Here is a 134417-nt window from a genome sequence, read left to right as displayed (position 1 = left end):
CCGCAGTTTCAAATACCAAGGTGCAAAGCCCTCGATTATAATAGTTCTTTGTTTTGCCACGTCGAAAATATCTCCCCCTCTAGTACCCGATCAGTACGGATTTGTGGCCCGGAGCCGTATGAAATAAAGTAATAGAATCAGAAAATTACGAAAAATACCCATCATAATAGAAGAAGAAACAACGCAGACTGAAAAACCATAAGTATCAAATAACACGCAGCAGAAACGTGTACAAAAAAGCACTCGGTATTTGCGCAGTATGCAAAAACCATCATCAGTCCCTGAAGAACTGCAACGTGGCCTGCGTAAGACGAGAGGACCACAATGGGGCAGCTCTTCAAGGGAACTGTCGATGGGTTTAGCAAAACGTGTGTGTGCGTGTTTGTCGTGGGCTGTTTGGACCTCTTACGAGATAACCTCTGCCTCTTACGAGATAACCTCTCACTCTTACGAGATAACCTCCCTCTTACGAAATAACCTCTCCCTCTTACGAGATAACCTATCCCTCTTAGGAGATAACCTCTCACTCTTACGAGATAACCACTCCCTCTTACGAGATAACCTCTCTCTTACGAGATAACCTCTCCCTCTCACGAGATAACCTCTCCCTCTCACGAGATAACCTCTCCCTCTTACGAGATAACTTCTCCCTCTTACGAGATAACCTAACCCTCTTACGAGATAACATCTCCCTCTCACGAGATAACCTCTCCCTATTACGAGATAACCTCTCCCTCTTACGAGATAACCTATCCCTCTTACGAGATAACCTCTCCCTCTTACGAAATAACGTGAGCACCCGGCACCGGAGTCTATGGGGGGGGGAGTTTATGGGGGTGGGGGGGGGGAGTCTATGGGGGTGGGGGGAGTCTATGGGGGTGGGGGGGAGTCTATGGGGTGGGGGGAAAGTCTATGGGGGTGGGGGGGAGTCTATGGGGGTGGGGGGAGTCTATGGGGGTGGGGGGGAGTCTATGGGGGTGGGGGGAGTCTATGGGGGTGGGGGGGGAGTCTATGGGGGTGGGGGGGAGTATATGGGGGTGGGGGGAGTCTATGGAGTGGGGGGAGAGTCTATGGGGGTGGGGGGGGAGGGGGGAGTCTATGGGGGTGGGGGGGGGGAGTCTATGGGGGTGGGGAGTTTATGGGGGTGGGGGGGGAGAGTCTATGGGGGTGGGGGGAGTCAATGGGGGTGGGGGGGAGTCTATGGGGTGGGGGGAAAGTCTATGGGGGTGGGGGGGAGTCTATGGGGGTGGGGGGAGTCTATGGGGGTGGGGGGGAGAGTCTATGGGGTGGGGGGAGAGTCTATGGGGGTGGGGGGGGAGTCTATGGGGGTGGGGGGAGTCTATGGGGGTGGGGGGGAGTCTATGGGGGTGGGGGGGAGTCTATGGGGGTGGGGGAGTCTATGGGGGTGGGGGGGAGTCTATGGGGGTGGGGGGGAGTCTATGGGGTGGGGGGAAAGTCTATGGGGGTGGGGGGGAGTTTATGGGGGTGGGGGGGGAGAGTCTATGGGGGTGGGGGGAGTCTATGGGGGTGGGGGGGAGTCTATGGGGTGGGGGGAAAGTCTATGGGGGTGGGGGGGAGTCTATGGGGGTGGGGGGAGTCTATGGGGGTGGGGGGGAGAGTCTATGGGGTGGGGGGAGAGTCTATGGGGGTGGGGGGGGAGTCTATGGGGGTGGGGGGAGTCTATGGGGGTGGGGGGGAGTCTATGGGGGTGGGGGGGAGTCTATGGGGGTGGGGGGAGTCTATGGGGGTGGGGGGGAGTCTATGGGGGTGGGGGGGGAGTCTATGGGGGTGGGGGGAGTCTATGGGGGTGGGGGGGAGTCTATGGGGGTGGGGGGAGTCTATGGGGGTGGGGGGGGAGTCTATGGGGGTGGGGGGGAGTCTATGGGGGTGGGGGGAGTCTATGGGGTGGGGGGAGAGTCTATGGGGGTGGGGGGGGAGGGGGGAGTCTATGGGGGTGGTGGGGGAGTCTATGGGGTGGGGGGAGAGTCTATGGGGGTGGGGGGAGTCTATGGGGTGCCAGTGTGAGTCTATACACTGCCGCTTTAAAAAATTACCCTAGCCCCGCCCCTCACACCCCTCCCTCTTCTCTAGGCCGTGACGTCACCCCCAGTATATATAGGCGGCGCGCACGTGTGCGGCACCGGCGTCTCGCGTTCTCGGTGGGACTTGGCAGCGCGGCTCCAGCGCCACCTCGGAGTCAGCGGGCAGCCACGATGAGGCGGCCTTCTCAAGCCGCGTGCCCCACCACCACCACCGCCACCACGGCAGCCGGCAGCATCGCGACGACACCACCACCGCCGCGTCTCACGGGGCACATCAAGAGGCCCATGAACGCGTTCATGGTGTGGGCTCAGATCGAGAGGCGGCGGCTGATGGAGCTCTCTCCCGAGATGCACAACGCCGAGATCTCCAGGCGGCTCGGCCGCCTCTGGAGGCTGCTGGGAGACGCCGAGAAGAAGCCATTCGTTCGCGAGGCGGAGCGCCTGCGCGCTCAGCACATGGCCGACCACCCCGACTACAAATACCGACCACGCAAGCGGGTCAAGATTCAGCCTCCCGCTCCACAGCTACCTCCTCCTCCATCGTCGTCATCTCAACGCCTTCCTCCACACCAACCTCGCCACCATGCGCCGCCGCCGCCCTCTGCCGCCAGAGCAAAGGCAGCGGCAGCGGCGGGGGGAGGGGGAGCAGGAGGAGGAGGCGGCGTTGCGAGGAAGCGCGCCGTGGCCCACGTGCAGTCGTCCTCCTCCTCCACTGGGAGCAGCCGCAGTCGGGCCGCCGCCACCACGAGGTCGAGGCCGCAGAGGCCGCCGTCGGGAGGAGGCCCCGGACTGTGCGAGCAGGCGACGAGGCACGGCGGCGCCAGGATAGAGGTAGACCCTCCTGGTGGTGGTGGTGATGAAGGTGATGGAGCTGCGCTCATGTCGGGCAGCAGGAGCCGTGGCTACGCGGGCAGCAGCTGGTACGAGCTGGACAAGGAGAAAGTCGTAGAGGAGGAGAAGGAGGATGAAGAGGAGGAGATGGGGCGAGACGTGCAGTTGCTGGGCTCGCTGGACCGAGACGTAGACTCGTTGAGCGAGGGCAGCAGCGCGTCTCACTTTGACTTCCCCGACTTGCGCTCTCCCGAGATGAACGAGATCCTCTCCGGCTCTCCCTGGCTCGAGTCCAGCTTCTCCAGCCTCGTGTTCACGTACTGAGACGTCCCACCAATGTGTGGGCACGTCTGTGTGTGTGTGTGTGCTGGCCACACCGCCTCCTACGCCGTGCCGGCCTTCACAGGTGCTCGCTTAACAGCACTTGTCCCAGCATCACGACAACGCTGCATGGGGGATCTTTATCTTTTGTGTGTGGTGATGCGGTTGGCGACCTCTGTTCGATTCCATTTCACGAACAATCCCAGTGACCATTTTCTGAACCGGTCCTGGGCCTCCCCTAGGTAGACTCGGCCTCAAATGAGTACCTGGTGTGGTGTGTAAACGCCACTGGGGAGACAAAAGCGGTCGGGCGTGGTACTGGCCACCCACCCCCTCGTGTGGCGTTCCGGCCTTCTTAGGAGCAACTCGAACTTGCCCCTACAGTCTGTTGAGGCTATACGGGGGGTTTTGTATTTGTATCTAGAGCGGTGGCGTGGTGGTTGGCGCACTGCTCCGAACCAGCCCACCTGGGTTCGAGTCGGGTCACTGGACAACGTCAGTATCCATTGTGGTTGTCTAAGATGATTCGCTCATGTGCGCGTCTTTAAACTGTTACAAAAGTCGAGTGGCTTATTTTGAATGCGCCCGTAAAGGCGAATTGCTTTACATTGGGTAGAGATTCAACGTTTTTGAAATATATATACCAAGGTCTCGATGTTTTGAATATTTGCATATCGAAATCTACGCTAATTCATTTTCAAACATGAGTTGATTTTACGTTTTAAGCAATTGTGCTTATGTATATACTATATGGTTAACCACTTAGTGGACACAATCGGTGCGAGTTATCTGATCTGGACCTGCACCTCTCCGTGGTCTCCTGAGGCTTAAATGAGTATATGGTGTGTGTGTGTGAAGACCAACACGGGGGAGACAAAGGCGTACGGGTATGGGATGGACCACACCATCCTATTTGTGCGCTGTATCTGCCTTAATAGGTGTTCGCTAACGGCACCTGTCCCAACAGTCTAAAGGACTTTGACGTTACACACGCGCATAGACACCCTAGTTTTCATTCAACAGCTGGATTAGGGCCTCCCTGGATCTGTCGTATATTTGACCATACTTCCCCACGCTGGTCAGTGCGTGTTGGTTAATGGGAGGCAGTAGAGCATCGGGAGCATCGAAGTACGAATCGTCATATGCCGCCTAGAGGTCTTGCACGTGGAGCGTCCTAAACAATGGTCCATCTCTCGCCACGATGTGGGATTGACTGAGCATTACTTAAACAGGGTCGTTAACCTTCATCGCCTTTTGCTGTGTGTGGAGTCTGTGGTTGCATATCTCTGTCCCTCGTGTGATGGAGGATCCGGCCATGGTGACGCTGGCTCATTCCGGGCCCCGAGTATAATGTGTCTTAGTGGGGTGACCGCCACCCCCCTCCTAGTGAGATGACGGGGGAGTTGTCGACAAGAGACTGCGTTGTCTCGAGATCTGAGAAATGTAGGCAAACGTAGAGATGCGGTTCAAATGAGAGGCAGATGAGGTCGCGGTTAGCGAGACTATGGCTTCTCCTAGTATGTGAATAAGCTCGCTTTGTTGATCACATTAAGGTTTCAATGTGAGCTGATGTTTGGTGGATTCGTACGTTTTCATTCGCCCCGGGCCCCCCCCCACCCCCTTGAGCTACTTGGGGCACGCAGCGTATGCTTCGTTTCTTTCTGCCCAGCGCCGTCACTGGCCATGTGAAGTTGGCGATACCACTCGGGGGCCACCGGCTGAGATGAGCGAGCCCATTGAGTAGACCGAGATGATGACTCCTTGACTTTGGGGAAAGTACATGAACTGGACCGTATCTTTGTTCCAGTTGCATTCAAGGTTGTGTACAGATATTTACATATTCGCAGTGTTAAAGGTTGTGAGATTTTTTTTTTAAACCACATCTCTGCTTTATTGATGTCATGGATTGTTCAATATTGTACATTCACTTATAAATATCATAAACGGAGTGCCTCAATGTTGTGACGACCCCATGTGTGTATGCAGTGTATGTGATGTAAGCGGCACTGCCCATAGGTGAACGCGACTACATATTGGTCGATCGAAAAAGATGGTAAGTTGCCAATGCAGAGTCTGAACAGGGCCAGTCATGTACAGTACAACAGATGGTCCATAAAATAGGCGTGTGGGTTAGATCGCGTAAATATAAATGTGTCGTTAAACCCGCCGCCACCCGACACGGCCAATTAGTAAGGTTTGTCACGTAAAGAAAACATGCCAATTTGTTACTAATGCAGCACACCGGTCTGTTGGAGAGTTAAGCCCACAACATTTACAATTCGAGTACGACGTTTCGCCAGTAATTACAACAGCATCATCAGGCGGACAGCCAAAATATGGTGTCGGTAAAGGTGCATCCTTGAAACTGCTCGCTCATTCCGTTGCTAGTAGAAGGGCCTACACTCGAGGCAGCTGTCGAGAGCTGATTGGCTACGCGGTGTGTTAGTAAACCCACAGCGTTGACTATAAGTCCGACGTTTCGCTGGTCATTGCTATCCACATCATCAGGCGATTTACAGATTCCGGCAACACACCGGTGTGCTTAAGTAGTAACGAATTGTCACGGTTTGTTCAAGTGAAAACAACCTTACTAATTAAACGTATCGGGTGGAAGTGGATGTACAACACATGAACATTTACGCAATCTACCTGCAAAAATGACTTGCCCATGAATAATGTTGGTCGCGAAAGCTCACGCCTTTAAATTGTGGCGACTCCGTTCATGCTGCTGGGTGGACGAAGGCGGTGATGGAGATTGAGAAACTCGCCCCCCCCCCCCCATCATTGCAACTGCAGCGGCGGGAAATGAAATCAACCCGTCGACCTGGCATCATCACATGTCCAGCACGCTGCTCCCCACTGCACCGCTGTGGCAGCCGTCCCAAGACCTATTGAGTGCATTCACCGACCCTTATAAGCGGCGTGCTTGTCCAAGAAGCACGATTGTGATGTACGTCTCTGCTCTGGGCGATTGCTTATTGTTCTCGGAACATGGAGACCGCGCGCACCTGCACATACCAACCAGCGAGAGCTCGTCCGCTGCAGCCTGCCCAGCTGCCGCGTGGAATGCGGTGCTGATAATGCGAACCAGATCCGTGGTAAATATCCAGAATCCCGCGGCGATGCGGTGTTCCGCTCCGGGGTTTATAAATCCCTTGCCGCAGGTCCAGCCAGAAGAGGTGGCGCCGACGAGCGTTCGTGTGGGACTGCGTTGGGCTTGTACAGACGGTGGGTCGAGAGGAATCGCTCGTCCCCCCCTCCCCCCATTCCCATGGCCGCCCGGCGCGGCTCACGACGCGCTACGTAATCTTTTTCCACTGCAGAGGTCGAGATGTGCTGTCAACGTCACGCGGAACAAACGAGTCGCATGTAGGTGACGCGATGTTCTTGCAGTTTTGTCGACTGACGTCACAATTATAAAAATAATTAACTCCGCCCCTGGCCCTGCTTGGCCCCGAGCCAGATTCAGATGTCTTGTCCCATGAGATGCACTGCGCTGGCTCGGATCGGATATGCCAGGCTACAATGAGTATCAGGGCGTTTAATCGATCCTCATGGCTGCGTTACACAACTTGCATCGGGCTAAAACTTTGTTTTGCTGTATAATGGCTAAACGGTAACCCCCCCCCCCCCCACAATTTATCGGTGTAAATTGTACTATAAATGCAGATGGGGTAATGCGTGTGCAGGACAGCGTCGCATATCCGACCGCCTGGGGTGAGCACCGCGCTTGTGTCGGAGTTCCCTGCCGTTGATGGACACTTAAACGTCCCTGGCTGAAGACCCGACATTTGTAATCACGCCTCCACTCTCTTGTTCACTGTCTGGTCTCTTTAATCTTTCTCTCCCCGGTTCCTTCTCGCCCTTTTCCCTCCTTGACACGCGCGGCGCTCTTGAGATCCACTGGTGAAGGACGCCTTGCACAGTACATCCAAACTACGCTGAAGTGGAAGTGTCGGGAAAGGAGTCGACACGGGGAAGATGCTTGACTGCACTTTAGAAGTGAGCGAGTGTACGCGAGACTAAGACCACTCACACACAGTTGATCATTGGGCGAGGGCGGTTAATTGGTAAGTGGTTGGACGTGGCAGTCGGATATGCGACGTCTTGTATTGTATAAGCGGGTTCCGTCTGCGTATAGCCGCAGCTGGCTGGTATTAAATTTCGCGCCGTGCTGTGCGTGTGAGTGGCATCTGCAGCAGATTACAAAACCTTGTTACACGGAATATTGGACCGAAAAAAACCAGTGCGAAAAATTCGGACGGAATATCGCGATCCGAAATGAACTCAATGCATGCCGCCGTGAATGCGTTCCAGTTGAGCCATTTGTTTTGTTGCGTTCTTGGCAAGGCTGCGACTGGAAAGCAAGCGCAAGAGAATGTGTGTGTGTTCCTAAAAAAACTGGTATTGAAGGCGGACCAGAATGAATATGATGAAATACAGAGGCGGACGAAGTGCAATTTGTTGGTGCCAGGTGGCCAGTCAAGAGACCGGGAGCCTCAATCGCAAAATGACAAAAAGAAAAAATCTATTTTCTTTAGCGATGGAAGCAAATTAAAATCTGAATAATAACTGCGTCGTCACTAGATAAATAGAACATTTAGCACAATCATAAATCAATGTTAGATAATACATTGAAGAGCAGGTTTAGAGTCTTTTTGGGAAAAAATACTTGATAATGAAAAGTCACACACCCATCTGCCTAAGAATGACGTGTTTAATCGACGCAAACTGCCTGTCATGACATATAACGGTTAAGAAAACATGGTCAATTACTGAACAGTATAGAACAATAATAATAAAAAGTGTCCAACTAGTCACGGAGCAATGCGTGAGAGACGGAGCACATGGACGAGAGAACGCGTGGAGGTGAACGACAAACACTCTTCATAGTCACGTGGGTTACGGCACGGCTCTGCAAGCGATGGCCTAGACGAGTGGAGTTGCAGCCAAGGAGTGGAACTGGTCTGAGAGGACGTCCTCTGGGGAGATGGAGCGATAACATCAACACGTATGTATTGTACGTTGAACTTCATTCGCACTGTACGTAGCCAACCGTGCGAATCGGAGGTGCATGTGTACAAATACACAGGGCGTGGTGCCGGCCGTCACGGGTGCTCACTAACAGCACTTGCCCCAACAGTCCGTTACAGGTTAAACGGGGCATCTTTGTCTTTTTGCGTGGATTATTACAAGGCAGGGTTGACCATTACTGATGGCAATGATGGGGCTATGGCTCTAGGAACATGTTGATGAAGGAGGAGAGCAGAGAGGCTCGAGTATTGTACGGTACAACAATTATATTTTTGTTACGTTGCCTTAAGCAGGCTTTTGCAATGAGAGCAGCATTGTTAGCTGTTACTTATCATCATATGAGGTTAATTTATTGCGAACAACGCGATAGAAAATGTCACCGACTCCATGCGCTATCCAGGCGCTAAACTGCTTAGCTTCCATAATCTGACGAGATCGCATTGCGGGTGAGTTTGTGGTAGGGCGATGTTGTGCGCTTTCACAATCTTCCCGGGAATCGGTGCATTTCCTGAAAATGGGGGACCTAAGGAAAGCGAGCCATGGCTCCCAAGAGGGGAAGGAGGTCTTTGTGAAATTTGAGAGGTGCACGCGCTTTAGAAACGCCATGGCCTCCGGTTCATGCATTGATCTTCACCGTACACCAGGGAATTTAAATGCAGTGCTAGAGTTACTAATGGAAAACCGGTGACATTTTCTCGTCGGGTTTGTGTTTTATTATTCTAATTTAGTTGCCGTCATTTGGGTCATAACCGAAACTATGTGCCTCTGCTAAGCAGTCATATCTTTCCATAGAGTCATTTCAGTTTCCCTGTAGTGTGCAGCAAAGGCAAACGCACCATGCCCGATTGACCAAATCACCCGGGGTGTGTCGGACCGTGTAAGCCAAGCAAGGTTCAGTCAGGTTATTTGGGTTTGCTCCAGGGTCTCTGCTTTCCTCCCATATGAAGCCAGACGCTCTCTGGTGGAATTGGTCTAACATCCCAGTGTGGCAGGACCCTCCTGAAAACGTCTTGAGACTCGGTGAAGATGTATTTGTGTAAATAAAGGACATTGCAGTATTTTTAAAGTTGAGTCGCAGAAATAACCCGATTACGACATACGAATTGCTCCTGTATTCCAAGCATAAGATGGGGGTTCAACTCCCATCCATTAGCTGTGTGAGTCCATATTTATAAGACTTTATTGACATCGGGCACACGTTTGGGGTGCCTGTTCCTTCCTGGAGCATTTCATAATCCGTAGAACTGAGACTTGTCGATGATATTTACCTCGACGGTGATCAGCCCCGCTCCGTCACGCCTGATGCAGGCGAGGACAAGAATCACAGCGGGCGCTGTGCGGATGCTCGTTACCCTTGGCTGCTTCGACGTGTCGCGTGGTGCTAGCTAACTGCACTTGCCCCAACTGCCTGGTTAAGGCTGTACGGGGGATCTTTGTCCATTGCGTGGCACGACCTCGAGGCAGTTGGACAGGGGCACAGCGAGCAGCGGAGGAGAATCCCAGCCACCCAATCTCGACGAGTCGCAACGGACATCCCGGATATGAGAGGCGACACCGGCGGCATGGGCCCTGGCGCAGCGAAGCGAATAGGGGCCGGGTCGTGCGCCTTCTCAGCAATGCGTAGCCTGGCACCTCGGCCCCTCTAGCCCGTGTAGAGCAAACACTTCTTTCTGTTTGATGCGACTCGCGATATTTTCTACCTTTTCAGATTTTATTCAGCTCCCCCAAAAGGGCCGCTGTTGTTTTGTGTGGTTGCGTAATTGTGTTTGTGCTTCCAGCACGTGCTGGTACGATGCTACCAAGACACGTACGGTGACTGCGTGAACAGGCCCACACAACGGAACATTCGGTCGCTCTCAAGAAGCTTGGCTCACCGAGCAACTTCAATATGTGTGCGTGTCAGCAAAGTTGGACCCGAGCTATCTCGCCCTAAAGTAAAGAAATCGGCAAGCACAGCGGTGGGAGACGGCCTGCGACGTTTAATTAAAGCGAAGTGGGCGAGGGGGATTTACGAAGGAGCTGGGAAAGTTCGTGCTCTGGTGATTTAAAAAAAACTTACTAAATCCACTCCGTGCTATATTTGTCACGAGGGAGGATGGCATACAAATTTATATAAAAAACTTTAAATGTATAACCCGTATCCTGCTAACACTGTTAAATTGGCACGTATAGTGTCACAGATATACAAGTTTTAAAAAACGTGTTACATGTACAGCCACAAACCTGACCAAATCCGGAATGCGCCCGGTCTCGTCCGATTGTGGAAGCTAATCAGGTTTTAGCCTGGATAGTGCTTGAATGTGTGATTGGTGGGGGCTGCATTGTAAGCAGCGGAAATTAAATTAAGCCCCTTTGTATTGTACTGCGCGCCCAAATCTCTGCTGCCCACCGTCACCAGCGCACACCGGCAAACGTGGCGAAGTATGGTCAAGTAAATCCCCATGACTCGCACGGCGTGCCGCGGGCCTCTTGCAGCAGTCGAGTGACAAAGACGGGCTGGATATGTGCATCAAACATCGGTTCGGTACATCGCATGCAGTGAGTTCATCGGGTGAAGCTGCTCCGCTCAAGTGGACGTGCCGCGTGCATCGTTGCGTCGCAGCATCGTGCGAGTTGGCGACGGCTTGGGGAGGCCTTCATCCAGCAGTGGATCGATCATGGTTGGCTAATTATGACGATGAAGCAGTTTGGAAGAAATATGGGAAGTGACACACCTAGAATCGTTTGCACACTTTGGGCCACGTGGACAAACAGTGCTCGAATTGTGTGTTCCACGTTCAACTAAATAGCGCACTGAGTGCATGTTTGAGGCTAGGCCTGGAGGTGGAAGAAACGAGTGCAATGCTGAGAGGCAAGACCAGGCGAGAGCAGACAGATAATATGCGGGGGTGTCCCTTAGCAGCTCAAGGGTCTCCCAAATGACAGGGATTTAAAATTAATATTATTGCGATTAATACAGCTATTATTATTGGCTCAGGATAGTTTATGTATTGTATTGGTATTTACTTCCCAAGTACCATATTTCTTATTTAACGTAGACTTTTATTTTATACAAGAGTGTCCATAGTACGTATTGTGTTGCATTATCACTTTTAGGTTGTGAGTGAATGCGAAGAGCACTTTGTTAGGGGGTGGATAAAGCATCAAGATGGGGGGGGGGGTGCAAAAAATGTACATTTAGGGCCCCCAATGGGCTTGCTCAGCAGTTCACAACCCCCCAGGGAGGGGGGTGGGGGAGTGCAGGCTGCGGCATGGATACCGTGCAGGAGGATATTGTGAATGTGCTCGGGGGGTGAAGATCAGCGTCACGTTGCAGCGACAAAACACATGGAAACTGTACGCAACTTAAAGTATTTGTGTGGGTGAGTGGGGGCGCGGGGGGGGGGCAGTAGTCTTGACCGGTGGGGGTGGGCAGCGTCATACCAAAAGTGTTGAGAAGCACTGGGATTGCTCCAGCCGTGGCGGCTGGGTGCCACGTCTGGGAGCCGCGATCTCCCTCCCGTGCCACCGCACGCTGCTCTGGCGCTCGACGTTTGCCGTGAACCTGGCACCAGGGTGCGGATATCTCGCCCCCTGGGTTTCGCGCGACGGTGAGACCACGCACTTTCCAATTTTGAGAAGGCTCTGACTGGGCTTCGAGAGTAATAAATTTGTGCTTCTGCGAAAGAGTCTTGACAGACATAGCGACAACTTAGCTCAATTTTGGTCAGCTTGTAAAAAAATAAACATTTTGGGATGTGGTGGCGTGCAAGCTTTTTTTTTACAAAACAACCAATAAATGTATTTTAAACAATCGTCGACTGCTTCGTTAGTCAATTTGATTTCAAACCAGGTGAGAGCTCATTGAGACTAAGAGTATATTTCAAGAGCGGACCTGGGGAAAAAAGTGAAATATTACAAACACCGAGTTAAAATAATACACAAATATAAACGAAAACAAATATATCTTAAATTAGACGTAAAACAACGCATTATTACACCACTTCACTCGTGCCTCTAATGAAAATGTGCGGTGAAACGGCTTAAAGTGACAGACACCATCGCACTGCGACCATGAAATCAACTCCTGTGCTGTCCTTGGATAGCCGTGGTTGGAGTGGGGTTTGCAATTTTACGGTCAATCAGTAGGAGAGGTTATGTGGAGGGCACTCCTAAAACGTACTCTAACCCATCCCACTGGGGATGTGGCTGCAATAATAAAAACCATGGACTGCCCCTGCTGCATAGCAGTAACAAAACAGTACACGCGTGTGCGTGCAAACTACTGGCACACATTCCCTGCGTCATGAAGACGGCCTTCCATATTGACTAAATGCCATTTTTCCCTGCGGAGGATTTAGCTGGATGGGAATTTGGGTCATGGCATGCGAGAAATGGCATCTGTTTATTTTTAATTTGCTTCACTGATCTCCCAATTCTCTTGGTATGCCCCGCAGCTAACTTCATAACGTGCTGCGCACTCCGCAGATGCTTGCTTCCCGCAAAAACGCATTTCAGTGGTGGAGCCATTTGCATGTTGAAAGATAATATCACAATTTGATGAAACCTATACAGTATTCTGTGGACGTATCTGTCGTTTGGTCTATGAGAAAGTGGAAGCTATATATTTATAGTCATGGTATACGATGCGTAGTCTGGGAGACAATATTAGTAGTTAATGTGAAATGGGGGGTAGAGTGGTGGTGCAATTTTTATCGTACTGCGACAACTTCAGTTTGATTTCTAACCGGGGCTAACGTCAGTGTCGAGCGATATGTGAACAGGCCTTGAGTGGACTGACCAGCGTGATGAAGTATGGTCAAACAGCCTCTCCATGACCCAAACAGAGAGGGGTGGCCTTCTTCCAGCAGTGAATTGACAGCGGGATAAGTAGTCAATTAAACATTAACTGCCCTCATTGAAATTGTAATGTGGAAGGAGAAATGAGAAAACATTCCTATTTCACAATGTTCACTTGTAACAGGGGGTTTATTTCACATCTGATAATTAAGTTTGCGTCCAGTGGCAATTGTGCACAATTTGTAAAAAAAAAAATGTAATTGCCGACGATAAAATGAACACGACATATTCACAAATGAAATACTCCCAAGGACAATGTCTTTCTATCTCAATGTTGCTAAAAGCATTGTAAAATAATAGACTCGTGTAAATTTCTCGTGCCGAGGTTTTTTGTCCTCTTTTTGTACCAAGGAACAGCTCTCTCAGAGTGTGGCTGCTTTATTATCCGCCATGCAGTTAACCCCCCAGTGACCTCAAACTGCTGTCTACTATATCTGATGTCTTTACGACCAAGGTAATAATGCCACAGTTGTGCAACTGACAGCAATGGCCTACTTTTTTCTGTGGTAAAACACTTTGATGTGGATAAGCCAACTGTAGGATTTTCCAAAATTATAAAATGTAAGCCCCGCAGATACAAGAGTGTAAGGGAACTTGAATAAATTCGCCCGCTTTTTTTCCATCAACTGAGTGTGCGGTCAAACCGAGATCTGCCGATAGTAACTTGGCAGCTTTCCAGTAACGCAGATATGTTCTCAGGCCCCAACCACTGCTGTTACAGCTTTGCTTGCACACACTAGGGGCTTACCTTCTTTATCTCACTTGGAGCTGTCCGGGACTGAGCTCTGCAAAGTGTTTTGGTTTGGGGTTTGTGAGGCTCCGGAAGATATCCAATGAGAAATGAACCCCTACACACGCTGCTTTATCACCTCTATACAATGAGCACAGCTGATGAGCACAGACCCAAAGGTTTCCGATGCAAAGCGGTCAGCAATGGAGAGCACTGACAAAAAGCGAGAAAATAACAATAAACTCGTTGCTTTAATTGAGCGATGTTGTAGAGAACTGGCGCGGAGGTGCAATGGTTCGCACACTGCTATACTGCGCTATGAACCCGGTGGCCTGAGTTCAATTCTCAGGCAGGGCTAACATCAGCGGCAGGTGATAGCTGATCCTTCCACTGGTCCCCACGCTGCAGTAACCCACACTCACCAGCGTGGTGAGGTACAGTACTGTGGAGTGAAATAACCAACCCCCATCACCACATGGCGCTTTGGATGGCAGATTCTTTCGTGTTTAAGCAAAAGTAAAATTTACTTCATCCATCAGTGGCTAAACAAAGGATTCCAATAATTATTAACATTATCGGAAGCTGGTAAAAGAGATGATGGGAACGAATTCCAAAGTCGTTTAGTGCCCTGCAATAATGTCGTTTCACGCTGGCCAGACGTTTTGGAAGAGATGGGAGTACTCACACTTTACCCCACCACACTCAGCCTGTCAATCGATCGACTAACTTTGATGAACTAATTACTCCTGCGGGGTGGACAGGAGCTGGGAGAGGAGGGGTAAATTTAATACAATTGCACCGTTTTTTCGACTGTCATTCCAGAAGATCGAACCACTGACCTCTGGATTGCAAGTTCCGTTTTGTTGAAACCACGAAAACATCAAATTATACAAATCTAGGCATCTTAATCCTGGCAGCAGCAGGCATTGAACCGACAGCATAATTATCAAAGTTCAAAGATGACACACTCTAAAGCCATAAATGTCACTTTTCCGAATCCTTATCTGCCACACGTCGCTTGACCTTAAATATTTTTTCGTCAATGATGCCGCAATAATTACGTTTGGCTAAACTGCTGGACATTTTAAATCCACCCACCCGCCCACCCCTGCTGCGCTCTTGCCAGCTGCGAAGGCTTCCCCTCTGCAATAAGCATGGTAATTTAGCGGGGCATCTGAGGGTCTGCGTGCCAGATGGATCATTAACATTTATGCGCGCCACTCCCCGATCGCAGAAGGGTGTCATTAAACTGTCCCCGCTAAAAGGGCGTTGTAGCTGCCCTGGGTGTTACTCAACTGGTTCAGGATTCTGCAAAGGGCGGCTTTAGGAACTGCCAACAAAAGTCGTTTTACACGACTGCTTTGGGTTTTTTTTTGCCGTAGTGCTGTATCACTCTGTGCGCTGTGTCTTGTGGGGTTGTACCGCGCATCGTTCGGGAGCGTGTCCAATCTTTCGCTCCGTATGCTGGGGAGCTTCTTCAGTTCCTGAAGAGCAGAGCAAAATGTTGGACGCAACTTCGAACAACGCGCGGTGCACAACCCCCCAAACACACCGTAGATCTATGATCGTCTTACAACCCGTAGAACGGCCACATTTTGGTAAATGGCCGTACGGTTACGTGTTTGCAACTGTGTTCACAATTCGGATCGTGTTCATTTTAGGTTTGCGCACCGTTTTATAACACTTTCTTTTGCTGTCCGTTAGACCTAGGTTGGGGTATGTGTATGGTCCTTTTTTAAATCCACTGCTGGATGAGGGTCTCCCGACAGTATGTGGACAGGTCGGTGACTGTATGTGAAGACGGGGAGCATGGATGTGAACATAGAACTACAGTAAAACTATGGGTTTTGTTTAACTGCCCTCTGCTGTCTACAACATCCAATCACTATCCAGTTTCAAACCTGCTTGGCTTCCGATATGTGATGAGATCGGATGCATTACGGGTGCTTTTGTCAGAGACAATGCCTACAGCTTAAATATCTACTCCTTTGTTCAGTAGTGGATTTACAAAGTACCATTGCTTAGCAAATTGTACTTATTGGGAGTAATAGGCCACCGTTAATTGCTTCACAGCTTTACTGAGCACCGCAGTTACTCGCTTAGAACGTTTTTCTTTTATTTTCCATGCCACTTTAAGTGAAGGGCGACCGACAGATTTAGACTGATATTGACTGGGCCTCCTGGTCGGTGAGTTGCTCAATGATTCTAATTCAGCATGGGCTGAAGCTGGGAAATCCATTAGGTGCCAATTGTGCATTGTATGTCGACGTGCTGAGGAAATCCAATTGTATTTTTGAAGGTTACGAGTACTCTATCATAAAAAAACTAAAATGAGCAAACACTTATGGCCTTTGCGTCAATCCACTGCTGGATGATGGCCTCTCAATGCCATGCCGGTCACAGGGTTTGTTGAACCATAACTTTGCCACGATGGCCAATGTGGGTTGATGAGTAAAATAGTCATGTGAATATATGATAGGAAAAATTCAATTATTCTCATTGAAGATGTGAAACACCATAATATTCAAAGTGATGCCATATATGTGTTATGAAGAAGCGCATATGTACCAACACGTGGCCTAATATATGTTCTTACATTGAAGGCCACAGTGTTATTGACGAAAAAGTTGTGTGTTTCTTTATAATTCTGGGATCATAATCCAATTATAATATGGGCCATGCTGGAGAACGTCTGTACTGAGGTACTTCTAACTATACACATTAAGAGCACGACGTGGATTGACAAAACAAACTCGAAATGATTTTCTTTCAAAACTGCCTTGTCCCCTGCCTCTGGCCATAATCTTCATCCCACAGATGCTCGACTCCAGCCCGACTGCTTGTCCCTTGTGGAGGACTCCTTTGTGCTCAAGGGCCCCTACGATGGAACTCGTTGACCCCAGACAATCAGTGGCTTAGAATGCATCAATGTTTAAAAACAATCACGTCATGCGACTCGATTTTTGAAATTATACCTTCTTAATCGGTATTAAGTGTATAGTATTATTTGGTTCTTTCGGTTAAGTCACGTCTAAAGATAAAATAATAATTAAATTAAATAATAGAATACGACGTTTCGATTGCAACACAAGCAATCATCATCAGGTATAATGAAATAGCGACATAAAATCTAACCAGAAAACTATAGACAGACATATTAGCAGACAGATATCACCAAGATACATAGAGAGAGCAACACAGGTAACAGAGAGGGGTGATCGTCTCTGTGTGGTGGCCTTAAATAGACAGAGGGGGGCGGAGGCAGAGAGAGGGAGGGGGGTTAGAGAAAAAATTAGCATATCAATGAGTGGTCAACAGACGTGGTGCTACAAGTGCGATGACACGGCAAGCAAGCCTGAAAATCAGGAGGACACACTAAAATTAAATAACCTAGTAAAATATCGAAATGTAATGTAATACAACACAGAGGGTCGGTCAACACACAATTAACGCATAGCCTGGTTGATTACGTATTTCAAAGATTGCTAAGTTAGAATTTAAGTGTGAACAATCTAAAGAGAGGACACAGGCAGAGAAAACAAGTCGCCAGAGAGAGAGAAAAAAGATAAGCTTAAAACTTCCCCGTAGAAGTGGTATTCTATTTTATCTTTAGACGTGACTTAACCGAAAGAACCAAATAATAATTCCTGCAGTCACGAAAGTTCTAAAATTAAGATTTTATGTCGCTATTTCATTATACCTGATGATGATTGCTTGTGTTGCAATCGAAACGTCGTATTCTATTATTTAATTTAATTTATTATTTTATCTTTAGACGTGACTTAACCGAAAGAACCAAATAATAATTCCTGCAGTCACGACAGTTCTAAAATTAAGATTGAAGTGTACAGTATTTATTTACAGCATAACTCCTGTGTTAGTTTAACACGTAGGCTTTCGCGACCAATACCATCCATAATACGGGTTTTTTGGGGTTAGATCGCGTAAATATATAAACTCCTATTCCTATTACTATATTTTTCTACTGGTAAAGGAGATTTCTCATAGTGTAAATGCTTACCCCGAGCTCTCAATACTCTGATAGTGCGCTGTTTTTGAGTTGTACGCCTTTTGGCGTCATCTGGTCCAACACCAATGGAGACTAGGCTCTAAGAAAAGCTGTCTCGGGTGTGGACCAATCAACTTCAAGGACAGTGCATATCATCATCAGAGTTGTTTCTTTTTGTTTGCATTTTGACTGCTTGTGCTGTGGTTATTGCAAACATGACCCCTTGTATAAAGGTGTCAGTTTTTGTACCAGATGAAAGGGTAAAAACCTATTACTATATAAACTCCTGTGTTATAACTCCTGTGTTAGTTGCCTGTGCAAATATCTCCTCGTATCCGTTCACAAATGTGGATAAGAGTGTTAGTTATCTGCACTCCTCTTATCCACGTAAAAAAGACGGATATTAAGATGAATGCGTTAGTACCGGACACCACTTCTGAGTGATGAATTACGATCAGTGTCCCGTCAAATAAGCACGCAGGATGAATTTGGTGGATAATTGGAGTTGTGGGTAAAAGGGCCGTAGGGACACCAGTTTTACTGAGCAGGTTTTCCCTTCCTAAACGCTTTGTTTAACAATCGCAGCCTAATTTGTCCGTTTGTGATTATTGTTAATGACCCCGGGACTTGTTAAAGTCGCTAAATGCAACTTAATGTATTGTTGAATTGTAGTTGTTACTGCTGGAACTTGCTAGTAAAACCACCAAGACAAGTTAATCGCTGTGCAGACATTGGTTGTGTGAGTACTGTAGCAGTAATAATAGGGGTTTCCCCCCATTTTCTGGCAACAAAACTGAAACCTTTTTACAAGGATTCATGTAACTGCATTAACCACAATTCTTGCAGTTTTATTGGTTCTTTCGGTAAAGTCACGTAGAAGGGAAATAACATTTTTATTATTTTATTATTTCCCTTCTACGTGACTTTACCGAAAGAACCAAGAATATGAATCCCTGCAGTCACGAAAGCTTTAAATCAAAAAATAAACTTGCAGTTTTGTTTGCATTTTGACTGCAAGTATTGTGGTTAATGCAGACATGAATCCTCGTAGAAAGGTTTCAGTTTTGTTGCCCGAAAAAAGGGGAAAACCCCTCTAATTATATTTTGGTACTGGCAAAAGAGATCTAATGATACTGTGGCAGTGTATTTAATAGTGAAGTGTAAAGTGTTGTTGCCATGGTAACTCTGTCTGTCAGCTGCCCCTCGATGGCCACAGGAGGTCGTTTTAATTCCACCTTCAGTAATAATTACCCACGTTGCATAGAAACGCCGGCTCGCGAGACACGGCAGCAGTGCTGTTTAGCCGCCTGCCTTGTTAGTGTTGCCGCATTTTGTTATTTTATTGCGATTTTAAAATTGCGAATCAGCGTGAAGAGGATAAAGGCGGGAGTTGGATTTGGTGTTTTGCTATTTGCAGAACTGGACAGCCGAAGCCTCGTATAAACGAATCAGGCGGCACTGTCAAGAAGGACTGGGTGAGTATCTGAGGAGATTGATAGGCAGTTTTATGTTTTTATTCGCTTATTTTGTGTTAATGTTGGCGGGAACTGTGTGTGAATGTTTAGCCGCGGCACCGCTGCTTCGAGCGAGCGTGCGGGGTGGGCTGTGTTGTCCACGTGACCGTAGAACGGACATCTGATTGGCTGTGCCATTTCCGCTACGTGTGACTTATGATAATGAGGAAGTCGCTTACCATTTAAGTAATGCATTTCGTTTGAAGTTACTAGTGACTTTTAATAACATTTATAGACAATAGATTATAATTATAAATACAGTAGATATACATGTAGTTGTTTCTATGTATATGAATATTGCATTTAAACATTGGCTAAATACTGGGTGCCCATAGCGAAGAGAGATACCGTACTTGGTTGGTATAAATAGTCTGGTGTGCATACCGTAAGGTTTGTGTTGTATGAAAGGAGAGAAGGTTAGCACTCCCCTTGATAAGGACGGAAGAGACCCTTGTGGTCTTTACAACACATATGGTTAAGGCATTGCCACCTACTTCGTGGCATCTAACCATGTTTTTTTGTGATACTTCATCGTAACTACGTCTCATCTATCAAAGCCTTAAATGACGCCGCTCTTGGCAAAAGGACCTGCAATTGAGGGACACCGAGATGTTTTATTTTATTTCAGCCTACTTCTCCACACGCCCGTCTGGGGTCGCGTCACACCACACGCGATCGTGGTCGAATTATGGATAAAAAAGAGGCAGGGAAATATGCCCAACGTTGCCGCTTCCGCAACGGGAGGTCATGTTGAACCGACGACCTCTGGACTAATCCCAGTGTGCTAACCATTACGCATTTAAACCACGATTAACTGGAATTTTACATTAAGTAAGCACCACGAACAATACTAAAACGAATAAAACAACCCAGGAAAATACTTGGTCATCATCATCATTGTTACCAACCAAACCCCCACATTTTAAAACGACCTTCAAAATATAAAATAGCAATTATGTTATTATGTATCTACAGAATCCCACATCGTCCCGGTGTAAGAGATAATGAATCTCAGAGGGCCATCTCCGGGGTTGAGTTATAGGCCTTGAGTTGACATTGATTGATGAGGCTACCACCTGTGTGAGAATGAGATGCCAATCTTACGACCCGTGGGCATTTAGCGTCCCCTGTTGTCGTCAACGTGCCCTCCCTCCGCAGGTTTCCAAAAATAAGACTTGCCTCAAAGGGCTTTGACCTGCTTGTAAAGGGCTCTCACCTCTGTGTCATCATCCTCGGCTATGATCAAATCCATTGCCGGACAAAGACCTCCCCAAGCCATCTCTCGTGGTCTTTGGCAGTCTTGCCCAGTGTGACAATCCGCCCAGCGCTTGCATACGCCAAAGTGATGTCCTGCTCAAGTGTGCATTGAGGCGGCGCTAATTTGTTTTTCAGCCCAGATGTAACGGTGAAATTACATATTCCTATGACGAAGTGGTATTAATTGTTTCGGCCCCGGAGGGAAATGAACTGGCAACCTTACGATTGCGAACCGCTTGCTCTGCCACTGAGCCAACGAGGCAGATAAACTGCACACGAGCTTTACAACAGAAAAGGATCAACAACCCGGCTTGTGAGTTGATGAACGGAGGGGTCACATGTCATTGTCATGACGGCGGGTTTTATTGTTGTTTCGGCTCAGTTCTGTGTCTATAAGGGGGGAATGAAAGTTAATCTTGCGAGAGAAAAAAACCAAGGGCTAACTCGGGATGACAGCGATCCCTTCGTCCCCACTGCATTAGACTCCGAGCCGGGGGAAGCTCGGATGGAGAGAGCGACGGGAAGGAGCAGACTTCTCATCTCGTGCCCCGGCTCCCGGCTTGGCAAGATCGTGACTGTGCAAGATGATCCGCTGGGCGGCGAGAGCGCTGACGCGTGGGCCAACCTCCTGGGCCCCGGGCGTCACGCCGCCTGCAAGCACTCCCCACAGCTGATCGCCGCTCTGAGCCGGGTCCTGGCGGGGAAGCCGCCCACGGCCATGCTGCAGGCCCAGCCGCCGGTCCGCGGGAGAGAAAACTCGTCCCGGAGGCCTCGCGACGCAGTCACCGCCAAATCCAGTGGGTTTTTCTGTTTACTTGGTATCGTGTAAAAGATAAGGATTTGCAGTATGCAGGGGGCTTGCTTGAACGCTACGGCAACTCACATCTAATATCAACCAATTACAGCATCCTGCCGCGATCTCGCCAAGGGGACCCTCAGTGGCAGCTGACCCAGTGCGGCACGAGGTGTACGCAGCGCCGCCTTGCGAGCGGCAATTAATCTACCAGTATTGGGCAATGTCCCAGTGTTAACCGCTGGGCTTGAACCGTGAAATCTGCAACAAGCAGCAAACGCGCTACCACACTTCCAATGCGATGTGTATATTGATTCAGAAGCCAATATATATGCGTGTACTGCACTTGTATTAATCCACTGCTGAATGAGAGGTTGGAGAGTGCATGGCGGGAAGTAGAGTGCAATGAGAGGATTTTGAAGACGGAGAGTGTGGTCTTGAATTTGATGCAGGATTAGATTTGGGAGCAAGAGGAGTGATTGGCGCATCGGCGTGATGTGCTCGCATTTACGGATACCGGCGTGAATTCTGGCAGCGGCACGTCGCTTCACCTGGAGATTGTGCATTGGGATTTGTTGAGGCCGTAGGGAAGAGAGCGTTCGCCACGTGTCGTCTCTCCATACAGAGCAGCCCCGCTTGGGCCACGGTGAGCAGATCAGCGGCTGGTGCGACAAAGTCGATCTCGGTGCCCTCTCCATGCAGACGGGCCCTGAGCAGGCATTAGAAGCCGTTCCCAGCGGCGCTGAAGATGGGTGAGACGACCGCATGGATTAACGTACACACCACCCACAGATGTGAATGCGTTGTCGCTATGCACGTGTGGACGTTACACGGTAAACCAGCCGTGCAGAATTTACTTGGCTGGCCACGCAAACATTTTCTCAGGCACCCCGCAGATTTTATTTTCCACTCACCGTTGTGGGGATTAAACTCCTGGAGATGCCTGCAGTGGTAGTGCGTGAGAAAAGGAAGAAATGCTCAACACACTGCTCAACCTGGAGAAAAAAAAATATTTGGGCTTTATTGGTGGAAATACTGAGGCCAGTGTTTCATCTACGTGCTCTGAATTCAGATGTATACAGTGAAAAGGCACCACTCTAATTTTCAAAACTGTAAACAAATATTCAAATTCCGTGTTCACTTCGCAGTAGGACATAAACGCGATATTGGGACATTCCATTTTGTTGGCTTTGTGTTTGTACGGCCCCTTTGTCAATCCGCCTCTGAATGAGGGCCTCTCCATGCCGTGCGGGTCGTGGTGGTTATGGGGGCTTATATTACCACGCTCGACGAGGCAGATCAGTGCGAGTTGAGCATGGTAGGGAGCACGCATACGTTCGGACATTGAAGCACAGGACAACAGCGTCCTTTTAAACGTGCTCGATTGTCTTGCAGCACTGCCCTCTGCTGACCAGAAATAGCCGCACAGAACCTGTTTGGAGTGGTCCCAGGCTGAACTCCCAGGCTGAACTCTGCTCATCTTCTGAGATCAGATCCGACGAGATTAGGTGCATCCCGGGTGATTCGGAACAACATTGGCAACTGGGCATGCAGAGTTAAAGGTGCAGCTCTGCCGTGGCTTGCTCACACGCCACAATGCTGGTTAAGGGGCCCTTTGGTAGGCATAACTTTGGCCTTGCTATTCCATGCTGGCCAGACGTCTTGGAAGAGACGAAAGTACATACACAGACCTTACCCCATCACACGCGACACACAGATAAATTAAAGGGCATAAAATAAAGCATATAAATATATACTCGTGCCAGTAAGCAACATGGGCGATATTTGTTGTCGCCGAGACAGACGTGACCCAGCAGCCAGCACACGCTGAGACCGGCTTTGGTCTTCTGGGCCTCATCAGCAGAGTCAGGCTTGTTCATCAATGCTGCTGGGCTTGCCAGATGTTTCTGCCAAAAGAAACATGTTCAACGCAAAAAAAGCAATACTGTACACAAACCCGTGACACGTTTATGTGATGCATGATGGGTAATCAATTCTATAAACATTCGTATGTTTTGTGAAAGTCAGCAAAGCTAATAGCCGATGACTAAAAATGTAATTTACGTGTGGAAACACATAAAGGAGGTCTGTTTGCAAATACAGATAGCATTCTGTGTCTACTAATGCATGTTTACAGTGTGCCTGAATATAATTAGAAGTGTGAGGTTGTTTTGCTTTTGTGAGCTGGTTACTATTTTAATTGCAGTGTTTACAATTTTCTCTGATTGGCGAACATGAAATGTAATTCCAGAGTGAGGCTTTCCGTTCCTTCAATCAACCTCCACCAACGATCACTTAAGCGGCAATGATCTGAAAAGTAATCTGCCAGCGATTGCCTCGCCTCTTGAACGATATGCCCATCTCCTGTTTCCACGATGCACATTGCCCCCACTATGTCGTACAGTTTCTTGAGATGCGGCTTCTATGCTGCATACATTCAGATTGTAAATTGCACTGCGTCTATACGCGTCTTTTGTGACTATGCATGTGCAAGCGTACAGCCCATTTGGTCAATCCACTGCTGGATGAGGGCTCCCCACACCGTTCGGGTCCAGGGGGATGGTAAATCGATCAAACTTAACCACGCTGCTCCGTGCGGACTGGTGATAGTTGTGCGCATAGAAGTATTGTACAACATCGGATTTTGCTACACTGCCCACCACGTCGTCACAAGGCTCTAAAAATCCAAATAGTGTTGTACATTGTATTTTATCTGCATATTGTGACGTTATATATAATGCCATGCAAAATTATTCTCAAAATCGCTCGTGATTTTTTTTCTCTCAATTTTCCACGGGCAAATCCGCACTGCTTCTTCCGTGTTCCTGTCGCAAGGCGGCCAGAGTGGGAATCGGAGCCGGTGGCCTGGGATGGGCCCGTCATTTACCTCCCGTCCACCGCCCAGCAGCAACACCGCAATCTCGGTGCCACCGGCACGTGTCAGCCTGGGGACAGGGACGGGCGGGACGAGGGAGGGCAACGGGATGAGCAGTGGGACGCGTCGGAGGAGGAGCAGCAGCAGCAGCAGGAGGGAGAGTGGAAGGAGGTTGTGGAGGTCACACATGAATAAATGATGAGCAGTAATGGTGTTTGTGTTGTGTGGGGGGGGGTCTGTGGATCACAGCCACCTGCAATACGCACGCCAGGGCGGGGCTGTCGATTCAACTTCGTCTTGTAAAGTTTTCACGGACGACATGCAAATAAACACATTTCTGCATAAATTTAACACGTGTTGGCTCTGGTGCATATTTTTTTGGTGCATCTTGAGCTGGATAATACGGTAATATAAATTATGCAAAAGTAGTTTTTTTCTTTCTAAGTATTTAATCTGACCATACTCCCACCCATCCATCCATCACCCCACTCATCCGCTATGCGATCCATTAACTTGGTCATCAATGCATGCCCTCATTCATCCCTCGCTTATTTACTCCACGCAGCAGGACATAGCAGTGCTCGGCAGTGTGCTGGCACGTTCATCCCAGATGCCCTCTTCTCACACAAGTTCGGGAATTTACAACCAGAGTTTATTCGTGTAGCCGCAACGATGTCACGCAGTGGCCTCCTCCCCTCGTGAGGATATTTCGTAGGATGTTCAGATTTCGTGCGTAGAGTACACGGTCCTGTACATATCCGAATCAATTGGGAGCAAGGTGTAGGTGGATACGTGTTAAGGTCGAACATGTTCACAAATACTGCACCGAGAAATGGGCGGTTAATTGGTGCAGGGCGGATATCGTGACGGTCCGATTTGGAATGCATTGCACACAGCTGGCGACATCGCTTGGCGTCCTTTCAGCATGACCGTGCACTCGGAGTGTCTCTTTCCGCTGAGTTGAGAATGACTGCTCTGCTGATGAGACCCATAACATCGACACTGGTCCAGAAGCTACTCGCTTTAACAAATGCTGCTTGATTAACAATATTGGTCTGGAAGGCCGACAGGAGGCTGATTGGACTGTATCTGTGGACAGAGAACAGAGTTCTGCGTTTGCAGTATTTTATGTATCTCTAGTTTTTATTTTACGTACGGTACAGGAAGGAGACCGTGAGCCCACACTCCACGTCCAGCGGCAAGCGGCTATCCACGTTGCTTAAGCGCCCACGCACGACGCCGTAACCTTGCGATACGATCGCTGTACATCCGCTGAATTGCAATCTCTGCCTTTGTCTTCTTAATGCGAGCATATGGGCGCAGTCATTACCGCCGGCTCTTCTTGGCACGCTGCGCTCCGGCGGTATCGCCCGAATCGTGTTCACGACGTTTAGCTGCCTGCCAGCTGCGGACGCACGCGATGGCTTTATGTGGGTTAAGTACAGGACTCGTATCGCGCACACGTCGATACAAAATAAGGCACGCTTAAAATCGTCGGTGGCTCTGTTCCATCGGCTCAGGCTGAGCTGTAGGGATCGAGGGGGAGGGGCCGTGGGGGATAGTTTACGCGTAACATAACTGTGACACAGACAAGGGCCCGTTTCACTAAATAACAATATAATATCGTGTCCTTCTGGATCAATGTTATGTATCAATTCCCTTTAACTCACAGTTCCCCCATGCTCACTGCTTTAAGTGAGTATCGGTGGCCATACCGTGCTGATGAATTCTAATAATAATAATAAAAAACCGGCGCACAGTGATCTCTTCAGCTCTGTACCGCTGCCGCCTGTTAGTCGGCTCAATGCGTCACATCCCGTCTCGGAAGCTCAGCAGGTTCGAGCCTGGATCGTGCTTGGATGGGTGACCACCACGCCCTGCCGCCAGGTTGTCACAGGGCAGCTGCGTGGACCGTGCCACGCGGCGGGCAGCAGAGAGCAGTGCTGAAACAGCCAAATGTTGCATCGTACTTCTATGCTCCCACATCTATGCTCCAACGCACACTTAGCAACGGCAGCAACAGCAGTATGCCAAAACGTTCAGCTTGCCAGTCTATCACGCTCTCAACGCCTGCTTGTGCCTCCAGACACAACGCTCACATCTGCTAATGGCCGGGGACGTGTGTGGCGTGTCGACCCCGGTGGCTCGTTCCATCAAGGCGCGCTCTGCACGTGAGGCCAGACGGGGCTGCATGAGTCATACACGCGGCACAGCAAAGGCAAACATCTCCCGTGTAGCTCGCGCAGGCAATCGGGGCAAGTGCTGTTTGTGAGAGCGCTTGTGACGGCGGGTTTAGTACGCACTCCGCACGAGTGGGTGGTGTGGTCAGAACGGCGCACGCCCGGTCACCTTTGTCTCTCCAGTGTCGATGTTTAGACAAAACGCAATTATAGTTATTCATGTCAGGCTGAGCAGACCTCGGGAATGCCCAGGACCGTCGTGGTCTGGAATCGAACTCTGGGTGGTTGGGTTCGGAGCGCAGTGCGCTAATCACTGCGACAGCGCTCAGACACACAATGTATCTGTGTGTGTGTGTATATTGTCATGTGGGGAGCGGTGGTGTAGCGGTTAGCGCGCTGCGCTACAAACCCAGCCAACACCAGTGACGATTATCTGAACCGGTATTGGGCCACCCTAGGTCGACTCAGCCTCAAATCAGTACCTGGTGCGGTGTGTAAACATCGCCACTGGGGAAACAAAGGCGGTCGGGCGTGGTGTTGGCCACCAACCCTCTCGTGTGCCGTGCCGGCCTTCATATGTGCTCGCTAACATCACTTGCCTCAACAGTCTGTCCAGGCTATACGGGGGGTCTTTGTCTTTGTTTGTATATTGTAATCCGCCTCGGCTCCACGATGTCGGACGTTGCGCTCCACCTGCTGGGAGCTTCTTCGGCAGCCAAATTCTGGCCCCATTTCGGTTACCGGTTCGAGCGAGCACGCGCGGAAGAGACTCTCTGGCCACAGTGCCGGACACGGCACGGCACAGGCAACACGAGAGCACAGCGGAGACAGAAACCTGCCGCAGATTGTTGGTGGCGGTGCTGCGTTGGCTCGGAGCTGACGTGAGTGACCCCCCATCACTGACACCAGACGACCGGCAGTGGCAAACGACCGGCAGTGTCGAGGCAAGGAAGGCGACTGGCCGCCAGGCACAGTGGCCGCCGCCTGCTCGTTCGCCGCTCCGCGTAGGTGGGAACAATCGAAGCGGCGCGCTCTGTGGGCTCAATTCTCCATGCCCTCCGCGTGACAAATGAAGTGTTGGCACACTGCCGCCCTGCCTCCTTCAAGCCACAATGGCACGTTTTTTGTTGTTGTATCTTACCCCCCCCCACCTCCCACCCTAATTGTATCCGGATGTGGCTATCATCTCTCACAAAAGCAGTACGGCCCTTCTTCGTGTTGGAGGCTGCTCTGTTGGAGTGTAAATCAAGATCGCATTTGCGCAGCATCGCGCAGCACGAGGTTCCACCACAACAACGCCGGAGAGTCGTGGTGGTGGCGCTGCTGCGTGGACTGCGCGTTTAACTTCTTTCTCACCGTACGTAGCCAACCGTGCTGATCGGAGGTGCTGGCCCAATTATGGGATGGGGGGGGTTGAGGCAGAATTCTGTTTGAGGGTCTCCCATGGGCGGAGTTTGGCCGGGGGGGGGGGGGCACAGGGGGGGGGCAACGACCCCCCCCCCCAAACTGGACACCTTTATTAATTTGCACCCGAGAATCCTGATGTGAGGAACAAAGCGACCCCCTCGCGCCCCCAAATATAGAAGTCAAACTCCGCCTATGGGGTCTCCCCCACCCCCCGTTTCAATTTACAAGCACTCCGACTGAGCTGAGCGAAGATAACGAGACGTGGCGAGACGCCGAGACATGCGGACAAAGGGTAGAACGACGAGAAATGAGAGATGCAAGATTAAGCGGAGGGGAATGACAGAGACGTGGACACGAGACAAAGGGATACGCATCCATTCAGAGCTCGAGATGAGAGACAGAGGGGGGGGGGGGTTGCCTCGTTGTGTTTAGCACGATCTGAACGCGGGCTGATATTTTCTGCATCCGTATACAGTGTACAGCACATACATGTTTAACTAATGTGGGATCCTCTTGAACCGATTGGGACCCCGATGCCTTTGCTTGGTTCAGAGTAATATCTGATGCAGCTCGCTGCGCGCTGCGCGCGCGTGACTGCAGCTCCGTCCAGCGCTGTGCGCGAGACCCCTCTGACATTTTGTGCGAGTCTATGACTCACCGCCCCCCCCTACCCACCCACCCTCACGCTGTAGATGCATTTATTTATTCTCTCGTTTTATTTCGTGCATTTATATATTTCCTTTTGTTAATCACAGGCGCTCCACTCAGGTGCACGTGCACTGTGGCCTGATAAGGGCTGGACTTTCCCCCACATGATTTTATAAATGTCACAATTTGGTTCTGTTGTTTTACCCCCCCCCCCCCCCAATGGCCTTTGTTGGATGCTGAGCTAAGGAGTGACACACTCGCGGTCTTCGTGCCCGTGTAGCCCTTCTTGACATTCCACTGCTGGATGAGGGTCAAAGTAAAATGTTGAACCATACTCTTTGGTTTTTTTCGGTAAAGTCACGTAGGTAAAAAATATTAAAAATGAAAACAACGAAATTAAATCACAAATTTAAATAATAAAATAAAAAAGAGAAATGTATTCAAGACGTTTCGGAAGCAACACAAGCCTCCGTCTTCAGGTGGAACCGCCACAGCAAAATTACTGTAGTGAATAGAGAGAGCTGTTTAGAGATGGAGGCTTGTGTTGCTTCCGAAACGTCGTGATTTAATTTAGTTGTTCTCATTTTTTATTTTATTTATTTTATTTGTGATTTAATTTAGTTGTTTTCATTTTTATTATTTTTTACCTACGTGACTTTACCAAAAAAAAACAAAGAATATGGATCCTTGCAGTCACGAAAACTTCAAATCTGTTTAACCATATACTTCACCACGCTGGGCATTGCGGGTTGGGGACGCCGTAGACCCAATTAGTAGTGCGGGTAGAATGGTGGCAACAATAGATACGTGTCTCGTCTGCAGGCGGTCTTGACGTGGTAGGTCTCACGTGGCTGTGGGGCCGTGTGGCATGAAGTCGCGGGTCGCACACGGCCCGCGAGATGTAAATACCTCACCCCGGCTACAAGCGTGGCTGATACATTTAGCTCCAAGCTGTTTGAGCTTCATTGCCAGGTGCAGCCAATTTCTGGTAATTTCCGAAGACAGGGTGTAGAAAGCAGTGCACCTAATTATGCGTTTATGACTCAATTAGTCGCGTGCAGGCTCCACTCAGACGCCCACGGCAACGTGGAAATACTGGAAGGGATCACGGCTCTGGAAGCGAGCCTTCTCGAAAGTGGGCTCATTCACGGGACAATTGGGCCCTACTCAGATTATATTTCCACTTCCCTCAATTTTGATTTCTGGTCCCCGGCTCGTCACATCCGCAAATCTTCGTCGTTTGCGGTGGGGGGGACACATTGGCCAAAGTGCGTGGGAAGAGTGGCTGTTGTGGTCATCGTTATCATCATCATCTGCTGTCGTAGCCACCTGTCACGTAAGTGCGACTTTTGCTCAACACAATCAGTGACGGGAGGATTTCGTCAACGAATACTTTTTTTTTTATTATAAAGTCAAGGATAACTATGAATGGAGGAAGATATTGTAAAGATGACGAATCCTCCTCATCACAGAGGCCGCGTGCGGGTGCCTCTGGCGAGGCGACATTGGCGAGTGTGGATGAAAACACGCAGGCTGACATCATCTGGGGGCGTCATCAGAGTCTGCAGTGCACTGAGGCAGAACAATGACACCTTAAATGTCTAATATAGAAGTGCCTAATATATAAGTGCATTATATAAACGGCATTACCAAGTTGACCGATTGGCTGCGAGGATAATTGTGTGTGGAGGAGGGCGGGGGTAGGCGCGTGAGCGTCGGGGGCGAGTGAAGAGCTCGAGAGCGGACTCAGTGTTGGGCTGCTTTAGTCAACTCGGGGCATGAGGAAGACACTCAATTGCGCTGCTCACCCTCTCCCGACGAGACTGGGCCAGAGTGACGCTGCAGTCAGTGGAGGCTGGAACTCTGAAGGCCAGAACACTGCAGAGTTTGTAAAACAACAACAACTAGTCTTAATACGGCCAAGTTTCTCTCCCTCTCGCTCCTGAGGCTTAGTCACAGAATCCGCGTCATTCGCCAAGTACTAAAATAGCAGCGCCGCTTACGACGCAATTAAGTCACAGCACAAAGCACCCACAGGGCTCGATCTGCGTGTACGTCATCGTCATCACGATATATCCACGGCTAGATAACCCCCCCCCCCCCGCTCGAAGTTGTTGCCATCATCCCTCAGTGCTGCGATGCAAAGATCCACCAAGCACCCTGCCTGATTTCATCGTTCCATCTCTTCGGTGTGCGCGCTTCTCTGCCGAGTTTAAATCCTCTGCTGCCACTCGCTCACTATTCTTGACCACCATCATCACTTCCAACGGCGTCTCCTGTCCAAGCTCACCACTCACTCTTCCGAACAATTAGCTTCATGTCTCCAATCATCGAGGTGTTAAGGTTTGTCACGTAAACAAAAATGACGATTATAATTGTCATTTTTGTTTACGTGACAAACCTTTGATCCTGCAAAGTGAAGCTGCCACAGATGTAGCAGAAGATATCTGGGTCATTACTGCATTTCCTTCTTTCGGATGTTGTAGCCAATGTTAGATCACGCCCTGCAGAAGAAAAATATTAAATAAATGTGGATATCTACATAAAATGATATTATAAACACACTATCCTAAAAATACAGCACCATATTTTAACACTAAAGCAGTCACTGACTCGCAACAACGTGCAATCATAAGTGACAGAGTTAATTTCGGGTAAAATCAATGAAAATGGGGTATGCCGATAGCATAAAAATGAGATGTGATAGAGCAGATTTGGAATCAGCACCCTGAAATTAGTCTAAAACAGCTGCAAAAGTCCAGGCCAGAATTTTTTTTTGTTGTTGACCAGTGTTAGTTACGAGTTCAGCACACGCGTGTGTTGGAGAGTAAACCCACAACATTTACAGTTCGAGTACAACGTTGCGCGCGTGTTCTCCGATGCACGTGCTCCTCTCTCCGTCTCTCAATGTAACTCCGAGCAAGCCGGCGTCTCTCCAATCCTCTCGGCGCGTGCTTCTGTCTCGCACGTGTCGGTGCGTTGTTGAATATTTTTGCCCATCGCGTGTTTAATGACCGCGTTTCTGAGCGACGTCATCCAGCGGGAACCAAATATAACTTCGCCGCTCGCGCAAATTAAGCCGAGGCACCCTACAGGACAGAGCTGCGCGTTATCGGAATGTGGTGTTGATTAGGACAGTGCATTAGTGGCGTTGGCGCTCGCTTAACCCGTATTACAACAGCTGAGATGAGTAACAATGCGCAGCGTCTGCCGAGGAGGGCGACTGCATCAACAAGTTTACGGTCCCGGGAAAACCAGGACAGGTGGCAACGCTGGCTGAGATTGGCAGGATCTTTGCCGGGAGAGGTGACTTGACCCCCAGTCTCTCTTGCTCTGGACCTACCAGGACTAAACCGTTGATAAATCATATTGATTGGGATCGATCGTGAATGGTCTCCGAGGCATCTTCGGTCACGATAATTGCGAGCGCCTGAAGCGCGTAATGCTGCTCAAAGGTTACAATGATCCGTCCCAACAAGGCTCCCGCCGATACGCCACCATCATCGTCATCGTCACCATCATGATCATCATTACACGTTAATCAGTCACGTCTTATTAATGGATACAATATAATCAATTACACAATCATCAGTAATCCATCATCAGTCACAATCAGCCGTCATCATCATCTCATATCATGGTCGTCACAATCACTCCTCTACATTCATACGTTCACCGTCCGTCAGTATCACTATCATCATTTCCGCTGCGTTCATCCGCTTATAACAACACTTCGTGAAGTATGCATCGTCGAATAACTCCCCCCCCCCATCATATCGTACGACTCGCACAGCGCGAAAAGGCCCTCGTCCAGCAGTGGATTGACAAGGATCGCACCACGTGTTGCATGAGTCGCCTCGTTAAAAGGGAACTTCAACAATCCGTAAAATATCTCGCGAGCCCGGATTCTGGAGCACACACAACACTTGCACCATCGCAGGCACTCCTTGTGTAGATTTACTCTCCAACACATCGGTGGGCTGAAGTCGTAACTAATTAACGCGTTGTTGTTTACGTGACCAACTTTACTAGCTATGTCGGGTGGTGGAGAGTTACGACGCATTTATACTTACGCGATCGAACCCAAAAACCTTTATTATGAATAATATTGTTCGCGAAAGCCTGTTACGTCTTGACTTAAAGCTTTCATGACTGCAGGAATTAATATTCTTTGGGTCTTTCGGTAAAGTCACGTAGATAGGTTCAAATTAATTGTTTGTTTATGTAATTTTTTATTAATATGAACCTATCTACGTGACTTTACCGAAAGACCCACAAAATATAAAAGCCTGCTCCGTGTTAAACTGACTCCTCCTCCTCCCCCCGCTGTTCGCGTCTCGTGCCACGCGGGGGTGGCACGTGGAGGCGGATTGAACCCTGCTCACTGGACTCGCTCTGCGCGGTAATAGCGGTGGGTCTCTGTGTCACCGTGGGGCCACATCCGCCAATCAGACAGCAGCACAAGCAACAGCCAGCCTCGCTCGTCAATCAATGCTGGGGGCTGTGAGTCACTCGCACAATATGGACGCGTTGCTATGAAATTGGGCTTTATGCCAAACACGCGTTGCATGTAAGAATAATAATGCCGACTGTTTACCCAGGAAAACCTCAATAATGTATTTTTTATCAGGAGGGTCCTGATGCAATTGGGGTGGTATGCTTGGCAATTTCCATATTTGGTACGAGGAATGTGGAAGGAAATTGGAGAAAACACTTATTGAAACCCATAACGCATCCACACTGCAAGTCACATCATCCACTCACTTACCCGTCCACTCACCACACTGCAGGTCACAACAGCCATTCACTCACCCACCACACATCCATACTGGAGGTCACATGAGCCACTCACTCACCAAACTGCAGGTCACATCACCCACTCGCATCGCCCACTCACTCCTCACCACACCGAAGGTCACAATGCTTCTATTTCTACTTCTCCCCTCGCACAGCTAACCTTTGGAATTCCCTCGCATCATCGTTTCTTTTCTCAGGTTCGTACAACCTTACTCCTTTCAAGAAGCCTTTTCACTCTCATATTGTGCAACGTTAAAGTGCTGTTCGTTGCTGACTGCTTGGCGTTTCTGAGCCGGTGCTCAGCAACAGCTGCCGATTATCTGAACCGGTCTTTGGTCCCCCCTAGATAGACTCGGTCTCAAATGATTACCTGGTGCGGTGTGTAAAAACATCGCCACTGGGGAGACAAAGGCGGCCGGGCGTGGTAATTGCTGGCCACTCACCCCCTCGTGTTGCCGCGTCGGCCTTCATGGGTGCTCGCTAACAGTACTTGCCTCAACAGTCTGTTAAGGCTACACGGGGGATCTTTATCATCTTTGTGTTGCGTGCTTAGCTGCATTAGGATGCAGCGCGTCGGTTCGGCGAGACTTCATCGGGGCTGGCGGATCTCTGAGCGCCCCCTGCTCGCGTACTCGCTACGTCACTGTGGCGTCAATGAGGAGCGAGGCGACACGGATTATTTAAAGCGCCTCGGTGCCTTCGCGAGCGAGTGCGAGCGCCTGTGCGAGTGTATGTGCGTGTGTGTGCGCAGCCTTGCATGGCCGGTAGGCGCACAGTCACATCTGCTATGTTCTCTCTCGCTTGTGGTTAATCCACGGTGTAGCTTGCATCGCCCCGTAATTTCAAAGCAGCGCTCTTGGCAATTACATCTGGCAATCCAGAAGCATTTGTTTATTTATGACGGACTCTCCTGGTGAGACGCAGAGTGGTTGAAACCAGGTCCAGAGTTTTGCTTGCTTAAAGAAGTGCTTTCTAGAGAATATCGGTCTGGAAAGTCAATACATTGGCTAATAAGACGTAGTTATTTATTCCCGCGGGGAGACAGACCGGAGGTGTGCGCTTGTGTGTTGTGTAGAGAGATGAGAGGCTACTCCGGGCTGAGAGGTGACTCCGTGCTGTCGCTGGGGCTGCTGCTACTGCTACAGGTGCTGACGGTGCGACAGGTTTCAGCACCTCGGACAGCGCTGTGAGCAGGCAAGGAGACCCTTCCGCACGGCTCCCCACCATCACCACCACCATCATCATCATCACCACCACCACCATCATCACCACCACCACCACCATCACCACCACCATCATCATCATCACCACCATCACCACCACCACCACCATCATCATCATCACCACCATCACCACCATCATCACCACCACCACCATCACCACCACTACCACCACCATCATTACCACCATCATCACCACCATCATCACCACCATCATCATCATCACCACCACCACCATCATCATCATCACCACCATCACCACCACCACCATCATCATCATCACCACCACCACCACCATCACCACCACCACCATCACCACCACTACCACCACCATCATTACCACCATCATCACCACCATCATCACCACCATCACCACCACCACCACCATCATCACCATCGCCCCGGTGGGGTGGCTGTTGTTGACGTGGCGTTCATTCTGTTCGTAACTTTCCACGGATTTAGGGGCAACTGCTGCTAAACGTTTGCGAGCCCTTCCACCACCATTGTGTACGAAACCCACCATCACCCCCTGCTCCCCCAGACTACCAACAGCGTCTAGAAATGCGATCCCATTGGGACCCGTGAAACACCCACAGAGTGTAAAGTAATTTAAAGAAGCTGCCGTGGTTTAATGTGTAGTGCACTACACTTACAATCTGGAGGTCGCCGCTTACATTTGATCTCCCGGGGCGGCAGTCTAGACAAGGGGGGCAGGTTTATTAAATCTCTCCACGTCAGTCCACCCAGCAGTATGAGTCATGTGCAGCAGTTAGTCGAGCGGCAAGTCGCATGCGGTGGCGAAATGTGTGGGCACCCCCGCCTCTCCCAAGGCGTCTTCTGACCAGCGTGGAAGAATTCGAACAAAATGCCGTGAAAGCGCCCTCTAGCGGAGGCCCTTTCGCCAGCAGGGGTGTCAGCGAATCATTGCAGGGCTGCACCTTTAACGCGCTTAGCTCCGTTACAAGCGGGGAGAGAGTTACGCAAGCCTCGTTACGAACGAATGTGTACTTTTTAGCTTCACGGGAATTATTTCGTAACGTGTGCTTCTCCACTCGAGCGAGCCAATTAAAACACACACCACGGGAAAGTGCAGCGTGCGGCAGGCAGGCAGGCTCGGCCAATGTCCCCGGCGACATCGCGCCTCGCGCCAAGTAAACCAGCAACGCGCAGACCCGTGACCAACGTAGCCGTGGTGACGATTCCTTACTGCCAACACGCGGCTACGATGCGGGGTCTGGACTGCGCGGCGCTCGTGTGGGTGACGAGGTGGGCCCCTCCGTGACAGCGGCGGAGCGCTCGCGCCGACAGTGGCGCGAGTTGAAGACGTGGTTTATTACAGCGGCGAGATTTGTTCTCGGGGCGTCACTTGGCCGCGTTTTGGTGTTCAATTGTGCAGTAGAATGTATTGTATAAGTTTTGTTGTTGTTGTTGTTGAATGACCACATCGTGGACTGAGGGTGGTTTAACGTTTTTTTCTTGGGCTGCGCTGGTCCAGAAACATGAATGATATGGAGTTTAGCCGGTACACAGAGAACCACGCGACTCCGTTTTGTGTAATTCCTGCATTGCTCTGTTGTCAGAGCGTGCGGAAAACACCCCAACGGAGTAGAAAATACGGTGGAAGGGGTTATGGAGAGAGCTTGTACGAGTGGCTGAACATTGCCTGCTACTACTACTAATACAGTACACGGCTAAATCGTTGTATGTCTGTCCTACAACACAGACGTTGGATCTCGATAGTGTGTCGCCCACTTCATTAAAGCACATCTCTGTGTGTGCGAGTGTGTGCGTACGATCCTGTTGTGTCTGGCTTTCTGGGATGACTGTGATGTGAAGGTGAATGCAATAAACCCACCCCAGACCTGACCCTTGGCCCCTCTCCCTGCCCCCCACCTCCCCCACTCTCTGTCACGCGGTGACCTCCAGACTCTAGGCTTCTTTATTCATTACCAAATACAGCTTTTCCGGAGGCACGGACGAGCACTGCCCACACAAACAATGCACTCTCAATATTTCTAATTAGCCACGCTGTGTGATGTTTGTTTATGCCAAAGCCCATCCGCAGGTGACACGAACCGTTACCTGGGGCCTGAGCGTGTCTATCGGAGACAACAGCGTGGTCACGAATGGCCCATTTCTATCTCGGGCCCTCACCTCCAGGCTGGCCCACTGAGCTCGCACCCTGCCACGCCATGCGGCACGGCGTAACAACGCACACATTCAAAAATGATTATAATTGATTATTGGTATTCGTAATACATGCATCGGTGAGTGTGTGCGTGTGTGCGCGCGACGATAAATCATAAACGATTTATGCAAATAATGCGCTCGTATAATTTGTCAAAATATTTTTTAAAATGTCGGCTTGGGCAGGGCACGCCGCTCGAATGGATGATGGTGGAGACTGACAGTGCAGTGACAACCAACGGAGGGAAGAGGCACACGGGTGGACGCCCACTGCTGAGGTGTTGCCCTGTGCAGGGGCTGGGCGGATTGTTAGGTCGCAGGATCGTGAGAGATGACGACGGCCTGCGAGGGCCTTCATGCAGCAGCGGATTGTTCACTGCTGGTGATAATATATCACGCGTACAGTCGACACGGAAGACAAAACGAGAAACAACGCAAACGCAACGGCAACGCACGAGACAACAGGGCGACACGCCTTCTCGTGACGATTCCCCAAATCGCTGGGGGGTGGAGCGGGACGGGAACGAATCGACACGCAAACATCGCGAGTTGCCATCGTCCTGTAAGTCCGTCCTTGCAGATCGGCGGGGAAGGCCTCCGTCAGCCCACGATCGCCACCGACGATGAACGTTGCGAGACAACTCCGGGTGAGCAGCGACGTTTCGAACCATCGGCCGACATCGGATCCCACCAGTGAATCAGCTTGTGCCGGGATTCTCCGGAAGAAGAAAGCAAACGACGTGATGCCCGTGACTCAATCGAACGCGCACGACCCGACACCGTCACCACCGCCACCACCACCACACCGGATCCGGTCACCAGCTTCACAAGTGGAAAATCGAGGGAAACCTGAAACGGCACATGCAGAGACCCTGACCAAAGCGGAGAGAACATCGTGATTCACCGGCTACTTCACAAATTCATCAGAGGCCGGAGCAGCATCAGCAGCAATTCATTGTATGTTTGTTGAACTTCTTTCGCACCGTACGGAGCCAACCGTGCTACTCGGAGGTGCGGGGGAAGGACAATAAACTAATCACACACATCAGTTTTAGAGAAATTAGTTTTCATTTAGTCTCACCTGACGCACGTCGTGTGGCTTTCAAACCTGCACATTGACCATTAAAGTTGCGATTCACTCGGCCGTACCCGAGGAGTAGAGGTGGGAGATGATACACTTAATCCCTCGTGTCCATTACGCGTGGATGGATCAACGTTCTCCCCTGTGTGGCCCTTGCAGTGGCGTGCGAGGCAGAAGACCTCCCGGGCCGGTCAATGAGTGCAGCGGTGTCTAATTGAACGATCGGAATGCCACCGCAGTTGCTTCAGCGGTGGTTGACTGTGGCGGCGTTTGAAATCGCGCAGCGTCGCCGGGGATCGTGCAGCGGTGACGACCCGGAGGAGTCTCCCATCGGGCCCACGCACGAGGCGGCACCTACAACTGTAACTGGCAGGCTGCAAGCTGCCTCGTTCAAGAAGCGTCGATTCCAGCACGGAAAATTGGGGAGCACCGTTTAGTATTGGTGGGGAGGGCGACACTCATAACCACAGATTCGGTGTACAGCCCTGCAAGTGAGACGCCACGGTAGGAGTTGACCCGTTGACTGCAACTGCTGCGAAATCTGGCCGAAGGAAGCGATGGCGAGGTGCGGTGGAAAACTATGCAGGCATTGGCTGAAGTAACATCTTAGCTTCAGGTTCAGTGTAGGTCACGACTCTTCAGGAGGGGGCACGACCCCCCCCCCCCGTACAGATGGCCTACCACAAGTGGCCTTAGCTCAAGGCATGCCATGATCGACCCCTTCATTAAGGCAACAAATTGCTACAACGCGTATCAAGAGTCCGTTTGCTCGTCTCGTTAATGCGGCCTCGTCTGTTTTTACTCCGTTTCGTTCAACTTCACTTTCATAAATGTCACGTGGCCATATCATTTGCACACACATGTACATGTAAATACTGCTACTGATTTCCACACGTGCATAAAACAGGTGCTGTCGGCTGCTGTGGATATAGGTTGTCAGCCAGGGGGCAGTGCAGCAGAATCCATTGTTGTATTGTACTATGTTCCAACGTCTATACGTCCCCCTAGTGCACCACCAACATGGATGGGCGACTACCGTGCACGCCAGACTGCCAAAGGCGACCGCCCCGAGTCCCGCGTTTTGGGGGGTTGCCTGCCCGTCGACGTCACGGGGCGGTGGGATTTCCCCCTAACTCCCCCCCAGCCCCATGGACGGCCCTGCCCAGAGGCAGCTGCGGGGATCGCGCTGCGCTCGTCAACCCGTACCCCTACATCCACCCTCGGTGCCTCGCGACCCCTTGACCCGCGTCCCTCCGCAGGCGAGCGGCCGCGGCATGGCGTGCCAGGACTGCGGGTTCCGGCGGGGGGCGGCCACGCCGTTCGGCGTGCGCTCCTACCTGGACCACTTCTACCAGGGCTGCCGCTCGGAGCCGGACGAGGAGACGCTGCTGCGGCCGGGCGGGCGGCGAGGCGCGCAGGAGGCAGCCGGGGCCTCCACGGCGTGCAAGGTGCCGCTGCTCGCCGGTAGCGCCCGCGTGCACAAGCAAGACTCGGCAAAAGCACAGGAGCCCCAAGCAGATCAAGGGCTCCTGGATGCGCAACCACAATAATGAAAGCGATTTGTGAACGTTAAGCAAATTTTAGTTTTTTTTTCTTTTTGCTGAGACACGTAGCGCCTTTCTGGCACGACTGTGCCACTCAAAGCGCCATCGCAGACTGATGAACATGATAAGTGAATTAACTTGAACAGCAATCAATCTCGCCCACCTCTAGCTTGTCTCTTCCTTCATCAGCATGCTACATCTCCGATTCATAATTAGGTTTCTACAGCTCTGTCTCTTGTCGATATCTCTCCCTCTCTCGTACCATCACATTTTGGTCTCGCCGCCATTCCTCTTCTCTCATTTCACTATCTCCAGTGTTGTCCAAATTCATCTCATCTCGCATGCGAGTCTCTATCTCTTCTGTCATCTCACTCGGAGTTTATCAATTGAAAGCCTAGCAACCACTACGACTGATTTTCCAAACAATGTTCATGGCATAAACAGAACCTATTGGGATAGAGAAAAGTGAATGAGACACTCAGTAAACGACCGTTTATTAACACAAAAGCGCAATTATTATTTCATAGATTTGTTTTTAAACAAAGAATTGGCTGTGCTGTACAAACACGAATTAACGTCATATGTCAATCACGCTGCCCAATATCCAGGGCTTCATTTCAGCTGAGTCTGTCCGGAAAGTATTTCTATATGCAGCACATCACATCCAGTCTAAATCTCGCTATGGCTTTGTCTGCTAGTCACGTGTCATCTACTTCAGTCTGCCGGCGACCCAGTGAGATATGAAACTCTGCTACAAAAAAATCCCAATATTTGGGACAATGGTAATGACCCTTCTTCCGAGCAGAGTCGGTTGAAGAGATTGGTTTTTAGTTGCGTATTCCACTGCACAGCAAAAAATAATGGGACACTTGAGGGATGCTGACGTGAATAGTTTTTAGAATGTTGTATGTTGAAGGGTTTATTTCATATTGGCCTTGAAAAAATGCAATACAATTGCTTGCTTTTGCTCTCGAAATATCAATAGCTGAACGGGTCCCAGTTTGGCTCTGTGATTATATGGATCTGTTATTCTGTGATAACATAATTGTGGTTTCTGAATGGAGCGAGAATTGTTATATTTTTTACTTAGCACAGGAGGCCCAACGGCCCGAAAATGCGAAGCGGCCAGCAACAAACAGCACTGTTAAACTTGTAATAGTTGTAATAGTTCAGAGTTCAGAAAGGTTATAATAACGTGGGAGATAATTCCAAAGTCGTGCAGACAGATGGATATAAAAAAAACTTAAATCATCACATCAAGTCGTGTAATTAAATATCAGTACATGTACAAACATTTTATTAATCGGCCTCGCTAAATCCGAAATAAACACACTGGTTTCATGCCTCGATGTCTTGCCAAACGAGCCAGACAGATTTTACAGTTCAGGCCGAGTTTGTCGGATCGCGTTAGGGTGGCGCAGACGGACCCGCGATCATTTCGACTTAAGTCTGCTGCCAGCTCAACCTCACCGCGGGATGTTTAATGAGCTGACAAAACCTCTTCTGTCTTGCCGTTACAAAACATCCCAAAGGGGCAGGGCACACACACAGGGTGCCGCAACAAGTCAGTGACGTTTTTGTGTTCTGTACAAAAAATGTCGGCAGACACATTGTCATTATTGGCGTTTGTTTACCCAGGAGTCTCGTGAGATTTCAAGGAGGGTCCTTTCACGTCCTTACAGTAGGCGCACGATAATTGCCCTGCACAATATTGTATAATGTATCATCCCAAATGAGTAATTATGCGGCTTAATTTATCAAATTCGGACCATGACGTCTTCACGGGTCTCTCAAACGTCCGCTGGTGAAGTCGAATGCGCTCAGTGATATCACCCCGGTTCCTACACCCGCACTGATTACCAGGGTGGGCCGCTCGATTCCAACCGTGCGAGCTGACACAATGATCCCTGGCGCGCCGTGAAGCCCCTGTACACAACGCCATGTGACGATGTCATTTGGCTGTGTCGGGTGGCAGGAGCGGGCGGGATCATTGCGCGGGCCTAACACCAAAAACAAACAGATATTTACGAATAATAACATTGGCTGCTAAAACAACCCACGCGCTGATGTTAAATTGCATTTCACACGCGGTTACAGCTCAGCATCTCGTGTCTACGTCCACGTGCCTGCTGAGCAGGGTACTGCTCCGAGGACCACCAAGTCCCCAGTCTCTCTGTAGCGACCTCAGAGGTGGCTAGGGGCATAACGAGCGTGCGGCCTTGCCAGCACCACCCCTGATAACCACCGTGAGATTTGTTTTCAACAACGGTCTAAAAGAACAAAAAACACATATTTAGATGGCGGTTCAAATGTACTCTTAGGTTTTTTCGGTAAAGTCACGTAGGTAAAAAATAATAATAATAACATAAATAACTAAATGTAGTTACTTTCATTTATTATTATTTTATTTTGTTATTATTTTTTACCTACGTGACTTTGCCGAAAAAACCTAAGAGTATGAATCCTTGCAGTCACGAAAGCTTCAAATCTAGGTTCAAATAGATTTTTATGAGCATGATTTCATTTACGTTCCACGTTTTATTTTTATCTCATTACAACAGTAACGTAATAATACACAGAAGTACTACGGAGCTGTTTAGTGGCAGCATTTTGCGAAGACGCCCTTTACAGCGCCCCTCACAGCGTGAAATGTTCGAGACCGTGAGCGCTGGCATTAGGCAAGCAGAGCCGCGGTATCTCGTAGCCTGGGGTGAATAAAATATTGAGGGGGGTGAGCCGGGGGGGGGCGGGGGGGGGGGAGCGCGGGGGGCGGGGAGGGGGGCGCCCCCCCCCCCAACCCCCCCCCCCTCCCTTTGAGCGATTGCCGCATCCCCCGAGCCGAGAGCGCAGTTGACTCCCCCCGGACCTGTGCCGAGCGCCCGTTGCTTGACTTCCCTTGCGCCGCGTGTGCGCAGGCGTGGTTCGCCTGTGGCCTGCTCGGCATGCTGACGGGGGCCGCGGTCATGCTGGCCTCCTACCTCGCCCCGGCTCGCCTCGAGGCGGTCGGCAACGGCGGAGGAGGCGGCGGCCCGGGCAGCGTGAGCGACGTGCTGCTGGTCGACCCGAGCGCGGCGCGTTTCAACCGCCTCGTGGAGGGCTGCAAGCTGGCGGGCGCGCTGCTGTTCGCAGCCGGAGGCGCAGCGCTGTCGGGGAGTCTACTGGTGGCCGCGGCGGCCGCACGGGGCCGTGGCGGCGACGATGACGATGGTGGTGAGGTGATGACCACGGAGCACCAGCATCATCATGAGCAGCAAGATGACGAGGAGGTGGTGCAGGAGAACCGGCTGCTGCTCCACGAAGTGCGGTCCGTGGCCAGCGGGGCCGTGCCCAAGTCGGGGTGAGTGGCACGCGGCGCTCGGCCTCGGGGAAGGGGTCTTAGCTCGTTTTCAGAGGTGGGGCCGCTTTCGCCGATAAGACGTCACCAGTGTGAGGGCCGCCACAACATTTGAAATTATTGGAGGTTTGACAGCAGCACGATGATGATGGGGGTGTGGACCAATCAACTTCAAGGACAGTGCACATTATCAGAGTTATGTTTTTTGTTTGCATTATGACTGCAGGTATTATGGTCTATGTAAACATGACTCCTTGATCAAAAGGTGTCAGTTTTGTTGCCAGATAGAAGGGTAAAAACACTATTATATTTTTATTGGCAAATGAGGTTCCAATGGGATGATGGGGGTGTTTCACTTGTTGTGCGTTTAGGGGGTCGCATTAAAGGCCACCAGGGGCCGCCAGTGACCCGCGGGCCTTGAAGTGAAGAACCACCGCCCAGGGTGGTGGTGGTGGTGGTGATTACACGAGGTCAGAGGGAGAGCGAGCGGCTCGCAATCGGGAAGGTCGCGAATTCAAATCCTGGTTGGGGGTTGACGCAGCCCATCAACCCTCCGCGGTCGATACAAATTAATACCGCATGTTGTTTGGAAGTCAATAGTGGTTCTATGGATTGACTAGCACCGCCCCCCGCCATAGGAACGTAGAATTTCCACCACTGGCTCAGGGCTGCAAACAGGGGATGAGCATCAACGCCTCAATGTTCGTTTGAGCAGCAGGAGTCACTTTGCCCTGCACAGTAGGAGTAAGTCAGTCACCCCCAGTTGTCAGACAAGGGTCGTTTCAAGGCCAAAAAACAGCGCGATGGACAAGAACATGTGTTTATTTACACGTGGAGATACAGGACAGAGTTGTGCTTAGCTCTGCTTTTACTCCTCATTGTCCGCAGCAGCTCATGCGTTTGTATACAACCCCTGTTTATTTTAAATCTGAGTCGACTCAGCAGCATTTAATTTGATAGGCGTGTCTCTGCTGACAAGACCCGACTTATCAAAACCGGTGCAGTTGTCTTGCTTCAACAGACGCTGCTGGAGAATATTGCTTTCTAAAGCCCATAGAGCCGATGGACTGCACCTTAGTTGTATCTTCATGCAGAGATACAGAATGGGACGTTGCGTACATATACTTTTCTTCAGTAGGTATGACGTCTCAAACTTGTTGACGCCGTCCCATCCATGCGCTCATCTTTCAGTCTCCCAGTGTGCTTCCGAGCATGCGTCTCTCCGTGCTTCATGACTTGTCGTATTCTGTTCAATCCTCTTTGTCATTGTCCGTGTTTGTGATCCACGTCACAGTAGGTGGTACAGATAAAACGCACAATCTTCCCTTGAGACGCATCGAAGAAGTTGCATAACGTGCGTCAACAGAAACGTTACGTCCCTCTTTGATCGACATTGTTTGAAAGACTAAGAATCGTGTCGGCTCCGATTACAGGTATGGGGTAAACCTGCACCTGTGTGTGTGTGTGACACATGCCAATATCTGTTTTCGAGAATTTAGATTGGGGAATTGCCCTTGAACGTTTACACCGACCTTGACTCCGCCAATGATGACGCAGCCGCGCGTCTTGCGCGGGAGATGTCGTGCGGAATAATTCATCGCGGTCATTTAAGTAGCCGGGAGAATGAACGCGACGGGCGGCTTTGTTTACATATCACGCGTGCTTTTTTCGTTCGACCGCATGGGGCATTTCGATGGGAAGATTACGAAGGGTCTTTTGATGTCGCCCAAACGCGCTCTGACGTGCACGGTGTCTCTCTCCGCATTAGCGCCGAGGTCAGGGGGAGCAACCATCGGAACGAAAAACAGAAAATGCTTTATTTGTCGCCGGCTTCGCGTTTGCAGACGCGCGTGAAGACGCGACAAAGCACACCGTGCTATAGTGCATGGAGCCCCAAGCAGCTGAAGGGGTTCGTGGCATGAATTATGAAAAATAGCGGCGTATAAAATTTCAGCTCGAATTAAAATCTTATCAAATATATCAAGCTAATTAATATTAAAAGTGAACCTTCATCTCTGGTCTGCGTCTCTCGTTTCACTGCATCTCTTGTTTATATAAATTATCTCATCCCAATACATCTTTATTTTTTACCTACATCTTTTTCGTATCTCACTACATATCGATCTCTGCCTATTTATCTCTTCCGTCGTTGCACGAGGATTTAATAACGTTTGCTGAGCACCACCCAATGGGGTAGGTAGGTAGGGACCAGCACTGCGAGAAAGCTTCCCCAATGTATTGAAAATGAAATTGCAGCGATGCCTGAGATCCAGTGAGGTTGCCCTGACCCTGGAGTCGAGTTGATTTTGGTGTAAGCAATGTGAGTACTCGGGAGACCGAGACATGAGTCTCGCGGTCAAACAAAATAATAAAGTAAGAGCAATTAAGCAAATAGGGAATTGAAAGTGAGTGAGCTCAGGTGACCGTATTAAAACCCACCCATGTCTCGTTACTAATAATGTCTGTGCTCTATTCCGTGATGGGTGAGTTGCCATGGTGAAATGGTGAGCCCACTAAACTTACAATCCAAAGATCGCCGGCTCGACTCCATGTCCAGGCGCGGCTGGTGAAACGACGGGGCAGGTTTCTTAAATCCCCTCCGCCGCCCCTGTACACACACCCAGCAGTATCAGTGGGTACACCACATCAAGCCCTGCCCTCCACCTCCCGTACAGCGGCACCTCTGTAATAACAGAGGTGTTTCGTGTTGTCCGATTCGTTGAGTAACCAAACGGCTAATCGGCAGAGCAATCGATTGCTCAAACTCTTAGGTTTTTTTCGACGCAGACTTGTGTTGCCTCCGAAACGTCGTGATTTAATTGAGTTAATTTAATTTATAATTAATTCATTATTATTATTACCTACGTGACTTTACCGAACAAACCTAAGAGTATGAATCCTTGCAGTCACGAAAGCTTCAAATCTAGAACGATTCCTCAAAGTCAGCGGAGGTCCCGGCTCTAGAGCCACAGAACGGGCACAGGGGAGACGGGACCCACTCTGCAGCAGCTGTTGGGCCGAGCAAGCCCCGCCACTCTTCACCTCTCCCTCACCTCTCAAGGCGCAGGCTTTGGAAGTGACCCGCGTGCCACCCGCCCCCCGGGCTGCGGCGATCGGGTACCGAGGATCGGCATCGAGTCCCAACCACCCCCACTCGGAGCTCCACCCCCTCCGTCCACGACGCCGGTGGAGCTGACTCGTCCCGCCGGGTCCGTTTCACGAAACAAGAACGCTCGCGAGGGACGCTCCGCCGAGCGGAGGGGGCCGCCTGACGGCCGTAGATTGGCCGAGCCGACGGTCGGTGCGCTGGGGAGAAACCGGGAACTGATCGTCGCGCGTCTCAGCCGTGCGACGGGCGTGTCCCCCGAGTTTCCAAAGCAGTTCAGGTTGCTGGCCGTGGCAATTCCGAGGGCGGTTGATTTTCAAACTCGCCCCCCCCCACCTCTCCACCGCATGGTAAATGGCGCATCCCACAAATGATGCATCGTCGGCTGCAACAGTCACGTCCGTGAGCGCAACGCACGGGGCATTAATTTTTGAGCGACGCCATTTGTTTCGTGTGAGATTGCGCCACAGTCGCTCTCAATCCCTTCCCACCCCCTGGTCCCCCCCCCCATCCTCCTCCTCCTCGTGCATCGATGTCCGATGTTTCGTGCCACGTGCTTGGGGCCTTATTCGTGAACCAGTGCATTTCCTGGTTCCTGAAGATGACTTGCAGCACGTGGAGTGAACAAGTCGGACGTCGCGCCAAACAGCGCATCTGGGAGCGGCGTGGTTCAAGGGCGACAACCTTCGCTCTGGCACGGCCAGGACTCTGTGAGAACCACGATCAGACGCACACACTGGGGATCGTCTGTGACCGATGTTAAGTTTCACCATTCGTCCTGCCGTCAGTGACTGTTTCTTGCACAAAAACACGTGTTTACGTGTGGCGTGTGTGTGGCGTGTGTGTGTGTGGCGTGTGTGTGGCGTGTGCGTGTGTGGCGTGTGTGTGTGTGTGGCGTGTGTGTGTGTGGAGATAATGTTTATCTTGAGCAAAGTGAGCAGTGCTTTGCTTCGTAAACGTTTCGCCCCTTGTCTGATCTTCAGTTCCACTCCGGACATCGGCAATCGAAGGGGGGAAGGGGGGGGGGGCTCTTTGTGTGTCGTGGAAATGATCCCTACACAAAGGGGTCATTGCCGCGACATTTATCGAGTGCTCAGAAGCCATAGATGGCACCGATGGGTGGCGTTAATGTTCATTGTTTTTACAAAAAAACACCACAATGTTGATACGCGCTTTTGTCCAGAGGGAGAGGGGCAGCCCTGCAATTGCTTGTTAACTCTACTGCTGGCAGAAGAGCCTCCACCACAGGACGCTCGAGAGGGCCTGCTTTTGCATGCTGTCCAGATGTCTTGGAAGAGGCAGGGCTACCCACACTTTACCCCGCCACATGTGACCGACCAATAATAGACTAGCTGCGGGGTTGCCCATTTGTTCTGCTGGGTGAGCGGTGGGGGGGGGGGGGGATTTAAGAAGTTTGCCCCGTTGTCTCAGCTGACACGCCGGGAGATTGAATCGATCCGGCGAGTTCTTCGTTTCAAGTCCAGTGTTGCTGACCATTGCGGCGCTGTGGCGGCTTCCCCTTCATTCCAGAATGAATAGTTTTAATAATGAACTCCTTCCGAGGCGGGAGAGGGGAAAGGGAGCACACGATCGCATGCACGGTTGGCTACGTACGCTGCGAAAGAAGTTCAGCATACGTACACACATTGCGAGATACTGATCCTGATTCGCATATCATGCTGAAAATCCACGTGGCATAGTTCGAAATCTGAGTAAGCCACCGTGTTGCCAACGGAGGTTGCTGCCCGTTGGTATAGAACTCCCATCCCCTAGCCACCTGTGCTGTCGACTCCATGCCTCTGTTCAAGTCCAGCCTCAAGACCGCCCCTTTATCCGCTGCTTGCATCTGTACAATAAACATTGCCCCCCGTGGCCGCCTGTACGGCGCATTGAGAGGCGGTCGCATCTCGACGCTACTGTACAAGTCCGCATTGCGTCGCGCTGATCATTTTTGCGATTTTTCGTTTGTTAGTAACGAAGCTTAATGCGGCATTGCCGGGTAAGCGTAACCAGGGCACCGGAGCCTCTGCCTCCGTGCGGAGCGGATCGGTGGCTCGTACCCTGACCGCCAGACCTCGAGGGTCGCCACCTCCGAGGCGCGACGGAACCGCGACGTGTCTTGGGAATGTAACATAATTGGTGACGATGACTCGTGAATCCCGGGAAAGCCGCAGTGAGAGTGCGCGCTCCATCGGGATGATTGGCAGACACCGGTTGCATGGCGTGTGTCTAGCTAAGGGAGGAAACCGGCGAAGATGGAATATCTCACAGTGCGGGAAGGGGGGAGGGAGGGCTCGGACTTTTAATGTCCCACGAGGACTGACTGATTTCCCAGGATGGTACCGACCTCCTCACCGAGAGGGCAATCCTGGGGAGACCAGGGACAGGTGGCAACCCATCAGGCCGGCCGGTGTCACAGCGCCGCCGCGTCAACCCTGCGCTGTGTTTGTGCCGCGCCCTGCACATCGCCGGCGTCGGGTTCTAGACAGCAGCGGCACGACACCACGTGGTGTTGGCTGACGGCACGTGGATTGCGGTGGTGATGATGGTGGTAATGGTGGTGGTGATGACGATGGTGATGGTGGTGAAGGTGATGATGATGGTGGTGGTGGTAATGGTGGAGGTAGTGCCGATGGTGATGATGGTGGTGAAGATGGTGGTGGTGATGACAATGATGATGATGGTGATGATGGTGGTAATGGTGATGACGATGGTGAAGGTGATGGTGGTGGTAATGGTGATGCCGATGGTGATGATGGTGGTGAAGATGGTGGTGGTGATGACGAGGGTGATGATGATCGTGGAGGTGTTGATAATGGTAGTGGTGATAACGATGGTGATGATGGTGGTGGTTAAAGTGGCGATGGTGGTGGTAATGGTGGTGGTGATGACGATGGTGGTGGTGAAGGTGATGTTGTTGTTGATGGTGGTGATGCGTGCGGGAGACGCAGGCTGTGGTGCAGAGCAGTGGTGGTGAAGGTGGTGGTGGTAATGGTGGTGGTGGTGATGACGATGGTGGTGGTGAAGGTGATGATGTTGTTGTTGATGGTGGTGATGCGTGCGGGAGACGCAGGCTGTGGTGCGGAGCCGTGGATCGTGGGGACGGGGGCGGGGGGACAGTTTGCGCAGTGACCCGCCAGTCGTGCTTCGTGCTTCGTGCTTCGCGAGCTGCCGGTGGCTCTGTCTCGTGCGCTTGTGGACCGTGCTTGTGCTTGTGGTTGTGCTGTTGTCATCGAAATAAAAGCCATCGTGGCACAAAACAAACATCGAGACAACCGAATCTGCCGCCGCTGCTATTGATCATGAGTCGATACGTGCTCGTGTGTCAGCGTACATTAAATCGCCGCGTGTAACCATACTAATAATAACAGTGCATTTGGTAAATGTGCAATTTTTTATAGGGCAAGGCTGTCACGAAGGAAGACGCTCTGTTCATTCATTTGGCTCATTTGCAGGTGCTGGGTGGATTGTTACATCACAGGCTCGTGAGAGATGGCGATGGCTTGGAGAGGCTTTCATCCAGCGGTGGATTGATCATGGCTGATGATGATGATGATGCTGCTGATCTTCGCTGTGGAGGGTCCTGCATCGGGATGTTCGGTCACGTCAATGAGTGTGTGTTGTGTGCGCGTGAAGTGTGACGCCGGTGTGTGCGCTGATGATTTGGCAAAACAAACGCTGTGGCAACGCTCGCCACGGGTAGACCCAGCAAAAGATGCTAGGGTCCCAGGTAGCTCAAGTGGCTCGGGATGCATGGGGAAACGGTGGTTCAAATGATCGCCACCAATTTGCATCCTAATCAACATAACATTGCAATTAACAGAGAACTCCAATTGATATCTCACATCGATATCCTGCCTGCATCTCTACTTTCCACATCTCACGACATCTCTACACAGTATTTCCTACATTTCTCTCATCTCGCTCCATCACTGTCTCTCGACGACGTCTCTGCTGCCACCTCAGTGGGCCGTGTGAGCCACAAGAGGGCCCACGAAATTCGCGCTTCCGAGTCCGCGAGCCGCGTTGATAAACGAGGCTCGCGAGGGATGGTAAAACATCGAGTTTATTACGTATCAAATTCACAGGGGGCTTTAAAAAGGGGGGCCTCAAAGCCACGGCGACTGCGCGTGTCGGGTGTCGGTGAGCGTTGCACGGCTGGTCGAGGCCACCGAACGGAGGGAGACCGGCTGACCAAATGTCGACCAACTTGCGTTTCAGCACCTCAAATCTCACGCCTGTTGAGTGTCGAGTTATTAATCCCGCTGAAAGGGCTCCGTTTACGCGGTCGTTGGATAGATACGAAATAAATACATAAATGCTGCCATTCTCGAATCCGTCCACGGGTGAAGGCCTCCCCGCGCCATGATGGGGATTGTTTTTTTGACCATACTTCACCACACTGGTCAGTGCGGCTTGGTGAAAGGTTGGGAGGCCCGGACCGCTCGCCACTTATGTTAGCCGTGGCTGGGACTCGCGTGGGTCATAGCGCGGTGCGCTAACCACCGTGTCCGCACCACTGTGCACGGTAGTTAATAGACGGTCATGATTCTCGTCGCAATCTAAGTCGCGAGTTATATAAACGATTGTGGCTGTGACATCGTTTGTGGCTGTGATTGTGTTTCTCACAATCTCACAATTGGTCTCGAGCGAAGTGGCAGCTGCTGTTGTAATTGAGCCATCAACTCGGTAAAAGTTGCCTCCCGGGGTTGTGGGGCAACTGATGATGGCCCGGGCCGCCTTGGCGGAGCTGATGATCGACGCGTGACGAGTTTCCCCAGCGATGCTCTCAGTGCCGCGTGTTGTCAGTGCCGGCGAGGTCGGCTGCGAGTGGCCGCTCGCCCTCTCTCCCCGAGAGGCCCTGCCGCTGCACGGACAACTGAGCACGTTTACAGGCAACGAGAAATGCATTTTATAAAACTTGGGTTTTTTTATGTACCAGGTAAGGCCCCACCGAGAACTATGTAACTCTTTTTCAGCAGCAACCTGGCCATAATGAAGTGGCTTATCGCGTGGAAATTCATAGCAGCCAAATACTCTAAACGCGCGTTTTTAAATGTGGGGAGGAAAAAAAACGAAGGACATGGAGAAAAATCCACGCGAGCACGGGGAGAACATGCAAACTCCAAATATACAGGCGTCAGGGTTTGGGATCGAACCTACGAACCTCCTGCATAGCAGGCGAGAGAGATGGCATCTCGCCACCGCGGCGCCACAGCAGCCAGAATTCACCAGATGCCGTCAGCTCGCGTCAGCTAAGCAGCGTGGAGCCTGCACATCGCCGGGATGGGTGCCGGCTGCGTACACAACACGGGAGCTCTAGGCCTCGTGGGCAGCAGAGGGCAGTGCAGCAAAATCCGTCGCCGTTCTGCACTCCCCACCACCTTCACACACGCGCACCGACCGGCATGGTCAAGTATGGTCAAGTATGGTCAAATATCCCTCAATAACGTATTGACAGAACGGACTGTACTGTATCTATACTGCTGCGCGTCTGTGGGTACTGTACACTTCATCGCCTTTGCGTCAATCCACTGCTGGATGAGGGCCTCCCCACGCTGCCCGGGTTGCGTTGGGTTATTTGACCATACTTCGCCACGCTGGTCATAGCGATTGGTGAAGACGGGGAGGAGCATACGCGGTGGGAAGGAAGTACCGGACCGCATAGCAGTTCAGTACAACAATGGCTATCCCCTGCACTCCCCTCTGGGTGCCCACGACGCAGCAGCAGCCCCGTGCCAACCCGCGGGACGACCGCACAAGCCCGGCAGCCTCACAGCCCGCTCAGCGTGCCTGAGGTCTCGTGAGACCGGACTCCCGGTGGGTCACCTGGACACGGGCAGCGTGGTGGCAAATCGGAGCGGTTCGTGTGGGTGGCGTCAACGCGAAGACCTCGAGCGAGTTTGCGAAGTTGCCCAACATCGTCGCTGGCTATTCACGGCGGCGGTGGGATTAGCACGACGCTTCGGAAGCACCAACTTTACGTAATCCCGTAACATTGACCCCATTCACATACAGCGCTCATATTGAAGGTGCAGTAGCCCAGCAATTGCTCGCTCACGCCACCGCTGTCGGAGGGGCCTCAGGGAGCTCAAGAGGGCAGTTGTCGCCGTCTTGCTCGCTGGCCAAACATCTGGGACGAGGTGGCGACTGGGGCCCTCCGTAGGGAGATTCGGGGGCTCCCAACGCCTTCAAACTAAACCAGAAGTATTACATCTGACACCGTGACGTCGACGCGGGATCCAACCCCCCCACCCCCTTCCAAAAGCGCGGGGCCCGGGGCGGTCTCCCTGACCCCAGGAAAGGCTCCTAGGTGGGGGGTCACCCACACTTTACCCCACCCACGTGACGTGCCGATCGACTCATTGCGGCGTGCCCATGCAGCGTGCTGCTGCTGCTGGGTAGGCAGATGGTGCGGTGACGTTACCACCGGCGCGCCGGGAGGGTTCAACGAACCGGCGACCTCTGGGTCGCAAGTCCAGCGCGGTCACCACTGTGGCAGCGTTCCTACAACATTAAACAGTAACATTTGAAGATTATCTTATTGAATCCCATACAGGAGAGTTAATTTAAATAATCGGCCATTACAATTGTAAAGCCTACCATGAGATGTACAAAGTTAATACGCGCTACGTCGTTACGAAGGACAAAATAAAATAAAGACTTTGACGAACACATAAAATATGTATACAATTAACTGCAGTACATATAATATGCATTTAAATGTATATATATATACCGTATTGCATATTGTATGTAATCACTCAGGCTATAACATTACGGCTGAAAAGGACACTTTGTCATGTAATTATCAAAAGTTACTATCGAACGCGAAGAAATTAAACCACGGGATGAGTGACCGGAGGTTAACACGCACACAGAAAAACAACGACGCCGCCACTTATATACAACGAAGGTCGATCCCTCTCCCTCTCCATCAGCTGGACAGCGACACGCTGATATGGGGCACCATGATGAACGCGGGGCTGGACTGGCCCTTGCCCTAGGAATGTGGAGTTTCCACCGCTGATTCCATCAGGACCGCCAACAGCACGTTCGGGTTGAGCTCCGACGGATTCCTGCCACTTGGCTTGAGTGGCGATGGCATTTCGCTGTTGCTTTATATTTTTTTATTGACGAAGCCACACGCACACACGCACGCGCGCGCCGATGTTGCTGGCTCGTCCCTGAAGAAGCTCTTCGCCGGCACGTGCAGCGAAACGTCGGTGACTTCGTGCCGACGGCGCACATCGAAGAACCGCGCGAGGAGATGGACGAACGGCCCCAAAACAAAAACAACTCCCGACCCCCCAGCCCCACGCGCGCGGGCTGGGCCGGGCCATGCGGGAGGGCGTCTGCAGAGGGCGGTGGCGTCTCTGCGCGTGGGGCGTCCGTGGCGCTTCCCCCCCACCCCGCGCCGGCGCCCCGGGGGTGCGGGCGGACGGGCGCCGAAGCCGCGTCCAGCCGCCAGCAGCCGCCGCCTTGTTCTCGTGGCTCCGAGCCAAGACTCCTCGCCGCTACCGCCGTTGTTATTACCCGTCTGGCTACTCTCACGACGTCTATTTGTTGTCTCTCCGTCTCTCTTTCTCTGGGCTGCTGCTGCCGCTGCCGCTGCGGCTGCCGTGGCCGCCGCAAATCAATCCTTGCTCGTTTTGACAAAACGTACACGCGCTTGTAAGTTCTTGGGAGTGGGATTTTTTTTTGTACACACACAGAAGAAGAAAAACAACTCTCTCTCTCTCTCCACTCTCTCCACTCGCTCTCTCAAATCGTTGGTGGGGATCTTGGTTTTTTGCCCAGCTTCTCCCCCCCCGAGCTGATGATGTCTCTGTTGCTCCGCTCGGCTGTCCCTCGCGCGTGTTGTTATTTTGTCCTTTCAAGGAGACGGAAGAGAAAGACGGAGAGGGGTGGGGGAGGGAGGAAAAGAGAGAAATCATTTCGCGTGTTGGCCTCACGGAACGTTGCTTTTGACAAATGGACTTCGCGCGCGCGCATTGTTGATGCTACTGGGAACTTGGGACGCGGCAATGAATCGCAAACATCCACATTGACGAGGGACACGGCACGAAAGGGGTGAACATCGCACAGACAAGCACGGAGTGGTGACTGCGTGCAATTTGCGCTGAAGACAGGAAGAGGAGCACGCGGATTAGATGAGGACGTACGCGAGCTCGACGCATATTCACGTCGCTTTGCGTAATTCCAAAAGTGTGGCTCTCCATTCTTCTTTGAGCACTGTTTTTTTGTAAATCCCCCCAATTAAATCCGTCTGATGTCCACGTTTAGATTTCTGATCCAAATCGTACGACAAGTGATAAGCACCGATTCAAACGCTCAATTTCGCAAGTTGGAGACATCAGTGACGGAGTGGTGGCTAAAGGGGGGAGATGGAGCGACGGATTCAGCTCGTGAGCAGGCGCTCGACGGATTGGTGTATCGCAGCACCGTGAGAGAAGGCTTGGGGAGGCCTTCATCCAGCAGCGGATAGATCCACCCTTCACCCGCATCATCACAATCACCCGTGATCTACCTGCCGCTGGACAGAGGCCTTCCCAAGCCCCGTCGCCATCTCTCAAGCTCCTGGCGACGCGTCAATCCGCGTGGCTCCTGCACGCGAGCCGATTGCCGTCGCTCCGTCTCTGGTCCTTGAGCTGCCGCTCAAGCCACGAGCCTCTCCAACCCGCCCGTCGCGTCCCCGGGCCAGGCCCCCTGCCTCTTCTCGCGGAGCGCACGGAGAACCGCGGCCGTGCCACCGGCTCGGAGAGCCACGATCGGCCAGCGAGATTCTTCTTGTTGTCGTACGGCGGCTGACGATGTCGATGCAGAGGAGCGACTTCAATGTCACATTCACGTGCTCAATCCCAGATAACCGCGTCAGGAGCAGCAGAGTAGTGTTTCATCATCGCTGTGATGTCTCATTCGTATTTGTGGATCGGGGCATTGCGCCGTTATAGATCTATGATCTGTCCTGGATGACCACAGTCGCACCACTGCTACCACATATTTCATTTATTTCCCATCTACTGCTGCCATGGTTTGTGCAGTGGATGCGGTTTGGAAGATCAAAACCCAGGGATTTACTATGTTGGGTCTTTCACAACCAGGTATTTGTGAGTCCTTTTGAACTCCGTTCAGCTCTCGAAGCTGTATCAGGGCAGCGAGCTGGCGGAATATTTTTAAATATATATGTACACGGTATTACATTATCAGGGCGGCTTCGTTTTTATCACATAGTAACCCTTCCTGACAGTCAACAATAAAAACGTTATAGCGGAAACCACCGCTCACAGTCACACCCGCCGCCACGTGTTTATAGGAGTGTTATTCCGAGCGTGTGTTCGGCTCTTAAGGGCGTGTGTGTGTTTGTGCAAGTGCATTGTGTGAGAGTGGGGAGCGGTAGTGTTGTGGTTAGCGCGCGGCGCTACAGAACCAGCGACCATCGCCTGTGACTATTATCTGAACCAGTCCTGGACCTCCCCTAGGTCCACTCAACCTCAAATTCTAAATTCGTGCGATGCATAAACATAGCTACTGGGGAGACAAAGGCGTTCGGGCGTGGTGCTGACCGCCCACCCCCTCGTGTGCCGTGCCGGCCTTCAATAGGCGCTCGCTAACAGCACTTGCCCCATACACTCTGTTAAGGCGATGCGGAGGAGCTTTGTTACGTGAGAGTTATACAGCATAGCTAAGGCTGGTCTCAAGATGAGTGAGAGCAAAACATTGGGTGATGTGGAGCGAGTTCGCTTCATGCATTCTAAACACGGCTCGTGGACGATGAGCTCGATTGCGGCTCATAGTGTATGCTGTGTGTCTGGCCGGTCATCTCAGTCATCTCAGTCATCTCAGTCAGTCGACCCGTGGCACCTGGATCTGCCCCGTGACCTCCTGCCAGCGGGCGTTCGACACTTCACGTGGCCTTAACGTGCACCTAGCCTGGCACGAGCGCCACGGGAGGTCCAACCAAACTTCCCGATCTGGCCGATAGAGCGCGTTTCCCGTGAACTTCTCGTCCAGGTGACGCTGTCGCGGTGCAATGGTCAGGACAGGGTGAAGTTGTAGTCCAGAGGTCGCCGGTTCGAGTGGGCCGCGCCACGCAGTCGATGACATCGTCCCAGCCCTCGGCCCAACCCCCATCAGTGCACACGGGGGCACGGCAGTCAGCACAGCGGCAGGCCGCGTGTGGTGTGGTGAAGTGTGGGTACTCAGCCACCGTGGAAGTGGAGGCGAAACATATTTTCTCCTCTACCTCTCTGGCCTCTCTCTATGGGTTCTGAACAAGGGTCATTGCAAGAAACGTTGCCTATTATATATTGCTTTTGTTTTTAAGGCCAAGATGCTATTGACGAATGTGCTGAGTTATGAGCCATCTGCGGGGACGCGTGCGAGCGCTTGCAGGGCTTCGCCTCTGCCTCGGTGCAGCCGTGCCGTACTCACGTGTACATGGGCTGCAGCTGCATGTGCGCGGGTTTCTGCGGGACCTGGTACGTGGTTGGGTAGGGGTCAAATCCACCGATGAAATCGACTGTAGGGGGGTAGAGGAGGAGGAGGAGATGGGGGGTTGGGGGGAATAGGCAGACATCCGAGTGTGATGCAGCGCAAAGACGAAAACCCGCACGGGAGTGAAACTCAACGGCCGCGTCACCCGTAACGCGCCCCGATCTGTTCAGCTGTCTGAGGTCAAGCGGCTTGAGCCTGGAGAGCGCTGCGTTGGGCGGCCTCCGTGCCTGCCGCAGGAGGTCGTCGCTGTAGGCGGCGGTGGCTGGGGGACGGGGGGGGGGTAACGTGGTGGACTGTAGAGGGCTTCACCCACCCCGCTTGGCGTGCGAGATGCGGTGACATCGGGCACAGCGTGGGGTGAATTGATATCCATTGTAATTTATATGCATACATTACCCCACCTCCCTAGCTTTGGCCTTCGCACCTGATTGGCTCACAGGTGATGACACCGCATGTATCCCTCTATTTAAGAACGCAGTTGGGGGAGGATTGCTCCACAAATCTGGCTGTCGCCTGATGATGCTGGTTATAATTACTGGCGAAACGTCGTAATCGAATTGTAAATGTTGCAGGTTTACTCTCCGACACACCGGTGTGCTGTACTAGTAACGAATTGGCACGTTCTGTTTACGTCACAAACCTTAATAATTGCCTGTGTCGGGTGGTGTCGGGTTTAACGACACATTTATATTTACGCGATCTAACCCAAAACAACATCAGTATTATAGATTCATATTTATAGAAGCAATATATATATATATTAGTTACATTAATTGATAACACACACAACAAAAACACATTTCAACCAGCCCACACATTTCCACTCGCCGCCCGTGTACGGGAATGTTTCTGGTATCGCGGTGTCGAGGGTGCGTCACGTGGCGCGCGTCACGTGGCGCGCGGCACGTGGAGCGTGCTCACTCACAGCTGTCCTCCTCCTCCGTGAAGACGCTGATGACGTAGCACGCGTAGACGAAGCCGACCAGCTGTGGGCGACACAGACAGCGGTTGTGACGCGCACCCTTGATGACTAAGATTATGATGATTAGTACTTTGCTTGTTTAGCCTGCCGAAACAACAACAATAATTATTATTTTCACTTTGGATTGGGTACCAACGTGAATGGAAAGCGGGGCATGAACAGAACCTGCGGGGTAAACGGACGGAACTAGACGCGGGATGAAGGCGAATTTCAAGAGGTGAGATTTCAAGACAGACTTAAATTACAGCTCTAACGACTCTGATTGCCTTATTAGCAAAGGAAACAAAGCGTTGTTCCATAGTCTGGGAGCTGCGTGGTGACAGAATCCCGATCACCCCAGGATAATGAGCCTCACTCATTTGCAGGAGGCTCCTGCCAGGTTCTTGCAGAAGGGTGCTGTGTTGCCACGTGCAAACACAATGGAGTGAATTTGCAGGAATTTTTTAAAAAGCATTTGCAAATATTGTTTTCAGCAGTGCCAGTTCCATTGTGTGTGCTACTTTAGGAATGGGAGAAAACCCGGAGAACCCGGAGGGAGCTATGACCCATGCAGAACTGGGAGGAAACTCCGAAACTCCACACAATCGCTCCCAACACTCACCCACACTCGCTCACTCGTCACTCACACTTTGCAGAACAGGGGGAGAACGTACAAACTCCACATAGCAAGGCGCCCGAGTCCGGACACGAACCCCAGGCCGTTCTTGCTGTGTCACCACCCTGCCGCCCTGGTTCACGGCTCCAAGCGTGCGGTTGAATGTACGGACTGTGAGGTTTCAGGTTCAAGTGGTGCTTTGTTGAACCAGGAGAGAACTCAAGAGACAAGATTGAGTCACATTTGCAAGAGTAAACAGCGGCACGAGTCTGCCGGCAGTCGTCGATGGACTGATGCGGATGGTCCCCCAGTTGAGGAGTTGTATGATAATTTTCTAATTTGGCAAATTTGTGCCTTGACTATTGAAATGTAAAATTGCAGTTTCTCCGTAGGCAGACGACCCTTGTGCGTACACAGGGGCAGGGAAATGTCAGCGGCCCTGAGCCAACGGTGTAAACTCAACATTCCTGTAGCAGACTCCAGGCCAGCGCGTCAATCAACCATTGCTGACCTTCCCACAAATTGGTACTCGTTTTAGCAAACACTTGGGTGAGGGGGGGATGAATGATTGGCCGTTGACCTGCAGTCTGGGATTCGGACCTTGGGCATGTGTGCGCGTTTTTTTCTTTCTGGCGTCAGTCTCAGAAAGTAATTAGTGGATTGGACTCCGTTTAAAAATCCTGCTGAATGCGTACGCGCTAAGTGCTTATTATTTTAGGTCAATGCGCGCGTTTTTATTGAGCGTCGTAAAAGCCGCGCGCGCATTACCGGTCGCGCGCCGCGTCGAACACGCGGCGCGCTCCGATATCACAAAAGAGTTACGAGACCGCCGTTAGCGCAATGTCAAGTTCCACAAAGCAGCGGCTCTCTGTGCCGCTCAACTCACAATTCGTGACAAACGACACGGCCACGTACCCACCCGCGGAAACGCTCTCGAGTACCCGCATCGAGGGCGCGCGCACGGGCGCTGTTGGCACGCCGCCCCGACAGCGGCGGCGGCAGTGGTGGTGGTGGTGGTAACAAGTGAATGCATTATTCAGTTGTTGAGGCAATTAGCCGGATCGGCGTGGAGATGGATGGCACACTCGGCGTGCCCCGTCCGCATCTCAATTAATCACGTGGGGAGGGCGACGCGAGGCACCGGCTCGAAGCCGCTGCAAGCGAGACGCTGGCGAGCGCGCGGCCGTGGCCGGTGCCGGGGGCTCGACAGCTGCGCGATTCGCCTGCAGACGAGGGCGCTGGGCTGGCGCGCACGCGGCCACCTCGTCTCGTTCCCGCGTCTCGCCGGTCTCTCCCCGGCGTCCCTGAGCGTCTCGCGGCACGGCGCGGTGATGTGGCCGAGCGGTGGTGGCGCGTTTACCCGAATTGTTGCAGACGGGATTTTTTTTTTTGCGGTTCGAGCCCAATGGCCGCCCTAGATAATAATAATAATTTTCATGATAACACGCGTCGAAAGGTAAATGTGCGGCCGTGTAATTGTTTGCTCAGGTCACTGCTGGTGGAAGGAACAGCGGCTTTGGGGGGGGGGGTGGACAAAGCCGGGGGGGGGCGGGGGGCGGGAGATTAAAAAAAAACGTGCCCGATGATATAGCTGCCGCGCCGGGAGAACGAACTTGAGACCTCTGGACTGTTTAGTGCATTGTGCTGACCATTGCATCACGGCATCTTCTCTCACTCTTCAGTACAAAACGTCAAATTGATGTCGGCCTCAAATGAGTAAGGGATTGTACTCGCCTCCTGTTTGCACCTCCTCATAGAGCGGTGGAAATTCCACATTCCTATTATGGGTCAGAGTACATCCATAGGACAAGCACTGGTGGCTTCCAGCAAAGTGAGACTCGTCTTTTCAAACCCGAGACGGTGAACAAACAAAGTCGTGATTATTATTAACTCCACATAATTTAGCATCGTCACCCTATATCTGTGTAAAGTCGAAATGTCAGCTTTAACTCGGATTCAAAAATCAACTTATGTATGTGCAACATTTTCAATGTCTCGCATTATACAGTTTTTGTATTGCCTGTTTTTTTTTGTTCCGATTCCTGATCGCTTCATTGCTGTAAAGTAATTTATTGTATTTGGGTTTTCTGTCGATTTCGTGACCCAGGGCACGCTTGCAAATGAGACTCCTCCATCCTCTTCTCTCTCGAGTTCTCCCACCACCTGCTTGCACAACATCAACTTGAACCCTGAACCCGAATTTCAATGGCAGGGTCGACGCACACGATCCCAATTTGGACATAGAGCCAGATGGGTCATTGAGCCTCAATTAGTTAAATTCAACTTCCTGCTTTCAAACGTACGTGTGTGTGTGTGTTGAACTTATTTCGCACCGTATGTAGCCAACCGCGCTAATCGGAGGTGCGAGGGAAGAGCAAACCGAACACAAAAAGCAGTTCCAAAGAAATACAATTTCAATCTACATTCAAAAGTGCATAGCTCCATTGGCTTCCTAATATCGGAAGGAAGCGCGCATCTGAAAGCGCGCGATGCGGTGACCACCGTCTTTGTCCAATGGCTCCACAAAAGTCGCCGCTGCGAGGATGACCACCGGAGATCGCGTGATGGTTTATGCTCCTTGGCGAGATCAGCGAGGTGGCACGAGCCGATCGCAGAACGATTTAACTGCCCCACGCAGGTAACAGGACACCAGCAGCTCCATAACGAGCAGCGTGGGAGGGGGCAGCCTGGGAGTGGGCAGCCTGGGAGTGGGCAGCCTGGGAGGGGGGAGACTGGGAGGGGGGAGTCTGGGAGTGGGGAGACTGGGAGGGGGGAGTCTGGGAGTGGGGAGTCTGGGAGGGGGGAGTCTGGGAGGGGGGAGACTGGGAGTGGGGAGTCTGGGAGGGGGGAGACTGGGAGGGGGGAGACTGGGAGTGGGGAGTCTGGGAGGGGGGAGACTGGGAGTGGGGAGTCTGGGAGGGGGGAGTCTGGGAGGGGGGAGACTGGGAGGGGGGAGTCTGGGAGGGGGGAGTCTGGGAGGGGGGAGACTGGGAGGGGGGAGTCTGGGAGGGGGGAGACTAGGAGGGGGGAGACTGGGAGTGGGGAGACTGGGAGGGGGGAGTCTGGGAGGGGGGAGACTGGGAGGGGGGAGTCTGGGAGTGGGGAGTCTGGGAGGGGGGAGACTGGGAGGGGGGAGTCTGGGAGTGGGGAGTCTGGGAGGGGGGAGACTGGGAGGGGGGAGTCTGGGAGTGGGGAGTCTGGGAGGGGGGAGACTGGGAGTGGGGAGTCTGGGAGGGGGGAGACTGGGAGTGGGGAGTCTGGGAGGGGGGAGACTGGGAGGGGGGAGTCTGGGAGTGGGGAGTCTGGGAGGGGGGAGACTGGGAGTGGGGAGACTGGGAGTGGGGAGACTGGGAGTGGGGAGTCTGGGAGGGGGGAGACTGGGAGGGGGGAGTCTGGGAGGGGGGAGTCTGGGAGGGGGGAGACTGGGAGGGGGGAGTCTGGGAGGGGGGAGATTGGGAGGGGGGGGTCTGGGAGTGGGGAGTCTGGGAGTGGGGAGACTGGGAGGGGGGAGACTGGGAGTGGGGAGACTGGGAGTGGGGAGACTGGGAGGGGGGAGTCTGGGAGTGGGGAGTCTGGGAGGGGGGAGACTGGGAGGGGGGAGTCTGGGAGGGGGGAGATTGGGAGGGGGGAGTCTGGGAGGGGGAGACTGGGAGTGGGGAGACTGGGAGTGGGGAGTCTGGGAGTGGGGAGACTTGGAGTGGGGAGTCTGGGAGGGGGGAGTCTGGGAGTGGGGAGACTGGGAGTGGGGAGTCTGGGAGGGGGGAGACTGGGAGTGGGGAGACTGGGAGTGGGGAGTCTGGGAGTGGGGAGACTGGGAGTGGGGAGTCTGGGAGGGGGGAGTCTGGGAGTGGGGAGACTGGGAGTGGGGAGTCTGGGAGGGGGGAGACTGGGAGGGGGGAGTCTGGGAGGGGGGAGACTGGGAGGGGGGAGACTGGGAGTGGGGAGACTGGGAGGGGGGAGTCTGGGAGGGGGGAGACTGGGAGGGGGGAGTCTGGGAGTGGGGAGTCTGGGAGGGGGGAGACTGGGAGGGGGGAGTCTGGGAGTGGGGAGTCTGGGAGGGGGGAGACTGGGAGGGGGGAGTCTGGGAGTGGGGAGTCTGGGAGGGGGGAGACTGGGAGTGGGGAGTCTGGGAGGGGGGAGACTGGGAGTGGGGAGTCTGGGAGGGGGGAGACTGGGAGGGGGGAGTCTGGGAGTGGGGAGTCTGGGAGGGGGGAGACTGGGAGTGGGGAGACTGGGAGTGGGGAGACTGGGAGTGGGGAGTCTGGGAGGGGGGAGACTGGGAGGGGGGAGTCTGGGAGGGGGGAGTCTGGGAGGGGGGAGACTGGGAGGGGGGAGTCTGGGAGGGGGGAGATTGGGAGGGGGGAGTCTGGGAGTGGGGAGTCTGGGAGTGGGGAGACTGGGAGGGGGGAGACTGGGAGTGGGGAGACTGGGAGTGGGGAGACTGGGAGGGGGGAGTCTGGGAGTGGGGAGTCTCGGAGGGGGGAGACTGGGAGGGGGGAGTCTGGGAGGGGGGAGATTGGGAGGGGGGGAGTCTGGGAGGGGGGAGACTGGGAGTGGGGAGACTGGGAGTGGGGAGTCTGGGAGTGGGGAGACTTGGAGTGGGGAGTCTGGGAGGGGGGAGTCTGGGAGTGGGGAGACTGGGAGTGGGGAGTCTGGGAGGGGGGAGACTGGGAGTGGGGAGACTGGGAGTGGGGAGTCTGGGAGTGGGGAGACTGGGAGTGGGGAGTCTGGGAGGGGGGAGTCTGGGAGTGGGGAGACTGGGAGTGGGGAGTCTGGGAGGGGGGAGACTGGGAGTGGGGAGTCTGGGAGGGGGGAGACTGGGAGTGGGGAGACTGGGAGTGGGAAGTCTGGGAGGGGGGAGTCTGGGAGGGGGCAGCCTGGGAGTGGGCAGTCTGAGCCAGCCTCCGACAAAGATGTACGATAATCTCGCCACCTTACCACCCGACTACATCTCCTCGTGCTAAACGTGTTCTCCTTCTGCCCCAAGTCGTATCCCCATTGCGAATTCGCCATCTCATCACGGCGCCTCGTGGTGAGTTGGCGAACTCGTTCGGATCTCTCGCCCCGAGGACTGTGACCCAACGCGTTTGGAGTACGGCCCAAGGAGACGAGGCACGGGACGTCCACACTCAGTAGAGGGCCGTAACATCTCCCACCCCGCTGCTGCCGTATGAGACTAGTGTTCGTCGCGTAATGGTTAAACAGACATTTCATTGTCAGAGCTGGAATTTAGCTAAATCCAGTGCAGGGCGAAATGTAATGCGATGGGTTTATTGTTCATTCATCGCTGGCTGGGCCGAAACCAGCAGCTCGCTGCACTCGAGGCCCCGATGTATTCGGAGTTGTGCGGATGACACCCGGATTCGAACCCAGGGCCCTCAGCGGTGCGCGGCTCAGCGTCTCTGACCCCCTGAGCAACCGGGCAGTTTTTTTCTTCCAACCAAAATTTATTCAAATTTCACTCGCGTATTCACTGCGGAGGTAAAAAAAGAGGCAAAAGAAAACGCTTCACATCCTTAATGACATTTCTCTCTGTGCCTTCACTCCCCCGGGTAATTTTTAGCGAGAACGACACGAGCTCGCGCTTATCTGAGGAGGCTGCGAAGGAGTTATTTTATTCCTGAAAGTATTGAATGCATTCCATCACCGCGTGGCAATGTTGCGGAGTGTGCGTGCCTGCCTTGGTGTGTGTGTGGGGGTGGGGTAGGCGGAGTGCGCGAGAAGGGCCCTCGTGGGAACGCGCGTGTGCCACTTCACATTTTGCCGAAATTTGTCGAGGAAAGATATCCCCGCGTAGAGGCGCAGTCACCCTCCCTGACGCTCTCCGGCCCGAGAAGCGTCGTGACCGCCCGTCGAGCCCTGCGTGACGCGGCGCGCTATGGACGGAGTCGTCCCCGTCGCGGCCCAAGTGGACGAGAGCGTTGCCCCGACACCGCGCAGAGGAAAGAGGAACCGTTTAGCGGACGAGCAAGCGCGGATTTGCCCTGACAGCTGCCCGGCAGCGGCGGCAGCGGCGTCCGTACGGCGGCGTGACAAGCCGAGCAGGCTCGTCGGACACAATGACGCAATGGTGGCTATGGTTACAATGATGGTGGTGGTGGTAACGATGATGATGATGTCATCGGTTATGAGGATGGTGCCAATGGTGATGGTCATTGTAAAGTTGATGGCGGCGATGGTGCCCGTTATAGTGTGTGACGATGGTGATGGTGGTGATTGTGGTGGTGGTGATGACGATGGTGGTGATGATAAAGGTGGTGGTGATGGTGGTGATGGTGGTGGTGGTGATGACGATGGTGGTGGTGAAGGTGATGGTGGTGATGGTGGTGATGCGTGCTGGAAACGCAGGTTGTGGTGAGGAGCAGTGGATCGTGGAGACGGTGACAGGAGGAGTGTGGTTGCTCTGATGATGCTCACGATGGTGCTGATGCAGTGGTGGTTATGATGATAATGGTGGTGATGGTTGTAGTTACAAGGCTGAGTCAACTGTGGATATGGGATTTCAATTCTCACAATCTCACAATTGGCAGCCTCGCTCCCTTCTCGACCGAGCCACATCTTGGCCTTCTAATACCTTGCTTAATGGCACAGCTTACGTCTACAAAATGCAGTGCACAGACATACAGATCACACACACCACACACACACACGTACGCACGTCCACCTTTCCGAAAATGTAATCTAAATTGTCCTTGCGATGTGACTTTGCGGGCCTCTTAAATCCGGGCGGCTCGCTTGCTGAGTGCCTCTCCACGGACCGCATTGATTCGCGCGAAGCCCATCACGAGGAGCGCAACTCCAGCGCAGGGCCGCGCGGAAAGGGAGCGGCGCCTGTAACGTCGGGCTCAACTTATGGAAATCCCTCGCCTCTGGGAGCCTCGTCGCAAGCTAATGAACCTATGAATAATTAAATGAGATCAAAATACGAAATGCCCGCAGGTAACTGTTATATTGCGTTTTGATTTTCAATTTTTTTTGGCGGGGTGGGGGAAATATTTTTGTTAGATTTTTTTGTTGCCGCAATTTCCCCCCCACCCACACCACCGCCCACACCACCCACCACACACACCACCCCCACACCACCCCCACACCACCCCACACACCGCCCCTACACCACCCCCACACCACCCCCACACCACCCCACACACCACCCCCACACCACTCCACACACCACCCCACACACCACCCCACACACAACCCCCACACCACCCCACACACCGCCCCCACACCACCCCCCACACCACCCCCACACCACCTCCACACCACCCCACACACCACCCCTACACCACACACACACCACCCTCACACCACCCCCACACCACCCCACACACCACCCCTACACCACCCCCTCCCACACCACACACAGACCACCCCCACACCACACACACACACACCACACACACACGACCCCCACACACCACCCCCACACACACCACTCCCACCCCCCCCCACACCACCCCCACACCCCCCACACCACGTGACACCTCGCTTGCGCTGTCGGTGCCACGTGGTCACGAGAGAGCCCGTTCGGAACTCTCGCACGGCAACTCGTCGTGTTGTAGAGAACGACCCACGGAAGCGGATATTGCAGAGTTACTTCTGAGATCTCTTCAACTAACGTCTGCGAAGCACGTTAAGGGGCAGCACTCTCCCGCCTGCTCCACCACTTAGAATCGTTCTAGATTTAGAATCGTATTCGTCACGTGACTGTGCAAATTTTTAAATTCGTATTTCTCTGACAGTTGGATTTTTGTTTTTACAAATTTAGTGCAGATCCAAATTCCATGTCATGATTTAATTTAGTGAGATCATTAACTCACAGACCCTGCTTAATCACAGGCGGCTAAAATGTGGACTCGAACCGAGGGTCTCAGCAGCGCCGTCTCAGCGCTCTGACCTGCGACCCGTTCGGTCCTCCTCACGTTTTGATTTCCGAAAGTGATCTGGTATGGGACTGTTCCCATTAAACCCTTTAAGGAATATGACACGGCACAGCAAACATATAATGCAGTGGAAATCAATACTCGTGTTCGATATCCTAACGTGTGTTTAAATATCAATGACCCCAATTTCCATGTGCTTTTAAATATCCATACGCCTTGAGCATCAAAATTTGACGAGAAGAATCAATGGCGGTAAAGGGTGAAGGCGCAGCCCCTGCAATGTATTGTTGGCGGTAGCGCCTCCACAAGGACCTCTCCAACAGCACTGCGCTTCGTGTTGTTATCTTTAGTTTGGTGTCTTCCCCCCGCACCTACGATTAGCGCGGTTGGCTACGTACGGTGCGAGAGGGGTTTAACATACAACATACATACAACATACTACATTTTGGCCTAAAATGTTCGCTGCTGGACAGATGCCTTGGAGGCGGGCGATAAGGCTGAGAGCATTGTGGCGGTCACGTGACACGCATGCAAGGCATGATGGGAATATATGTATGTACTTTATCTTGAACTTCTTTCACACCGTACTCAGCCGATCGTGCTCATCGGAGGTGTGGAATCACGCCTTCCTAAGACGTATGAGCACGCCCTTGCGTGCTGTTCAATCTAAGAGGTGGCAGTACCCACACTTTACCCCACCATACACGACCTGCCGATTGACTGACTGCGACCTACCTATTGATGCTGCTGGGTAGACAGACGCGGAGGGGAGGGGAGGCGAGGGATTTTAAGAAATCTGCCGCCGTTATTGCAATTGCCGCGCCGGAAGATCGGATCGGATCGAACGGGCGATCTCTGGATTACCGGGGAAATCAATCGCACCCTGAAAGTGCATTACGCGTGCATTGCGCAGTTTGGTTGCGTTGGGACTTTAGCCGCTTTAACAATAACCACATAAATAAAACAAGCGATAAAATATACGCATTGACTAATGAGCACTTTGAGAGCTGAGTCTCCTCGTGTACTCTGAGCACGACAGCGCGCGATGGAACGCGCTCAAGTGCCATTAGCTGTGGAAGTAACTCAAACTGCAGCGTTCTGTCCCGCACGGCCCAATTACGGCTCAGAGAGACGTCGCTGAGAGAAGACGGGGGACAAATTAACCACGGAGCGGGGAGAGCGAGAGACGGGGAGGAGAAGCAGAGAGGGAGACAGAAGCAACAGCAGCAGCAGGAGAGAGACGACATCACAGAGGCGGACGACAGGACGAAGAGAGGGAGGCGCGGATGAAAATGTGGGAGGGCTTTGGTCGGCAGTGGGGAGTTACAGGCCGACCACAACAACAATAACAACAATCACAAAAATCACTATAATCACAGCAACAATCACAACAACAATAAAAACAACAATCACAACAACAATGTAACATTATTGCGTCACAAAAATAATAGAAGTAATAGAGTGAATGGCGTGTAACTTCATCAGCGCCATCAGCCATGATCAATCTACTGCTGGATGAAGGCTTCCCCAAGCCACGGCCAATTCTCAAGGCCCTGCCGTGTGATGATCCCACGAGCACCATCACACGCGAGCTGATTCCATTGGTCCATCTCCACGCACGGATGAGTTCCATCCCTTGGCCGCCGCTCCCATCAAACATCCTTCACCCGCGGCCGTCCACCCTGACAGACATGACGCGTTCTGCCCAAGTCCCCTCGGTGTTCTCAACAGCCGACATGACGTCATTCACCTGCGAACCTTCTCTGGCACGCAATGTAATTCCAAACGTCAAATATTATTTTTGTTGCGCACTCGCAAGTTTGTTGTGTTCCATAATGTTTCGTTGTATAAATCACAATTAATTATCGTGTTATTATTTTATATGATAAATTAACCACCATGAGATGACTAGACGATGTGGCGGAGCCGTCTAGGAGACAGCGTGCTGCAGCAGCAGCAGCGAGGGCTGCTTCGTCGGAGGTCACCGACCCGGGGCTCCGGCGTGACCTGCGCTGTGCCACCAAATGCCGAGGCTCGGCGGCGCCGGCCACGTCCACTCGACGCCTCTTTCTGTTTGTTTGTTTGAGCCTCATTTCACGATCGCCGCTCTCGTTGTCGCCCTCAGCAGCCGCACCCTGGCTTCATGTCGTACTCGCTGGCTCTCGTCCACACGAGGAAGCCTCCTCTTGCACTCCACCGTGCCCGCCCCCACTCTCCCTCCTCCTCCCCGCCCGTCTGCCTCCCTCCCACCCCAAGCTACCCAAACTCTCCTCCTCCTCCCGCTCTGGACCACTTCGCTGCACCACCTGCCTGAGGCCATCGGTGCATTCCGCCATCAAACCGCAGGCCTCGGTGGGGCATCTGTAGCCCCCGCGTCTCCACCTCTGCAAAATGAAGGGCAGTGAAGGCCGTGCCAATTTATTTCCAACAGCATTTCCCTTGGGGTGGAGGTGGAGGTAAGGGGGGAGGGTGGGCGCCTGGAGAAACTAACAGTACCTCTCTTCGCTTAACCGATTGAGCGCCCACACTGTTGCCTCAAAAGTGTGAATTTGGTATTGACATTTTTTTTTATTTCGCGTTCGGCGACCGCGCTATTCCGCGCCCGCGCGAGCAGCCGTCACCGCATCGCCGTGCCCGCCGAGATCGTCGTCTCTGCACTGCGATTAAAATCACCCCCCCCCCTCGCCCCCGCCGCCGGGTCCCACGTTCCCAGTGCCGTCCGCGGCTGATGGGTGGAGCGGTGGCGGTAGAGGAGGCGGAAGGCGCGGCGCGCTCTGCCCGGCCTCCTGCCCAACGTTTCGTGGCCGCTACCCCGCTCACACAAAGCCGCGATGCACCGCCGCGATGCATGATGAGTAGATGGTGAAGCAGTAGAATGTTTTATGTTTTTGGTCCGTCGAGAAATTGGATTTACTGACCCATATTATTCGGCGGCATCATTTAGGAAGACAATTCTGGACCCGTTTATACATTTTGGGTCTCATCGGCAGAATCGGGGCTTGTTTTAAAAAATGCTTGCCGTCTTAGCAGATGTTATTGGCAAGAGCACTTCATATAAATTATGGGTCTCTGATCCCCACAAAATAGGCAATATTGTACGCAAACGTGTTACGTGTTATTGTGGAGCGTCAGGGGTAGAATTTATATTTTCTGAACTGCGTTCTGTCTCCACACATAAATTAAATGTTTAGTCAATTGGCATATTGGCTTTCTAGACCAATATTATCCAGCAGCACCATTTGTTTAAGCAATCAAACCCTGGAATGGTTTTGACCCTTTGGCTCTCATTACCATTGTTTAACAAGCCTGACCTTGCTGATGAGATCTAAAATGTCAAAACCACAACTACACGCGGGCGTATTTTCTCACTCAGTGTTTTTTTTCTTCCAGATCGCTGGTAGAAGTGGATTCGGTGGCACATGACCAGTAGCCGCAGACACAGCGAGGGTAATACTTGATGTGGTGTGCCGGGTGCGAGACAATTTCCGGGTCACGCACCCAGACAGACCCGGCTGGATCTATCACATTCATCTTCGTGGCATCAGCTCCCCTTAATGCACAGCACGTGTGTGGGGGGGGGGGAGCGGTAGCACAGTGGTTAGAGCACTGCGCTATGTAACAGCCGGTCCGAGTTTGTTCGATTCTGTGTGACGAATATTTAAACCGGTCCTGGGCCTCCCTTAGGTCAACTCAGCTTGAAATGAGTGCCTGGTGCGGTGTGGAAACATTGCCACTGGGGAGACAAAAGCGGCCGGGCGTGGTGCTAAGTCACAACACACCGTTGTGTGTGATGCCGGACATCACAGGTGTGACGTAAAACAGCACTTGCTTCAACAGCCTGAAAAGGCTATACGGGGGACATCTATCTTGATTATTATCATTAATAACTGAATTATTATTCTAAAATAACTGGAGTCCATTGGCTGTCGAGTTTGTGCGGTGGTGGTTGTAGCACTCGGGATGACGTTCCAACGTTGCCCCTTCGTTTGGAATTCACCGGATTTTCACTCGCGATTTTATTGACATCGACCACCCCCCCCTCCACCTCCAGCCCCCACCCCCCCCGTCCCAAAGCGTTCCGAATCAATCATGGATAATTCACAATTGATTTGAAATCAAAACGTAAAATTCTCCCAAGCCCCCAGCGGAATGAAATCATCGGCCATAAACCTAACGGCCGCATTTGCACCATAACTGACCACCCCCGCCCCACCCCGCCCACCGCCCCCCACGACGCGACGCAGTAAGTAAATAAATAAATATGTTGTTAAAAAAATAAATAAACCGAAACTATTACAAACAAACAAAAAAAATCTCGAGTTTGCCTCCGCCGGCTCTGGGGGTAATTCCGATGTCAAGCGATCGAGCTGCGGCCTCTCTCTCCCTCTCGATCCCTGGGTTCAGGCCCCTGGCGAGACAGCCACAAATTGGTGCGGCTCCCTCGGGGTGGGGGGGCGGGTAGGGGAGAGGTTCTGGAGCGTTGCCGCGTTTGATGGCCTCGGCGCACTCGTCCGTGGCTTCGCCGTTTCCCTTCGAAATTGGGCCCGGCGCTGTATTTGTAAATTGGTGCCTCTTGTTGTAAGTCTGCTGCGAGGGCGCGCAATCGGTGAAGGGACAGATGATGTCCTCTCCCTCCCTCTCTCTCGTCTCTGTGTCTCAGTTTTAGAGGCGCTTTCCCGTGACGCGACTGAAATAAAACGCAACGCCATCATCATCTCTCTCTCCGCTAAGGGATAGAGTTCAAAGGGTTAGAGCAGCGGTTCTCAACCTAGGCAAGGCATCTGTGGGGCGAGACCATTCGCGCGACGGCAGTGGTAGCGTTGTTATTTTTGTGCGTTAATCTATTGATTTTTGTTTTTTATCGTTTTCGTTGATTCCGAGGCGCGGGGACCCACAGACGAGCGGGAAGGCAGAAAAAGCCGGCGTCACCAATCTCGCCAAAGCGCTGTGGTCCTACATTGGGATGTGTGGACAACTCCGTTAATAATAATTGTTTATAGACGCGGGGAGAGACCACCGCGCGTAATGGACGGTACATTGAATCTCCGTACGGATGGAATACGGATGGAGATGAATCCACTTGCTGTACTGCCATCACACCCTGGCAAGCCAGGAGGTGGCGTATTTGTGCGGCAATTCACCAACCCTCACTGCCTCCACAGTGCGGGATTACAGCCACCCAGCATGTTGAGATGACATCGTCTTCGGTGTTAACACGTCCTACGTGTTAATTACGTGCACATAATTACAATGAATGTTTTCAACCATTACATTAATTACAAAAGCTATATGATGGCAGCGCACGTGGACAGTTGACAGGCCTGGTAGGGAGGGCACGTGACAAGCAAACGTTTGGGAACCTTCGGCTCAGAGGTTGGAGGTCAAGGTTAGGGCTACCGTGAGGGCCGCGTGTCTATTGGCTGACCGGCAGAGGAGGAGGCAATGATACCCCTGGCCATGGCAATCGTCCTGCGGTGATCGCTGCGCTCAAGGTCAGGTGTCGATGTCAGATCACTTGCGCTGCGTGGTGAGCAGCAGAGGGCAGTGCGGCAAGATCAATAATTGTTGTACTGCACTTCTGTGCTCTTCCTGGTCTACGCTCCCCGGATTCACCGAGCAGAGTTTGAGCGAGAGGGTGTGAGCGAGGGTGCGAGCGAGCGAGCGAGCGAGGGAGCGGTCACTCACGGCGATGAGGAGCTGGGTGGACGAGTGGATGACCTCGAGGTGCTGGTACTGCAGGAGGCACCCGGGCACGGAGATGTAGGCCAGGCCAGCAGTGGCACGGCCTGGCGGCGGCTCTGCCGGGGTCACGCGGCAGCCGGGCCCGTTCTCTCTCCACCACGAGCGGTGGATGGACGCGTGGAAGGTCAGCGTGTCGCTGTCCTGCTCGCGCGCAAAGACAAAGACAAAGCTGTCCCGTGTAGCTGCACAGAAAGTCGGACACGACCGATGAGAGTTGGGGAAGGTTCGCTGCGGTGGGGGGAGGGGAGCGAGGGGAGGCCCCATGCAGAAGAGACGGCCGAATCTGAATATTTATACTGGAAGAATCCGATGAGCTGTAAAGCTCTTTTTCATAGATTGTCCAGTAAGCAGCTGCTGTAGGCAGCAGCGAGACGGAATAAAATAGTTGGGAGGCCACGACCAGACGTGAGCAGCGAATGAAGGAAGAATAACACACCTCTGCAACACACAAGGGGCAAGTGGCCCTTCTTCACGGCACGAAGAATCGCCACTGCCAAACGCACGCCATGTGCCGAACCGACTTTCCTGTGGTCTGTCAGAGTCAAGTGGGTTCCGCCTCAAACGAGCGCCGAAGCATCGGTGCTCATCTCCCGTCCACAACACTGCGCAGCCACAGTGGTACTCGTTTTATCGGCCCCGGAGAGACGATGATTGGGCTCAGTTAACCCTCAACCGGCATTTTGCCTCTTTCGGGGCAGCGTTACCGACGAACGTGCAGAGTGTCTGTTGTGCTTGTCCACCACGAGCTCCAAACACGACACAAACACGACACAAACACGACACAAACACGACACAAACACGACACAAACACGACACAAACACGACACAAACACGACGCAAACACGACACAAACACGACGCAAACACGACACAAACACGACGCAAACACGACACAAACACGACACAAACACGACGCAAACACGACGCAAACACGACACAAACACGACACAAACACGACACAAACACGACACAAACACGACGCAAACACGACACAAACACGACGCAAACACGACACAAACACGACACAAACACGACACAAACACGACACAAACACGTGTATAAAGTACAGAGCCTCTGTGCAGGAACTTGTTGTGGTTTTTACATCATGCACGAAGGCCGTGTGCTTTGATCACATGCTGGTGAGCCGGAATCGAACTCGGGTCGCCGGGTTTGTAGCACAGGGCGCTAACCGCTACACAACAAAAGACAAAGATCCCAAATTATAGCCTCTGACAGACTGTAGGGGCAAGTGCTGTTAGCGAGCACCTATGAAAGCCGGACACACGCCCGCACACACGCACGCACGCACACACACTCACACACGCACACACGCACGCACACACGCACGCACGCACACACGCACGCACACACGCACGCACACACGCACGCACACACGCACGCACGCACACACGCGCGCACGCACACACGCACGCACACACGCACGCACACACGCACGCACGCACACACGCACGCACACACACACGCACACACACGCGCACGCACACACACACGCACGCACACACGCCCGCACACACGCACGCACGCACACACACTCACACACGCACACACGCACGCACACACGCACGCACGCACACACGCACGCACGCACACACGCACGCACGCACGCACACACGCACGCACGCACACACGCGCGCACGCACACACGCACGCACACACGCACGCACACACGCACGCACGCACACACGCACGCACACACACACGCACACACACGCGCACGCACACACACACGCACGCACACACGCACGCACACACGCACGCACGCACACACGCACGCACACACGCACACACACACGCACACACGCACGCACACACACGCTGTCTCCAGTCGCCTGGCTAGGACCCAGCGAGCGATCTTCGTGAATTACAAGCGCTGTCAAAACAGCTTGGGAGCTGCTTAGCGAAATTAAACACTTGTCCAAAATGAATGGCCACCTGGAGGCCAAGTGTGCCGAGAAAGGTTGCCAGAATTAACAACGCGTCTTTTGTGAGATGAACGAGATTGCGGGCAGCAGCAGCGACTCTTAAACCCGTGTAGACGCGCCACCAACCCGATTTAAACCCTCCCACTCTCTCTCTCTCTCCCGGTCTCTCTCCCGCAATATCTCTCCCGCTCGCTGTTATGTTCATTATCTTGTAAAATACAATTGCCTGTACAGCTTTGAAGATATGGTACCTTTGGTTGATGGTGGTTGTGGTTGATTGACTTGGTGGCAATGGTTGAGTTAGTGGTGGTTTAAATGGTTGTGATCATGGTTTGTGATGTGTCGTGGTTGTTGACAGTCAACATGTGTTTGATCCCATGGAGATGGTTGAGGTGGTGGTTTCTTGGCCTATTCTCTTATCCTCTAGCTTCTGGGTTCGCTGATACAAGTCGGACCTCCTAGTGAGAAATAAAGATTCTACGAGCATTTCTCTCCCGCTCTCGCTCCCTCGCGAGAGGCAGCCAAGCGCCACGCCTGGGCGTAATTGCACGGCTCCGAACAAAAGTAATTCATCTTCCGAGAGCTTTCAATGCGGCTTGACATTTATTTAATGTCTAATTAATAATAATCATAACAAATGATACGGCCTCGTTTAATTTAATTTGATAAGCCGTGCATTATAATTAGATTCTTCTTCCTCTTTCGGCCGTCGTTTGTTAACACACGGGGCTCGATATAAGACGCGCGTGGTCGTGTTCCGCCAAATGATGTAATTACAGCGAGTTCTTCCATCGTGTTAATTGTTGCCATCACCGCCATCGCCTTCCACTCCAGTGATCTCTCCGTTCTTTGACACCGACGTCCGCATTTTGGAATTAGCCGGTCATGTTCCCCGAGTTCGAGGGTTCGAGTGAGACGATTGAGGGCGTGCATGATTCATCCCGTTGTATCGGCATTCATCACCGCCCCATTACCGCTCCAGGTTAGGCCCGCGAAAATGATCACGCAGAGGGTTTACCGAGCATTGTTTCATCTCGCTGTTCTTTGTCCGGTCAAGTCAAGCGTCGATGTATCTCCACGCTTCGACGGAGCCGACCTTTCTGCCGGTGGTGGGGAATTCCACATTCCGCTGACAGGGAGATAGTCCACCCCATATTACAACCACTGTTGCCCTCGAACAAAGTCGAGGCAAGTATAGCGATGGTCCGATGAGACCTCGGACCCTGATCTGAACTCACGACCGTTCGAATCTGAAGCCCTTTGATCACTGCACTGCTGGACGCGTGGCCGTTACACCCGGAGATGAATCGCGAGCGACGCGCGGGCCGCTGGGCCGGGCAGTCTCGGGGAGAGATCGAAGAAGCTGCACCTCGCTCGGCGCGGGAGGGGGGGGGGGGTTGAGGCGTTGAGCTACGGGGGCAGGGGATGCCGGTGGGTAGGTGGGGGGGGGGCAGTGTGTGTCGAGAGGGGGCAAGACGGTGGTGGGTGGAGGGGGCGAGCGTTCAGGTGCGACGGCCGCTTTCATTTCCCGCTCGGCTGAGCAGGGCCGCGATGTCTCTATTTACGAGGCGGCGGCAGGCCGGAAGCCGGCTACTTGCCGGTGAGTTAGAGTCTTCTCACGTGGCTGGCCCCTCCGATAAATCCCATTGCCAATGGGGGGCGGCGGCTGCAACCACTGCCGCGTTAACCCGTGCGCTGGCCCCGACAGCCGGTCCCGTGCCATCATCGCCGGCACGGGGCTCGGAATTGGTGGCAGCCGATGGGCGAGACTCGTGGCGACTGCGTGGCAGCCAAACAGGAAGGAACGCAACGCGTCCGAGAGGATTGAGGCCGAGGAGATGGAGCGATGGAATTATCCCTCGCGTGCAGGTGCAAGGCGGATTACCAAATCGCCCGGGCGTGGTGCTGGCCACCCAGCCCCTATGTGTGTAGTATCGGCCTTCATAGGTGCTCGCTAACAGCACTTGCCCAAAACGTCTATTTAGGCTATACGGGGGGATCTTCGTCTTTGACTTTAATTACATCGCAGGAGCGTGAGAGATGGCGGAGGATTGGGGAGGTCTTCATCCAGTAGTGGATTGACCGTGGCAGTTAATGATGATGACACCCATTCATCGATGTTCGTATCAGCGGCGAATGAGGAGGGTGCTCGAGAAGGCCTCGGCCGTCGGTGAGAAGGCGGCTCACGGAAGAACAAGTGCAGAGCCGCAGGGGATTCAAGAGGAGCCCCGCGCTGCGTAATCCGCGCACTCTGGGGGCTCTCCGCAGAAAGTGTTAAACGAGATAAAGTGGAATTACGCAGCGCAGAGGATTCGGGAAAACAAATGGACTCGGAGATTACGACGGATTTTTCACTCGTAATGAAACGTTAAACGTATAAAAAAAAGTCGCGGCGGTTCCATAAATCAGGGGGCGTCTGCTCGTCTTCGACAAAGACATCGGCGAGACCGATGACGCAAACCGACGCCGCCTCCCCCCCCATCTCCTCCTCCCTCGCGGAGGTGAAAAAATATCATTGCACACGAGGCCCCCCCTGTGAGCGGTGATCACGAGCAGACGACGCGGCCCAGCGGCAGTGGAGAGAGAGAGAGATGCCGACAAGAGACAGTGATGAATTTAAAAGAGAGAACTTGCTGTAGACAACACTCGATTATGGAGATTAATCCGCTGTTTATGTTCATTGGCTTTTGAATGTGAGCTGATATTTTGTTCACCCCGATTGCTGCGTGAATCCAGTGCCCCATTGGAGCTGATTGGGGGCCCCGAAACTTCGGCTTGGGCAGCGAAGTTTGCATCGACTCTGCCGCGTACCGGTAGCTGGAGGGGGCTGTTCATCATTGAAGGCCCCCAATGCGAAAACAAATTTACAACCAGTTTGTATTCTCATGCAATTCTCCGGCGCGTGGTACACGTGCAGCCCTAAACGAAACTATTTTATTTATTTACCAGCCCACTGAGATATATCGCCTCTTTTTTCTGAAGCTACCTGGCCACAAATGAAAAGAAGTGGTTCATCACGTGGACATTTATAGCAGCCAAATACTCTAAACGCGTGTTTCTGAATGGTCGCGTGGACACGCAAATATACAGCAGCAGGCGTCAGGGTCAGGATCGAACCCACGACCTCCTACATATCAGGCGAGGTAGTTAACATCTCACCACGGAGAGAGAGAGACACGCAAACTCCGAATATACAGCAGCAGCAGGCATCGTCAGGGTCGGGATCGGGATCGAACCCACGACATCCTGCACACCAGGCGAGGTAGTTAACATCTCCTAGCCACCGCGACAGCCTCGTGGTAGGGCTGCAATTGCTCGCTCACTCCACTGCGAGCAGAAGCGTCTCCAGTCGGGAGAGCCGCCCCACAGGGTATGTTGGTCTACTCTTCCATGCTGGCCTCATCGTTTTTGAAGAGGTGACAGTACCCACACTTTACCCCACCTGCCGATCGACTCACCGCAGTTCACCCACTCGCACTGCTGGCTTGGACAGGGGCGCAAGGGTGGGTTGTGGGTTGTGGTTTGGGGTTCTGAGAACCTTGCACCGTTTGTCGCGCCGGTGTGTCACAGTCGAGCCCGGCGGGCTGTGGGTCTGCAGGTCCGGTGCGCTGAATCGTGACAGCGCCACCGACTGTGGCAGCGGCGTCTAGCCGAGACGAGGACTCCGGGTGGCCGCGAGCATTGTGGCGTTCGGTGCCTCGGCGCCCGCCCGCCCGCTCGCTCTGGCGCTGCGCCACGCACGGTGCCACGTGGGGAACGTTGCACGGCTCGTTGCGCACCGTGCTCTCTCTCGTCATTCTATCTTTCTCTACCGAGTTGGTTTTGGTGTTTTTTTGTTGTTTGTTCCACGTACGCACGCACGCGCACGTGTGTACGTGTGTCCGTGAGGGTAGTGCGCGGCGAGAAACCCATCTCGCCGCGTTTTCTTGTTCGGAATCGGTGATCCAGAACGCAATTACTGAACCTGCCTCCGTCTCTTTCCTTAGAAAATCATCCCCCCCTGCGGGTGGGGGGGGGGTTAATTTGCATAATTTAATACAAATCATGTTGTGCTACTTTGTTCCTCAATTAACCCCTTGTCGCCCACGTGAGGGTGATCCACGAGTACGGTGCAGGGCGGCGAGGAGGCTCCGATCTGCAACTATCGGTACGGAGGATGGAGACGCGGGGAGGAGGCTCCGATCTGAAACTATCGATACGGAGGATGGAAACGCGGGGAGGAGGCTCCGATCTGCAACTATCGATACGGAGGATGGAGACGCGGGCAGTACTGTCGGAGCGCGTTCGCCGCTTATTGCCGAAGGTTCACGGTTCGATTCCAGCGGCCACCCTGGTTATTACTCTGGGTGTATAAACTCTCGTGATGATAATAATAATAATAAGACTAGTACGTGCCGGTGGACATTAAAGATCACGTGATATCGTGCACATGCCACTGTGTCCCTGCGGCGTCGTGGTCCAAATTCGGCAAATGTTTAAATCCCGCAAAATTACTCGATGGTAATAACCAACCCCGACTACTGCGGACACCTGGCAGGACCCGTCTGCAAGAGAGTCATGAGACTCGGCGAGGCACTCCCGGGTAAACGAGCGTAGTAGTAGTAATACTACTACTACATAGAGAGGCTGAGAGAGGGGGAGGTGAGGTAATGGCGACATTCAGATGCTGCAACAACAACAAGGACGGTTACGAGGGCCGAGATAACAACCACACCCTCACCACACCCTCACCACACCCTCTCACCATAGCCTCACCCACACCCTCACCACACCGTGATTGCGCTCTGACTACGCCCTCAACACAACAACGTTGAGACCGAGACTGTCCGGCTATCCCAGGGCGTTTGGTAGCTCTGTGATAAACAGAACACACTTGTTATATTTCATTGTTATATTTAATTGTTATATTTTATTGTTATATTTCCCCTGCTCTGGTGTTGAATCTGTTCCCCGTGGGCAGCATTCATCAAGATGACGATCACTCATCACGATGACGATCACCATGACGATCAACATCACGATGACGATCACCATCACGATCACCATGACGATGACAATCACCATGACGATGACGATCACTCATCACGATCACTCATCACGATCACGATCACCATCACGATGACGATCACCATCATGATGACGATCACTTATCACGATGACGATCACGATGACGATCACCATCACGATCACCATCACCATCACGATGACGATCATTCATCACGATCACCATCACGATGACGATCACTCATCACGATGACGATCACCATCATGATCACCATCACGATGATCGCCGGTTGGTTTTGACAGCGCCGCCGCCCTCCTGTACTCCGGGGCGTCTCTCACTCAGAGCGCTCGACGCGCGATCGAGCGACGGCATCGCGACTCGAACGCACTTGAAAGGGCACGTCCAGTGGGCAGCTGTCCCTGTGCGGCACAACGCGACTAGCACCCCACCTGCTAGCGGGCATTCGTCTGCCAGTAGATGGGGGGGAGGGGGCGATCATCGCTGCTGCTGCTGCTATGCCTAGTCCCGACTGGGTATTTTTCAAAATCGGCTCACTCGAATCAAGTCACGTGATGGGATCTTTAACGTCCGCTGCGAAGGGCGCGTCGTGTCGTACGGCTCACGCGCCGCGCCGCAGCGAGAGCCCCGGGCGGCCTGCTGAGTTCGAACTCCGAACCTCTGCCACGAGCGACGTGGGCTCTTCCCCACCGCGCCGTGCCGCGTCACCCACCGCGCCGTGCCGGGCACGCGTCCTGGCCAAGCGGATCGGCACGCGTGGTGAGGTGCCGGTGCGTGGCGCTGCGTGTGTGGCGGTTAGCGCTGCGCTACCAACCCCGGCGATCAGAGTTCCATTCCCGCTCACGGCCACCAACACCGGTAGTGACGATTATCTGAACCGGTCCTGGGCCTCCGCTAGGTCGACTCGGCCTCAACTGTGTACATGGTGCGGTGTGTAAACATCGCCGCTAGGGAGACAAAGGCGGTCGGGCGTGGTGCTGGCCACTCACCCCCTCGTATGTCGTGCCGGCCTTCATCGGTGCTCGCTAACAGCACTTGCCCCAATAGTCCGTTGAAGGCTATACGGGGATCTTTGTGTTGGGGCGTGCTTTCGTGTTTTCGCAGCGTGATGTGAGAGTAACCGCGTCGCCATGTCTTGACTTTGTCTGTCTGTCACGCTTGATAAATAACATTAATGAAAAAAACCACCACCTCATCCTCCACCACCACCCCCACCACCAGCAGCACCACCGTGTAACATCAATATGCACAGCCGCAGATTAAATTAGTATCGGTGATATGGGTACACACAAAAAATCAGCCTGACAGCTTGCCAATTTTCCAGAGGATCAGTGAGATTTGTTGTAATTATTAATAATTAGAAAGATTCAATTAATTCCCTTTTATGTCATCCACCACCCAACCCCTTCCACCCTCTCCAGCGTATGAAGGACTTTCTGTGCGTGTCGGACAAGGGCGCAGCCCTGCAATTGCTCACTCAAGCCACTGCTGGTGGAAGGGCCCCTGCTAGAGGGAGCTCTAGAGAGTGCGCCTCTCGTGGGGATTTTGGCCTACTCTTCCACACTGCCCAGACACCTCAGAAGACGTGAGGATACCCAGACGCGCGACCTGCCGATGGACGAGTTGTTCACACTGCCCGGCAGCCGCGGGATATCAGCGACTCGCCAGCCGACACCGCACAGCAAGCCGCCGTTATGCGCTGCGCCCAACTCGTCGCGGGAGATGAGCGGCTGGGGGCCTGGAGAGCGCCGTGCGTTGCCGCACGCTTCGTTGGCGCCAGCGGACGGCAGTGCTGATAAGCCCGGAGTTGTACCGTGCGTCTATGCTCCCGCAACTATATTCTCTCCGCCGTCACCAGCGCGCACTCACTTGCCCGTTCAATTGACGCGCGTCACCTCGATGTCATCAAATAGCTCCCCGCGACCAGCAAGGCGTGGGGAGGCCATCGTCCAGAGCGGTTGTTCTACGGGTATACAACTAAACCTTGACCATAGAAATGTGGAAGTTCCATCACTGGTCGGAGCCCCAAGGCACCGAGCTTGAAGCACTGCGCTGCGAGTGTCCAGGAGCGTGCACCTGGCCTGGCACAGTCGCCATGGTGACGGTTTTTGGTATCGATGTGTGTTTTGCACCGTGACTCTGTGCCAGTTAAACATTCACAACATTTATCTCCGTGTGTGTGACACGTTCGATTAATAAAGTTCAAGTAAATTTAAAAACAACTTAAGCAACGGCCACATCAATAACCGCGGACACAAATTCAATCAGTCTTTGGTAAAACGCGCATTTCTAAAAAAAAAAACTGTCAGCTTGCAGATTTTCCAGATGACCGGTCAGGTTTGCTGTGATTATGAATTATGAGAAAACATCAATTAATCCCTCCGGTGTCAGGGCAGCGCGAAGCAAGTCGCGCGCTGGGAGAGAGACAAAGGGGGCCGAGGGCGACGCACCTTGGACAGGCCTCCGACTTCAAGGTAGAAGCAGACGAGGAAGACGTTCCAAGAGACCCACAGCACCATCCACACGGCGTACTGCGCGCACAGCACGCACAGCACACACAGCACACACAGCACACACCGTGTACTGCACCCTGTGTGGACTGCACGGCGTACTGCGCGCACAGCACACACAGCACACACCGTGTACTGCACCCTGTGTGTGGACTTCACGGCGTACTGCGCGCACAGCACAAACGACACGCACAGCACAACACCATGTACTGCACCCTGTATGTACTGCACGGTGTACTGCGTGGACAGAAACGCACAGCACATGGCGTATTGCACTCTGTGTACTGCACTGTGTGTGTACCTTAGGGTGTGTGTACTGCACTGCGCTTTGTGCATGGTGCACTCAACGCGCACAGCACGTGATGTACTGCACACGCAGTACACTGCTCTAAGCACCACACACGTGATGTATTGCACTCGCAGTGTACTGCCCACAGCACCTCACACGTGATGTACTGCACACGCAGTGCACTGCACACACAGCACCACACACGTGGTGTACTGCACACGCAGTACACTGCTCACAGCACCACACACGTGGTGTACTGCACACGCAGTGCACTGCACACACAGCACCACACACGTGGTGTACTGCCCACACAGCACCTCACACAGCACCACACACGTGGTGTACTGCACACGCAGTACACTGCTCACAGCACCAGACACGTGGTGTACTGCACACGCAGCACCTCACACAGCACCACACACGTGGTGCACTGCACACGCAGTACACTGCCCACAGCACCTCACACGTGATGTACTGCACACACGTGGCACTGCCCCCCACCTTAACACGCCGCTAGATATTACAATCACGGCCTTGGGTGACCGGCAGCGTCAGCCAGTCGCCGGCACGGTTTGCGTGTCCCTACGATGGCGCGGGCGTGAGTGAGATGTGGATTTGTCTTGACTTGGCTGCGGTTCGACTTTAAAACGACGACTCGGTTCGCTCCAGTGGCGCTGACGCAGCGACGTTCATCCTCCTCCTCGTGCTGCTGCTCGCCTCTCGGAGTCACTACTCGGGTCGAGGTCGCGGCCGGGTTTCGGGGCCGGGTGGATCGAGGGTGAGTGAGGAGCAGGTGAGTGAGGAGCAGGTGAGTGAGGAGCAGGGGCGTGGGGGGGGGGTCCACCGGCTCCGCGTGGTGTGATAAATAAATAAATAATCGAGGTGTTGGAGCGGCGCACGTGCAGGAGAGGGTCCCACCGCCGCTGCTGCTGCTGCTGTACACGCGCCTCGTGCCGCGGGAACAGCGGGACGCTGCAGCGAGCAGCAGAGGCGCCTGCCACTGGATTCGAACCCGAGGGTTCTCGTCGTCTCCGACGGTGTGTGTACACACACACAATGGTGTGTGTGTGTGTACCCCCCCCCCCCACACACACACTCACACAACGGGGCGAGGGAGTGAGACGGCGAGCAGCTGGATGACCCAGCCCCCCAAAGCATCGCAAGACGAGGAGGCGCAATGACTCCCTGCCGGCCACAGCAGCACCTGGTCCTCTACCCCTCGTCGGCGTCTCCGCTGTCGCCTCGTGCGGGTCGTCTTGCTTCAGGGGTCTGCGACCTGCGACTGGGGAGCGCCGCGTGCGTCTCTCTTCAAGGGCTGCTTCGTGGCCGCCGTGCAGCGAGCACCGCCGTCTCGTGTTCACACGAAGCGCCACGCGGCTCTTCACGTATTGGGAGTTTTTCTTTTTGTTACCGAATTTTTTTTAAAAGTCTCTTCTTGTTATATAAGTTGCCGACAACCGTGTTAGTTGAAAGGAAAGGGGGGGGGGGTGATGGGGTGAAAGGGTGGTGGGGGGAAAAACGAACATCTTCTTGGGGAACCGTCAAGGGGCCCGGGCAGTGGCGGCGTGGAGCGCCGCGTTCGGAGCGAGACGCAGACGCCGGGAGCGCCATCGACGCCGTCTCCTGCCGCTCGCCTCCGTGCACAAGACGAGAGAGGAGAGAAGACCAACCTCCCCCCTCCCCCGCCAGCACACACACACACACGCGCGCCGTTACAATTATGGTGCTAATCCTCTGCATCTGCCTGCGATGGTGGCGGGCGGTGGGAGGGTGTAAAGGGTTAAGACGACAGATTGGGTGTATTTCTCTAGCGGGGGCTTATCACGCACGGTTCGGTAAGCACGCAGCCTTCACGCGATGCGAGGTGGCATTAGGACGGGCGAGCAATTTGCGTATTAAAAATGCAAGCCGGGGCCGGCGGTTGTCGAATTGTAACTCGCGGATGTGAACTGCGCGGCGGGTGTAGGAGGCATAGAAGAGTGGCATCGCGAGATAGAGTGAGTGAGAGATAGAATGAGTGAGAGGTATTGAGAGTGAGAGATAGAGTGAGAGAGTGAGTGAGAGATAGAGTGAGTGAGAGATAGAGTGAGTGAGAGATAGAATGAGTGAGAGATATTGAGAGTGAGAGATCGAGTGAGAGAGTGAGTGAGAGTAAGGGATAGAGAGAGAGAGAGAAGAGATCGAGAGGATACAATCCTCGTGGGCGGAGCGCGGTGATGCACGGGGTAGGAGAGACAGAGGATGTGTTCGCATATCCGACTCGGAGAGATCCGTAGCGGCGCTGCCCGGGCAGATGGCTGCCCCGGATTACGGACACTTTCTCTGTCACCCCCTACCCCCCCCCCCTGGTTTTTGTATTTGAGCGGAATGGGACATGACGTTTTAATTACTTTTATAATGAGCTGCGAACAGCTAAAGCGGTGTCGCAGAGGCAGTCGCTATTAGGGCGGATTGTGCGCAGGGAATAGACTCCTCGGTCTCGGAGATGAAGAAGGGACGAGAGGACGGAGGAGCGAATGGGGATGGAGGCGTCGTGAGGCTTGCAGCAGCTGGGGTGGGTGTGGATTATTTTAGGCGGGCGTAGAACGGGCACGTAACGGAATAATTTGCCCCATCTCCACCAATGTATTTATTTTACTTCCGCAACATTCGTGCGGGGAAGATAACGATTACGTGTATTTTTTAGGTGTGTGTGTGTGTATGTCTGTGTGTATGTGGGGAGCGGTGGTGTAGTGGTTAGCGTGCTGCGCTATGAACCTAGCAACCCGAGTTCGATTCCCGCTCACGGCTAATACCATTGACGATTATTTGAACCGGTTCCGGGCCTCCCCTAGGCCGACTCAGCCTCAAATGTGTAGACATAGCTACTGGGGAGACAAAGGCGGTCGGGCATGGTGCTGGCCACCCACCCTCTCGTGCACCGTTCCAGCCTTCATAGGTGCTCGCTAACAGCACTTGCCCCAACAGTCTGTTAAGGCTATCCGGGGAATCTTTGTGTGTGTTTATTTTCCTCTGCACGGTTGCTGTCACCCTGCTGTCAGTCACTCCGCCCTGGCTCGAGGAGACATTCGCTTTTATTGATTCCTTAAAAAAAACCACACACGTGTCTTTACACGCGCGCCTTGAACTTCTCTCGCACCGCACGTGGCCAACCGTGCGCATCGGAGGTGCGCCGCACGTGTGCCCCATGCGGTGCAGAGTCGACGAGCGAAAGTTGGACTCCGGCCCGGGTCTCGGCAGGCGACCGCGAGAACCGCGGTGGAACTCGACCGTGGAGTTCGCGATCCACCGCAGAGGTCAAACATTTTGTGGAAGGGTCCTTGCAGTTGTTACGTTTTGCCGCGAGGGCGATGCACTTGCACCACCCCGATATGTCGAGGTCAGCTTCGTCAGCCACTGGGTTTGGTATTCATCAGCGTCTTCGTTCAGATCTTGTGGAATTCCTCTGGCCGCAGTCGGCCACGCTTCTTGGCTCGCCGGGTTGTGGGGCCGCAGTCGCGTTCAACATCTCGCTCGATGAGTTCCATCCGCCCAGAGTCATCATTGACTGCGCATTCTTTTTTGTTACAAAAACTCTTTGTTGACAACAAATATTCTCATCGCTAATTTGGAAATGTATGGATGTATGTTGACACTTCCTTCGCACCGTACGTAGGCCAACCACGCTAATCGTACGACTGCTGCTCGACATGTGTTGTCTCTGCGTTAAGGGAAAGTGCTGCTGCTGCTGCTGCTGTCGCTGCTGATTAGCGAGGTTATCGGTCCGGCTCGGCACGCGCTGAACTCATGCCCAGCCACACGATGGAGCAGCGGGGGTGGGGGGCACAATAATAGCGATGGGGACGCTCACAAATTGTGCGCCTCATCCCCCACACCACCACCGCGTGTGCACAAGCGGTCGTGGAGGTGGCGGCGGTGCTTACGCGACGAGGGCAAATTGAAAAGCGCGCATCGAATCCGCGGAAAGCGAGACACGTTTCAAGTAAAATGCGCCGTTGATGGAGCCATATGGAAAGCATCTGGCTGTGAACGTCGCGGACGGAGTTCGCGAAGCGCGCGGGCGTCAACAACCGCCGCGAGCTTCCCACGGACGACTCCGCCGCCCCGACGAGGAGCGCCTCGGGGCGCGCCGCCCTCGCGGCGTCTCGAACGCGCGCGTGGGGAGCGGTGGCGCAGCGGTTGAGCGCACTGCGCTCCCGAGAAGCTATGCAAGCGAACTGAGCTGCGTGACTGTTTTGCAGAAGCCGCGTGGCCACACGAAGTGGCGTTTCATCACGTGGGAATTTATAGCAGCCAAATACTGTGAACGCGCGATGTTGATAATTACAAATGTGGAGGGGGAAACCGGAGGGTCCAGAGATAAAACCCACGAGACCAAGGGGAGAGAGACAGAGAGACACGCAAACTCCAACTATACAGCAGCAGGCGTCACAGTCGGGATGGGACCCACCGTTGCAGGTGTGTGCCCCATAGTGCAGCAGTGTGCAGCAGTGTGCAGCGTGATGCATCATCATGCAGCAGTGTGCATAAGTGTACATCAGGGTGCACCATTGTGCAGCAGAGTGCAGCATCGTGCAGCAATGTGCGCCCTGGTGCAGCAGAGTGCTGCAGAGTGCAGCGGGGAGTCGCCGTCTCGTGCGTGGTCGTGGGCTTAGTGCCAGGGCACAGCGACTTTTGGCGGCCTCGGGCTCGCAGTAAAGCGGCAGGGCGCATCGCCGCAGCTCCACACGCGGAGCTGCGCTATTGGAGCGAATCCACGGCGAAGCGACCAGGATGTCTGGCGACTTGAGCTTCGCGAACACTCAGAGGGGCGACACAGAGCACCGCGAGTGTTGGAGCGATATGCCCCGCTAAGTAAGTGTCAGGCCGTTGTTGGTGTGGGCTTATAGGTGCAAGAATCAAATGTCCCACCCCCCACCCGCCCATACCTCCTCCCCCCTGTCCATAGCCAGGCACCTGGGCTCCTCTAGAACTGGGGCCTCTGTGCAGTTGCACCGCCTGCACACTCGATAGTTAGTCCGTTGCTAGAGAGACCGACAGTTTAATACATGTACATACGCGTGTGGAAATGGGTGGGAACATGTGGGTCACGTGTTATGACTTGCGTCACGTGGTCTCTCGGTGATTATATGGGTCTCTATGTGAGTTTATGGGTATCTGTGTGAGTCTATGTGTCTCTGTGTGTGATTATATGGGTCTCTGTGTGAGACTATGGGTATCTGTGTGAGTCTTTGTGTCTCTGTGTGAGTCTATGGGTCTCTGTGAGAGTCTATGGGTCTGTTAGTGAGTCTATAAGTAAATGTGTGAGTATGCGTCTCTGTGTGAGTCTATTCTCTAGGTGAGTCTATTGATCTCTAGGTGAGTCTATGGGTTTATAGGTGAGTCTATGAGTAAATGTGTGAGTCTATGGGTATCCAGGTGCCTTTATGTGTCTCATAGGTGAGCCACTGGGTCTCTGTGTGAGTCATTGGTGACTGGCCTGAGACAACCATCTCGCTAAATCTGAGAACCCGAAGTAATAATGGACAGCGGCTGAAATCCGGATTCGAACCCAGGGGTCTAAGTGGAGCTGGCTCAGCCTCTCTAATGTCTGAGCTACTCGGGGGCCACCACCTCTGAATGAGCGGCATTCGAAAGCCTGGAAATTGGCGGCGAGGCGCAATCAGCCAGGGCTGCGTGAGAGCGAGAGAAGAAATATGCGATGTTCGTGACGGGCAGGTTGACAGGGCACGGGTGTGCGCTCTGATAATGGCGTGGCTGCTGCTACGCCTGACGTCTGCAGTGGCGTTTTATCGCCTCTCCCGCTGAATGTGGCTCACTCCCCACTGAGCCTGTCTCACTCCCCACTGAGTCTGGCTCACTCCCCACTAAGCCTGGCTCACTCCCCACTGAGCCTGGCTCACTCCCCACTGAGTCTGGCTCACTCCCCACTGAGTCTGGCTCACTCCCCACTAAGCCTGTCTCACTCTCCACTGAGTCTGGCTCACTCCCCACTAAGCCTGGCTCACTCCCCACTGAGCCTGGCTCACTCCCCACTGAGTCTGGCTCACTCCTCACTCCCCACTGAGCCTGGCTCACTCCCCACTGAGCCTGGCTCACTCCCCACTGAGTCTGGCTCACCCCCCACTTAGCCTGGCTCACTCCCCACTGAGCCTGGCTCACTCCCCACTGAGCCTGGCTCACTCCCCTCTGAGCCTGGCTCACTCCCCATTGAGCCTGACTCACCCCCCTCTGAGCCTGGCTCACTCCCCACGCCCAGGATGGGGGCGCGCTGCAGGTTGACGGGTGACAGCCGCGGCGTGACGCGCTCGAGGCTCGGGTTCACCGCAGGTGAGCGACGGCGCTCTGATTGACATTGATTCTTGCACTCAACAGCACCGCAGGGCATCGACTCGCTCGCGCAAGAGACGGCGTTTTAATTCGTGGACGTTGTACGCAATTCGGTTCACGTGAATATCTGCAGCCGCTAGCGCAGCGGTGGAAAGGACTCGAAGTCCGACAGGCTGGAGACGGCCCGCCACTCCGTGGCTCCGGCCCCACGGACTCGGGAGGCCGATCACGTGGTACGGGCTGCAGGCGGGGGTCTCCCCGTCACCGCGAGCATCGTAGCCGGCGGCCTCCTTGGGAACCGCGCCGTGCGTGTCACGTGACGGGGCTCAGCTGGCACGCGCCTGGCTGTGGTGGTGCAGGAGAAGCGAGGAGACGGTGGTCGAGTGGAAGCTGCAAGCGGGGTCTGGGTGCTTTATAATGTCCTGAGTGTGGTGTGAGACATTAGAGTCGGATGGGTTGGTGCGTGAGGTGTGAGATGTAGGTGGCTGATGGGTAGGGTGTGGAGTGAGTAGGATTGACTCATGGTTTGGGGTACCAGAAACACGGTAAATATTTTTTGTGGGGGCCTTCAAGATCCAATGCGCCGGGCTGCAGCCCCGATGAGGTCCCCAGAACGGGTGAGCGAGGAGGCGTTCGTCTGCGCCGCGTGCCCGACTCTCACCGCGGTCAGGTAGCGTGGGCGGTACTGCAGCGCTCCGAAGAGGCCCAGGATGAGCATGAGGATGTGCAGGAAGTTGGCGAGGATGGGCGCCCACTGGTAGCCCAGGAAGTCGAAAATCTGCCGCTCCACGGCCGTCACCTGTCGCGTGCAACGTTACAGGGAGAGGGGGGGGCGTGAAAGCGGCCGTGAGAGTGGCGGCAAGACAGACGGAGGGGAAGTGGAATCGTGCGCGCGCGTGGATTCGCACTCATCGACGCGCGTGCCTCCTCGGAGGAGGCGTTTGATCGCTCGCTCCGTTCGCAGCTGGACGAGATGTCATCGTGGCGCTTGAGGTGTGACACCTCGAGGTGATCTCGCGCGTGATGAAGTCGTCGCCTTGGCGAATTCTTCGAGCGCTGGGGTTTTTGTAACCACCAAGAACTAAGCAACCAATTATACTTTTCAAAAAAATGTAACCCTACATTTAAAATCGTAGTTCAATTCATCCTATTATTATTATTCACATTTAGTCGTGAGTTAGAGGCACTCCGATGCGGTTTTCTGTAAGTGCAGATATTCATCCTCCTATCCGTAGGGTTTGTTTTATTGCGAGAAGAAGAGTGACCCAGAAGCGATGGAGAGTTCATCCTCTAATCCGCGTCTATCCGTGGAAAACCTCGCTTCTATTTATTATTTTCATTTTCACGAAAATGGTCCACCAAGAGCGCCTTCGTCTGCGGCTTTAGCACCTTCCCCGCCTGGCCGCTGATCTCTTGGTAACAACCCGGGGCCCGTTTGTCGTGGGGAGTCTTTGCTTGCAACGGTGTTAGCCGGAGCATCTGATTTATTGGCTCAGATAACCGAGGACGCAGCATCGCAGGGAGCGAACGCCTTCCGCACTGGGCGCCGTGCGTAATGGGTTTTGGTCGTAAAACGTCTACGATGGTTAAAATCGGTTTTTTTTTTCTTTAGCATTCCCGGCAACAGCGTGGATAAAACAAACACACAAACTTAAAAAAAACTAATGTTTAACGGGTTTGCGCCACGTGTAGAAACACAACACGTTCAGCTTATAAACTCACAGATACAGGTAACTGCCGCAGCGGCAAAATGCCGAGCAGCGCCACTGGACTTGCAATCCAGAGGCCCCCAGTTCAATTCCATCTCCCGGCGTGGAAGTTCAAACAATAGCGCTAGTTTCTTACACCCCCCTCCCCCATCAACTCTCTCCATCCAGCGGTACGCATGGTCGACGAGCAAGGTCGCGCGTGATGGGGCAGAGTGTGAGTACGCCCACCTCTTACGACTAAAATTCCACGCGGAATCGGTCACTGGTCCCTGTTCGGTAAAAACCGGCCGTAGATTCTGAAATATCTCGGAAGGAGTGGGCGCACCCACACTTTACCCCACCGCACGCGACGCGCGATCGACTAACAGCGGACAGTGGTGGACGTCTTTGTACCCCTGGGCGGACAGAGGCGGTAGAGCCGGGGAGGGGGGGGGGGAGATAATTTAAGAACCTTACGCCATTCTTAGAGTGCCGCGCCGAGAGATCGAACCAAGCCGGCGACCAGCGCGCCAGCTATTACAACACCTTAGCATCCAGCTGTCTGTCGTTCGATATTCATCTTGTCCGCGTGCATGACGTGTCCCGGTTTTTTCGTCGTCGTCGCCGTCACCGCTGTTGTTGTTACGTGACAGGTGGCAACCCAATTTGCTCCACGAGAGGCCATGGCCGGGAACGGTGACGGCGGCAGGGACGCCGTCTCCGAGCCGGAGGCGGAGTGGGGTTAACAGCGCCGCGACATCTTAATGCAATCACTGCGGCGGTCCCAGCGTTCCATTATCACTTCGCGTTTCTCATCAGGACCTAACGCGTCCCGCGGGATGCGAAGGGAGGCAGGTGCCGAGCGGGTTTTTTTTTCTTTCGTGAAACGTATTTATTTATTTGCTTCTTTTTGTTGTTGTTGATGCCCGGGCTTTGTGTTATGCGCTTTGCTGCCGCCGTGCGCTCTAACGGGTTATTCCGGGATGCAACCGCAAAATCATCATCATCGACACCATCAGAAGCAGCAGCAGCACCATCAGCGTAAGACACCGGGAGAGAGCATTGTCACGCCGACGGCTCGTGATCAGAAGGCGCCTTTTTGTGATCGTAAAATACCTCGCCGCAACATTTCACACAACGTATGAGCGGTGCTGTTGTACGGCGCGTGTGAGCACCGAGGACTATAACAGAACGAGTGCATTCAACACGCAGCCCTTCGCGATGAATTCATCATCGTTTTTGTGGACCACACCGCCTGAACAAAAGAAATGCGTGTCATAAGCCCCCCCTCCCCGTCCACCCGACACGGTTGTCACGTGATGAACACACGTGCCAATGTTTTACTCCTTCAGAACACCGTCCTTGCGTTAAATGTTCAACAATGTTATACAATGTTGAACAATCTTACCAAATTGTGATGTTGTGAATTTCTCCCCAACATACCGGTGTGCTAAAGCAGTCATACATTTGGCACGCTTACGTGATGACTTCATTGATTGTCTGTGTCGCGTGGGGGAGAGTTTGTGACACAGCATTTTAATTGCAAGATCAAACCCAAAAATCAGTTACGAATCGAACCCGGGGGGCTGGCGTGCATGTATGTTGAACTTCTTTCGCACCGCACGTAGCCAACCACCATGTTATTCGGAGAGTGCGTCGAGTAGCGCGCTAACCGCTGCACCACCACTCCCCACCGCCGCACACATGCAAATTTCGTCCCCAGTCGCTCGGTCTTTTCCATTTAAATGTGAACAACAACAACAACAACACAGGGGGAGGGGTCGTTTATATTTGTAGAATTCCTGACCTCCGCCGACCTCCCAGAGCGCACACCTTCATTCGGAGATTTTCTCGCAGCCGCTGCTGATATTTTGACTTTAACTCAGCACCGCGCTCGCAACGCCGAGCGCACGCCACTCCACTGCTGGACGAGTGGCCCGTCCACTCGCTCGACGCTGCGGGTCTCGGGGTGATGATTCGTACGCACGTCCAGCCACGTCGGCCAGTGCGGGTTGATGAGGGCGGGGAACGCAGACGTGACAGCAGAGTACAGTACAACAATGTAGTGTTGCTTCACTGCTCTCTGCCACCGCACAGCAGCCCGTAACGCGTGTGCCGCGCGGCGCGCGTCCGTCCAAGCACTCTCTCGGCTCAAACCCCGCTCAGCGTCCCAGATCTGACGATCAGATCGCGACCGTTCCGGGCGATTTGGATCATAGGCAGCAACACACCGAGCATGGGAGCTGTATTCAATTAAGTTCCCGAAGAAGCTCCCAGCACGTGGTACGAAACGTCGGGCATCGTGCCGAGCAACTGGAGAGCACCGCGGAGATGGGGTGGCTTCTTTCACGGGGGGGGGGGGGGGGGGGAGCGGTGGCGACTGGGACAGCAGCCGCCGAGGAATCTGAGAGTCGGTGGCGTCAGTGGCTCTGGCTGGCGGAGGGGAGCTGAGGGGGGTAAGGGGGCAGCTGCTGCCCAGGACAGGTGCAGGGTGAGGGTTCGCTACCCTCCCCATGGGGCAGGAATTTTGGGCCGAGACCGTTTGGCGGTCTCAGACCACGCGCTCGCCCGGTGGCCACCGCACACGCTCGCACCCGTGTAGCTGTCACACGGACAGCGTGCCAGTGAGGAGCGGAATGCTGCACTGCGTGTGCGTGTGTGTGCGTGTATGTACGTGTGTGTGTGTGGGTGCGTGTGTGTGTGCGTGTGTGTGCGTGTGTGCGTGTGTGCGTGTGTCGGAGAGGAGCGGTGGAGCGGCGGTTAGCGCGTTGCGCTACGATACCCGGTGACTCCAGTTCGATTCCCGCTCACTGCCAAAACCGGTCCTGGGCCTCCGCTAGGTCGACTCAGCCTGAAATGAGTACCTGGTGCGGTGTGTAAACATCGCCGCTGGGGAGACAAAGGCGACCGGGCGTGGTGCTGGCCACCCACCCCCTCGTGTGCCGTACCGGCCTTCATAGGTGCTACTCGCTAACAACACTTGCACCTACAATCTGTCAAGGCTACACGGGGGATCTTTGTCGTTTAGTGTCAGGGCCGCTGACAGGGTGCGGGAGTCGTTGTTGTTCGGCGAGCGAATGGCTCCCGCTGGTTTCGTCACAGACAGACGACGGCACCAAGAGGCAGAGACGGACCGAGAAACTTGCCAAGGGGGCAGCAATTCAGATGTGTTAAGATTGTAAAAAATGATGCCCTTTGTTTTCCATGCCAAAAAACAATACCTAATGTACTACTGTCTCTGTCAATAATAACAATCCATCCCCGCCCGGACGACCATGGATCCACCCCGCATCTGTGTTGTCCATCAACAGCAACAAGTCAACACGTCCATCAATAACACTGCCCTAATATACAAGCATTATATATATCAGGTGACGTTTCAGGCAACGGCTCTTCTTCAGAGTAGTAGTGTGTGATCGACAAACGTGTTAAAATTGTATATTGTTGTTGTATTATGTGTGCGTGTGCACCACTGCCAACAACAGAGCACCGCGAGATCTTAGTGGTTTTTTTTTGTTTAAATCGTCTCCAGTCTTGTTTGGGTGCACGGAGACCACCCATCCGAGAACGATCCGGGCTCAAGCTGCCCGGATCTGACGATCTGCCGCAGGCGACACCCCGGCAGGCTACGAGGACACAATCAATCACGGTTGCGATCTCTGCACTTTAACAAACCACGCACACACATCGCCCAATGCTTTACGGCCGGGCTTTGCCGTAAAACGTGGAACATTTTCGCCTGGAAACGTGGTGCGGTGCGATTCGCTCGGGCGGTCATCGGATCGGCGCCGTGATGTAGACGCTTCGGAACAAAGGGAGGTGTCCGGTAAATCCCGCCGTGATTTCCTTCGCGGAGCTCCACGGCTCAGCCAACGTCAAATCCTGTGTCCGTGGGCCCCCTTCGCCCACGAATTATTGAGCCTCAACAACAACAACACGCAGGGAAAAAAGGGGGGGAAATCCATCGCCGCCTCCCCCTCCTCCTGCTCCTGCTCCCAACCACTGGGCGCGAACGTCGGACGCCACCCTCCCCCCTTCATCCCCCATAACCCCCCTCTTCATCCCCCCTTTCATGCCCCCCCTTGATCCCCCCTCCACCCCCCCTTCATGCCCCCCCCTTGATCCCCCCTCCACCCCCCCCCCCCCCTTCATGCCCCCCCCTTGATCCCTCCTCCACCTCCCCTTCACCCCCCCCTTTGATCCCCCCCCTTCACCCCCCTTCACCCCCCCCCCTCCAACCCCCCCCCCCTTCATCTCAAGCGAATCGAGAAGGCGGAACACTGTGGCCCTGACGTGCACGAGAGTGATTCGGTACAACGTTCATTAACTCTCAACAGTTCATTGGCAAAGTTAATTAGAGCTCACCACTGTGAAGGATGATGGCTCGCCGGTTTTTTTTTTGTGTTGCAAGGAAATACAAACACGCGGTGTTGTGGATGCTAATCAGCAATTAGCTTCCGATGCACGGCCCATAGGGTTCCTTTCCACTTGCAGCAGGGAGTCATTGAAGCGTGCGAATCTCTGATGTTGCTTTCGACTTGTGCCGCGTGTTGGTTCTTCGTGGTGCTCGACGTTTCGCTCCGACGTTTTGGGAGCTTCTTCGGGAGCTCGGAGAAGGCACTTCACGGTTCTCTTTTAACACATCAGGGCACGGCCGTCTATATAACCTGCGGCGTGATCACCAGTCTGTCAACTCGCACATCAAAATTGGTATTTTCGAACGTTATGATATTCTTTATCTAGTCAATCATCTACTTTTATAGGATGGGTTTGTGTGTGTGTACTGTAGAGTGATTGGCGAGCCGGCAGAAAGAACTCGCTGCGCTTGAGAACTCAGGTTTAACCGCGGGAGAGTGAAAGCTGGACTCGGCACCAACAGGTCCGGTTCAGCCCTCTATAAAGTCAACCAATTATTCACCCAGAAACTAGAAGACGCTGTCAGGATGTGCAACGAAACGTCGGACATCGTGCCGAACCTCGCGCGGCACAGCCCAGCCGCTAGCACGTACGGCAGTGGTGACACAAAGAGAGCCGTACCTCACGATCCGGCTCCTCGTTTCCTTCACTTGAGACGGCGGCTCTTCCACTGCTTCTCGCTGCTCTGCACTGGGAGCGCGACCACGCGGCGTGGCGCCAAGTGGCGTCACGCCGCCGCCTCGCGCCGCCTCGTCAACGCGGCAGAGCCACCGGCGGTGGGCTCCAGGGAGTGGCACGGACGGGCATCGCCCTAATTAGCCACGCGCGTTGCGCTATCGGGGCCGGCCGGTGCGTAATTGGCGATACCTTAACCCCAATTTGTCTCGCACTTGAGAGTCCGCCTCTTGGCTCAAGTGGCCCGTTATCGTCGTTAAAGGAAGGAGAAAACCCACCGTGACAATGTGCCTGACCGCGTCGGATCTCAGCAGCTAAGCCCGTCGAGTCTGCTTAGTGGGTGGGACGGGTGACCACCGTGCACGTCAAAGGAACGCCCCGAGTGTAGATACGACGAGTTTTGAAATGAGTAGTTCTGTAACGTCACCTTCCGAGGCCGTTCTTTAACTCGCGCTGGTGCAGCTAACACCATGGGACTCTGGGAGAGCGATGGGAAATACACGCGCGAGAAATTACAATTCTCCTTGCGCCATCGGCGTCACGCCGTGAGACAGAGACATTATACAGCCAGTGCATCACCCTGCGTCGTTCTCTGCCCATTTACGCGGACGGAGAATAGCCCCAGAAGAAGCCAGCACACGATTACCAATTTGAGGTCACGCCAGGGTCACAGCGTGTATCTATGACCTGTAAAGTGTCAACTCCCTGGACGTGGAAAAGCGAAAGACGAGGACTTCTTCACAATTCTGGCAAATCGGCCGATGTAATCACCAGCGACACGCCACGGTACTCAAATTGTAAATGTCGTGGGTTTGCCCTCCAACACACCGATGTGCCGAAGTAGTAACCTTTATGATGGGTAATATTCGCCGCGAAAGCCTACGCATTAAGCAGCCCACGTGTTAAATGGGAAACCGGATTTGAATGCTTTGGCGTTTTCCCAGATTCGAACCCCTAAACCCTAACGGACCGTGACCACCCAAGGATTTCCTCGCCTGCCCAGTGACGGCCACTGTGAGCCCGCGGGGGCGCCGGGGAACAATTGAGGCGCCTTCCCATTACCGGGCCTCGAATCGGGAGCCAGTCCCGCGAGAGTCTTTGTCAGTTCGAGTCGGGTGGCGAGAGTGGCCAGGCGAGGCTGCTCTTTTCTTCGCGCCCACAAGAGGGGAACGACATTTTTATTCTTGATTTTTGTTGTAGATTTTTTTCCTCTCTCTCTCTCTACCTTCCACTGAGCACCAAGCCTGAGCGGGTTTTAATCACTTGTCCCATCTCGTGTCTCATCTTGTGTCCCACCTCGTGTCCCATCTCGTGTCCCACCTCGTGTCCCATTTCGTGTCCCATCTCGTGTCCCACCTCGTGTCCCGCCTCGTGTCCCACCTCGTGTCCCACCTCGTGTCCCACCTCGTGTCCCATCTCGTGTCCCATCTCGTGTCCCATCTCGTGTCCCATCTCGTGTCCCATCTCGTGTCCCACCTCGTATCCCACCTCGTGTCCCACCTCGTGTCCCATCTCGTGTCCCGCCTCGTGTCCCGCCTCGTGTCCCACCTCGTGTCCCACCTCGTGTCTCATCTTGTGTACCACCTCGTGTCCCACCTCGTGTCCCACCTTGTGTCCCACCTCGTGTCCCATCTCGTGTCCCACCTCGTGTCCCACCTAGTGTCCCATTTCGCTTAACTCCCGGCCGCGATCGTAGCTGCTGCACGCACGGAAGAGGTCGATTCTCTTGACCCTGACGCGTGTACCCTCATCGCGCTGGTCAGATTCGCTGTGTTCATCTCGGCCTGGTGCTCTGCTGCTGCTGTTGTTGTTGTTGATATCCCTTTCCACATTAATTTGACTGCCTTGAATGCCCTCGTCTGTCGGTTAAAAGGTGCAGGCGCAACCCTGCAAGTCTTCGCCCAAGCCATTGCCGGTGGAAGAGCCTTCGCCAGAGGGAGCCCTGCCACGTTGGCCAGATGTCTTTGAAGTGGTGTGCTTACCCACTCTTTACCCCACCACACCACACCCGCCGATGTTACTGACTGTGGTGTACCCCATGTACACTGCTGAGATAGTGATCGGGGGATTTACGAAACTTGCAGCATTGTGTCACCTGATAGACAACCGTGACATCTTTACGTTGTTTATAAACACTCATTAGGCGGCTGTAAACATCTCAATATATAGAGGAATGCAGAGCTGGGGCGATCGTTGATGGCGCCGCTTGCTCACCGTCTAGTTGCGACGCAAATTTGCACGAATGACGACGACGCTTCACATACAACTAAACATAGGGGTCACCGTGCTTGCGGCAAAAAAACCGGTAACCGTTATATCTTTCAATTCTATTCACGCGGTTACCAGAATGCAACGAAAAAACATCAATTGTACGCGCACGAGAGGGGAGAGGGAGTTCCCTGCGACCGTGACCCCTCTCTCTCTCCCTGTCTCTCTCTCCCTGTCTCTCGCGTCTCGTTGTCAACTACCCCGGACACTTTAAATACGCGAGCCCCTGTGATCAGTGCCCATAGCTGCTCGATGTGCTCTCAATGTCTTTCTTTTGAAATTCGAACTGTCTCAGAGACGGAGGGCCAAGCAAGGGGACTTGGCGAAGTGGGGAGGGGACGGCGTGGCGGGGATGGATCTGGGTTCACCCCGGGGGGGTGTGAGACACGGCGCAGGGAGTGGGTGTGCTTGTCGGCGCGATGGGGGGACGTGTGGGTGAGTGGGGAGCGGTGGCGCATTGGTCTCGGCGCTGACTGCCCTCCGAGTTCGATTCCCGCTCACGGCCAACGCCAGTGGCGATTATCTGAACCAGTCTTGAGCCTCCTCTAGGTCAACCCAGCCTCAAGTTAGTAGCTTCTGCGATGTATGTTGAATTTATTTCGCACCGTACGTAGCCGATGTGCAAACATTGCCACCGGGGAGACAAAGGCGGCCGGGCGTGGTGTTGGCATCCCAACCCCCCGTGTGCCGTGCCGGCCTTCATCGGTGCCACTTGCTAACAGCACTTGCCCCAACAGTCTGTGAAGGCTATACGGGGGGGGGGGTAATTTGTTGTTGTGCTTGTGTCCACGCACGCGTCTGTGTCTGTGTGTGTAGCGAAGATCAGCGGCAAACTCGCACCCAATGTCGGCAGCAGGGCTCCGTGTCCCCTACCCATCACTCAGTGCCGCACCACGAGCCCCATTCTCGTGTCCCGACACCGCGGGCGTCCCGGGGGCACGTGGCCAGCAGCCAGATCGCCCGCGACTCTGTTGGTCTCCGTCCAGAGCAGAGCGTGCACGTGTTGGGCAGGGCATGGGTGTTGTTGTGAGTTGGGCATGAACGTGTTGGGCAGGGCATGGGTGTTGTTGTGAGATGGGCATGCACGTGTGGGGCAGGGCGTGGGTGTTGTTGTGAGATGGGCATGCACGTGTTGGGCAGGGCATGGGTGAATTGAGTAGATCATTGGCGTGTGTGTATGGGCAAGGGTGTATTGAGAAGGGCATGCATTTCGTAAGTGCTTCTTAAGGAGTGGTGGGACAGAGTATCCGGGAGAAAATCCACACACACACACGCGCACTTAGCACGGGGTAACACTCAGAAGCCCGTTATTTATGTAGGGCCTCATTAATGTGTAATTGCCTTCTATGGAGGCGCGCGCGCACAGACGCGCACGCGCGCAGCCGAGACCACGTGGGCCCGCTGACGCCTCTCGGCTCACTGTGAGCACGACGGCGCTCGAGCCGGGAGTGCTGCTGCCGCCGTCGGCGTGAAGAGTGCCTGTCCGTGGGGAAATCGGCGCGGGAATAATGAAAAAATGACAAATACTTCGCGAATGTTGCACGAGGAAGAATCCTCGTGCAAGCCGGTGCGCGGATTTTCCGTCCTTCTAAATGGGCTTCATCAATTCCGACTATGAATGTGTTTTACTAAGGCTTCGGTTTTTTCGCGGGGGGGGGGGGGTGGAGGGGGAGGGCTCCTGTGACCGCATCAATTTGCGCCTTTGTCGACTGCCGCTTCGGAGTCCACAGAGGCGACGGGAGGAGTTGGATGCGGGCAGCACAGCGGCGGTTGGGACGACCGCTCGGGTTGGTTTGGCGCGGCACGGGTCCAGCACGGGTTTTCTGGTCACACCCAGAGCCGTGTTGATGCTACGAGGGGCCGAAGTCAAATAGGTTGAATGGGGCTAATTGTGTGTTACATATTGCAATTTTTGTTATGAAGACCACAAACGTATTTATGTTTTTATCTATGCAAATTAAAAACATCGCATGTATTCGACTCAAAGTAAATTCATCAAACATAAATCGCTCACAGCGCTAATTACTCAAGCAAGTTTTGTTTTCTTTCCCCGAGCTTCACGACCACTGCCATCGTCGTTGAAAGCGAGACGATTCCCGACGGCTGCGCTCGCGTCGCTCATCAGCTGTTACCTCCACGTGGAACGGGGCGCCTCAAGGAGGACCTACAACATCATCGGAATATTTCAGAATATTTATTTATACTGCAGGACTCCGATGAGCTATGAAGCTATTTTTTTTACCACAGATGTCCAGTTGTTGAGAGCCGTATTATTAGCCTCGTGGTGAGCCAATCAGCAGGCATTATTACAGTTCGACTTGAAATAGTTTATGTCTGGATCATCTGGAAGGCTTTATCGCTGAGTCTAATGGATAGAATTGATTTTCCATGCAGATTTGGAGACACTTATCTGCGACCAGTGGGGAGTGATATCTACACCGGTCCTAGGTATCTCCTCCCTCCCCACGCCCACCAAAGGCAAAGACAAATATCCCCCGTATAGCCCTTAACAGACTGTGGGGGCAAGTGCTGTTAGCGAGGACCTATGAAGGCCGGAACGGTACACGAGGGGGTGGGGTGGCTACCACCACGTCCGACCGCCTTTGTCTCCCCAGTGACGATGTTTACACATCACACCAGGTACTCATTTAAGGCTGAGTTGACTTAGGGGAGGCCCATGACAGCTTCAGATAACCGTCACTGGTGTTGGCCGTGAGCGGGAATCGAACTCGGGTCGCCGGCTTTGTAGCGCGGCAAGATAACCACCACACCACCGCCCCCCCCACCACCCCTCCCACCATCCCCCGCACCACCACCCCCCCACCACCGCCCCCCCCACCGCCCCCCCACCACCGCCCCCCACCACCACCGCCCCCCTCCCCCACCACCTCCCCACCACCACCCCCCCACCACCGCCCCCCCCACCACCGCCCCACCGCCCCCCCACCACCGCCCCCCACGACCACCACGCCTATACCAATCTGCATTGACCCATCGTAGTGAAGTATGACGAATAACCTCCATATCTATTTATTTTGTAAAGCCCTTGAAGATATTTTGATGGGAAATGCGCTTTTAGAAAATTAAGATTGTTGTTGTTAAACGTGAGACGTGAGAACGGTGGCGTTCGGAGGGTTTTCACTCAGCAGTGGATAAATCTCTGACGATCATGATGGTGAATGTCCTTCACCAACCCCCGCACCGAGCAGCGTGATGACGCGTGATTAAACGAATCCCCCCATCACTGACAACGGTAATAGGGGGAGGAAGGCCTTCATCCAGCAGTGGATTGACAATGGGCTGCAAATCATGATGATGATGATGATGGGTATAAGGAACGCGAGCACCCACCGACGCTGAACCGGAGCTCGCACCCCTCACGTCCCTGCGCCTAATGACCCGTCGCGAGAATAATGCACGGTTAAAAAAAAAAATCTGAATTTTTATGAAATGTAAAAGATTAAAGAGGGCATCCCACAAAATGGATATTCACCTCCCCGCCCATAAATAATAAACAGCAGCTTGACGCGTTGCATTTGTCGTCCTAAAATAGCTAACGGCGCCACGCAAAGACAAAGATCACCCGTATAGCCTCCAGAGACTGTTGGGGCAAGTGCTGTTAGGGAGCACATATGAAGACCGGCACGGCACACGAGAGACACGGACCAAAACAAAGATCCCCCGTATAACCTCGACAGACTGTTCGAGCAAGTGCTGTTAGCGAGCACCTATGAAGGCCGGCACGGCACACGAGGGGGTGGGTGGCCAACACCGCGCTCGGCCGCCTTTGTCTCCCTAGTGGCGATGTTTACACACCGCGCACGGGCATATGTAAGACACAGATCCCCCGTGTAGCCTACATAAGCTGTTGGGGCAAGTGCCGTTACAGCGAGCAACCTATTAAGGTCTGAAGGGGTGGTGTGGTCAGCCACCACACCCGGCCCTCTTCCCAAACCTGATGTCTACACATCACACCTGATGCTCATTTAAGGCTGAGTCAACCTGGGGGATGCACACAGCCGATTCAGATATTCGCGGCTGGTGTTAGCCGTGAGCGGGAATCGAACTCGAGTCGCCGATATCGTAGCGCTGCGCCACCGCTCCCCACACAAACATACATATACATACGCACGCGCGAACGGACACACACACACACACGCGTACACAAACGCACGCTGGCAGTTGACGCTTCATGCATTGCGAGAGTGAGCGTTGTGTGCTCGGGCGTTTTAATGAAATATTGTACGGGAGATCACTCCTGGAAAGAGATTCGCAGCTTGGCACATTACTCACTCCGCCACGCGCTCCGCCCGCGTGGCGCGCGACGCGTCGTGCGTGGGCCTCCGGGCCGAGCTCTGGGGGCCTTTCGCCTCCTTCTCTCTCTCTCTCTGCGAGGCGACCGCGCGTCTGGGGAGGCTTCCAAGGGGACGACGCGGGGCAAGCCGCCACCGCCTCCCTCCGTCTTAGCCGAGGCAGCCGCCGTGGGGCGTCGCCACGCTCTGACGACGCTGCGGCCGCGTTGGCAGCGATGCGCAATGAGCGACAACAAGACGCGTCGCGGTGGCCGGGAAATGTTGACGAGCTCGCCTGATATGGAGCAAGGCCGTGAGTTCTGGCCCGAGCCTGCTGTATATTTGGAAGCGTGTGGCTGGTGTAGGACAAGCAGTTCAAAGACAATGCATGTGTAATTATCAGAGGATGTTTTACATTTTATAGGTTATTTTGGGTTAGATCGCGTAAATATATAAGTGTGTCGTTAAACCCGCCACCACCCGACACAGCCAACTTGTAAGGGTTGTCACGTAAACAGAACGTGGCCAATTTGTCACTAGTACAGCACACCGATGTGTTGGAGAGCCAAGCCGCAACATTTACTATCTGAGTACGACGTTTCGCCAGTAATTACAACTAGCTTCATCAGGCGACAACCAGAAGTGTGGTCACCCTACGCCTCCATGTAAGGAACGAAACAGGCGGACTTCTCCACAAATCTGGCTGTGGTGGTGGCGGGTTTTAACGACGCATTTATATATTTACGCGATCTAACCCCCCAAAATAACTTCTATTATGGATGATATTGGTCGCGAAAGCCTCCTACGTGTTAAACAGAGCATGTTTATTTTCATATTCGCCACAAGTACGTGTGGTTAATGCAGACTTGATACCCTGCAAAAGGTTCCTATTCTGTGTTTGAACATCTAAATACCTGTTTTATTGCCAGAAAGGGTAAAAAAAAATTCGTACTGTGATATTGGCAAAAACGATCCCATAATGTTCATTTGGGGTTTGCTGTTTTCCCCGTGGTCGCGTGAATTTTTCTCGGGGTTCCTCCGTTTTCCCTCTACATTTAGACACACGCGTTTAGAGGATTTGGTTGCTGATATAAATTTCCACACGCTGATAAGCCACTTCGTTGAGCTATCGTTTGTGGCCAGGTGGCTTCTGAAAAAGAGCTATACAGCTCAGCGGGCCTTACCTGGTAAAATACAAATAGTTAAATAGTTTAGCTAATTGGTTTAAATACCACAAGTGTGGCCTTAAAAGTGAAGACAACCTAATAAGCGACGTTTCATGCAATTTCCCTTCTTCGGAGCACATACATAGATAGGCCAGATGAATATATAGTGATAGTACGAGTTGCAGGCTGCACTCTACACTCACTGATCAGTGTGGTGAAGAATGGTAAGCGAGTGGGTGGGTGAGTGACCGAATTGATGTATGAGTGAATGGGTGAGTGAGAGAGTGAGTAGACGAGTTGATGGATGAGTGAGTGGGTGAGACATTCAAAATCTCAATTTTTGCATTAGCGTCGCAATAATAATAACAATGCCAATACAACACCACTTTCAACAATAACAATAGCAATACAATAACAATACCAATACAACACCACTTGCAACAATAATATTAGCAATACAATGATAATAACAATACAATAATAATAACAATGCAACACCACTTTCAACAATAATAATAATAACAATACAATAATAATAACAATGCAACACCACTTTCTCCTCTATCGCTATCGTGAGATATTCTTATTCTGCCCATGATGGATTTCGTTTTGTTTCTGTAATCAGAGGTGGCAGCCCTAGGCTGGGCGTCTTGCCCCGGGCAGTGGCTCAGCTAAAGCGGCGGCAGAAGATGGGGGCCCAGTGAGAAATCCCCCGGGACGAGGAGGAGGAGGTGTCGGCTTTCTGATCGACACGGCATGAGAGGCAGCATCTCATGGGCTCACGCTATTACCACCACCACCTCCGCCACTGTGGTGTTAGAGTGTGTGCGGGAGTGTATGAGGAGCCCCTTTGGGAGCTCCAGTGCTGTGTCGCAACCGAAGCTCGCCCTTTGCACGCTCCCGCTAGAGCTGCAATGGCAGATCCGATGGTTTCAGATCTGATGGTTTCAGATCCGATGGTTTCAGATCCGATGGCTTCAGTCGCGGCTTCTGCGAACATGCGCTCGAGTTGCCGGAGAAGCTCCCGGCACGGAACGAGATGGCGAACAACGGACGGCACGACCCGAAAACACATCGGAGATTGCGCGATTGATGACTCCGCCGAGCATCGGTTTAAACGGCCCGGCCAATCTGATATCGCTGAACACAGCCGAGGAATAGCACGTGCGCGTCTGTCCTCCACGTGTGCCGCTGGACGGGAGGTGATGGTCTGGGCTTGGCGGGGTGTGCGGGGCCCGAGTAATCGTTAACCAAAAAAAGTAGTTCGACTACAATTCGTTATCGCGGACTAATCGGCCCAGCTTCAGATTCCATCCGGAAAATGGACAATGGAGTCCATGCGCAGTAGTGTCCCGTGGTCGGGCCTGCGTGCCCACTGCTGTCCGACCACCGTCCTCCGCACTGTCGTCTACGATGCAATTCCGCCGTAATTTACCGCTCTTCCACAATCCACCGCTGGATGAAGGCATCCCCATATCGCGTGTCGGTCATGGGGGTGGTGAGAGTTTGGAGCGCGAGTCGCTTCACGTCAACGTCTCTGCACAGTGTTTTTGAGCAGCACTTGGCTGGGACAATAAAAATGTTTGACTTCTCTCTCTCTTTCTTGGCGCCTCGAAGCACTAATCATGAACGAGAGACCACAGATGAATTATTCAGCACTGCCTCTCCGCCCGCGTAATGGCTCGCAAACATTAGCCAAGCGCGAACTTCGGATGAGTTGCGCCTGGCTCCCATTTGGAATGTCGCAAGTTCAAATCCTGGTCAGAAGGCAACTCAGACCATCATCTTACTCGGGTGTAGATACAATTAGTACCGCTTCCTGGAAAGTTGTCGTAAAATAGATGTACTGGCTTGCCATGGAAATGTGGACATTTCCACAGGTGACTCAGCACTGCTAACAGGGATTTGACTTTTGTTGCTGCGTGCTTTGTGTGAGTGAGAGTGGTCTTATTTAAGAACAAAGATCCTAAATTTGCAGCCCACTGGCCAGATAAGACCCGCTAATTCATTTCACACAGCCCGTCACCACGCGATCTGTATCCATCACTTCCAGGACCCTAGCTGCACTGATCGAGCACTAGAGGGGAGCATTTTAAAAATAGCAATGACAAGAACCACAGCCTCGAACTTCTACGAAGTTTCGGACGGGAGTGGTGAATCACAGCGACTCACCACACCGCTGCTCCTGACGCCAACCGTCTGGCTGAAGCACCTCCTGGATCCTCTTCGTGCTAGCAGGGCCTAGGCCCCCCCACTCAGACCTGTGTCCCAGCTCTGGCTTCCACACGCCCGGCCTACGCAGTAACAACCTCTGGAAGCCGCAATCAGTGGAGATTGGTGGACCCGTGCCCACGGACGCGCCAGCCTCCCGCCTGCCCTTCAAGTGCCAACCACGCGCACTCTCACTTTCGGATGTTAATTTTCTAAAAATGTATTTTTTTCTTTCTCCAACGTATTCAAAAAAATATTTCCGCCGTCACCAAAATAATTTTTTTTTTTACCCGCCACTTATGATTCAGCGTGGGGTTGATTTTCATCCAGCAGTGTATAAGACAAAGGGGCTGTAAATGATGATCATCATCGTTGTCATTGTTAGATCGCGATAAGGATGCGAATGTGGAGCACGTGCTGAATGTGGAGCACGTGCTGTTCGAGCGGCTTGCTGGGCCATGAGCCCGCGGCTCGCTCTGCCAGCAGCAGCCGCAGCAGCAGCAAGAGGAAGTTTGTTTGGCAACGAGGCGGTTTTACATTTTACTCCGAGTGCCTAATCCAGTTTGTGGCGGGAAGAGGCGGCCGTAGATAATGACTTGCGCTCGTTCGCTTTATCTGCAGCTGGAATGGCTTACGCGCTAATCCTCCTTTAACCCTCTGTGTTGGCGCGTTCCCTTTTGGTAGGGGCAATTGTACCGACCATAGGTCTGCCATCGGCGATAGAGTGCGCTAAGCTGCCTATCTGCTCGGCTCACATGCTGAAGGAGGAGGGAGGAGGGAGATTTCCCAGCCGTACATGCGTCACACAGAAGCGCTGCGGATTGCCCCCCCCCCCCCCCTTTCCGCACAACAAACACAACACAACATTTTGTCGGAGCCGGAGCAGCGGGGAGTCTGCGGTGTCGTTAGCGGATCCCCTGCTGCGTTCGCTCGCCTTCAATTGGCCCCCGCCGCTCGAACGCAACGCGAATATGAAAATTGCGGCATCGTGCGCGCCGCAAGTGCTGCGTTTCTTTGTCTCTCCCCCCTCCCCCCAATGTGAACCCGATTTGTCACGAGATGGAAGAATGCATTCGGGTCTTCGGCGGAGCGGTGCGAGCCTTCTTCGTGTTCGAGAAGAGCCCGCAGAGGTGGAGATCACGTGACCTCTGGCGAGACCTCGTGGAGCGACGACTGGATCGGTGCGACATGAGGGGCGGGCAGCGCTTTCTCACCCGCCATAGAACATCGTGAGATGCTGCTGCTGCAGCTGCCGCGTCGATGTTTCTGAGGCTGCAGACCGGATAGCCGGAGCAAGTCAAATTGTCAGTGACTCTCCCACCCAGCAACCCAGTGACAACGTTGGCTCCACGTTGTCAGCCGCTGGGCCAACGTTGATCTCACGTCAACCAACGTTGGACAAACGTTCTGCATTGTTCACTGGAATGGCGCAGCGGGTTTGGCATGGGCGCCGATGCAAGAAATTAAACGAGCAACCCCCTCCACTCTCGCCCCCCCCCCCCGGTCCGCGTCTGGGTGCCACCCGCTCGTAGACCCTGGCGCAGTTGCACCGCCTGCGCAGGCGGCAGGCGGCCCAAGTCGCCGGTGATCGCCGCGCCTGCCCCGTGCGTCACCGCGACTCCGCTGGAATCCGAGTCGGGCAAAACAAAACATTAGCCGCGCGCGCGCGCGCGCGCGCTGCGCTACGGAGTCTAATGCGCTCAGATTTCCCCGCGTAATGAGCTGAGCGAGTAATGCCATTATCTACGCCATTATGTACAGTAATTGCCAATAGCTAATTGTTTAATTAGCCTCTCGTTTAACTCCCCCCCCCCCCCCGCTACTGCTGCCGTCACGTGACACCTTCTCCATCACCTCCCGGCATTCCCTGCATTCTCTTCTCTTTGCCCGCATGACGAAGACAAGCAGGGTGAAGGCGCAGCCCTGCACGTGCTCGCTCACATCACTGATGGCGGAAGGGCCTCCACTCGTGAGAGCTCTGCAGAGGCCCTTCTCGAGGATGTTTGGCCTACTCCTCAACATCACAAGACGTCTTGGAGGTAGTGAGCAGCCACACTTTACCCCACCCACCGCGCGTGAACATCCGATCGACTCCCTGTGGTCCACCCATCTCTGTTGCTGCGTGGACGGAGGCAGGGTAGAGACGGGGGCTGGGGGGGGGGAGATGGCATCGAAGTGGCGCGGGCCGTAGCGCTAGTCGAGTGGCGCTGATGGATCGTCGCTACAGCGAGATTGGGGCAACCCCCCCCCCTTCCCCATTTTAATTTACGGGTCAATAAATGAAAGCAATAAAAAAAACAATGCGTTGTGTTTTGCAATATACATAAATTATTTTGCAATATAATAAACAAAAATAAATAACGAGAAAAAAGTGTGGTAAGTAAATCAACAAATAAGTTGCCGTTGCTCGATTAACACGTGGCAGGCTTTCGCGACCAATATCCATTATAAAGGTTTATTTTGGGTTAGACCGCGTAAATGTGTCGTTAAACCTGCCACCACCCGACACAGCCAATTAGTAAGGTTTGTCACGTAAACACCGGAAACGTATTCACAAAGTTGGCTAATCGCCTGATGAAGCTTCTTATATCACTAGTGAAACGTCGTACTCGCATTGCAAATGTAGTGGGTTTACTCTCCAACACATAGCAGGTGTGCTGAAGTAGTCATTCATCCACGAGGGTCCCGCTACATTGGGATGTTTGGCCGATTACATTCGCGAGAATTTAGCTTCACGTTGGGAAGAAACTCAAAAACCCGTTCCCAACCTAGCGCGAATTTCGAAGGGGTTACATAGTAAATAAATACATCGCTGCACAGATGGATCCAATAATCCATTGCCGTGTTGCCATCTGGCCACCTTCCAGCCCTGTCTGGTAAACCGCATTCTAGCCGCTCGAGGCGTAAGCGAGTGTGACTGTTGTGTTTGGGTTTTGTGCTGTTTCGAGTTGCTGTGTTTTCTTTAATGCACGTAGCCTTACGCGCTGCAATTTTCTGTGTTCCGACAGATAAACCACTTCCACACCGGGCGCATCACTCGTTATGCGTTTTTATTTCTTTTTAAATTGCCTAATGGGAGCACTTTGACAGCCCCCCCACCTCGCCTCCCCACGTACCACTAACACGTAACACGGAGTCCCTAAATTGCACGATATGCCTTGTACGCCCAGGTGCTTACAGCGGTTCAGAGAACTCGACTCGCAATGTGAAGGTTATAAGTTCAGATCGTGGCCAGGGGTCAACATGGCTCTCATAAAATGCCAATGCCAAGCTTTTGTTGCTCGCTCGGACACGCGAGACAGCTTCCCCTGGCCCTCAAACCCCTTCACTCAATCCCGTGTCAATTACGAGATGGTACTCACTCGCTCTCACTCGATTCCTATCCGTGCACAATTTTCTAGCTTTCCCCTCTGATCTCACTCTACTCCCCTCCACGCACTCCCCTACCTCTCCCCTCTCATCTCACTCCACTCCCCTCCACGCACTCCCCTACCTCTTATCTCACTCCACTCCCCTCCACGCACTCTCCTGCCTCTCCCCTCTCATCTCACTCTACTCCCCTCCACGCACTCCCCTACCTCTCCCCTCTCATCTCACTCTACTCCCCTCCACGCACTCTCCTACCTCTCATCTCACTCCACTTCCCTCCACGCACTCTCCTGCCTCTCCCTCCCATCTCACTCTACTCCCACCCACGCACTCCCCTACCTCTCCCCTCTCATCTCACTCTACTCCCCTCCACGCACTCTCCTGCCTCTCCCTCTCATCTCACTCTACTCCCCTCCACGCACTCCCCTACCTCTCCCCTCTCATCTCACTCCACTTCCCTCCACGCACTCTCCTGCCTCTCCCTCCCATCTCACTCTACTCCCCTCCACGCACTCTCCTGCCTCTCCCCTCTCATCTCACTCAACTCCCCTCCACGCACTCTCCTACCTCTCATCTCACTCCACTTCCCTCCACGCACTCTCCTACCTCTGCCCTCACATCTCACTCCACTCCCCTCCACGCACTCTCCTACCTCTCCCCTCTCATCTCACTCTACTCCCCTCCACGCACTCTCCTACCTCTCCCCTCTCATTTCACTCTACTCCCCTCCACGCACTCTCCTACCTCTCCCCTCTCATCTCACTCTACTCCCCTCCACGCACTCTCCTACCTCTCCCCTCTCATCTCACTCTACTCCCCTCCACGCACTCTCTTACCTCTCCCCTCTCATCTCACTCCACTCCCCTCCACGCACTCTCCTGCCTCTCCCATCTCATCTCACTCTACTCCCCTCCACGCACTCTCCTATCTCTAACCCTCATCATGCCACAGGTGTTGGCCACCTTTGGTTAAGTCGAGTCCCCAGGTCTAAACAGTGGATGGTCTCACCTTGATCACCAATAACTGCGCAAAGACAATCATCCCATTCGGTTTTGTTTTGCATTCAAATTGACTTCATTCCATCTCTGAGCGTCAACAAGTATCGATTTCACTGGTGATGTGACGAACATTGCAGAATCACAATATTTGCTTCTACTGGAGGAATCCGATGAGCTGTGTAGCTCGGATTCCCCCCCCAGATGTCCAGCAGAGACAGAGCGGGTGGTGGGATCGTGCTGCCAACTACAACCCAGCGATTCGCTCACGAGCAGCACACAGAGCAGCACATAGAGCAGCACATAGAGCAGCACACAGAGCAGCACACAGAGCAGCACACAGAGCAGCACACAGAGCAGCACACAGAGCAGCACATAGAGCAGCACATAGAGCAGCACACAGAGCAGCACACAGAGCAGCACACAGAGCAGCACATAGAGCAGCACATAGAGCAGCACACAGAGCAGCACATAGAGCAGCACATAGAGCAGCACATAGAGCAGCACATAGAGCAGCACACAGAGCAGCACATAGAGCAGCACATAGAGCAGCACACAGAGCAGCACATAGAGCAGCACATAGAGCAGCCACAAACTCCAAGCGATGCCTTCAGCAGCAGCTCTCGGTCCAGCTGGTTCTCGCAGCCGTTTGACCGAACTAACCCTCAATCGAACTAACCCTCAATCGAACTAACCCTCAATCGAACTAACCCTCAATCGAACTAACCCTCAATCGAACTAACCCTCAATCGAACTAACCCTCAATCGAACTAACCCTACACCAAACTAACCCTCCATCCTGACGCCTCCTCGCCCACCAGGCGACAGTGGGCACACGAGTCCGTCTCGGGGCGAGTTTGCGTGAAGGCGGCTGACGAAAGTGGCTGACGAAGGCGTCCGCGTCTATCGGCCATGTAAATGGGGGGGGGGGAGCGTTACCGTGGCCCCCTAACGCGATTTGCGTTCACTAATTCGATTCTCTGCGCAGGGTAACCCGATTTGAATGCCAAAGTGGCGCTCGCAAACGAGGGCCCACGGAGCCGGGGGCGTGGGGCTGATGCGATTTACCCAGATTGGGTCTCGTGCCATTAACGGACCCCCCTCTCTGGAATAAAACATAGTATAATTTTGTTCCTTCACGTTTTCTCGCGGATAATGTGCAATCTAACAGAGCGCTTTGTCTAACCGCTGCTGGATGGCAGCGTCCCGGCACCGTGCGGGTCACGCCGGCTGTTGAGGTCACGCTGGTTAGCTGCGCTCTGCTACGAAGCCGGCTCCCTCGGTTCGATTCCCTCTCACGGCCAACACCGGTGACGATTATCTAAACCGCTCTTCGGCATCCCCTAGGTCGACTCAGCCTCAAATGAGTACCTGATGCGGTGTGTAAACATCGCCGCTGGAGAGACAAAGGTGGTCGGGCGTGGTGTTGCCCAAACACCCCCTCGTTTGCCGTTCCGCCCTTCATCAGTGCTCATGAACAGTACTTGCCCCAACAGTCTGTTAAAGGCTATTCGGGTGGATCTCTGTCTTTGTTTCGATCTCGCTGTACCAGGCTGGTAAGCGCGGGGTGGTGAAGGGGGTGGGTGCCCAGGGACCGGGTCAAAAATCGCTCGCTACTGACGTTAGCCGCGTCCGGGAATCGAATTAGGCTCGCTGGCTTCGTAGTGCAGTGCCGCTAATCACTGCACCGCCGCTCCGCCGACTCATGAATAACCCCACGGATGACATCGAGAGTTCGTTTCGCGGAAAGGCACCGATGAGTGGGATCTGCCGATCGCGGCCTCCGCATCGCCACAGAGGAGTGTCCGTGCGCTCTCACAAAACGATCTCATCGGTGGAGGTGGCTCGCGGGTCAGAGCGCTCAGCCGTGCGGGCACCACTGAGACCCTGGGCGCCACGGTGACTAGGAGATGTTAGCTGCCTCGCCTGGTACACAGGAGGTCGTGGGCTCAATCCCGACTCTGACGCCTGTATATATTAAGTTTGCATGTTCTCCCCGTGGTCGCGTGGATGTTTCTCCGGATCCTCAGGGTTTTTCCCCCTCCACATTTAGAATCAACATCACTCGTTTAAAGTATTTGGCTGCTATACATTTCCACGTGATGAAAACGCCACTTCGTTGAGCTATAATTTGCGATATCCAAGTCGCTTATGAAATAAACAGCTACGTAGCTCAGTGGGCCCTTACCTGTTAAATAAATCAAAGTAATCCAGGTACCAGCCGCCTGTGATGAAAACATGTTCTCTGGCGTGGTGAGTTGAGAGTCACAGCCGGCTCGCCGACGATGTAGGCACAAAAGCCGTCCGCCACGTTACATTTGTCTCCGCACGTAATTTGTCTGAATTCCAGCACTGACAACAACAACAACAACAACCCGCTACTTCAGAAGCAGCCGCAAGCAAGCGCGTTCGCTGTTTTCTCTCCCTCTCGTTCGGGATTGATTCCTCAACGCTTAATACTACAAACAGTCGTCATTGAACCCGCGCTGAGATCGGCTCCGACACAAGCGGTCATTATCTTTATTGGCATTGATGTCAAAACAATCTCCATTAAATATGATTGGTATCGATCCTCAGACATCGCAAACTATTAATCTGTGTAATTATAATGCAGGTAATAGAAACATCGTTTCCGCTATCCTCTCGTTTGCATCATTAGTTCTATTAGTCCTGTTTAATTATAATGCGAGTAATGTACAGCCCTTCCCAAACCACTGCTGGATGAAGGCCTCACCATGGCATGTCCGTTCCAGGAGGCTGTGTGACCATACTTCACCACGCGGGCCAGCGCAGGTCAGTGATGGGAGGGGTGCAGGACCGGTCTACTGATGGTAGCCGTGGCCGCGAATCTAATTTAGGGCGCCGTGTTCACAGCACAGCAGGCTAACCACTGCACCACCGCTTACCCATGTAATTGCACTGTATTGCAATAACGGATCACAGGATTGCATTTTTTCCGCCTGAGGACGACCGCTTGTGTTGCGATCGAAGCGTCGTGAATTATATTATTTTATACCAACGTGACTTTACCGAAAGAACCAAAGGGTAACGTATCACATGGTTGAATCAAAACTTAAACATATTTATATATAACCAATGTAATATAAATGCATTGTAATGTATATACTGTACTGTATCAGAGAATGCTTGACATTTGTTAAGGAGTGCTTTCTGTGTTCAACTGAATTAAATGGCAAAGGGTGCAGCCCTCAAATATCTCGCTCTCTCTCTGTTGGCGGAAGGGCCCCCACTAGAGGGAGCTCTCGAGAGCCGCTCGATAGCGTCTTTGGCCTACTCTTCCACGCTCCTTCTCTCGTATGGCAAGGTGACATTGTCACCGTTACCTCTGCGTGTACCCCGGCTATGAGCGCGTGCAGTGGCCACCGTGCTGCCTTGGCGGATGTCGTCGGTGTTGCGGGCAGCGTTGGAGTTCCACGCTGGTCACACGCCTTGAAGGGGGTGGGAGTGCCCACACTTCACCCCACCACGTGCCACCTGGCGACCGACTGACTACGGTGCTCTCATTCATACTGCTGGGTGGTCAGCTGCGATGGGGGGAGGCGACGGGGGGGGTATGGATTTAAGTAACCCACACCATTGTTTCGCGTTCAGCGAATAAAACAACTTAAATGATCGGTGGAATTAACAATAAAACAATGGCTTTATGTGGCAGCGATGAAAGCCGACGCAAGTCCATTCACAGAGTTAGTTATGAGAAGAAAAAGAATAAAAAAAAACAGCTCCTCTTCAGGGGCCCCCAATTTGCACCCTGAGCGCCAGAAGGCAGCACGGGAACAATTGGAGCCCAATTATTGACGGAACATGAATCAAACATGAAGAGAGGCGCCTCTGACGGATTGGGGCTGGGATTCGGGGGGGGAGGTGGAGGGGCTCACGCTCGTGCCCAGCCCGGCCCAGCCCGCCCAGCCCGGCCCAGCCCTGCCCGGTGCGACCGTTTCCACCTCCCCGCGCGAATTCTCCTCTCCGCCTCGTTTCTCAATCTCCGTCGCAACCGTAGGAAGCGACGGCTTTACTTTTGAGTGGAGTTATCGATTTAAAATTGGAGACGTCTCCTTTGCCCGCTGCTTTCGCTCTGCCTCGCTCTCTTTACGCGCGAGTACGCATGCCACGCCTGACGAGTGCGTGTTGCGAGCGAGACGATTTTTGTTTGTTTAAATTGCCAAATAAACACACGGCGCAGACAACTGTTGACGCAAAGATCCCCCGCGTTGCCTTTTCAGACTGTTGGCGACAAGTTCCAGTTATCGAGCACCCGTTAGGGCCGGCACGGCGAACGAACCGGGCGTTGTGGGCAGACAGCACACGACTCCCGGCCGCATTTGTTTCGCCCGTGCTTGTGTCAACACACTGCGCCGGCCCTGGTAGGAGGCCAGGGGGGGGGCCGGTTGGGTTTGATATTTGCCAGCGATGTTGGCCGCGACAGGGAAATCGAAGTGGGATCGGCCGGGTTCGTCAGCGCGTTCGGGAGCGGCCCTCCCCATCGCAGCGACGGCGACGACGGCGGCCGTGTAGCAGGAAGGAGGATAACGACGTGGTCCAGGGGAGGCGCTCAGACCCCCAGCACCCCATCTGTTTGCGAGGGGGACCCCTGAGATGTGTTAGCCCACTTTGGTGACATTTCGCCTTTGATGACGGCAGCAGCCCCCCGACCCCCCCCCTCCTCCTCCTAATACAGCGCCGTCTGCCCGTGCCAAACATCCCCCCGCCCCAGCACAAACGTGAGAGCCCCCCCCCCCACTCGTTGCTGGAACGGCGAGCGGCGAGAAGCACGAGACGCGAGCTGTGATTGATGACGCGCGAGAGAGGGGGAGACCCTCGCGGGGAGCTGAGAGTTGGGTGGAGGGGGGAGGAGGGGGGGAGGAATGAGGTTAGGGGCGGGGAGGGGGTAGCGACGAGAGAGGGGGGTAGAGACGAGAAGAAGGGGGTGAGTGGTTGAGATTCATCAGGTTTTTTTTTATTTCATCTGCCGTGGGAGCGGCCGGGCCTTCAGGGTGGCCGCTTGTGGCTCCAGTCCACATCCCCATCACTCCGCTGCAGCCATCCCCATCACTCCGCTGCAGCCATCCCCATCACTCCGCTGTCGCCATCCCCATCACTCCGCTGTCGCCATCCCCATCACTCCGCTGTCGCCATCCCCATCACTCCGCTGCAGCCATCCCCATCACTCCGCTGCAGCCATCCCCATCACTCCGCTGTCGCCATCCCCATCACTCCGCTGCAGCCATCCCCATCACTCCGCTGTCGCCATCCCCATCACTCCGCTGCAGCCATCCCCATCACTCCGCTGCAGCCATCCCCATCACTCCGCTGCAGCCATCCCCATCACTCCGCTGTCGCCATCCCCATCACTCCGCTGCAGCCATCCCCATCACTCCGCTGTCGCCATCCCCATCACTCCGCTGTCGCCATCCCCATCACTCCGCTGCAGCCATCCCCATCACTCCGCTGTCGCCATCCCCATCACTCCGCTGTCGCCATCCCCATCACTCCGCTGCAGCCATCCCCATCACTCCGCTGTCGCCATCCCCATCACTCCGCTGTCGCCATCCCCATCACTCCGCTGTCGCCATCCCCATCACTCCGCTGCAGCCATCCCCATCACTCCGCTGTCGCCGTTGCCCTGAGACTGGGCGATGTCCAGAAGTCAGGGTGGCAACGTCGCCGCGGAGAAGAAGGCAGACTCCGGAAGGAGCCCTCAGAACTTCTGCTGAGGCTCGCTTCACTTGCCTTCTCACGTGCCCTCCAATCACACTTAATTTTTACTAATTTTCTGGCCGGATTAAGCAGAATTTATATAAGAAAACGAATAGTAATAGTAATTATTATTGTGATATTATGGGAGGGGTTTGTGTGCTGTCTTCGGTGACTCAGCTGAGACCATCACCCCCTCGCTGCACTTGAGCGAGGGGGTTGATGGCGTCATCATCTGTTTCGAATACATGACATCAACAGTGCTGGCTCAGTGCTGAGACACATTCATCATCATCATCACGGCCATCGTCATTTATTATTTATCCCGCGGCATTCCGTGCAGTGCATCTCAAGGCGCCACGAGCCGACTCAGAGCGACCCACCCGGTCGTCTCCTGGTTGAGGAGGCGACACAGCGGTTTCCAGTCTCAGGTGAGAGCGTGCTCAGGTGAGCACGCGGAAAAGATGGAATGGGCTGGCAGCGGCTTCTCACACCGGGACCCGCAGACTCGCAAAGAGACCCACACACTCATACAGAGACTCATCGACTCACAGAGACACCCATAGACTGACAAGAGAGAGATTATACAAAGACAAATACTAATAGCCTTGCACAGAATTATAGACTCGCACAGAGACAGACCCATACTCTCACATATAGACTCATAGACTTACGTAGACTCATACACTTGCGAAGAGATCAACCTACACAGATTTGTAGACTCACGTGGCTAGCCATGGACTCGAGTAGCCTCTAGATGTTGCACTCTCTGTCCTTGCGATCAGAAGACCAGTACCCGGGGTTCACACAGACTCAACCTGTCAGCCTTCTGTGCCCAATAAACTGAACCCACGTTGTGGTAAGGCAACAACAACGGTGACTGTCAACGTGTAGACCACAGGCTGACGCTCGCCATGAGAATGTGGAATTTCCACCAGTGGCTCTGGGCCACCGTCAGCAATACAGTAAGTGCTGTCCCAACAGTTGTGTGAGCCGGAAGAGACTTAGATTTTTTTCCCTGACTATAGTATAACCACCACTGCAGGGCATCTAGCAGGAGTGCACGTTGTGCATTATTAATGCCATTGATAGTTTGTGGTGGACTGACAGATGTCAATCAATAACGGCTTATTCTGGAGTCCTAATGCGGAAATGTAAAGTGCGCGATTACGACGGTAATTCGTTTATTTCTACATTTTTTTATTGTCAATATAAAAGAAACAGTCTCTGCGTACTGATTTACTGATATACTGCGTGGAGCAGTGGCAACCTGAGTTCGATTCCCAATGATGACTAAGGGGCCGTCCATAAATGACGTCACGTGATTTTGTACGATTTTTAACCCCCCCCCCCCCTCGTCACACGGCGTCACAAACAGTCAGACCCCCCTCAAATATGACGTCACGAAGCTCTGCCCCCCCCCCTAAAATAAAACATGCTTCAAATCGCGTTCAACTATTGTCATTACAGTGCGTATTTAATGTGGCGCTGCACTCTGATGTTGTAGGCGAAAACATTTATTAAAAAGTATATTTAATTAAGTAGAACGTGTTTATATTTATTTAAAGTTGCGCATTTTGATGTGACGTCACATTTCTCAACACCCCCCCCCGTCACACATAGTCACAAATGTCTGACCACCCTCCCCCCCCAAGTGCGTGACGTCATTTATGGACGGCCCCTAAATTCAGCCTATGGGGACACATAGACTCACATAGGGACCCATTGTATCACATGCGGACCTATGGCTCATATGGAGACCCATAGACTCACGTGGAGAAAAATAAATTTAGAGATTGTTGATTATACGTGCCAATAGACTCGTATAGATACCCATATATATTCACATGGAGACCCATTAGCTCACAAGACCCATAGATCCACATGGATACCCATAGACTCATAGAGAGACCCATAGACTCACATGGATACCCATTAACTCACATGAAGACCCATAGCCTCACACGGAGACAAGCTCGGGGAGATCCCAGACTCGCACAGGTTGACCCACGGACTCACGTTGAGACCTGCGACCGTATCGCCTCCCTCTACACACCAACCTCGCCAACTCTGCGCGCGGAGCCGCGTCTCGAGAGGGGTCGCGGTTCGACCCCGCGCGCCGTGCGGCTCCCATGTGGAGTGGGCTCCGTTACCCCCTCCACCACCCCCCCTCCCCGCCACGTCTCCAGATCGCGGCCGGGCTTTAATAATCCCGCTCGATACGTCATCCGTCAAAGAGTCTGTGTGATGCAGCCGCAGCAAACTTTTGTCCAAGAGTGCGTGTGCACGTGACATTACAATACGCGTCTGGTTCTTTCTGTGCGTGTGCGCACGCGCGCGCGCGGAGCGGTGGCACAGTGGTGAGCACACTGGCGAATTGCCCGATGATGCTGGATGCAATTAGCAGCGAAACGTCGTACTCAAAAATTGTAAATGTTGTAGTTTCACTCTTTAACACACCGGTGGGCTAAAGTAGTGAACTATTTGTCCTTAGTCAACGTGGCCGTGTCGGGTGGTGGAGGGTTACGACACATTTATAAATAACGCCATCTAACCCAAAAACGTTTATTATGAATCATCCTCCGAGCTCAACTCTCGATCATCAGTGGCAATGGGGGGGGGGGGGAGACACCAGGCGGCACAGACAAAACGAGCACGCGGGACAGCGCGGGCCACGTGTGCGTCAGGCTACAAGAAGATGCAGCACGCGTCACCTCGTTGTGTTGCTGCTGAAAGCGCGCGGGGGTAATCATCACAGTGCCTGCCCCAAACCTTTGCGGCCACGGGGTCACGGATCCGTTCACCGTCGACGAGCGGGGAGCAGCAACACCAGCCAGGGCTCGGAAACCAATTCTACAAGAAGAGATTTCTTTATTTTATTTAATTCGGTAAAAAAACCCCTCAATATTTCAAAAGCCGCAATGCACTGTGCGTGAACACGAGGCGCTGGTGACCTTAATACATGACGTCACGAAGCATGCTGAGTCGCAGGTTGCGCTACCCCTGAGCTACAACAACAACAGCAACAACGATGATGACGACAATGAATTGACAACCGCGCCGCGCCATCCCGCGCCCCAATCGATGCGCACCTGCGGCCGGTTGCGTACGGCGCGAAAGAAGTTCAACGGGTAGAGACGCACACACAGATTCCATGTTGGCCCGAGTTTAATCGCCGCGACAGGATTGGCGGCGGCGGCGGGGTCGGAGGGATCGGATGGATCGAAGGGATCGAAGGGATCAGATGGATCGGAGGGATCGAAGGGATCAGATGGATCGGATGGATCGGAGGGATCGGAGGGTCTCGGCAGCTGCGCGACGTCTCCCCACGCGTGCCGCGCGCACGCTGGGGGGGGGGGGGGGCGTGCGGACAGGATTCCTGGGATTTCTGGCGGTCACCGGGGGATGGCACCACCCCCCGCACACACCCACCCACCTGCCAGCCCAAGAGGGCTTGTGCGTTGTCATTGAGTGAGTGCGTGCGACAAATGTAGTTAATTTTTTTTAAAATTCCGCATGGGAAGAATCTTCTTCAATCATCCGTCATCGCCGCCGTCGCTGGCGTGGTCTATCGTCTGACTGCGTCTCGAAGGCCGCCCCGAGCCGTATCGGTCACGTCTGAAAATACTTTACCACGCTGCTAGTCAGTGCGGATTGGTCAAGGGAAGGGACCCAAAACGAGTTCGGACATCACTCACCGCTGCGAATCTAACTCTGGTCACCAGGCTCCGAGCACAGTGCGCTAACCGCGGCGCCACCACTCCACACAGTCTCGTCACTGCGAGATGTAAACCTCCCTCTCCATCCTTCATAGCTCTAATCCTTCTCACTCCTGCACGAAAGTTGATCTCCTCGCTCCATCTCCGCGGCGGTCGTGCTCCCAGGCACATCCTCCCGTTTCCCTGTGACTGCCATTCCATGAGCAGTCTTGTCCCATCCACCATCGTGACTCGTGACGCGTGCTGCCCAGGTCAACGTGATGCTTGTGATTTGTGTATCCTCCATGATCTATTAACCCCTCTTCCTGGAAGTAAGAGTAGCATATTTATCATGGAGACAGCCAACTTGCCAAACAGCCACTAGTAGGAGCTCTGCAACTAACCAACTAGCCAACCAGATACTGAATCAGAATCCTTATTTACCCTGAAGAAATCTATAGAAATCCGGTGAGTTATCAAGTCCAGTCGTTTCAAAAATGTCCATCACTACAGTTACTGGTACTCGGTCTACCTATAGCCCTAACAAACTCACCCACCATCCACTCGTACAAACTCTACCCCCTAACCCTAACCAACTCACCCACCAGCCAATCGTACGAACTCTACCCCCTACCCCTAACCAACTCACCCACCATCCACTAGCCCCTCGCTCTGACCCTGACCCTACCCGCCCCACGCGTTGCTTCGTGTCGGAGTTGGAAGTTCGCGTGCCCCGCCGTGCGATGCCCTCTCCTTGCTCGCCTCGTCCGGCGGCCGTAAGAAGTCGTGGACAGATATCGCGTGAGTCGCCCCCCACCCTCTCACCCCCCCCCCCTCTCTCTGTCTTCTCGACACACGATGGGTGCAGAGCCGGGCCGCTCTCAGAAGCGGGAGGCAGCTTTTACAATCGGCTTGGGAAAACGGCCGCGGTCGCACCCACGGTCCGATCAAGGCCACGCTTTACATATCAAAGTAGAACAAAAAATCATCAGCTTTGCTCGGTAATCGCCGGCGATGTTGGTACAAATGGGGCGACTGTGCGCGTTCCTGTGAGGCTTGTTGCGTTAGCGAGCCAGCAGAGACCCGAGTTGGATTTCCCGCTCACGGCCAACACCGGTGACGAATATATGAAGCGATCCCGGGCCTCCCCTAGGTCGACTTAGCCTCAAATGAGTACCCTGTTGCGATGTGTGAACATCGCCACTGGGGAGACAAAGGCGGCCGGGCGTCGTGGTCGACACATCCACCCTCGCGTACCGTTCATCGGTGCTCGCAAACAGCACTTGCCCCAACAGTCTGTTAGGGTTATACGGGAGATCTTTATGTTTGCCCTTTGTGTATATATAGGTGCTTGCTAACAACACTTGTCCCAACAGTTTATGAAGGCAACATAGTGATGTTTGTATTTTTGTGTGTGTATATATAAATACATTGTAGGGGGGCTTACGAACAGCACTTGCCCCAACAGCTTGTGTGCCTATACGGGGGGCGAGGGTCTTTAGCTTTGCCTTTGTATGCGTGAGAGCGAGCAGCGCGGGTCAGGGGTCATCTCCTTCATTCCCCAGGACGCACTCGCACGGGCTCTCAATGTAATTAGGCTGAGGCCGCCTGCACTATGAGCTGGGGTGGTGCAGCTGCACCTGTGCGTGCGCGCGTGCGTGTGCGTGTCCGGAGACGGCAAGACGTCGATGGCGAAATTAAATAAATAAGTACAAATTAATCTCTCCGTTCATACGTGCGTGCAGTCAGCCATCCATCAATCTGGCATCCATTCATATGCTCGCTTCATTTGCCATTAGCCTCAAGGCAAATAGAGGGCCTGGCATTTTGTGTGCATCTCAGTAAACACGCAAAGCGGGGCCCGTTACATTGGGGGATGTGTTCGCCGATTCTTTTTTGGGGGGGGGGTGGAATTAATGCAAAAATTGGACAATTGTGGATAAGACGCGACGCGACATTCTGGAGGATTTATGGGAAAATGTGTTGCGGATTAAGCCGGACACGGGGCCATCACCTGGGAGCGTCTCCCACCGAATGTGATGCCACGTGGCACCGGGTGACCTCGCGATTCTTGGCAGAAAGACATCTCGCATTGGCGCGTCGTGTAAATTATACGAAAACAGGATTTGAGATTGTCCTTAAAAATCCAAACTACGGAAAATGTTTATCCTAAATTCATCCCGAGTAGGAACACATGACCATATCACCCTGGACGAGCCCCGGGATAGTGTCAGATCTCGGCAGCAAAACGCAGCGGTTGAGCCTGGTGAGTGCTTGGATGCGCGAGCCAGCAACAGGGCTTGCCAGGTGCTGTAGGTGTGAGGCTGCAGTGAGGTGTGACCAGGAGATGGCGCGGTGCTGGGGTTTCTCCTTTTTCTCTGGTTTCCTCCTCCTCCACACGAAGCCAGAGAGATCCAATTGTGGATTTGGCCAAACATCCCAATGTAGTGGCACCCTCCAGAAAAAAAAATACATGCTCGAGACTCAGTGAATATTTCTTGATTAAAGGGCACTATTCGTCTTGTTGTTGTTGTTGTTGTTGTTTGAGCCAGCACACAGCTTAAGTGACATCCCCTCGTGTGCTCGTGTATCTTGAGTCACTCCGACTTCCTCCCACATTCAAAATGCTCATCGGGGAATCGGTTGAACTGGTGGCCAGCCTCTTGGGAGGGACACATTTTTCAACTCTTTGAGTTGGTGGTCTAAACAACATTGGGGCCACACAAAGATACCCGTGTAGCCTTAACAGACTGTTGGGGCAAGTGCTGTTAGCGAGTAGCACCTATGAAGGCCGGCACGGCACACGAGGGGGTGGGTGGCCAGCACCACGCCCGGCCGCCTTTGTCTCTCCAGTGACGATGTTTATGTATATATATACACAAAGCAAATACAAAGGTCACTGTGTAGCCTAATAAACTGTTGGAGCAAGTGTTGTTAGCAGGCACCGATATACACACACAAAGGCAAATATAAAGATCCCCCATATAACCTTAACAGACTGTGGGGGAGGGGGGGGCAAGTGCTGTTTGCGAGCACTGATGATGGCCAAAGTGGCACGCGAGGGGGGGGGGGTAACACCCCGCCCGGCCGCATTTTCTCTCCCCGATGACGACATTTACACCCCGCACGAGGTTCTCGTTTGAGGCTGAGTCGACCTAGGGGAGGGCCCAAGACTGGTTGAGATCATCGTCACCAATGTGAGCACACACGCGGACAGACGTTCAGCCCTTGTGCCGGTGACCCCAGGGTGAGTCTGGCAACTGAGATATCTATCGTTCGGGACCCTACCTGGTGATACTTGAATGTCGCTACTGCGGTGGACTTTCACGATACAACTAAATAACAGGTTGTTGTGGTTGTTGTTGTTTGTAACAATGTTTTTTTACTGATGTGAGTATTTTTTTATCTTCTTGGTTCTTTCAGTAAAGTCACGTAGAATGGAAATAATAAAATAATAAAAATAAAACATAATAAAATAATTCTCACGACGTTTCGGCCACAACGCAAGCAGCCGTCCTCAGGTGAAGAACACGTCTGTCGAGAAGACAGAGTCTGAATGACACACCCCAGGCTTATGCTCAGGGCTTAATTTCACGCTCAATCATTTTGCTGGAGGGGGGGGGGGGCACTGGTAAAGTGGTGTAGGTGACACGTGACGGATAGCCGCAACCGTGCTGAGAGGTATACTGGATGCTGTGTGCCTACTGTAGGGATTAGAGAAAGGTAGCGACAGGACGTGGCTTAGAGAAAGCACTGCAGATGTGAACACGAGTAAGGGTGTTGCAAAGAGTGGGGCACGCGTGCAGAGGGTGCATCAGTTTAATGCGCAGGCCGTCGCGACCAATGTCATCCATGACACAGGTTTATTGGGTTAGATCGCGTAAATATAAATGTGTCGTTAAACCCCTTACTAGTACAGCACACCGGTGTGTTGGAGAGCAAATCCACAACATTTACAATCTGAGTGCGACGTTTCGCCAGTAATTAGGAGTAATTAGGAGAAAACAGGAGAATGTCTCCACAACTCTGGCTGCTGCCTGATGATGCTGGTTGTAATTACTGGCGAAACGTCGTACTCTCCAACACGCCGGTGTGCTGTGCTAGTCACGAATTGGCACGTTCTGTTTACGGGACAAACCCCTTACTAATTTGATGTGTCGGGTGGTGGCAGGTTTAACGACACATTAATAGTTTAACACGCAGGCATTTATATATTTACGCGATCTAACCCAAATGAACCTGTACGAGGGGATGCATCGTTCGTGCATAAACATAGCAGCGTAGGATCAACAACTTGGAAGTTGAGAAGAGAATGTTCCAGCAAACTGGTGCAGATGTGATCGTCTAGAGGAGGTTGTGATGGGTGGCACGCGTGTGTGTGTGTGTACGTTCAACTTCTCTCGCATCGCACGTAGCCAACCGTGCTAATCGGGACACGCGTGCAGGGTGGAGGGAGGAGGCGGGCAGGCGACCGAGACGAGCATTGTAGTGGCAGCCAGAGGTCAGTGGCCTAAGAGCTAAAGCCAGACAGATGTGGTGGTGGTGGTGGTCAGACTGGAAAGCGGTCCTGGAAGTGTGCATGGGCTGTGTACAAAGGGGATGGGCGATAGCCAGATGGTGAGATGGAGTCATAGTGGACCTCAGAGGTCGGGGTCATATTTGGAACAGCTGTGGGATGTAGCAGAAGGTGGGAAATGGTTGGAGGCGCGATGGGATCAACAGCCTTGGCCTTGATGACCTCTTGACCTTGATCTTTTTTTTTACTGTCACTGAGAGAAAAGAAAGATATTTTCGGTTCAGCTGATGCTGGAAATTCTTTCCATTTGCGTTGACGTTTAGGACGCTACCCTGGTGTACTGGTCAACACACTGGACCTGCAATATAGAGGTCATAGGTTCCATTAAGACCTCCAGGCAGTGGAACCGATGGGCACGTTTCTTGCCTCCAAGCGGGCTACACCACGGTCGATCATCACGTCGCGTGCTTGTGGTGGCATCGAGCGTGGGCAATCCCTCTCCAGAGCTCCTTCTCGTGGAGGCCCGTCTGCCAGCAGTGGTGTGAGCGAGACATTGCAGGGCTGCGCCTTCACCTCTACATCATCGAGGTTTCTGGCCACCAACGTCACCAAGCCAACCGCACGCGTCCTCTCCCGCGTCGTCGCCATCAACAGAATATCGATTCACTCAAAGACCGTCGCTCAACATCGCATCACCAAATCACGCAGAACGCCCCCGGCCTCGTCAGATCCCGGAAGCTGAGAGCCTGGATCTCTATGTAAGTCTATGGGTCTCTGTGTGAGTCTCTGGATCTCTATGTAAGTCTATGGGTCTCTGTGTGAGTCTCTGGATCTCTATGTAAGTCTATGGGTATCCGTGTAAAACTGTGTATCTCTATGTGAGTCTATGGGTCTCTGTGTGAGTCTCTGGATCTCTATGTAAGTCTATGGGTCTCTGTGTAAGACTGTGTATCTCTATGTAAGTCTATGGGTCTCTGCGTGAGTCTCTGGATCTCTATGTAAGTCTATGGGTCTCTGTGTAGGTCTGTCTGTGTCTCTGGAGCCCGGCGCCTGGGCATCTCCGGGTCGTGTGCCCCAGTGCAGTTGCACCGCCTGCGCGCTCGACATCTACGCCACTTGACCTGGCGACCTCGCTCGCTACAGGGGGCACCGATCAGCAGGGGACGAGGGTGGGGGGGTGTGCATCGGGGGCGCAGCCGCGCCGTGGAAGGTGGCGAGTGTCCACTGGCTGAGTGTCACGGTGGCTGCTGTCTGGACTGTCGGTGGGATGCGCGCGAAGTTCGCCTCCCGCACTCCGACACGACAACGACGTCCACGCCCTGCATTGACTCTGCAGCGCACCGAGCGTGCTGCGCGCTCGCGTCCGTTGACGGACTCCGTGAGCGGCGTCGTCGGGGGCATCGACGCGCGCCTCGTTCGGCCACCGCGGGCGTCTCCGCGCCGCGCTCTCAACAGACGATGCGGGCGGTGCCCCGGGCGGCCACGCGCCCCACGGTGGCTGCCCAAGCGCGTGGGGAGGTCGCGCGCGATCCGAGCGGCGCTCTCTCTCTCTCTGCTGTGGCCTGGACGCGAAGCGCCCCGCGGCGCCCTTCTTTAGGGCTGCCCATTGTGTGCCGAATTTTCACGGTCCGAATTTGCTTAATTTTGAAATGACCCGTGATGGCCGGGCTGTGCGCTACCCCTCCCCATACGACTTGAGCTGCTCTGGCTAACGGTCAGGGACATTGTTGTTGTTGTTGTTTTTCGTCTTCGAATTTGGAGTTTTATCGTCCGCAGCCGGAGACAGCGAAGCACGAGACGAGGGTGGTGATGGGTGGGGCACAAGCGCAGGGCGGAGGAAGATATGGTTAAGCAACTTGGCTATTCGGATTAGAACGAAGCTCGGAGGGCTGCTGTAAGATACGATGGGTGGGCCACACGTGTGCAGGGAGGTTGCCTATACGGGCATCGATCAAAGGTTGGTGACCAAGGGGAAGAGCGATAGTGGCAGTGAGACTGTCACCGTGACCCTTAAAGGACTTGCCACCTGCGTGACGAGGAGAAGACCCAAAGCCGGATTGCGATCAGAAAGTAAGAGCGGATCCAGGAAAAGCGCCGGGCATCGACTGGGCAACAGCTTGCGGGACCTGGCAGAAGGAAGGCGGCGATGGCGTGGTGCCGTCGGGGTGGGGGGGGGCATCAACGGCGGGCGCGTCGCCGCTACGACCAGTAGCGACTCCCTCGTGGCTCGCGCGTCGCCCCCCCCCCCCCACCGCGGTGTCGGCGGCGAGTCCCGAATTAGGGTTGGGGGGGGGCATCGTTTAAAACGCCGCCGCCGATACCGCCACCACCGCCGCCGCTTTGTGTTGACAAAGAGAGAGAGAGAAGAGAGAGAGAAGAGAGAAGCGCGGTCCCGTCCCGTTAATGAGCGACGCCCCTCGCCGCCGACTCCGCAGCAGCAGCAGCTCAGCGCCTCCGCTTTGTGCGCTCGCCGCGCCGCCGACGCCGCCGCAGCTGCCGCGTGGCCGCGCCGAACGCGCCGCCCGCGGGGTTCGCTTTGGCCTCGGGGCTCGCAGCGGGGCAGCTCAGGCGACGAGCGAGCGAGTGAAGTGACAAGTTCAAATCCCAGCCAGGGATCTGCAATTTGTCGTCCACTTCGTTATCGTCGCCGTCGTCGTGATAATGACATCGTCATCATCGCGATCATCACCACATTTGTCTGCATCATCGTTCGTATCAACATCGTCATCGTTAGCTGTGACCAAATCACCCATAACGCGCCCGTTCCGTCAGATCTCGGGATTCCAAGCAGGGCTTGAGCCTGGATCGCGCTCGGACAGGTGAGCGCCACACACGGACAGGCCGTCCTAGGCTGCTAGGCAAGGTGGTGGGCAGCAGCGAGCAGTGTGAGACGAGTTGTTGCACTGTATCTCCTATGCTCCCGTGTTTATGCAACGTGCTGAAGTACGGTCAAACTACCTCCACGACCCGCGTGCCATGTGAAGGCCCTTGTCCAGCAGTGAAAGGATTAGCAAAGGGGCCGTACATTACGTTGTACGCGGACTTGGCAGCTGCGGGCTTCAGAACGCGTTTCCCGATCAGCTGCAGCCACCAACCAAACCAGCGAGGGAGCTGTCGAGCGCGCAGGCGGTGCAACTGCACCCGGGGCCAATGTGGCGGGAGGGGTCCTACGTCCCCGGCCACGAAGGGAGAGGGGATACATTGAGGGTGTAACGCGGGAGACGCCGTTTTCATCCCTTTCGCACCAGGGCCCACGCTCACACGCATCGCATTCTCGGAACAAAAAATGAATATGCGACGTGTGACAAGCAGATACTCGCCCTTCCTCTCACTCTAACCCGCGAGCCAATCAGCCACGAGTCCTAGCCCTGCCACTGACTCGTGACACTGACCACAGGCAGCCAGCCACGCGCCGAACAAACTAGCGAACCAGCAACCACTGCTAATCTTCTTCGTGGCTCGAACCCTACTCGTAAACCGACCTCTATTGATTTGCCGTGGCTGCCTTTTTATTTATTTTAGTTGTTGCTGGATTTTCAGCCTTGGCATCCACAACACCTCCAATTAAACACGCTCCCGCAGACGCGTATAATAGGGAGATTATTTTGTTTCGGTTATTACAAATTCACTCTGGACCACGTGAGGACGCTTCCCGCATAGTAACGATGATGCCGCAGCACGTAACACTGATTGGACATTCTCGTTTAATTGCCACCGGAGGAAGAGCAAGATTAATTAGATGTTAATTGTTGCCAAAGCTAATCCTCCTCGCCCCCCCCCCCCACCCATCTAGTATGTGCGTAGGGCCAACGATAGCCAGCGACTTCCAAAAACCTAAGCTCTCTGTGCGATACGGGCGGCTCAATCCCACAAGCAGAGTTCCAGGCGGCGTCCCATCGCACAGACGTGTGACTGCGTTACGTTTCGTTTTTCCGGATGCGGCCACAGTGGTGTAATGGTGAGCAGCAATCCAAAGGTCACCGCTGCGATCCGATTTCCCGGCGCGGCGGTTATAATAATGGAGAAAGTTTCCTAAATCCCACCAGCACCCCGGCTCTGTCCACCCAGCGGCGTGAATGGTTACACGGCAGTGGAGGTGCTGGCATCTCTCCCAAGACAAAAGCCCTCCAGAGGAGCTCTCTGGAGCTCCCTCTAGTGGAGACTCTTCCGCCGGCAGTGGCGTGAGCAAAGTATTGTAGGGCTGCGCCTTTACACAATAGCCCTGCACGAAGCCACCACTTGGCTTTGCCCTCCTCCAACAACAATTTTTGTCACTCTTTTTGACCTCGGTTAACGTTTTGTAGAATGCACAAAGCGCACTGCCAGTAGCAAAGGTCCCTGATTCCTTGTGCTCGGAACGAGCTACAACCCAACTCTGTGCGACAAAACATTCTCTCATACGAGCTGCGATTTACAGACCCACACACAACCGGACGGATACGGGCGCTTAAAATGTGGATTCTTATTCGATGGCCACGTCTCTTTTTTTGGGAGAAACAAAACAACCGCACACATCAAGAGTAGACTAGTCAAAGTGACCTCAGAGTGTCCCCTAGGCTGGCGCTCATCTTATGTTGACACACCTGAGCTACTCGTGGAAATTCCACATTCCTATGGCGGTGGCCGATGTGTCAGAAACAACAGCCACCGTCAACGTCCAGCAAAATAATTGGATGTAAAATTCAAAGCGTGCCACGTGCCATGTGTAAGACGGTGAGCCCGGAGTGCCATCATGTGATGAGTGCACCCGTGTAATCGCAATCACATTAGCGCTCTCACTGAGTCTCAATACTCGTTTTCTGAAGAGTTCTGCATTTGATTGGGATGTCTGGCCAATCCCATTAATAATAATAAAAATAACAAATTAGAGGGAGGAGATAACTGCACCTATCCTGGACCTTCTTTCGGTCGATTCCGCCTGAAATGAGCATCTGGTGCGGTGTGTCAACAACAGCACTGGGGAGACAAAGGCGGACGGGCGTGGTGTTGGCCCACACTCGTGCGCCGTATCGTCCTTCATAGGTGCTACTCGCCAACGGCACTTTCCAAAACAGTCTGTTCAAAGGCTACACGGGGGAGCTTAGTCTTTGTGTTTGTGTGTGAGAGAGAGAGAGAGTAAATAACCGCCGCCGGTGCTTTAGAATGTTACCTTCGCGCACAGAACAGGGCACGCAAACGTTAACAAACACAGCTGCTTCGCGGGGCCTTTCGCGAAGTCCGTTGGCGCAGGAGTTTCCCGACCGTCCATCCCTCCGCAGAGCCTTGCCCGCTCAACAAATCGCGCGACTCCTCTGTGCGCGCGCGTGCGTGCGCGTGCGTGATGGACATCTGTGGCACGCAGAGGCGTGCGCGCTACAGTTTGCACCGTTTAAATGGCTAAACGATCACCATCATCATCAGCCATGGTCAATGCACTGCTGGCTGAAGGTTCCTCTCTCTTCTCTTTCGTTAAATGGTCCAACGTTTCACGGGTCCCCCACGGAATGTGGCGTCATCACTCCCCAAGTGAAACTCGGCGCAATGCGATGTTGATTTAAATCGCGTCGAGGCAATAGACTACAATGGTACATAACATGCATCACGGCGACACGAGGCATACACAGACTTGTTATTTATTTTACTCGGAAGAAGGGCCATTGCCAGAAACGTCATCTTATTACAATAATATCACTCCCTGATTTCTGACTATTGTCTGAATGTGCCGCGTGTTGTTCGACGTTTCGCAGCACCTGGCGAGAGGTTATTTTGGAACTTGCGGGGGGGGGGAGGGGGGCGTATTCAAAAACTGAATTCACCGAAGCAGCTTCCACCCAAGCACGTGAACCGAAACGTCGGACATCGTGCCGAACACAGCGCGATGCAACCCGAACACGCCACCGCAGAGCTGGTGGCATTCGCTCCGGCTGTGGGGCGGTGTTAATCGGTGTTAATCGCGAGTACGAGCGTGATGGTAGTCGTGTTGGCGCTTTGCATTGTTCTCTTCGAATGCCGCGGTGAGTCTGGCTGCCGCTGCTGCTCGAGCCACCGTTGGTGCTCCGGCAGCAGCGGCAGCAGCAGCGGTATCAGAATCATGCGTGGGTGGTTCCTGGGTGCGGGACCAAGCAGCAGCAGAAGCGGAAGAAAGGGAGAAACGAGGAGGAGGAGGATGAGAATGGATCTCAAGTCACTCACCACTTGCAGGGCGCAGATGAAGACCAAGGAGCAACGTCCCGTACAGCGACGCATTCCGATGGCTTCCTCGCTCGCAGCTGGCAGCTCCTGTGCAGCTCGCAGGCTCTAGCCCAGCTCGCAGTCTCTCTCTCTCACTCCTAGCTCGGTCTCCCAGCTCGCAGTCTATCTCTCTGCTAGCTCGGTCTCCCAGCTCACAGTCTCTCTCTCTCACTCCTAGCTCGGTCTCACAGCTCGCAGTCTATTTCTCTGCTAGCTCGGTCTCCCAGCTCGCAGTCTCTCTCTCTCCTAGCTCGGTCTCCCAGCTCACAGTCTCTCTCTCTCACTCCTAGCTCGGTCTCACAGCTCGCAGTCTATTTCTCTGCTAGCTCGGTCTCCCAGCTCGCAGTTTCTCTCTCTCCTAGCTCGGTATCCCAGCTCACAGTCTCTCTCTCTCCTAGCTCGGTCTCCCAGCTCACAGTCTCTCTCACTCCTAGCTCGGTCTCCCAGCCCGCAGCCTCTGTCCAAGCTCGCAGTCCCTCCCCTGCACCCCTCGCTTCGCGTGCGTTGATGTCTGTGTGTGTGTGACCACACGTGCCCTTTCGCACGCGATGTGATTGCACCAAAATCTCTAGCCTCGACTCTAGAGTGTATGGTACTCGAGTGTATGTATGTAGACTAGAGTGTACGTATAGAGTGCACCAGATCGTACTGTAGAGTAGAGTATACACGTGCACTCTGATTATGCGTGCCCCGCACTGCGTAATTGCGTAACCGCGTCCGCGGAGCGAGTGGGGAGCGAGACGTGCTGGTTCTGTTGGGTTCGAGAATTAAAGAATCGATGCATTCGGTTGCGAATTTAATTCAATTTCTGTGTCTTTTGTTTCCACTACTGAACGGACAGAATTCCCCGTCTCTCGTTCCGTCTCTCTCGCTCTCGCCTGGCTCTCTCTCTCTCGCTCGCTGCGAGTGCCGTCACTGAGCCGAGCCGCGTGTGTTTCTCTTTTTTTCTCGCTGAGAGTGCGCGTCCCGGAGGAGTCGAAAGGGGGAGAGCGACGAGGGGGGGAGGGGTGAGGAGAGACGAGGGGATGGGGAAGGGAGGAGACCGAGGGAGCAGAGGGGAGGGGGAGATGGGCAGGAGAAAGGGTGGTGGGGGCACAGGGAAGTAAGGCGAGATGAGAGAAGAGATGGGAGGAGAGAGACGAGGGTGAAGAGGAGGAGAGTAGGGGGTAGGTGGGTGGGGGGTACAGGATCGAGGGGGCGAGGAGGGGAGGATCAAGGAGCGGGGCGGGCGATAGACGGGAGGAGAGGGTGGGAGGAGTCAGTCTAGGCTCGCGTTGTGGGGGGCTGGATGAGGGGGGGGGGCTGCGGGGTGAGTGGGGGGGCTGCAGGGTGAGTGGGGGGGCTGCGGGGTGAGTGGGGGGGCTGCGGGGTGAGTGGGGGGGGCTGCGGGGTGAGTGGTGGGGGATCGCCGCGCATTCGCACCGAATGCAGCCCGTGATGCCACACACGTGCACGTGTGTGTGCATGTGTGTGTACGTGTTATGTGCCGTGAGTGTATGTCGCATTGTATACGTATGTATGTCACCCATGTGTGCATTAATGGTTATGGAGAGCGGTGGCGCAGTGGTTAGCGCACTTGCGCTATTAACCCGGCGACTCGAGTTTGATTTACGTTAAAGATCAATAACAATGGCTAAATTTTTTTAACCGGTCCGGGCCTCCGATAGGTTGACTCAACCTCAAATGGCTACCTGGTGCGGTGTGTAAACATCATCACTGGGAAGACAAAGGCCACCGGGCGTGGTGTTGGTCACCCACCCCCTCGCGTCCCGTGCCGGCCTTCATAGGTGCTGGCTACAGCACTTGCCCCAACAGTCTGTGAAGGCTACCTGGGGGGTCTTTGTCTTTGCGTGTCTATACGACTGAAGCTGGTGTAGGTGGTGACTGTAGCAATGGTGATGATGATCGTTGCATGACGATGTGATAACGATAGGTGTAGCAGTGACGATGCAGTGATGGTGATGATGATACAAATATTAACGTATCATGCAGAAAGACTATTGGCCGAAACGTTACTCATAACACAACATAATACAACATAATACAATGCAAACATCCGTCGTATGCGTGTGTCATCACGGTGATATTTAGCATCTGAAAGAAATACATCAATTAAAGGCTGTGTGTGGACCTCAGCACTGATTGTACCCTCCTCCCACACCACACACACCACACACACCACACCATACACACCACACACACCACACCACACACACCATACACACCACAGTACACACCACACACACCACACACACACCACACACACCACACACACCACACCACACACACCACACACACCACACCACACACACCACACACACCACACCACACACACCACACACACCACACCACACACACCACACACACCCTCACCACACACACCACACCACACACACCACACACACCACAGTACACACACCACACACACCACACCACACACACCACACCACACACACCACACACACCACACCACACATACCACACACACCACACACACCACAGTACACACACCACACACACCACACACACCACACACACCACACACACACCACACACACCACACACCACACACACACCACACACACCACACACACCACACACACCACACACACCACACACACCACACACACCACACACACCACACCACACACACCACACACACACCACACACCACACACCACACACCAAACACACCACACACACCACACACACCACACACACCACACACACCACACACCACACACACCCCACACGGAGCTCTGATCATCAGCAGCAGCAGCAGCCACGGTCAATCCACTGCTGCATGAATGAGTCCCAAAACCGCCGCCACCTGTCACGATCCTGCGATGGTAATCGTCGGTTGACGTCCTCTCGAACGCATTCAATCTGTGCGGGACTTTGCGTAGTGTATCCCCTACTATGTGTGCGTGGTGGTGGGTTATTTACAATTGCTTACTTATGGAATGGGCCAAACATCTACGCGTAGCAGCACCCCTCTTGACGAAGAGTCTTGAGGCTCGGTGAGGCTTTCCAGGTGAAACAAAGGGCGTTCTCATTGCTTTTGTTGTTTTATCCCGGAAAGACTCACTGAATCTCACCACCGCTATTCTAGAGGATCCTGCTATACATTGGGATGCTTTGGCCAATCCCATTAATGCCCGTGGGTTCCATGTGGCGGGAAACCTGAGAACGCGCAGAGAGGGAATGGTAATATATACATCGTCGAATCAACACCAATCAATCAACACGGAGGGAGCCGTGGCACGGTGGTTAGCGCACTGCTCTCTGAACCCGACGACCTGAGTTCGATTCCCGGCTACGGAGAACATCGGTGGCGAGCGATATCCTAATTCGTTCCTGGGTCTCCCCTTGGTGCACTCAGCCGTAAATGAGTACCCGGTGCGGTGTGTAAACGTCAGCACTGGGGAGACAAAGGCGGCCGGGTGTGATGTTGGCCACGCTACCCCATCGTGCGCTGTTTCGGCCTTCACAGGCACTCGCTAACATGAACTTGCCCAGACGGCCTGCGCAGGCTACACGGGTGACCTTTATCTCGCGCAAAGCTTCGTGGTGAACTTTCTGTGTCGGCGCGGTGTCAGCGACACGAGCTGGAGACGGAGCGGAAGAGAAACCGCTGCTTCTTCGTCTTCGTCGTCTTCGTCTTCGTCGTCTTCTTTGTCTTGGCCCAGAAACGGAATCCGTGCGCATTCCCGCGCCACCGTCACCGAACAGCCCCTCTCCGAGATCGTTCGGCCGCGATATTCAGTCCGAGTGGTAAATACACGAATACACAAATACACAAATACATAAATACACGAATACACAAACACACAAATATATAAATGCACAAATACATAAATACATAAACACACAAATACACAAACACACGAATGCACAAATACACAAATATACAAATACATAAATACATACACACAAAAATACACAAATACACGAATAAACGGCCTCCCGCCTCCGAGACGGCGGAGTCGCGCGCTCTGCTCTGCGCGGTCACCCAGGAGGCGGTTATCGACCCACACTTTGCTTTTAGATTTTTGCCAAAAAGCAGCAAGGCCCCTCGGGGTAGGGGGCTGGGGGGAGGCTGGGGGGGGTATTGTGTGCACCTCATCACCATCATCATCACCATCATCACCACCATCATCATCACCATCATCATCATCACCACCATCATCACCATCATCACCACCACCATCATCACCATCATCACCATCATCACCACCACCACCATCATCACCATCATCACCACCACCATCATCACCATCATCACCATCATCACCAACATCATCATGACCATCATCACCATCATCACCACCACCACCATCACCGTTGGGCGAGCAGAGAGCGGCAGGGGCTCACGGTGGCCAGCACCTGAGTTCATTTCCCGGTCAGTAGCCTCAACGACATCGTCGTCGTCGTCGTCGTGGTCATCCTAATGACGCGGCGAGGCTGCTGCACTTGATAGCAAGCCAGCAAGAGCTTGTGCTGTTGATGTCCTGGTCTCTGTCATAGGAACGTGGAATTGTACCCCAAATGGATGAGGACCGTAGCGGGAAATGAGCGCCTGCCAACCAAGGCTCCTGAGAGAAGAGGGGCAGCTCTTGGTTGTCAGCAGGGGGCCGTGCAACAAATACATTGTTGTACTGCACTACGCGTCGACGTCTACGCTCCCCGACTGCACAACCCGCATTGATGAGCGTGGTTAGGTTTGGTAAAATAATCCGCAAGGCATGGATGGGCCCTCATCCACCAGTGAATTGGCAAATGGTTGTGCACGTGTACATACCCCTGTGTGTACATACCCTGTACACGTGAGCCCTGGCAATACAGTACAGTTAACGTGATGAACTTGGCAGTAAGATATTGCCTGTGTGTGTGTTCATGCTCGAACGAACGTCCAGGGACGCCCATGTGCTTTGGTGCATCTTGGACAAGCGGTGGAAATTCCACATTCCTTTGACGAGGAACTGTCCATCCGCAGGACAGCCGCCGCTGATATTCCCCTCCCCTCACTGGTATTCGTTTGATCCGTGCTCGTTTTTGTGGTGAGGCCACGTGGTGGGAATTATTTTATGCCAACATCGTTGTCAAGAACCCCCCACCACCCAACACGATTATCACGCGTGGCCAATGTGCCGATTACATTCTGACTGATGAACCTCCTCAGCGGTGGCTTCAGAATGTTCACGGCTGAATTCAACATCGACGTAGGACGACGTTTCACTCGATGGAAGTTCCACGTGCAGCAACACACAACGCTGGGACCACTTGGAGGTGCATCACGCGGCGTTATGATGGCGGTGGTGCTGCTGCTGCGTTGCCAATGCTGCACAAGCACAGCCAACGACAACACTCAACACATCGTCAATAACACTGTGGCCTGACAAGAGAAGACATTTATAGGCGACGTCTCGGCCAATGGCCCCACTTCCTCGCCCTTAAACAGAGATACCAGAGAAAGGGTTGAAGATTGAACTTAATACCATGGCGCCCGATGAAAATCACACATTATTATTTTTATATATGATGATCAGTTTCTAAATGGTCATATGAATAGTTACCTAACAGTAGCTATCGGGTTCCATACAATCGCTTAAGTCGTCAAACAGCGTTCCTACATAAAACTAACTTATACATTTTTTAA

General features: G+C 53.4%; 4 protein-coding genes, 1 long non-coding RNA gene and 1 other non-coding gene across 6 annotated transcripts; 4 read left to right on the top strand and 2 right to left on the bottom strand.

The window, feature by feature from the left end:
* Positions 1 to 2153: 2153 nt before the first annotated feature.
* Positions 2154 to 5155, top strand: LOC144725053 (transcription factor Sox-11-A-like). The gene has a single exon (XM_078604495.1). It carries the CDS (start codon positions 2214 to 2216, stop codon positions 3195 to 3197), a length of 984 nt encoding a protein of 327 aa, XP_078460621.1. The 5' UTR covers positions 2154 to 2213; the 3' UTR covers positions 3198 to 5155.
* Positions 5156 to 19096: 13941 nt separating this feature from the next.
* Positions 19097 to 24516, top strand: LOC144725135 (uncharacterized). The gene is made up of 4 exons (XM_078604607.1): positions 19097 to 19281; positions 21060 to 21374; positions 21996 to 22122; positions 24206 to 24516. Exons 2-4 carry the CDS (start codon positions 21083 to 21085, stop codon positions 24438 to 24440), a joined length of 654 nt encoding a protein of 217 aa, XP_078460733.1. The 5' UTR covers positions 19097 to 19281; positions 21060 to 21082; the 3' UTR covers positions 24441 to 24516.
* On the top strand, positions 19715 to 19840 carry LOC144725728 (U6atac minor spliceosomal RNA). Its single transcript, XR_013586802.1, has one exon. It is a non-coding gene; the product is annotated as a U6atac minor spliceosomal RNA (small nuclear RNA).
* A 13476-nt stretch (positions 24517 to 37992) lies between the features above and the next one.
* Positions 37993 to 46259, top strand: LOC144725127 (uncharacterized). Its single transcript, XM_078604599.1, has 4 exons — positions 37993 to 38127; positions 39025 to 39258; positions 42225 to 42646; positions 45705 to 46259. Exons 1-4 carry the CDS (start codon positions 37993 to 37995, stop codon positions 45721 to 45723), a joined length of 810 nt encoding a protein of 269 aa, XP_078460725.1. The 3' UTR covers positions 45724 to 46259.
* A 7184-nt stretch (positions 46260 to 53443) lies between these two features.
* LOC144725050 (sodium/potassium-transporting ATPase subunit beta-1-interacting protein 3-like) lies at positions 53444 to 128932 on the bottom strand. Its single transcript, XM_078604494.1, has 7 exons — positions 128720 to 128932; positions 88204 to 88341; positions 80864 to 80944; positions 71392 to 71589; positions 57172 to 57232; positions 56184 to 56271; positions 53444 to 53622 (listed from the first exon to the last, which is right to left on the bottom strand). Exons 1-7 carry the CDS (start codon positions 128771 to 128773, stop codon positions 53613 to 53615), a joined length of 630 nt encoding a protein of 209 aa, XP_078460620.1. The 5' UTR covers positions 128774 to 128932; the 3' UTR covers positions 53444 to 53612.
* A 77-nt stretch (positions 128933 to 129009) lies between these two features.
* Positions 129010 to 129271, bottom strand: LOC144725052 (uncharacterized). Its single transcript, XR_013586610.1, has 2 exons — positions 129187 to 129271; positions 129010 to 129152 (listed from the first exon to the last, which is right to left on the bottom strand). It is a non-coding gene; the product is annotated as an uncharacterized LOC144725052 (long non-coding RNA).
* Between the last annotated feature and the right edge of the window lie 5146 nt (positions 129272 to 134417).

The sequence above is a fragment of the Lampetra planeri genome, chromosome 22 (genome assembly GCF_965212315.1).
Source record: "Lampetra planeri chromosome 22, kcLamPlan1.2.h2, whole genome shotgun sequence".
NCBI classification, from domain to species: Eukaryota; Metazoa; Chordata; class Hyperoartia; order Petromyzontiformes; family Petromyzontidae; genus Lampetra; species Lampetra planeri.
Note: the sequence above shows the minus strand (reverse complement) of the source record. Positions and strands in the feature narration are given on the sequence as shown.

Excerpts from the sequence above, each read along its gene's own strand:
- LOC144725053 (XM_078604495.1), top strand. The coding sequence starts at position 2,214 with ATGAGGCGGCCTTCTCAAGCCGCGTGCCCCACCACCACCACCGCCACC.
- LOC144725135 (XM_078604607.1), top strand. The coding sequence starts at position 21,083 with ATGGAGAGAGCGACGGGAAGGAGCAGACTTCTCATCTCGTGCCCCGGC. Across the intron at positions 21,375-21,995 it reads CGCAGTCACCGCCAAATCCA|AGCAGCCCCGCTTGGGCCAC; the intron begins GTGGGTTTTTCT and ends CTCTCCATACAG. Across the intron at positions 22,123-24,205 it reads CCCAGCGGCGCTGAAGATGG|GCGGCCAGAGTGGGAATCGG; the intron begins GTGAGACGACCG and ends TCCTGTCGCAAG.
- LOC144725127 (XM_078604599.1), top strand. The coding sequence starts at position 37,993 with ATGCCACCGCAGTTGCTTCAGCGGTGGTTGACTGTGGCGGCGTTTGAA. Across the intron at positions 38,128-39,024 it reads ACGAGGCGGCACCTACAACT|GCGAGCGGCCGCGGCATGGC; the intron begins GTAACTGGCAGG and ends GTCCCTCCGCAG. Across the intron at positions 39,259-42,224 it reads GCGTGCACAAGCAAGACTCG|GCGTGGTTCGCCTGTGGCCT; the intron begins GCAAAAGCACAG and ends GCGTGTGCGCAG.
- LOC144725050 (XM_078604494.1), bottom strand. The coding sequence starts at position 128,773 with ATGCGTCGCTGTACGGGACGTTGCTCCTTGGTCTTCATCTGCGCCCTG. Across the intron at positions 57,233-71,391 it reads CCACCCAGCTCCTCATCGCC|CTGGTCGGCTTCGTCTACGC; the intron begins GTGAGTGACCGC and ends TGTCGCCCACAG. Across the intron at positions 56,272-57,171 it reads CACGGAGGAGGAGGACAGCT|TCGATTTCATCGGTGGATTT; the intron begins GTGAGTGAGCAC and ends ACCCCCCTACAG.